General features: G+C 40.8%; 3 protein-coding genes across 10 annotated transcripts; all 3 read right to left on the reverse strand.

The window, feature by feature from the left end:
* Positions 1 to 1,913: 1,913 nt before the first annotated feature.
* MTCH2 (mitochondrial carrier 2) lies at positions 1,914 to 19,842 on the reverse strand. Its single transcript, XM_082659349.1, has 13 exons — positions 19,551 to 19,842; positions 16,985 to 17,069; positions 16,730 to 16,836; positions 12,800 to 12,826; positions 12,539 to 12,601; positions 10,601 to 10,658; positions 10,291 to 10,342; positions 9,793 to 9,852; positions 8,325 to 8,418; positions 7,309 to 7,356; positions 6,311 to 6,378; positions 4,040 to 4,115; positions 1,914 to 2,121 (listed from the first exon to the last, which is right to left on the reverse strand). Exons 1-13 carry the CDS (start codon positions 19,635 to 19,637, stop codon positions 2,035 to 2,037), a joined length of 912 nt encoding a protein of 303 aa, XP_082515475.1. The 5' UTR covers positions 19,638 to 19,842; the 3' UTR covers positions 1,914 to 2,034.
* A 13,621-nt stretch (positions 19,843 to 33,463) lies between these two features.
* On the reverse strand, positions 33,464 to 74,827 carry AGBL2 (AGBL carboxypeptidase 2). The gene is given in 19 exon segments (XM_082660700.1): positions 33,464 to 34,174; positions 35,719 to 35,802; positions 37,830 to 37,937; positions 38,445 to 38,570; positions 40,287 to 40,353; positions 43,646 to 43,776; positions 44,823 to 44,923; positions 45,465 to 45,591; positions 47,630 to 47,786; positions 49,557 to 50,339; positions 52,156 to 52,309; positions 57,353 to 57,460; positions 68,672 to 68,857; positions 69,633 to 69,686; positions 72,627 to 72,736; positions 72,738 to 72,759; positions 74,026 to 74,089; positions 74,379 to 74,514; positions 74,688 to 74,827. Coding segments are annotated over 18 exon segments (2,592 nt in total). The 5' UTR covers positions 74,415 to 74,514; positions 74,688 to 74,827; the 3' UTR covers positions 33,464 to 34,000.
* Positions 74,828 to 76,698: 1,871 nt separating this feature from the next.
* Positions 76,699 to 114,905, reverse strand: FNBP4 (formin binding protein 4). Of its 8 annotated transcripts, XM_082659174.1 has the most exons (17): positions 114,634 to 114,905; positions 113,553 to 113,642; positions 107,609 to 107,745; positions 106,909 to 107,092; positions 106,149 to 106,296; positions 105,924 to 106,044; positions 104,118 to 104,453; positions 102,849 to 103,059; positions 99,251 to 99,375; positions 98,254 to 98,358; positions 97,214 to 97,347; positions 96,032 to 96,219; positions 90,840 to 91,150; positions 90,150 to 90,294; positions 89,083 to 89,417; positions 80,363 to 80,520; positions 76,699 to 77,771 (listed from the first exon to the last, which is right to left on the reverse strand). In XM_082659174.1, the coding sequence occupies exons 1-17, from the start codon at positions 114,857 to 114,859 to the stop codon at positions 77,681 to 77,683; spliced, it is 3,045 nt and encodes a 1,014-aa protein (XP_082515300.1). In that variant the 5' UTR covers positions 114,860 to 114,905; the 3' UTR covers positions 76,699 to 77,680. The 8 variants fall into 8 exon arrangements, 4 of the variants coding, with proteins under 4 accessions (XP_082515300.1, XP_082515301.1, XP_082515302.1 ...); XM_082659175.1 differs by lacking the exons at positions 98,254 to 98,358; positions 99,251 to 99,375; positions 102,849 to 103,059 and having other exon boundaries at positions 114,634 to 114,894; XM_082659176.1 differs by lacking the exons at positions 76,699 to 77,771; positions 80,363 to 80,520; positions 89,083 to 89,417; positions 90,150 to 90,294 and adding an exon at positions 92,013 to 92,112 and having other exon boundaries at positions 91,000 to 91,150; positions 114,634 to 114,894.
* Between the last annotated feature and the right edge of the window lie 6,481 nt (positions 114,906 to 121,386).

Consider the following 121,386-nt stretch of genomic DNA (forward strand, 5'->3'; position numbering starts at 1 on the left):
TATCTAGGTTTACATGATTTACATATATAATGAGTCAGTTCAGTATTTCTTGCATGTGTATCTTTTTTTTTTTTTTTTTTTTGCGGTACGCGGGCCTCTTACTGTGGTGGCCTCTCCTGTTGCGGAGCACAGGCTCCAGACGTTCAGGCTCAGCGGCCATGGCTCACGGGCCCAGCCGCTCCGCGGCACGTGGGATCTTCCCGGACTGGGGCACGAACCCGTGTCCCCTGCATCAGCAGGCGGACTCTCAACCACTGCGCCACCAGGGAAGCCCTTGCATGCGTATCTTAAGAGTACCTACCTACCTGCATTTACTAGCCCCTGAATAAACTTCAGACTCTGAGTATGTTAACGGCTTATAAAATTTTATGGAGGACCATGGGTATAGCACTCTTATGGGACTTATAGCTTGGACGCAGTTAGATTGATCAGCCAGTACTCTGAATAATGCCAGGCCTTGGTGAAATTTTTCCACAGCCCGACTTTCATACGCAAAACCAAAGCCTTGGCGCCCGCTGGTGGTGGACTGGTTCTCACAGTCAGACAAGCTTCTCAACTAGGCAGGTGTAGTAGCATGTATGAGAACAGAAGCCACAGGATAATAAACATGGCACATTTTCCTAGATCATCTTTACTTGAAGATTTTTTTTGGGAAAAAAAGTAGGTAATGCAAAACATTTTTATATTAAAACAAATGCAGATACTATTGAATAGAATATAAAATTTACATTCCTTTTTGAGACAAAGAGACATCAAAGACATTTCAAGGTAAGCTACTTGGGAGCTTCAGGCTACATTCCTAAACCCCGGGGGAGGGAGAAGACCCTGCACGCCCACTCTAATATTGCGGGTGCTGCAGCTTTGATAGGGAAGTAGCAAATTCTTCTGAGAAAGAGCAAATTCAATGCTTATTCATTTGGCAACAACCCAGTGGATTTAAGTAAGTGAAACCAAATGCTTTCTCATTTTAGAGCATTTTAACCCGCTTCTAAAAGGCCTGAGTAAATAAGATCTTTATGTTTCAGTGGAAATTTATGCCCTTCTAAAATGATTTTTTCCCCCTCTTCTGAACGCTACCATGCCTAACTGAGGGTATGACATGCGAGGTGGTGGACTTACGTCTGCATTACCAGACGTGAAGTTACAAGTATACCTTCCAAGTGTGTCATTAAGAATGAAAAACAAACTACTCACCTTCTGCAACAACAAAAAGCAAACAAAATAACAAACAGAAGCACAAAAGATTATATACAATTAGAACTGTATAATGATGTAATTTAGGGATTGGCAAAGACTTAGCTCTTAGAGAAGGGGACCAATGCCGCAGTATTTGCTTTTCATATTTTATATAATAAGAATTTCTTTTGGAAAAAAAAAGCCATTATGCTTCCTTTCCAAATCTTGCTTATATTCTAATTATCCTTTTTTGTTGTTGTTGGCAACACAATTTATTGCTTTGCAATAACAGACTGAAGGCATGGATGCCTCACGCAGAGATTTTTCTAGGGTAGATTAGCAGTGTTGTCCTTTCTTTGAAGTATGAGAGACAGGGTTAATTAAATGTGCTTAGAAGAATATACCGGGAGACAGACTGGTGGACGCTGCTGAGTTTTTAAGGTCTACTAAATAAACGGCAACTTATAACCTCCCATATCATTTGCCTTATTCATTTTCTTAAGTTTCAAACAATTACTTCTCTTTCTTCACAGGATTGTACTCTTCACTTTACAAAGCCTTAAATTAAGACTCAAATTGCATGACAACCTGCCTGTACCTTTAGGTAAATGCAACTTCTTTCTTTTAAGTAAAATAATCTGGAGTAAAAATGTTTCAGGATAACTAAAGGGGGAATATCAGTGGTAAATTATGTTGTGCTGGAAAAAGAACAAAAAAAGGCAGACACCAAACACCTCCATTTTCCCAAGATTAAATGATTATTAAAAAAGCGTGCCACACTGTATAGAAATCAACATTCTCTCCCATAATTCTGTGCATCTGGGACTATAGAAATGTCACTGTCCCTGCCCCACATCTTCAAATTAACATTCTCAGGTCACAACAATAAGTCTTCCCAAAGGGGACCTTCCGGAAAAACAAGCTATTTCCTCGGCTCATATTTCCCTGGAAAAAAAACAAACAAACAAATAAAGTCTAGTGTGAAAATGAGGTCAGCCAGTCCAAATCAGCAGAGACAACTGGACAGATTTCTGAGAAACATGACTAAAATGACCAGAATAAAACCGGGACTATCACTACAGAGTAGCAGTTTGTATTCTCTCACTTAAGCTGAGCTTCTGTGGAATTAACTACAATTCTGACACACCGATAAAGGCAAGTATTTCTTACCTATTTAGACAGAATTCCCAGCTTGGATTCTGGCTCTGCCACTTGCTAGCTAGCTGGATTATCAAGTCAATTCATATCAAGTGTTGAGAACAGTCCTATCACGCAGTCAAGTGCCAGCTTTTGTTTTTTTGTTTCTTTGACCGCGTGGCACATAGGATCTTAGTTCCCTGACCAGGGATTGAACCTGCGCCCCCTGCAGTGGAAGCGTGGAGTCTTAACCACTGGACCGCCAGGGAAGTCCCTGTGCCAGCTTTTATTTGTTTTGAATGGAATGGTAGATCTCTAGGGAGTACTTAGAAAATCTTATAACTAAAGGAGTAATGTTGTGAGTTTAAGTGAGTAGACTCTGAAGTTAGACAGCCTGCATGTAGATCCTGCTCTCCCAAACACTGGCCGTGTGACCTTGGGTTACATAATTGGCATTATTTAACCGTTCAAAGTCCCCGTTCTTCATATGTGAGGTGGGATGATAAAGAACGGTACCTATCCTCACACGGCTGTTTTGATGGTTACGTGAGCTGATACATGAAAAACTCTTAGCATAATGCCTCATATACAGTTAAGTGCTCAGTTAAGATTTGCTGTTGTCTTAAGCATTTAAAGGACTAACCGTTCCCTAGGTAAGGTGTCTGATACCCTACTAATTTTCTATTTGCTTCCTTCGTATAGCCGGGGGCTGGTTAGGAAGTGGGGAAAGAAGGGCCACCCTTCCTTGTAAACGGGGACCACAAAAGGACATTGTAACACCGAGAATGTAAAACTCAGAATGAAACCCAGATGTTCACGTTAGGTCTGCCTGGCAACCACCCAAGTGTCCTGGCCTGGGTTCACAGCAGGGCTTGTTGGGCTCGCTGAGCAAAAGCCCCCCCCAGCAGCACCTAGGCCTTTGCGTTCAGAGTGCAGGCTGGGAAGCCTGCGCCCTGTGAACAAAGGTCTTTCTCGTATGTGTCACCGGTGCTGTCATATAATGCAACGAAGAGTTTCCTCATACAATTTCTTCTACAATCCTTTAAAGAGTGCTTCCCATTCAAAAACAGCTGTCAACTGATGGCCATTTTAGCGATTCCATGTTAAGTTTAGCCCAAGCCATTTATCATTTTGGTTCCTAATAAAGCTCTGCCTAGATTCATCAAGAACTTTTGGTTGGAGACGACCTACACCTCACAACTGGAGTCTGGACAAAATCATCCACTAACATGACTCTAGAAGTAAGAGATCAGCCCTTTCAACAACATTGTGACAAATAATGTCATAAGTAAATAACTTTTTATTTCTCAGCTTCTCTAAATACTGTAGGAAAACACCTGAATATATTAGGAGATTCTGAAAAGTTACAAAAAGGTGAGGTTGGAAAAAATCATCTGAAATCAAGGGCATCATTTTAACAACCAGGATAACTGTCCACCCAGACCTTATTTGTAATTTGAATGTGATCACTCAAATGGCTTCCAGATCACATCTAGGAATTCTTAATTCTCCACTACCTCTCCTGATTTCCAAGCAGTACATTTTATTACTATGCCAGAGTGACATATGGAACATTGAAAAGGGTACATTAATTGGTAACTAAAGGATAACCTACAAGAATTAACCTGGGATTCCAGAGACATTTAAGAAAAAAACAAAAACAAAACAAAATAAAATACGAGGAGGGGAGAGGGAGGGAGGGAGACAGAGAATGAGAGAGAAGTACCTCTTTTTGTAGCATGCACCAGCAATCTATCCAAGAAGAATATACTGGGGAGTAGGGAGGACATCCACCAGCAAGCCTGAAACAGAATAACAGGTTAGCTACTGAAGTCAACGTTTATAAAACATTCTCTCAAGAGCTCAGTAAATCTTTGTCAAAATATTCTTCCTGGAAAGTTCCCTGAGAAGCAATTTTAGTTCTGAAGAAACAAATTCTATTGGAGCAGGGGAAACACTGAGCATCCAAAACGGATCGCCCTCCCTTACAATTAGGTTTTGAATCAACATAACAGAAACAGAAACTTGAACCAGTTATGTACTTTCTAAAACATCTAGGTTTAAATTTTGTGGACAAATGAAATCCTAGAACATAGTAATTATATGATTAAAAAGCAGGGAAAGGGAATTTTAAAACTAAGTAGTATTCAAAAGACTCCAAACTTGACAATGGACAGTGGTGTGAAATGGTGGTGGCTACATGCTCTTACTCAGGTATAACCCCTTATCACTTCCTCTCTCAAAAACTGCAAATAATAATAGTAACAACAACAAAGACAACAACAACACACTTAACTAATCCTTCAAGCCTGCTCTGGGCCGAAATGTGGCAGCCGCTCCACAAATCACAAAACAAACTCCACACAGCTATCAATTTGATATCTTGTTTGAAAACAATGACATGTATTGTGGCAGGTACTCCAGAGGAACAGAGTTTTGAAATAAATCAAGAGGCAAAACTTCTGGGACTTCCCTGGCGGTCCAGTGGTTAAGAATCCGTGCTTCCGGGCTTCCCCAGTGGCGCGGTGGTTAAGAATCCACCTGCCAGTGCAGGGGTCATGGGTTTGAGCCCTGGTCCAGGAAGATTCCACATGCTGTGGAGCAACTAAGCCCGTGCATCACAACTACTGAGCCTGCACTCTAGAGCCCCGCGAGCCACAACTACTGAGCCCGCGTGCTGCAACTACTGAAGCCCGTGCACCTACAGCCCGTGTTCTGCAACAAGAGAAGCCACCGCAATGAGAAGCCCACGCACTGCAATGAAGAGTAGCCACCGCTCACCACAACTAGAGAAAGCCCGCGCACAGCAACAAAGACCCAACACAGCCGAAAATAAAATAAATTAAAAAAAACCCAAAAACCACCATTCACTTTATAGCAGTACACCATATATACTCAATAAATATTTGTTAATCAATAAATATTAAAAAAAAAAAAAAAAGAATCCGTGCTTCCACTGCAGGGGTTGCGGGTTTGATCCCTGGTTGGGGAATTGAGATCCTGCAAGCCGTGCAGCGTGGCTAAAAAAATTTTTTTTTAATTAAAAAAAAAGAGGCAAAACTTCTGTCCAACCTGGTAGAGTCAGATGGCGCCTAGAAGCTGGAAATCAGTGGTGTCCAACACCACACCCACCCCTTCCCCAGCCAGTATATGAAAGGTCAAGAAACTTTCCATTTTCAACCAAATTTCCTACTTTTCTTACTTGAAAACTCACTTTCTCCGTGAAGCCCTGAGGAAAAACAGGTACAGGTTGTCATTCAATCCCTGACATACCTTTTGTAACTTCGAAAGAGAGGATAAGGACTTAAAATAAAGGAGGGGGCTTCCCTGGTGGCACAGTGGTTGAGAGTCCACCTGCCGATGCAGAGGATACAGGTTCTTCCCCAGTCCGGGAAGATCCCACATGCCGTGGAGTGGCTAGGCCCGTGAGCCATGGCCGCTGAGCCTGCGTGTCCAGAGCCTGTGCTCCGCAACGGGAGAGGCCACAACAGTGAGAGGCCACGTACCGCAAAAAAAATAAATAAATAAATAAAGGAGGGACTTCCCTGGCGGTCCAGTGGTTAAGACTCTGCGCTACCAATCCAGGAAGCATGGGTTCGATCCCTGGTCAGGCAGCTAAGATCCTGCATGCCGCACCTCGTGGCAAAAAACAAATAAAAAAGTTCTTTTTTTTTTTTTAAATGTGAAAGTAGAGTAATTTGGTAATTTTCCCACCCTTTTCAGAAAAGAACCTAGACTACTGGCAAGTGCATATTATTTATAAATGCTTGAGAAATATTATTTGTGCCCTTCTCTGTTCCAAAAAAGGATATGAAGTGGCTGCTTATAATACAAATTGATGTGACTGCTGGTACATGGGGCAGACAGAGAAAAATTTGGGAAATCTATTAACAGCAACAACTGTACTATCCTCCCCAAATTTCTACCAGGACTGCCCTACCTGTCAGGCATACAGGCAGCCAACTACTAAGATAAGAAACGCAAGGCACTTACTTACCCACAGTTGTTGACAGCCATAAGATTAGAGACAAGCACAAAGGGATACGTCAACATACTGGCAAAAAACTGTAAAAGAGTAAAAAGACAGCTAAGTTACTAAGTCATTCCTAGTCTCCTTTATTCTTCTCCCTTAGTCTTAGTGCCACTGTGGTCAAATACTCCAACATTGGTTTTGCTTTCTCAATAACCCAGGAGAGACTAAATTACACGTTTTTGAGCCTGCAGATGTTTCCTCCTCTTACCATACCACTACATGCAACCTTTTAACCAAAGACCAGAAGGCTTCTCTTATTCTGTGATTGAGCCCACATTCAAATAAAACTGAACTTCATCATTTAAAAGTAAATACAACTAAATACAATAAGCATTTCAAAATAGCCCTGAAGAAAACAAGACAACATGAATATCCTTCCAAAGACAATGGAAACTACTTCAAAAGTCAACTACTGGAAGACTCCACACGATTGAAGAGCGTGAAGTTTCCAATACAGGTTCAGCACGATACAGTGAGAAGCAGGGGCAGATCTGTGATGAGAAGTGCCCACTTACCCCTCTGAAAGCTGAACAGCACCACACTATGTAGGCTTGTTATTACTGTTACTGTGATGCAGGGATTCTGGGTTATTCTTACCTCTGAAAAATATTAATAAATTTGAGAGACTTTCCTGTGAGACAGCTGGTTGCTTTAAAGCAGTGACGGCAAAGAAATTGAAAAGAAAAGAAAAGAGAAGGGAAGAGAAGAAAAGAAAACTACTCCTAAAAAGGGACTTCCCTGGTGGTCCAGTGGCTAAGACTCCACGCTCCCAATACAAGGGGCCTGGATTTGATCCCTGGTTAGGGAACTAGATCCCACATGCCGCAACTAAAGATCCTGCATGCCGCAACGAAGATCCCACGTGCCACAAATAAGCCTCGGCACAGCCAAATAAATAAATATTAAACAAACAAACAAACAAACCTACTCTTAAAAGGCTAAAAGGATTTTTAAAAACTTACTCCTGTGACAGCTTGGGAATAACTCTTCATTTCATTCATGGTGGAAACCTAGAACAGGAAGAAAGCCTTTATTAGAACGAGTAAGAAAATTAAGCTGATATAACAGTTAATTATCCCCAACCATATCAATATATTCTATCTATCTCTGCATTATTAGTTTCTTTGACAACTTGAAAATTAATTTAGAGGATGAAAACATAAAACATTATGAGCATAAAAAGGCAGTGATCAAAATGATCAACTTGGTTCAACATTAACAGACAAGTTCATATTAGGCTAGGATGGCTTGGAACAAATATAATAGCCTCAGGATTTCAAAAACAACAGAACTGAGATTGGTAACCTTTTCCGATGTCCTAGAAATATTGATACAATCCCTGGAAACAACACTGACGGTATACTGAGGGACAAGTCACTCCCTCCGTATACACCTAGCTGTGTACCAGATGCTGTGGGGAAGATCAGTCTCAGTACTCAAGAAACCAAGCACGTGGATTTTTAGTCCTACCCCTGGCCTGGGGGTGTCCTAGTTCCCACCATGCTTTGGGGCTAACTGTGTTCAAAGAGGTATACAACTGCTGAGACTGGAGAAAAACTGCTTTTAGGGAAGGCTGATTCTCACCCCCCACCCCGCCCCCAGGCTAAGGTTTCTAGAAAGCCCAATACAGGAGTCCCCTTAACACTTCAGATTAGATGAAACACCTGCATATACTATAAAACTATCCTGCTTCATGGTGTCCTCTAACATTAGGCATCAATAAAGAAGTGATCTCCTTGCAGCATGGAGAAAGGTAGACTCTTAGGCTCACTCTGCCCCACTCTAGGGACTTTCTAGGTGCATCTCTCTATAGTAAACACTATAGGGCACTACATTAGCCTTTAAAATTTTGACTATTAATATATAGCTATATAATGATGAGTCTGGCACACCAACTGCCATCTTACTTTAAAGCTAACCTAGCTGCCAGGTGGATACAATGAAGTCCGCACCAGCACATCTCAAGGGCACAACCTACCCCACTGTCCAGTGCATAAGTATTGACGAGGTAGGCCAGTGAGTTACAGAGCCACAAAGAAATGATGTCACCTAGGAGGCGAGGAATAAGACCGCTACATGAAGAAAAAATAAAAGTAAGCACCAAGAAATGTGATCAGCAAAAAGACAATTCACTCAATATAAACACTTCTCAAAGAATTAATTTCAAAACATTCTAGAGAACTGAAAAGACACTGAATACGAGAACTTAACCAATTCATTCTAGTTAATATAACTGTTCTTGAGGCTAATCTCTAATGACTTTTATTCTCATTTAAAAAATGCAGGTCAGCTGTACCCCTCTATGATATGGCCAATGGTTCAGCTTACTATTAATAACTATAAGCAAGGAGGCAAAAAATGTGCCTATTTCGGAGAAGAGACTTAAATATGATTATTGCTAAACTACTTGATATTCAAATTTGGCAGGGCAAAAGATGAGAAAAATTACAAAATGAGAATGGCCCAAACACAGATACAGGTGAAGGGCATCAAAAAACATGTTTCCAGGGCTTCCCTGGTGGCACAGTGGTTGAGAGTCCGCCTGCTGATGCAGGGGACATGGGTTCGTGCCCCGGTCTGTGAAGATCCCACATGCTGCGGAGTGGCTGGGCCCGTGAGCCATGGCCGCTGAGCCTGTGCTCCGCAACGGGAGAGGCCACAACAGTGAGAGGCCCGCGTACCGCAAAAAAAAAAAAAAAAACAACAAAAAACACACACCAAAAAAACATGTTTCCAGGGCCTAGTTAACCAAGGTGAGGCAGTGTGGAAGAGTGGGACACACATTACCTCACAGACTGAAGACCAGCGTTTAAATGCCACTTCTACCACTTATCAGCTATGTGATGGGCAGCAAATGAACTTCCCAGAGCATCAGTTTTTTTTAAATCTCTAAAATGAGAATAATAATAGCTGTCTTGCCTATTTCCCAGAGTATTTATGATACTCAAACATAAAATCAAGTATGTGGAAACACTGAAAATTAAAAAGGACCATTTAGTTAATAATGTGGTTTTTGTTGTTAACAGAAGAACAAGGGTAGTAGCCTAAGTTCTTCCAAAGTAAATTCAAGGGAATGAATATAGTGCAAAAACGTATTCCCTCAGGATAAAGAAGATACATGTTAGATAATTTTCCATTTTTCAAAAACTAACTTTCCTCATTTTATCAACTATATAGTAATTGAGAACTCACTGTAAGGGTAGAAACTTCAATTAATTTATTTAAAAAAAAAAAAAACCCTCATTTCACACATTTTAGATGTGCAGAGCAAAAGTTTGGGATCTCTACAAGAGAATTTAAGTCAGATGGGCCTAAATGGAGTTTAACATGAATTAAACCCAGAGAGTACATTTTCTCTGAGGTTTAAACAAGGAGTTATGTCCTCGTTCTCATCAAAGCTTTCTACTCACACAAAAATCACATGCACAAATCAGTAATTTACTCACGCAAAAAATCCTAGGATGCCCTCTTCCCGATAGATAGTTGCTATGGAGTCACAAAGTCCACTAGGTTCAGAAGAAAGAAACATAAAATACATTAAGATTATTTTGGAGCTATTAAAAAAAATATTCAATTACCACTTCTGACAAGGTGAAACTTATACCTCCACCCCTGCTCCCTTTTCTACCACCCTCACTCTGCAAAGACGGTTGCATTTAGAGATAGAAGTGGAGATATTAATACCTAAGGGTGTGGTCACAGGCAGTCAGGGTGAATTATGGCTTCAGTGGTCCTGCAACTTACCCTGAGGTCTTGGGAGGCTCCTAAACCTGTCTGGGCCTTTTTCTTCGATTTTACTGTTTTTTTTGTGTGTAGATCAAATGATATAAGATACATGAATTTGTTTTATAAGCTCTAAGGCATCATAAAAATGTAAAGTATTATTATTCTAATACTTTGGCTTCAAGAGATCTCCCTGAATACTTGAAAACAGAAACACTTACCAGTACTTGGATTCTCTGCCAATGAATTGTACCATAGATCTCAGAGTGATCACTATAGAACACAGAGAAAAGATTTTTAAGCTACATCGAGATAAATTTTAATAGCCCTGGGGGAAAAAAAAAAGGTTTTCCCACCTAAAGACACTTTGCTATCTGGATAAATTGGATAAAAGCCAAAACAAGCAAACAGAAAACACACAGGCAAGGTACTTTAGTGAACTCCCATGTCAACCTATCTAAGTAGTCAGGAGAGACGGTGATATAAAAGAAAGATAAAAGTTCAGATTTCAGTTATCAACTGCAAACATACCATGGAAGGGATGTGTGATGAGAGTAGCAGCAGAACGAGCCATCATCTCTCGAGTTGTCTAGAAAGAATCAACACACACTTGTGAAATCTAAATAAATGACACTCAAATTCCTGAGAGAAGTCATGTGGGTGGACACTGTAGAATAAGAGAGTGAGTGACAGAGCACTCCCGCCCTTCCTGGAGTCAGGAAGAGTAGCCTGAATGGGATGCAATATAATACACTATCATTCTAGCACAGCTTTCACTCATGGATTTCAATACTGTTATAGTTACTTCTCAAAATTTCTCTGCAAAGCAGGTTTCTGTTATCTTCTCAAATTTACAGATGAGAAAAACAAAAGCAAAGAAACAGGGAAAAGGACTTCCCTGGAGGTCCAGTGGTTAAGACTCCGCGCTTCCAATGCATGGGGTGCAGGTTCGATCCCTGGTCGGGAATTAAGATCCCACATGCTGCATGGTGTGGCCAAAAAAAAAAAAAAAAAAAAAAAAGGAACAGGGAAAGTCACCAGCAAACAGTAACCTAGCTGGAATAAAACTAAGAGGCTTGGGGCTTCCCTGGTGGCGCAGTGGTTAAGAATCCACCTGCCAATGCAGGGGACACGGGTTCGAGCCCTGGTCTGGGAAGATCCCACATGCTGTGGAGCAACTAAACCCATGCACCACAACTACTGAGCCTACACTCTACAGCCTGCAAGCCACAACTACAGAGCCCACATGCCACAACTACTGAAGCCTGAGCGCCTAGAGCCCGTGCTCCACAACAAGAGAAGCCACTGCAATGAGAAGCCTGTGCACAACGAAGAGTAGCCCCTGCTCGCTGCAACTAGAGAAAGCCCACGCGCAGCAACGAAGACCCAACGCAGCCAAAAATAAATAAATAAAAATATAAATTCAAACAAACAAACAAACAAACAACTATGAGGCCGGTATTTAGACTATTAAGTTGCTCTCTCATTGTGAGTGATTTTAGAGACTCTGATACTCTAATATCTACACTAGACAAATGTCAGGCTCTATTTAATCTATACCAACGTCTCAAGGAGAACACAACGACATTCATCTGTTTTTCGACCACAGCCCCGTAACTGTGCAGTATCTTAGAGCTCTATATTTACCCTAGCTTATCTTTCTTGTCTAGGACTCTGTGAAGAGGTTAGTAAAAAATTCAATCACAATACTTGGAGGTAGGCTGTAAATATAGCAGGTCCGTCGTTCGTTTTTGCATTTAAACATTACCTTCATTTAGTTAAGAGATCTCACCCCTACTCTAATGGTAGTTCTAAGAGCCTTACGATGAACTAAATAAAGTTAAGAAAATATAAAACACATATTAATACATGCATCTCTACTTTTAAATAAAATCACTTCATGAAAATTTACAAAAAACAAAGTTGACTCATCTGACATCTTGGCCTATAGCGATGTTTGTTCAGTGATATATACTTTAGAAGGCAGCTTTCAATGAAAAATTGTGACGTCTCTATAGACAATTAGATAATGTAAAGACTAGAAATAAAAGAGTATTATTAAGCCAGGCATGCAACAAACTCCCAATGGCAGAAGACAGGAGTGGGAAATGGACGATAAGGACATCTCAAAGTCAGAATAATGTTGTAAAAGCATTTCTGGATATATAATATCCAACACACAAAGGCCCTGGCCACTATTTTAATACTTTTGGGCCAGAGATTTCCAACTCTATTATAACAGGTTTCAGTACCTCTTCAATTTTAAAGATGAGTGGGCAAATTATGTTTCCTTGAAATTCCAAACAGCAAGCAATGCTTTTTTCTCTCTTTATGTTCTACATGCAGTAAAGCCCATATTAAATTGAAAGTTTAATTTTGTTTGGAACAGACACTGAACATACAGGCCTGATGATCCTGATTCCACAACTGCCAGCTTGCTCTGATTTAGAGAAATCATAATCACCTTACCTCCTTGATAACTCGGTCAAAGGAAGATGAAACTTCTTTCAGTACATTTCCAGATCCTGACTCCTGGAAATCAAAATGAAAGTAGATAGATATGTTGATGGTTTTAAATAGAACTGTTCAAACTGGTGGCCATCCCGTATACCAACACTCTCTATGATGAAAGGAAAGCTGACTGCTTGTCCGTTTTCCTAAAGAGGACCAGAGAGCAACAGTAGCTTGCAGGGAAAATGGACTCATGCATAGAAATTGGCTCCAACATACCTCAGCCTTGTCATACTCCTGGTAATGCTACAAAGGAAGAGAAAAGAAAAGAAAGGATGATTAGGGCTATCATAGTGTTATTGAGACAGAACATAAAATGAAAACTCTACTGATTGGCAGAAATTAAAATAGTTGATTTTTTTGGCTATAAATCTCCAATTAATTTCTACTTCTAATTAACACTTGGAAATAAGTGTCTCTAAGATGATCTTGTTGCTAAATTTAACATACTGATTGGTCAGCTCATAAAAGTGCTTATCTAAAAGAAGAAAAAGGAAAACAAAGCAAAGCAAAAATCCAAGAACATTATTTTTATTTATTTATTTGAATTTCTGAATTTCATTTATTTATTTTTATACAGCAGGTTCTTTAGTTATCCATTTTATACATACTAGTATATATATATGTCAATCCCAATCTCCCAATTCATCACACCACCACACCCCCGACCCCGCCTCATTTCCTCCTTGGTGTCCATAAGTTTGTTCTCTACATCTGTGTCTCAAATTCTGCCCTGCAAACCGGTTCATCTGTACCATTTTTCTAGGTTCCACATTTACGCGTTAATATATGATATTTGTTTTCCTTTCTGGCTTCACTCTATATGACAGTTTCTAGATTCGTCCATGTCTCTAAAAATGACCCAATTTCGTTCCTTTTTATGGCTGAGTAATATTCCATTGTATATATGTACCACATCATCTTTATCCATTCGTCTATCAATGGGCATTTAGGTTTCTTCCATGACCTGGCTATTGTAAATAGTGCTGCAATGAACATTGGGGTGCATGTGTCTTTTTGAATTATGGTTTTCTCTGGGTATATGCCCAGTACTGGGATTGCTGGATCATATGGTAATTCTATTTTTAGTTTTTTTTAAGGAAGCTCCATACTGTTCTCCCTAGTGGCTGTATCACTTTACATTCCCACCAACAGTGCAAGAGGGTTCCCTTTTCTCCACACCCTCTCCAGCATTTGTTCTTCGTAGATTTTTCTCATGATGCCCATTCTAACCGGTGTGAGGTGATACCTCATTGTAGTTTTGATTTGCATTTCTCTAATAATTAGTGATGTTGAGCAGTTTTTCCTGTGCTTCTTGGCCATCTGTATGTCTTCTTTGGAGAAATGCCTATTTAGGTCTTCTGCCAATTTTTGGATTGGGTTTTTTTTTAATATTGAGCTGCATGAGCTGTTTATATGTTTTGGAGGGTAATCCTTTGTACGTTGCTTCGTTTGCAAATATTTTCTCCCATTCTGAGGGTTGTCTTTTCGTTGTTTGTAGTTTCCTTTGCTTTGCAAAAGCTTTTAAGTTTCATTAGGTCCCATCTGTTTATTTCTGTTTTTATTTCCATTACTCCAGGAGGTGGATCAAAAAAGATCTTGCTGTGATTTATGTCAAAGAGTGTTCTGCCTATGTTTTCCTCTAAGAGTTCTATAGTGTCCTGTCTTACATTTAGGTCTCGAATCCATTTTATTTATTTTTGTGTATGGCGTTAGGGAGTATTCTAATTTCATTATTTTACATGTATCTGTCCAGTTTTCCCAGCATCACTTATTGAAGAGACGGTCTTTTCTCCATTGTATATTCTTGCCTCCTTTATTATAGATTAGTTGACCATAAGTGCGTGGGTTTATCTCTGGGCTTTCTATCTTGTTCCATTGATCTATTTCTGTTTTTGTGCCCATACCATATTGTCTTCATTACTGTAGCTTTGTAGTATAGTCTGAAGTCAGGGAGTCTGATTCCTCCAGCTCCATTTCTTTCCCTCAAGACTGCTTTGGCTATTCGGGGTCTTTTGTGTCTCCATACAAATTTTAAGATTTTTTGTTCTAGTTCTGTAAAAAATGCCATTGGTAATTTGATAGGGATTGCACTGAAACTGTAGATTGCTTTGGGTAGCAAAGTCATTTTCACAATATTGATTCTTCCAATCCAAGAACATGGTATATCTCTCCATCTGTTTGTATCATCTTTAATTTCCTTCATCAGTGTCTTATAGTTTTCTGCATACAGGACTTTTGTCTCCCTAGGTAGGTTTATTCCTAGGTATTTTATTCTTTTTGTTACAGTGGTAAATGGGAGTGTTTCCTTAATTTCTGTTTCAGATTTTTCAACATTAGTGTATAGGAATGCAAGAGATTTCTGTGCATTAATTTTGTATCCTACAACTTTACCAAATTCGTTGATTAGCTCTAGTAGTTTTCTGGTGGCACTTTTAGGATTCTCTATGTATAGTATCATATCATCTGCAAACAGTGACAGTTTTACTTCTTCTTCTCCAATTTGGATTCCTTTTATTTCTTTTTCTTCTCTGACGGCTGTGGCTAGGACTTCCAAATCTATGTTGAACAGCAGTGGTGAGAGTGGACATCCTTGTCTTGTTCCTGATCTTAGAGGAAATGCTTTCAGTTTTTCACCATTGAGAATGATGTTTGCTGTGGGTTTGTTGTATATGGCCTTTATTATGTTGAGGTAGGTTCCCTCTATGCCCACTTTCTGGAGAGGTTTTATCATAAATGGGTGTTGAATTTTGTCAAAAGCTTTTTCTCCATCTATTGAGATGATCATATGGTTTTTATTCTTCAGTTTGTTAATATGGTGTATCACATTGCTTGATTTGCGTATATTGAAGAATCCTTGCATCCCTGGGATAAATCCCACTTGATTATGGTGTATGATCCTTTTAATGTGTTGTTGGATTCTGTTTGCTAGTTTTTGTTGAGGATTTTTGCATCTGTATTCATCAGTGATATTGGTCTGTAATTTTCTTTTTTTGTAGTTTCTTTGTCTGGTTTTGGTATCAGGGTGATGGTGGCCTCATAGAATGAGGAAACATGACAAATAACATACAAAGGAACTCCCATAAGGTTAACAGCTGATTTCTCAGCAGAAACTCTACAAGCCAGAAGGGAGTGGCATGACATATTTAAAGTGATGAAAGGGAAGAACCTACAACCAAGATTACTCTACCCAGCAAGGATCTCATTCAGATTCGATGGAGAAATCAAAAGCTTTACAGACAAGCAAAAGCTAAGAGGATTCAGCACCACCAAACCAGCTCTACAACAAATGCTAAAGGAACTTCTCTAACTGGGAAACACAGGAGAAGAAAAGGACCTATGAAAACAAACCCAAAACAATTAAGAAAATGGTAATAGGAACATATATATTGATAATTACCTTACATGTAAATGGATTAAATGCTCCAACCAAAAGACACAGACTGGCTGAATGGATACAAAAACAAGACCTGTATATATATGCTGTCTACAAGAGACCCACTTCAGATCTAGGGACACATACAGACTGAAAGTGAGGGGATGGAGAAAGATATTGCATACAAATGGAAATCAAAAGAAAGCTGGGGGGCTTCCCTGGTGGCACAGTGGTTGAAAGTCCGCCTGCCGACGCAGGGGACACGGGTTCATGCCCCGGTCCGGGAAGGTCCCATGTGCCGTAGATCAACTAAGCCCATGCGCCACAACTACTGAGCCTGCACTCTAGAGCCTGCAAGCCACAACTACTGAAGCCCGTGCGCCTAGAGCCCGTGCTCCACAACAAGAGAAGCCACGGCAATGAGAAGCCCACACACCACAATGAAGACTAGTCCCCACTCGCCGCAACTAGAGAAAAGCCCATGCACAGCAACTAAGACCCAATGCAGCAAAAAATAAATAAATTAATTAAAAAAAAAAAAAGTTATCTAGCTCAATGCTTTGTGACCACCTAGAGAGGTGGGATGGGGGGATGGAAGGGAGACCCAAGAGGGAGGAGATATGGGAACATATGTATATGTACAGCCGATTCACTTTGTTATAAAGCAGAAACTAACACACCATTGTAAAGCAATTATACTCCAATAAAGATGTTAAAAAAAAAAAGAAAAGGTTATCTAAATCTATGGGAAGATGGACTGATTTTCTTCTTACCTGTAAAACTTTACCATGGACCACAGTTCCAAGGACCCCTGAACACAGTCTTGGAGTTAAGCCTGTGAACAACCCACGCTTCCCATCGATGCTCGCAATGTGCTGAGCTAAGAACACAAGTAGGAGATTTACATTCTAGTTGAAAGTAATGGTTACACAGAAATTTCAAGGAAACATGCTTACTATATATTCTTTCAGTAACTCCTATCACACCCTTCAATGTCCTCCAATTCCAAATAAATCAAAGACACTTACCATAACAAAAGAGACCTGGAAGCTGACAAACTTGCCGCCCAAAAATATTTCGTCCTATTGTTGGAGGAAGAGGCTCATATCCCACCTTTAAAAACAAGAGACTAAATCAATACTAAGCAACATTCCCAGGAATGCCTGAGTTGCAAGGTCTTGAATAAAGAACAAATTTAGAGTTATATATATATATATATATTTTAGAGTTATAATTTTTAACACAAGTTAAAATGCAGTGTATATTTTCCAAGACAGTGATGAAGTATCATCCTTGTCAGTTCTGGTATGTTTTTTTTGTTTTGTTTTTAATTTTGTCACTTGTTTAAGACTGGTTACAGGCTCCCCTGGTAGCGCAGTGGTTGAGAGTCCGCCTGCTGATGTGGTGGACACGGGTTCGTGCCCCGGTCCGGGAGGATCCCACATGCCGCGGAGCGGCTGGGCCTGTGAGCCATGGCCACTGAGCCTGCGCGTCTGGAGCCTGTGCTCCACAACAGGAGAGGCCACAACACTGAGAGGCCCACGTACCGCAAAAAAAAAAAAAAAAAAAGAAAAAGAAAAAGAAAAACAAAAGACTGGTTTCAATAAACTCCAAGTTTTCTTTTGGTTCAAATTCTACAAAGTAAACCATGTAGCTGAGATAGACTGGCATCAATCTAAAAATAGAATAAGGGAATTTTTGTGTTAACAAAGCTATAGTTTACTGAGGACGCTCAAAAATATTTTCTAAAGAAAATCAAGCACATTTTTAATATCCGGACAAAGTGAGAAGACTAAGCCAGCAACAACTTCATATTTGGCTAGCAAAACAAACCACTCAAAAGGCAAATGCAGATACAGCTGGGGATAATTCATTTGGGAAATAATTACAAGCTAATAAGTCCATGTTAAAGGAGCAGACTGTCATGAACAATCTAACGAGTCATTTTAGAATTAATGTCATCATTTTATTTCTACAATATATTCAGACTCTTTAGTGCCAAAGGGATACTTGAGAGAATGAACGTTGTCGGCCATGGTTTTGACTCTCCTGCTGTGATTCTCAACCTGTTCAATTAAAGAACTCCTGAAAGTGTCACTGTGCAATTATTTTTAAAACTGAGTATTTGGGAATTTCACCAAAAGCCCTGAGACACTTGGCAACACAAGCATGTTGTGCAATAAGGATTAAGGAGTTTTTGAGGCAAGAGCTCTGAATGTCACTAGAAAATCTTGTCTCCTGGATAAGGACTGAGTAATGGGCTTATATCAGATTTACTGAAAAATGCTTTTACCTCAGATATTATCTAGCTGCAAATGTGCCAATTCTGTTTTAGATGTCACAATACATTTCAAAGATTTTGTTCTTTCTTTTATTTTTTGGCCGCCTCTAGTGGCTTGCGGGGATCTTAGTTCCCAGATGAGGGATTAAACCTGGGCCTTCAGCAGTGAAAGCATGGAGTCCTACCTAACCACTGAACCTCCAGGGAATTCCCTTCGTTCTTACTTTGAACAACTTATTTTACAATAGTTCTTTACATACAGGTTCTGAATCCACAAGGCTCAACTCAGCAACACATAATATGGATTAGTATCATTAACTCAAAAATAAGAAACGAGGCCTTCCCTAGTGTCTTGCATATTTCTGACAGAAAGGCAGATGGTGAGGACAGGGGTTCTATCCTTGGTACTATGCATGACGTAATTCCGTCAACTCTCAACAAAAGTTAAAAAAATGAATGACCTGCCCGTCACAGGGAAATTCAGAAAGGCAACTGAACAATACTACCTAATGGTCTATAGTCAGCTAAAACCGGGCAAACTTGCCTGTGAATATAAAATACCATTTAAGAATTATTTCACAGTATATTAGAAACTAACATATATCCTTAAACTCGATAAAACTTTCAACTGAACTGATTTCACATCACTCTGACATGTGACTTTTCACTGTCATGAGCCACATGGGCTGCTGCTGAAGAGGGTTCAGTGGATCCTTCGAAATGTGACTCATCAACCGCTTGATTATCACTTCTGAATGAACTCCTTGTGTTTCTCTGGGTATCTGGTGCTAAATCTCAGAACAGAAGAGCAGTAGTAACAGCAACAAAAGAAGAGAAAACAAAAGCTAATAAGGTGTTGGCTCCCCTCGAATTTCAAATTTGTCTTCAACAGATTTCACGTCTTGCGTTTGGGGCCGGGGCGGAGAGAAGGATGCTCATTTCAGAGCAGCGGAGAAAGAAAGGTTGGGAGGCCCTTGGCGGCGCCCAGCCAGGATCAACCTCAGGGAAGAGAAAACAAAGTTCAGGGGAGCCATCAGGCAGGGCAGGGCAGGGCAGGGCGGCAGCCGGATACCAGGAAAGGAGCGGGCCTCACGGCTTGGCTGGGAGGCGAGACCTCGGGAAGGCCCACGGGCAGTGGGAGCTCAGCGGGCGGTGGAAGTCGTCCCTGCCGGGAAGGAAGGGGCGGGCAGCAAAGAAGGAGCAGCATCTCAGGAGACTGAAGGCCCTGAAGGTTGGAGCCGGTTCTCAGGCGCCTTGGGCAGCGGCGACCGAACAGGGCGCCGGGCGAGGAAGGGAAAGGCGACGACTCATACCTGGATGAGCACCTTCACGTACATGAGCGGCTGGGACAGGATGGTGAGACCGGAGCCCAGGAGCACCTGACTGGCCGCGTCCGCCATGATGGCACCCGCGGACGGACAGACAGACGGAGCCACCAAGCTACCACGCCGATCCGGGATCACGTGCCAGGGCCGCCAGCTTCACTGGCCCGCCCGCGGCCCGGGAGCACGCACGCACCGGCGCGCGTCTCCCCGCGCAGTCCCCGCCCCGAGAATTGGCAAGGGCTCGCGAGCGGGCGCAGAGGTCGGGGCGGGGCTTGCGAGCCCGGGGCGCATGCGTTTTGGGGTGGAATCCGCGCCCTCCACTAGGAACAGCAGTTTCTCCTGCGCTTGCGCAGGCTGGAAGCATCCGGGGGCAGAAGAATGGGCGTGGCGGTGGGGAGTGACCCTGACGGCAAAGGCAAGGTCACAGGAGTGAAATGAATTGGAAAGGATTCGTCCATGTTCTTCGCTTCTGCCCTTGCCCTTTTGGCATCAGCAACATAAGCTCCAAAGAGTATTCACCATCAGAATCATAAACAATCTAATGGCCAGCAAAACTAGATAAGTTTGAAAAATGAATCCATCGGGGGTTGCTATACATGTACTCATTCATTCAGTTAATGTTAACTTCTCAGAAACGCCTTCTCTGACGTCTATTTAAACTTACCTCCCCTTTATTTCCTACTCCATAGTCTTGCAACACTTATCATTGTCTGAAATTTATCTTTTTGTTTCCTCCACCAGAATGTAAACCCCGTGAATCCAGGAGCCGGGACAGCCTTTGTTCCTTGTATGTTCAGTGCCTGGCACATACTAAGTGCTCAATAAATATTTATTGCATAAATGAAAAATTACTTAAGTGATTACCAGGCTACAGGTTATTAGAGGCAAAAAGAAAATGGCACTGTCTTCAACCCTTCAGTCCCAGCTCACACATTCTATATCAACGCTTAGGCAGAGCCCGGTGCAGAGAATAAACTGAGAGTGGAGACTTGCAGTTCAATCTTGGCTCTCTTTTGTATCAAAATGATTCAGAAGTCATTTTTTCTTCTTCAGTTTTCAATTTTTGTATCTAAATCTAAGGATTACACTACTACCTGCCTCTCAGGGTTATTATTGAGCGTTAAGTGAAATTGATAAATTGATAAGATTTTTAAAAACTGTATATTGAAATACAAATGTTAGTTTTAATTAATATTGTCCTGGACTCAGCATGGTGCTAGAGAGGCAGTTTACAGAGCAGGAGGGAGCCTGGACTTTGGAGTCTAATTGACCTGGTCCAAATTTCATCTCTACCAATTATTAACTACGACTTCTTTGAACCTTAAACAAATGAGTATAGTAATGTCTACTTCATACTGTTGTTGTGAGAATTGAATGAAATGATATGCCTACCCAGGTTGGCACATGGAAATATAATACCAAATTGTAGCTTTTAGAGTTAAAAGAAACTTAAAAGTTGATTCTAACTAAATCCAGAAATTTTGATATTTAACCATAGAGACCATTTAGCAAGGGGACATTTTTTTCTGATTTTTAAAAAATTAATTAATTTTTGGCGGCATTGGGTCTTGATTGCTGTGCACGGGCTTCCTCTAGTTGCGGAGAGTGGCAGCTACTCTTTGTTGTGGTGCATGTGCTTCTCATTGCGTTGGCTTCCCTTGTTGCGGAGCATGGGATCCAGGGTGCGCGGGCTTCAGTAGTTGTGGCTTGTGGGCTTTAGAGCGCAGGCTCAGTAGTTGTGGCACACAGGCTTAGTTGCTCTGAGGCATGTGGAATCTTCCCAGACCAGGTATCAAACCCGTGTCCCCTGCCTTGGCAGGCGGATTCTTAATCACTGTGCCACCAGGGAAGTCCCTGATTTTTTTTTTTGAAGTGTAGTTTATGTACAATATTATATGTTACAAGTGTACAACATAGTGATTCACAATTTTTAAAGGTTATACTCTATAGTTATTATAAAATATTGGCTATATTCCCTGTGTTGTACAATATATCCTTGTAGCTTATTTATTTATCTATTTATTTATTTATTTATTTATTTATTGCGGTATGCGGGCCTCTCACTGTTGTGGCCTCTCCCGTTGCGGAGCACAGGCTCCAGACGCGCTGGCTCAGCGGCCATGGCTCACGGGCCCAGCCGCTCCGCGGCATGTGGGATCTTCCCGGACCAGGGCACGAACCCGTGTCCCCTGCATCGGCAGGCAGACTCTCAAACACTGCGCCACCAGGGAAGCCCCTAACTTCTTTTTTTTTAAATTAATTTTTATTGGAGTATAGTTGATTTACAATGTTGTTAGTTTCTGCTGTACAGCAAAGTGAATCAGTTATACATATACCTATATCTACTCTTCGTAGATTCTATCCCCATATAGGTCATTACAGAGTATTGAGTAGAGTTCCCTGTGCTATACAGTAGGTTCTTATCTATTTGAAATTTATTTTATTTATTTATTTTTGGCAGCGTTGGGTCTTCATTGTTGTGTGTGGGCTTTCTCTAGTTGCGGCGAGCGGGGGCTACTCTGTTGCGGTGTGCGTGCTTCTTATTGTCGTGGCTTCTCTTGTTGCAGAGCACGGGCTCTAGGCACGCGGACTTCAGTAGTTGTGGCATGAGGGCTCAATAGTCGTGGCTCTTGGGCTGTAGAGCGCGGGCTCAGTAGTTGTGGTGCATGGGTGTAGTTGCTCCGCGGCACGTGTGATCTTCCTGGACCAGGGATTGAACCTGTGTCCCCTGCTTTGGCAGGAGGATTCTTAACCACTGCACCACCAGGGAATTCCCTACGTTCTTATCTATTTTATATATAGTAGTGTGTATATGTCAATCCCAATCTCCCAATTTATCCTTCCTCGCCTTTCCCCCTTGGTAACCATAAGTTTGTTTTCTACGTCTGTGACTCTATTTCTGTTTTGTAAATAGGTTCATTTGTACCATGTTTTTAGATTCCACATATAAGCGATATCATATGATATTTGTCTTTGTCTGACTTACTTCACTCATGTTCTAACTTCTTAAGTTAGATGCTGTGTTCGTTTTCTATTGCTGCCATAATAAATTGCCACAAATTTAGTGGCTTAAAAAGATACAAGTTTATTATCTGACAGTTCTGCAGGTCAGAAGTCCAGTAGGAGTGGCTGATATCCAGCTCTGAGTCCCACAAGGTTGAAATCAAGGCATTGGCCCACTAGAAGCTTTGGGCGAGAAGTTACTTCCAGGCTCATTCAGGTTGTTGGCAGAATTCAAGTTCAGTTCCACATAGTCATAGGACTGAGGTTCACATTTCCTTGTTGTCTGCTGGCCAGTTTTCTCAGCTTCTGGAGACTCTGCTAACAGTTCCCTGACTTCATCTTCATAAGCTGGCAGTGGTGGGTCCAGTCTTTCTCATGCTTCAAATTTCTCTGATCTCCTGCCTACTAATCTCTCCTGCCTCTTCTTCTACCCCATCTCTCTGATGAAGTCTTCTACTTCCCTCTTCTGCTTTTAAGATTTCATGTCATTACACCTGACCTACCTGGATAATCCAGAATAATCTCCCTATTTTAATGTCAGCTGATTAATAACCTTAATTCCATCTGCAAGACCCTTTCATAGCAGTACCTAGATTAGTGTTTTGATTAAATAAGCAGCAGACAGGAATCTTGGGGGAGACCTTTAGAATTCCGCCTGCTATAGAGGCTTACTTCTTTCATTGTTACCCTTTCGTATTCATTACCATAAGCATTGGACATCATCCTTTTTTTTTTGGCTGCACTGGGCAACATGCAGGATCTTAGTTCCCCGACGAAGGGATCAAATCCGTGCTGCCTGCAAGAGTCCCCCCGTCCCCACCAAGCATTTAAGTATGAATTTCCTTTTGAGCACTGCTTTAGCTCACAGCTTCTAATATGTTCTTCAATAGTTAGGAATTTTGGGTTTGATTTCTTCTTTGACCAAAGATTTGTTTGAGAGAACTTTTTGTTATCTTAGTGGCAGTTTTCGTTTTACCTCCCGGATAGTATTCATTACTAGTTTTATTGTTTTGTGTTCAGAGAATGTTGACTTTTCTATTTATACTTTTTGAAATTTTATTTATAAATTGATTTATTTGCTTTGTGACTTAATATATGAGTGATTTTTGGGTGTTCCATGAGCATTAACAAAGGACATTTTTCTTTTCAGGTTTAAATGTTTTGTGTGTGTATGTGTGTGTGTATTTTAGTTTTTGTCCACTTGATCAAAGAAAAGTGAAATAAAATCTGCAATATTAATGTGTATCTGTCTAATTCTTCTTGCATTTCCAGTAGTCTTCTCTTTATAATTGTTGACACCATGTTATTTGGTATAGAGAATTGGTTAACTACTAGAGCTTCATTGTATACTGCACCCTTTCGGATAGTTTGTCTTGTTAAATGCTTTTGGCCTTGAATTCTACCTTATCTCATGCTTAGACTATAGTCCTTTATATCCTTCTGTGTGCATTTACTTAGTGCTTGTCTGCCCTTTCTATCTTTCTCTCTTTTTTTCTTTTGTCCGCACCCACCGAGTCCTAACCACCGGACTGTCAGGGAATTCCCCCTTTCTTTCATTTTTAATCTTTCTTGGTTACTTCATTTTAGGTGTCTGTTTTATATGCCATATACTTGGTGGGTTTTGTTTTGTGATTCAAACCTGAAAATCTAGTCATTCCACTGTGTCCATGGGGTCCGCATCCGTGGATTCAACCAACTGCTGATCAGATTCAGGGATTGAAATTTTCTTTTAATAGATGAATTCAGCCAATTTACATTTCTTGATATGACAAATACTTTTGGTCATAGTTTTGTTATTATGCTTTAAAATTTTTTTCCAACATTAAAAAAAGTGTTTACAACTTTAAAAATAGTTTTTTGTTGATAGCTTAAAAATAAAATTTTATGATATGAACTATTTCTTTTTGAGTGTGTGTAGGTATATTTGAAAGGTTTCTGTTGTATATATAGTGGCTATTTCGGTGACCACAACTTATATACCTTATTCTCTCTTTATTAGGCAGTATCTATTCAGTCCATACTCTGAGCACTGTTGAAATAAATTTTTATTCACTTCTTTCCCTTCCCTATCTCCATCATCTTCCTGCCTTCCAGGTTCCAGTTAATTGTATTCTTGTATTTCACAGTGTTCACACATGGTATGTCTAAGTGTTCATATTTATAACTTTAAATATACTTATTACTTGATTTATCAACTTTACATATCTTTTTATGAAATCAGCATCATGACACTCACACTACTTTTCACCTTTACTCCTCTTTCTCAACTATTATTATAAGTGTAATTAACATATTGCAGGTTTGGGAATTCCTTGGCAGTCCAGTGGTTAGGACTCTGCACTTTCACTGCGGAGGGTGTGGGTTCAGTCCCTGGTTGGGGAACTAAGATCCTACAAGCCACCTGGCCAAAAAACATATTGCTAGGTTGATATTTTCATTCCATTTTATAATAAAAGACATTCACTTTTTTTTTTTTTTGCGGTACGCGGGCCTCTCACTGCTGTGGCCCCTCCCGCTGCAGAGCACAGGCTCCGGACGCGCAGGCTCAGCGGCCATGGCTCACGGGCCCAGCCGCTCCGCGGCATGTGGGATTTTCCCGGACAGGGGCACGAACCCGCATCCTCCGCATTGGCAGGCGGACCCCCAACCCCTGCGCCACCAGGGAAGCCCAAGACATTCACATTTTTAAAAGTCCTAAGATTAGAATAAAATAAAATGGCTTTCATATTCTCTATGAGTCCTTTTGGTGAGGTTGTCTCCATTCATCCCTCGGTTGACTAAAGTTCATTTTCTAGTAGATTTTTAAAAAAAGGATCATAGGGTACTTCCCTGGTGGTGCAGTGGTTAAGAATCCGCCTGCCGGGCTTCCCTGGTGACTCAGTGGTTAAGAATCTGCCTGCCAATGCAGGGGACATGGGTTCGAGCCCTGGCCCGGGAAGATCCCACATGCCGCGGAGCAACTGAGACCGTGCACCACAACTGCTGAGGCCCGCGCGCCTAGAGCCCGTGCTCTGCAACAAAAGAAGCCATGACAATGGGAAGTCCGCGCACTGCAGCGAAGGGTGGCTCCCGCTCGCCACAACTAGAGGGGTCCCGCGCACAGCAACGAAGACCCAACACAGCCAAAAATAAAAACAAACAAATAAATAAATAAATAAATTTTTTTAAAAAAAGAAAAAAAAAAAAGAATCTGCCTGCCAATGCAGGGGACACGGGTTCCTGGTCCGGGAAAATCCCACATGCCATGGAGCAACTAAGCCCAAGAGCCACAACTACTGAGCCTGTGCTCTAGAGCCTGTGAGCCACAACTACTGAAGCCCGTGCGCCTAGAGCCGGTGCTCCGCAACAAGAGAAGCCACCGCAGTGAGAAGCCCACGCACCACAACAAAAAGTAGCCCCTGCTCACCGCAACTAGAGAAAGCCCGCGCACAGCAACAAAGACCCAACACAGCCAAAAATTAATAACTAAATAAATTTTTTTAAAAAAAAGGATCATGGAAAATACATTCCTTCACTATATGCATGTTAAAGATTTTAATCTTTTTGCCTGGATGCCTTAATTTCACCTTGAATTTCAATACCTTTATGAAGGCATGTCTTAGTGCAGTTTATTTTTGTTGTTATTGTTAATTTTTCTGAGAGAAGGTGTGATCTTTTAATATGCAGATTTTTAAATGCTGGTAGATTGAATTATGTCTTTGTTTTACAATTTAATACTATGTTTTGAATATTCTATTTATATAATTCAAAAATAAAAACTTATATGAAAGGTGAGGACTGTTAATAAAAGTAGGTTGTAAAGCAATGTATACAATATGACCTCATTTAACGAAAATTCATTTTTTAAAAAAGAAAAAGATCTGAAAAGATTAAAAGTAATTTGTTAACTATGATCATCTCTGGTGATAGCAATATTGTGTTTTTATTTCCTTATTTTTGCTTAGCTGATTCTCTAATTTTCTATAATAAACCTGTATTGTTTTACAATAGTAAAAGGCATGAGGGGAAATCCTTTCCAGGGCTTTCGGAAAGGCTTTCCTAGCCATCACCGGTGATGTCATGCAGACAAGGGCTCCTGATACAATACGATGAGAAGGGCATTTGGCCTCTGTGACATTCTTTCCAAAAACCCATAACACCAATCAAATCATAAGCCCAATTTGAGGACTATTCTACAAAATACCTAACCGGTGCTCTTCAAAACTGTCAAAATCATGAAAAATAAGGAAAGACTGGGAAATCATCACAGACCAGAGGATACCAAAGAGACATGACAGCGAAAAGCAATGTGATGTCTGGATTGGATCCTGGTATAGAAAAAGGACATTAAAGGGAAAACTGGTGAAATTCCAATGAAGTCTGGAGTTCAGTTCATAGCAATGTACCAATGTTTTGTTGGTTGTGATGTATGATAGCATTAGGGGAAACCGAAACTGAGTGAGGGGTATATGGGAACTCTGTCATATTAACTTTTCTGTAAATGAAAAATTATTCCAAAATAAAAAGGTTATTATTTTAAAAAAGGTTATTTTTAAAAAGAAGAAGAAGAATAAAAGACACATAGGAACAGATGTTCTTTCACTGGGTGTTGTTGGATCTGGTGGTTGCCTGGGTCTGCTACAGCCGTACAACTAACAGAGCAGAGTTCACTTTGAGGACAAAGTTGGCACCGAAGGTGACAGAGATGGAAGATGATAAGGCCTGAATCTTTGATGATGCCAGTGAGCTGCTAAATAAATTAAGCAGTCTTGGAGCTGCCCTACATCTGGACTTCTTATTTGTATGAAGCAGTAACTGTGTTTTGTTTGAATTTTGTTTTTCCTCCTGTGGACTGTGGTTGAAATCATTCTAGTTAGGAAAGGCAGTTGGGAGACTTCCCTGGTGGTCCAGTGGGTAAGACTCCGAGCTCCCAATGCAGGGGGCCTGGGTTCGATCCCTGGTCGGGGAACTAGATCCCACATGCATGCTGCAACTAAGAGTTCGCATGCCACAACTAAGAGACTGCAGGCAGCTGAGTAAACAAATTGGTGCACTGAAGTGTTTCAGGTGCTGAGGTCAAAGTCTCCAGGAGGCAAAGGAAGGACTGGTGAGCCCTGCCCAGGAAATGGCACCTAGAACAGTTTTGCAGAGTGGGCTACTATTTGGGCTGAGTCTTGAAAGGTGGCAGGTGTTTGCTAAGTAATGAGGTGGGGGGTGTGGGAGGGAGCTGGGAGGGGCAGTTAATGTTCCAGATTCACAGGGAGTCAGAGCTGGAGGCTGAGGCAGCAACAGGGCCCTATCAGAGATGGGCCCCTGCAAGGTGACGAACGTGATCAGATTGGCCTTGTAATGGGCTCATCTTGGCCGCTCTGCCAAAGAAAGGTCAGCTGGAAGACCAGATCTAACAGTTTAGGAGGACGATGACAACTTGAACTAAGTGGGTAGAGAGAAGTCTGTGGATTTACTTAGGAGGTAGAGTCACTGGCACCTGATGAGTGTGGAGGTACAGAGTTACATGGTAACAACAGTGGCGCTTCTATCGAGAGAGAGAAGACGAGGGAGGCTCCTGTTTAAGGAAAAGATAATTGAAAAATTCCATTTTGGACATGTTGCCTTTGAGGTGCAGAGGGAAACTAAGTGGAGATGGAGGGGAGACAGCTGGATCTAGGGGTCGGGGGTGTAGGAGGGGCTGATGCAGTGTCATCATGGCTTACAGGCATCAAGGATGGGTGGAGATCACCCATGTAGGGTATGTAGAGGAAGAAGCCCTGGGACACATTCAGGGAGCTAAGATAAGTGGTGTCTCAGGAGACAAGAGGCCATGTTGCGTTGTGAGATGAATATTCTAGAACCGGGCTGTCCAATAGAGATATAATGCTGGCCACAATACATAATTTCAATATTTTTAGTAGCTACATTAAAAAAGTGAAAAGAGGGAATTCCCTTGGTGGTCCAGTGGTCAGGACTCTTTGCTTTCAGCGCTTTCACTGCTGAGGGCTTGGGTTCAGTCCCTGGTCGGGGAACTAGGATCCTGCAAGCCGCGTAGCGCAGCCAATAAAAAAATTTTAAAAATAAAAAGAAACAGGTAAAATTAATTAATAATATATTTCACCCAAAATATTATTTCAACATGTAATCAATATAAAAATATTAATGAGATTTTTACAAGTCTTTTTTTGGTACTAAGTCCTTGAAATCTGATACGTATTCACATCTCAGTCTGGACCAACCCCATTTCAAATGCTCCATGGCCACCTGTGGTTTGTGGCTGCCAACTGGACAATTCGAGACTGAGGCAGATCTAGGTTCAAATCCTTGGGGAGACCAACTTTTCTCATCTGTGAAACAGGGGCATAGTATATATCTCCCATGTAAAGGTAAAGCTCTTGACACATCGTGGGCCTACAAAAAATGGGAGGTGAGAACTTTTAGAAGGTGGGGAGTGGAGACAGCAAGGAATGGAAACTTTGCAGGACGTGACAGAGGTATTGTCTTTTCTTTAAAGATGGGAAGGGCTTGGCATGTTTTTGGGCTACAGGGAAGTTGCCGGTAGAGAGAGAGAAATACAGAAGAGGGAATAAAGCAAAGCAGAAAGTTTGAGAAAAGTTGGGGAGATGGAATTGAAACATAGGTGGAGAGGTTAGCCTTAAACCTGAAACTGGGCACTTTTTTCTCTAAAAACAAAGGAAAGGAAGGCAGGGTGGACGAGAGTAATGGCCGCTAACCATTCCTGAGAGCCTTTTGTGTGTAGGGTACTCTGATAAGTGCCTTATATGCATTCTCTCATCCAGCACCCCCAGCAACGCTGAAAGGTGGGTCCTGCTAGTGTTCCCATTTCACAGATGAGGAAGTTGAGTCTTTGAGAGAGTAACTTGCCTAAGGTCATAAAACCAGTAAAGCCAGCATTTGAACCCAGACATTCTGATGCCAGAGTCAAGATTTTTGTTTTGGGTAGAATGTTCCTTATTTTGCCTTTGTCTCATGTTTCATGATTAGATTCAGGGTATGCATTTCCAGCCAGACTACTACATATGTGATGTGTTCTCAGGCGTCGCATCAGAATTACATGATGTCAATCCACCCCTCAGTGGTCACTCAGTCAAGATGTTGTCCAATTTCTTCATCACATAGTTAACTACTTTTTCCTTTACAGCGAGTAAGCAATCTGAGTGGAGTCACTTTGAACCCATGCAAATATCCCGCTCCTCATATGTCCTTCTAAATTTAGCCTCCATTGGTGATTCTTGCCTGATCCACTTTACTATGGTGGTTGCAAAATGTTGATCCCAACTCCAGCACTCCCTCTGCATTCACCATTTGACACTCAGCATTCATTCTACTTTCTTTCTCTTCTCTCTCTCTCTCCCTTTCTCATTAATATGAACTCACTGATTCCTAATTTTTTCAATGGGTTATAGTTTATGAATGTCCTTAATCATTTTGGTACCTAATATCCCAGCTTTGGCTGGTGGCAGCTCCTTCAAGCTGGCTCCTTTGTCCTATGAAATGCCTACTACTAATTTTTTTTTTAAAGTACTTTCTTACTTTTTGACATAACAAAATGTTCCAGGCTGCTCATCGCATATTTGCAATCTACCAGCCCTGGAAGCAGCCATTTCTCTAATGAACCCTGATTCCTTTCAGAGGGGAACAGTATGACAGTACAAGATCTCAGTGCAAAATATGCTTATTGCTAACGGGGTGTGTTGGATTTTAGGCCCTCTTAGCAGACAGAGCTGAATATATATACATGTGAATATACATACCTATACGTACTTTAGAAATCATGAGTGCACACTGATATCTCCAATTCCAATCCACTTCCACGGGTATTTTCTTGTTTCCCTCCATTAAATATTTGTATGTTTCTTCTTCCAGAGTGAGAACCCCGGCTCTTAACAACATCAACACATTTACTCATTTGCCCAATCATGTAAGACACCTAAAATAGTTTCAGAATCATTTTGCCAATACAAGTACATAAACAAACCTACTAAAAAGAGTTCAGAATTTGTTTGTAGTTTTCTCCCTACCCGACCCCACCAGAGCCTAGCTTCTTAACCACTTCGTCCTAACGAGGTTGTTTGCTGGAAGGGAAGCAGGGGACTTGAGCAAAGGGAGGAGGTGTAAAATAGCCACGGAGAAGGAAGGGTGAGAGAACTTCCATTTCAGGAGCAGAGGATACATTTCTGAGGCTGGAGGAGACACGTGAGCGGTGGCCCCGGTTTGCTCAAGGACAGGTTTTCCTGCAGCCATCTTGGCAGCCTGGGTGTAGGAGTGGAGAAGACAGATGGTCGGGATGGCTGGAAGGAGCCAAAGTTGGGGAACTACCAGGTGGATGTGGCAGAAGCACAGAGGGTGAGGAGTCCGGGGTGCTGGCAGGGAAGGGGTTGATGTAATGCACCCTGGAGTCTGGGCTGAATGGGGGAGGAAGTGAAGCCAAGAGAAAGAAAGGGGAGTGGCTGGAGTTTGAGCTCAGCTGAGAAGGGGTTTACTGAAGTGATTTCTGGTCACTGAATCCAACGGTTCAGGGGGCTGGGGGAAGAGATGGCTTGTGCCAAGCTTGGAGGGGCCGAGAGGGGAGGAGACTGTACTTAGAGCCACCAAAGTGGCTTTGTTTCTCCGAGGACCAGAGGCTGGGTGACAGGACCTAGCTGGTTCAGGCCCAAGAGGGAAGCTGTTCTAGGCATCTTACTGCAATCCATGATCAACAGCTGGGGGAAGTATTCAAACCAATGTGATTTTGTAAAAATGAAGGGGCCTTAGAGATCACTTCACCTGGACAGTCACTTCACTTTTCAGGTCAGAGAACGAAGGTCCAGAGCTGTTAAGCAACTGCACCCACCACCCCCGAGTCTGGGTGGGATTCAAACCCAGGTATTTCACATTTCAGTTGGTGGCTCTCTTTAACCCACGACAACGTTCTAAAGCTATAGCAGAGGGTCTTACTGACGGGCTTGCTTTGGTTCACTAGTCTGTTCCCACCTGGGCTTTAAGCACAGGAATGGAGTCTGACACATCACTGCATTCTCCTTAGTTCCTAAGTCACTGCTGAGTGCACTCTTTCTGACTGATGAATTTGGGGGAAGAGCCCATGTCTTAGGGTAGGAGTGCCAGCAGGAAGTTGGAATTTTCACATAGCATTATTTCTCTCTATAGTTGTGCACCACAACTACTGAGCCTGTGCTCTAGAGCCTGTGAGCCACAACTACTGAGCCCATGTGCCACAACTGCTGAAGCCCGTGCGCCTAGAGCCCGTGCTCCGCAACAAGAGAAGCCACCGCAATGAGAAGCCCGCGCACCACAACGAAGACCACTCGCCGCAACTAGATAAAGCCAGCGCACAGCAACGAAGACCCAGCGCAGCCAAAAATAAATAAGTAAATAAATTTATTTTAAAAAGATATGTTTAAAAAAAAAAGCACAATGAGAAGTGATAGGCATATTGGCTTAGATGCTGTAGCACGTAAATGCCCTGCGGGGCACGTTCTCTTAATCTAAGCAGGCAAACTTGCCCCTCTTTTCTAAAGAAAACAAATAGCTACTACTTTACAGGACTGACTGTGAGCTGGGCAGGGCCCAACACTGAACTGCCATGGCCTTTTGGCAATTACTGGATGTGGAGGCTGTGCCTGGATTGCATAGGATTCTCTCCTTTTTGCCCCTTTGATATCTTAGCAGCCAAACCGCAGCTCTCAGGAAGCTTTTCACTCTCAAAAAGCACTTAAAAAAAATCTGATCATGTATTCTAGTTTTTTATTCCAAAAATATCATACTGGGGTGCTTTTAATAAACTTCTTCCAAAATTATTTGGAGCAAAAACCAAGTATTTCTAAACAACTTTCAAACAAGGCTTGCTCTCAGTGGTTTGTTTTGGGACTTGCCCTTTAAAGATATCCTTTTAGGAACAAAAAGTGGGGTTTTGGCTGGGTGATTTCTAGATACTTAAAATGTTGACTAATAGTTTTAGGGTGTAAGATGTGGAATAGAAGAAGGCCATTTGCAAACTCCTATGTAAAGAGCATGGGCAGATATTCCCTTTAAAAACACATACACAGAGCTTCCCTGGTGGCGCAGTGGTTAAGAATCCACTTGCCAATGCAGGGGACACGGGTTCAAGCCCTGGTCTGGGAGGCTCCCACATGCTGCGGAGCAACTAAGCCTGTGTGCCACAACTACTGAGCCTGCGCTCTAGAGCCCGTGAGCCACAACTACTAAGCCCACGTGCCACAACTACTGAAGCCCACGCGCCTAGAGCCCATGCTCCGCAACAAGAGAAGGCACCACAGTGAGAAGCCCGCTCACCGCAACGAAGAGGAGCCCCTGCTTGCCGCAACAAAAGAAAGCCCTCGTGCAGCAACGAAGACCCAACACAGCCAAAAATAAATAGATAAATAAATTAAAAACAAAACCAAAACCAAAAAAACCCCACACACACAATGTGTGTGGGGAGAGGTGGGCAGTATATGGGAACTCTCTGTACTATTTCCTCAATTTCTTTGTAAACCTAGAACTGTTCTCAAAAGAAAGTCTATTAATTAAAAAAAAAAAGACACAGACACTGGGATTATAATAAAATGTGTTGCCATTTGGTTCTAATCTCTAGTCAGCTAGGTAGTGGTGGTGGCTGAAAGAGTTTAAAAGTGATGACAAAAAACGTACTAGGAAACTTTCAATCCAATGTGAAAGGAAGCAGGTAAAGTCAAAACAGGAGGCCTGGCATGAACTGGAGTGACCCTTGTTTAACGTGACTCCTGCACGTTGACATGCAGGCTGTAGCCAGCAGATGGTGCTTGGTGCTTGCGAGGGATAGAAAATCTAAAGTATCTATTCACACAAGATTATGCAGTTAACCAATCAAAGGGAACAATTTGTGGGAGAGAAAGAATTTTAATCAATGGGTTAAAAAACTCACATAACAATGCTGAACATAATATATGCAACATTGACTTCCAGGTAGTACATGAGTTGTTTTCTCTATGTGGGAACACCTCACCCTGAGCAAACCTGATATACCCCAGTCAGACTAATCATTGAACACTAGAAAGCTTTGACACAAGACTTTTAACATAGTAAACTCCCAGAATACGTTTAAAACAGAGTTTGCACTTTTAAAATTGATTTGCACATAATTTTAGAGAGAATATCTATTGGTTAAACTGAGGTATATCTGTGTTGTAGTTTCACGAGTACACACTTCAATTTCTGGTAAGGGAAGCTTTTGGATACATCACAATAAAATTTCATTTTATGAAAAAATAATTTAGTTTGTGAGGTATGCATCTTGAGAGCATGAACACAGTGTAAGCACCTGGGGTGAGGACAGTGCATGATGAACACACAACACAGAATACCACAAATGAACGTAATTCCCTAGCATACAAATCCCTTCGTTACAAAATGTGTCTAACCCAAAACACAGCAAGGAAGCGCCTGTGTGGCATGGCCCAGGCACCCTATGGGTAGGTGTATATGTGCAAGGATGGGTATACCACCGCAGTCGTACGGCCTCCCTTTGTGGCAGGATATCTGTTCCTGGACCAGTTTGGCTTCGTATCTGGAGCTGGCTCTTGGCTGGGGTTTGTGTTTCTCTTTGGAGAGCATGATACTGTAAATCCTGGCTTCTCTCTCTGTGCAAACAAGACATAAAAGGTGAACCACTTGATGCTGCAATTCCTGAAGTTATAGTTAGGGTTGGTGCTGGTTTCGCAGGAGTCGGTGAGAAGTATTTGCATTTCCCCTCAAATACCAAAGTAGCTGGCGTTGTTACAGGGCAGGCACCAATCAAGCATTTGTCCTAGTCCCTCTGATAGCCAAAGAAAGGTCCATGGGCAATATTTTAATTGCCCTGAGAAGTTTAGGGACTGCATTTTATAAGCTGTCTAGAAACATAACGCAAAGGAAGAGAAGAGCTTACTTTACAAGCTGGGAGACTGTCCCATTTTTTAAACTCTGCTTATCTGACCTGCCACGGAATTTAAATGCCTACATCTCTGTTACAGAAACATTAAATTAGAAATTTAAAGAAAATGAAGTAAAAGTAAAGGTTTGGATGGCATTCGTCTACTACATTGTGTCCAACTGAATCCCTGGTTACATGTTACAGCCTAGCTTGCACGTTTCAGTGGTAGGATATGGTTTTAGCCACCCACAGATACCCTGCAGTGGATGCTGTATGAGGAAAGAGGACAGTCATCACTTATCAGTGTGTCAGGACAGAATCCTCTTTGATTTGACTTTATCTACATCTCTCTTTTCACTGCTCTGTTTCTGTTGTATCATGGTGGTTGGACTATCTATCTTGTTACCCCTCCTAGAGGATCACGGCCTTAAGGGAGGGCTCATGTCATACAGTCTTCAAAGGGCCCCACACATAGTAGGTCTTCCGTAAAATACTGACAGGTAAATGAGAGCATCATTTTGAGACCTGCCAAGCAGCAGACTTGGGAAGACGGCAGGGACTTCACCTTGAGAGAATCATCTATTCTATACCTAGTGCACCTACAGTAATCCAGTGGTCCTCAATCTTTGCTCCACCCGGACACAGGTGAACAGCACTTTCCCGCAGACACAATCAGGGCTATTTGAAACCACAGCTCACCAGCTGTTTCTTTACTTCTTTTTCCTCCCTCTCAGGAAAGAATATGCAAGTGCAAAGGAGCAAGAGAGATGTTATTATAGGGATAAATAGGAATTCATTCTAACTTATTATTTTAAAAAAGCAAATCGTTCACAAACCTTGGTACCGAACCATCACTGTAACAGTGGATGTGAAACACCCCTCACAACTGATGGTGGCACCCTGGTTTGTTAACACCTCCTAGGGTTCAGAACCACTGCGTTCACCATCACTTTGTACCTGAAATGTTGCCATGGATTTACAAAATAATAGCTGCCTAACAAATGTTCATTGAAATGAAACTAAATTCTCCGCGGCAAGCTTTCAGCCCTGGGTGGGCTTCCTCCATCCTGCAGTACTTTGTGGGCAATGCCCCTGGCTGGTCAGGTGTTTTGTAGCCTGAGAGTGCAGACTATGTTAGATGTTCACCTCAGCAGAACAAATCCAAGGAGGTGATACTGTGTGGACTGCAGATCACCACCCCTCCAAATCACATAATACATTTGAAAAATAAATTAATTGCTGGCATATATATACATATATTAGGTGAAATACCTGCATTCTCTCTTTATTCTTAGTCAAAATCAAGGTGGTCATTTTTGATGGGCCCAGGGAGGTGCCTTTGTCTCTTCCATTTAACTAAAATAAATGAACACATTCTCACTAAATTTTCCACTTGGACAAGTGTGATTATAGAAAACACACAGAGTAATTTTTATTCATGCATGTTGATTCATTATGATACTCTAACATGAAAAGAGAGGCAGAACACAAACAAATAGTAATTTGAAGAAAAGAAGGAAACTAATACTTATTGAATGCCTACCATATGCCAGGCACGTCACACACGGTTTCACATTGAATATTCTCAACAACCTTATGTGTAGATATTATTACCCCAACATTTTAGATGCAGCAACTGAGCCCCTGAGTTAAGTAACTCACAGAAAACTACATAGTGGGGATGGAATTTGAACTCAAGACAGACCCCATAGCTTGTGCTCTTGCCATTATTACACTAGACACCGAATGGCCCTCAATACTGAACAGAGATGGCTGTGCTTTGTGCGGGCTCCTCCGTGTAATGCGGTGGGACCTTATTCTATCATCCCTAACCACAGGGCAGCATTCCACACGAGGAGGGCCTCATGCACCCTATTTGGCTACTATTGTACCCAAACCTATTTTTATACATAAAAGAATCAAGGATTTTATAGCCACACTCCAAAGTACTAAAAGTTGGGTGAACTTGTCTCCTCTGTTTCCTACTGCATCCTACTCTGTATGTAGCTTCCTGCTTACTTGTTAAAATACCCAGCAGACCCTAAGGTCCCTGAGGCAGGGATAGTGTTTTGTTCAATGTTGCACTCCCAGCATCCAGTAGACAGCCTGGCGTGTAGTAGTTACACAATACAATTTGCTGAATGGATGGATGGATGGTTAAAGCAGCCAGCTCTTATGTTTTGGGTATAAAATCACAATTCACCAATATGGGATATCAGACTTCAGTGGTGTCTAATCCAAAGCAGTGTCAGTGTCCCCACCAATTTTAATGTTCCCCTGCTCCCAGTGGTACTGACAGTAAGAGTGACAGAGGGCTATTGCACTCTTCACCCTCTGAGAGAGACGTACTAATTGGAAAAATCAGAGACTCTGTGTGACAAAAAGTCAAGAATGGAACAGAATAGAGAGCCCAGAAATAAACTCATGCATATATAGTCAATTAATTTTCAACACAGGAGCCAAAAATAACCAGTGGGGGAAAAGACTGTATCCTTAATAAATGGTGCTAGGAAAACTAGATATCCACATGCGCAAAAGAATTCAACTGTACCCCGTCTTATACCATACACAAAAGTCAACCCAAAATGGATTAAAAATTTAAATTCAAGATCCCAAACTGTAAAACTTTTAGAAGAAAACATAGGGGGTAAAGTTCTTGACATTGGCAATGATTTTTTGGATTTGACATCAAAAGCAAAGACGATAAAAGCAAAAATAAACAAGTGAGACTAAAACTGAAAAGCTTCTGCACAACAAAGGAAACAATCAATAAAATGAAAAGATAACCTATCGAATGGGAGAAAATACTTGCAAACAATATAATCCAGCCTTAAAAAGGAAGGAAATCCTGCCATTTGCAACAAAACACATGCACATGGGTGGAGGGCATTATGCTAAGTGAAATGAGCCAGACAAAGAAATGCTGCATGGTATCACTTATATGTGGAATCTAAAATAAACATCCAAACTCATAGAGACAGAGCGTAGAACGGTGGCTGCCAGGTGCTTGGGATTGGGGAAAATAGGGAGAGGGTGGTAAAAGGATACAAACTTTCAGTTACGAAATGAATGAGGTGTGAAGATTACCATGTATAGAATGGTGCCTATAGTTGACAGTACTGTGTTGTATAATTTAAATTTGCTAACAGAGGAGGACTTAAGAGTTCTCAGCAAAAAAAAAAAAAAAAAAGTGAATATTTGTTTGAGGTGAAGGTTGTGTTAATTAACTAAACAGTGACAATCCTTTCTCAATGTGTGTGTATATATATATATATATCTCAAATCATCATGTTGTACACTTTAACCATACTACCAAAAAAAAGGTTTTTAATAAATTTTCCATGAGTGAGTAAAAAAAAACAAAGGTCAAGCAAAAATACTACCTCATTCAACCTTGGTTTTTCATTTTTCGTCATTGAAGAACTGGTATTCTCTGAATTTTTGAAAAAAGCAGGCTGCTTTTGCAGAGTAGAAGCAAACCCTGCCCCTTCCTAGAAGGATTGCAAAGAGAATATTTTTCAGTTGCTCTATTACAATTAATCAACTCATAATTGACCCAATTCACCCAAGAGTAAAACTCCCACCTCTGAAAGCGTTTTCATCTTTAGAAAGCAGGGGGTATGGTGTGGGCGTGGCAGGCAGGAAGGAGGTATCCAAGTGTCCTTAGCCTGGACCAGGCCTGAATTCTCAGCCACCTGGAATCTCTGGTCTAGTTCTAGGCACCACTTTTCCATTACCATCTCCTTCCTCTGGAAATCCAGACTTGGAAACCCAGACTTGCTATGCTAGAGTGTAGTGGAGGATTAGTGCGCTAAGCTGAAATCTGCTTAGGGATATCCAGAGGACCCATGGGAGAGTTCTGAAATCCAAATAGAAAACTTCACCCTGCCCCATTTCCCATTCCCTTTCTGGTTTAGAGTAAACCTTAACTCTTTGTCCTGCTCCCTCTGTAGAAAACTCTAACTGGACAGTAGAAGTAGGCAACAGAGCTTTCTTACTGGGGCATCTTCTGTTAACTTTGTCTCCTGCATCAAATTACTTTTCTGATACTGTTTGTTTCGCTGTTTCCTAGACTGAAGTGGCTTCCTTTTTTTCTTCTTATACATCTTCTTCTTCTGATTCAACTATTCCAGAAAGTACAGAGAAATTAGCCATTGAGGATTCCAGTGGTACGCCCACCCACATGTAGCACTCTTTTCACACAACACTCAAGACGCAATGGCTAACCCAGTATGTGTGCCCTCACAGTGTTGAACTGTTGTTGGTTTGGAGAATCAAAAAACAGTTCAGTTACCTCATTACCAGAGACCCCTCCCCACTTAACACCGTCGAGATCCCCCTATTATAGATATACTGCCAAAGGGGCACCTATACCAATAAACAAATATCTGTGATATAAAATTTGAAAGCACACTACTTATGGCAATATTGGCAGGTACAGATAATACTGATTATTAGATGTGTGCTTAACAGATAAAGTTTGGTTGTGACCATAGGGTGGCTTCAATAATTAAGCAAATGAAGCTCAGGACTAATTTTCCAGGTACCTATGGTGTGGTGAAGCTTATACTGATGCTGCTGTAAATCCAGCTGAAGAAACTGTAGGGTCCAGTCTGATATGGCTGGTTCCTTCTGACACAGCCTTAAACTCACCCTATGATGAAGATACTTCTTAATGCAACTAGGAAATCAGGTGCCCAGTGAACCACAACAAACATTTTGCTGTTTCTAAAGCTCTTATACCATCTATGTGAAAAACAAGTCTGTTAATAGATGGGGCAGAAGAAAAATTACTTAATATATGGAAATATAAAAAAACTACCTAAGACCATGTAAACAAACATTTTTTAAAAAGTATGGCTCATTTGTGGGACTCCCCTGGTGGCGCAGTGGTTAACAATTTGCCTCCCAGGGCAGGGGACACAGGTTTGAGCCCTGGTCTGGGAAGATCCTACATGCCGTGGAACAACTCAGCCCGTGTGCCACGACTACTGTGCTCTAGAGCCCGTGAGCCACAACTACTGAGCCCGCGTGCCACAACTACTGAAGCTCGCGTGCCTAGAGCCCGTGCTGTACAACGAGAAGCCACTGTAATGAGAAGCCCGCACACTGCAACGAAGAGGCACCCCCGCTCGCTGCAACTAGAGAAAAGCCCCTGTGCAGCCAAAAATAAATAAATAAATTTATTTTTAAAAAAAAGTATGGGTCATTTTTTAAAAAAATTTTGTTTATATTTTATTTATTTATTTTTGGTTGCGTTGGGTCTTTGTTGCTGCGTGTGCGCAGGCTTTCTCTAGTTGTGGCGAGCAGGGGCTACTCTTCGTTGCGGTGCGCGGGCTTCTCATTATGGTGGCTTCTCTTGTTGTACAGCACGGGCTCTAGGCAGCAGGCTTCAGTAGTTGTGGCACACGGGCTCAGTAGTTGTGGCGCAGGGGCTTAGTTGCTCCCCAGCATATGGGATCTTCCCAGACCAGGGATTGAACCCGTGTCCCCTGCATTGGCAGGTAGATTCTTAACCACGGCGCCACCAGGGAAATTCTGGGTCATTTCTAACAACCTCTATCTCTTAACGTGGGTTTCACTTTTAGTTAAACTTTTTTTCCCCACTTTTAATTAATTTTGGAATAAATATGGAGTTCTCGCATGTTTCCCCCCTAGATTTAAAAAAGAAAGTTATAAAGGACAAAATGAAAGACTCCAGGGCAGGGTAACCAGTTAGGATGTTACTGCTATATTTTCTGCAGATCTTGGGATAGTTGAAAATTCTTCCAAATTATCCAGTAGTGTCATGCTTTCTTTAGGCTGCTACTTTCTGGGTGCAAGAGTCTCTATAATCTTACCTCATCTGCTGTGTTCAGTAGGTGAACAGGGAGACCATCTGAGAAGGAGCTGTCAGAACCACTGGTGCTGTTTCCAAAAGGAAAGGAAAAAGGGAAATACCTGTTATTAATGTCTAGGATGTAAAACGCCTAGCAGACCAGCAGCATGGGATTAGGACACCTAGTCTGCTATTTGCCCTCATTGTCTGTGTTTCAATTACTAAGAATTCTTGATAAGCATATCCATTCATTCATTCTGAACACCTACTGCATGCCAGGCAGTGCACAGGAAACAGAGATGAACCAAGTGGCAAAATAAACACTGGCCGGATGGGCAAAGCTGCCCTTGGCAGTGATTGTGAGAGAGTGTAGGGTTCTTAATGAGCGGCCCTGGAGAACAGCAGGGGACTGGGATTTGTCTGAAAGCAGGGGCTTTGTCTCGTTCATACCTGTCTAGGCACTACCAGTTCAGAGAGCAAGGATCTGACTGGGTACTCTTCAAAAATGTGTTGAATACGCAAATAGATATATTTAATAACAAAGAATCTGTAGGTCAGAGATTAGGAGTATTACTTTTATCACCCCAATTCCCCCTTCAAAAGTTTTGGAGCACATCTAGATTGATCTAAAGTCCTCCCCACAAACTGTCCCCTCCCCTTTTCTTCAAAGGCTAGGAGGAATGAAGACACAGATAATCCACCCTTTCTTCCTTCATCATGTCCTTTGCTTCTGTGTCATTATATTTTCCCCTTTCCTGGGGTGTGGTTGGCTAGAACTGAAAGCTGCACTCTATGACACGTCCTCCGTATATGAAAAAACGTCTTAGGCACAAAACTCAAATCTCCTGGGAAAAGACAGCACTTCAAACCACTCTTTTGCTCAGCACTTTCATTCTGCTCAGGCCCCCCCGCCCTCCCATCAGTGCACAATGAGGAGCCCCACAGCAAGGCAGCAGGAAGAAAGCCCTCTCTTCTCTGATCTAATTCCCAACTCCCTGTTCTCACAAGGCTTTTCCAGTCTGAGGAGGAGCCTTTGAGGCCACTAGATAATAGCCTCTGAAGTCCCTTTCGGAGGTAATAGAAAACTTTAACAAATGGGATAAAAAACATTAGACGCAGTATACCCCAGATGATGTCGAAAATCATGTATGTGCACACAGACAGAGCAAACTCAAACTGGGCTTGCACACAAGTCTGCTTTTCTGTGTAACCGTGTGAATGGATAGGAGGAGCCCCATGGAGGCTGGTGCAGAGGTTGGCAGATTGGTTTCAATAACTCTTAACTAAATGCCTCAGAGTATCCCTGCTGAGCCTGTCAGAATGCAGTCAGGATGCTTCTGAGTTGGTCCCCCTGGGCCCTATATGTATGACTTGATATGCGGGGGGGGGGGCATTTTGTTTTTGAGGCTGAAAGTGAAGAGGGTTTGATGCAGTGGTCCTGGAGAGTTAGGCAAAGGATTCTGGGAGAGTGGAAGAGGCGACGTGGTGAATGGGACACCCTACCTGGGCTGCTGGTCTGGTTCAAGGTTCCTAAAGAGACATTTGGGAGACTCAGCCAGCAGAACTACTTTAGGACCCAGAATCAATGTGCTACATAGAGTGGGTGGGCGAGCCATCCCCTTCCCACTTTCTACCACAGACTACAGTGCAGTCTCTAGCAGAAGGCCGCCATGCCCTGACCAGAAACCTTCTGACTGGGGACAGCTGGGGCGGTAAGCTCGAGTAGCAGGTGTTCTGGCACACCTGTGAAATAACCACCCCCTACCTGGGGGCTTCCTAAAATAGCTGTGGAGACTATTAGAGTGGGCCCGAGATCCTACATACTAAATGAATTCAACAAATATTTATTGAGCTCTCCCTATGTGCCAGGTACTGTTCTAAGTAAATGAGATACAGAGATGAACAAAACAAAGATCTCTGACCTTGTGGAACGTACACCCTAGTAGGGGGAGACAGGCAATAAATAACAGACACAACAAAGACATAAGTTATATAGAATGACAAATGATACAGAAGGTGGTAAAATGCTATGGAAAAAAGTAGAGCATGTAAAGGGGTTGAGGAATGGCAGGAGGGTGAAGGCAGGGGAGCAAGCTGCAATATTAGAGTAATGAGGGTAGAGGCCACACTGAAAAAGCTGGCGCTTAAGCAAAGACTTGAAGGGGGTGAAGGAATTAGCATTGTGAATATCTGGGGGAGAGCAGTTGGAACTGACAGTGCAAGGGCCCTGAGGTAGAGCGGGGAGGCCAGTGTAGCTGTAGCAGTGTGTAAGAGGGTGAGGGTGGAGGTCACAGAGGTAGCAGATGGCTAGATCCTATAGCCTTGTAGGCCACTGTAGGGTCCTTGACTTTGTATCTGAGTGAAGTGGTGAAGCCACTGAGGTGTTTTAAACAGAGGAATGACACGATCTGATTTACTTTAAAAGAATCACTCTCCTGGTTTTCTTTTGGCCGTGCTGGTCCCTTCCTAGTCTTATTCGCTGGCTCCTCATGGTCTCTTTAACCTCTTACAGCTATGGTACCCAGCTCAGACTCAGCCCTCTTTTCTACTCTACCTGCACTTACTCCCTTGGGATATCTGCCACACTTAAGGTTTAAATATCATCTATCCATGACTCTCTCCATCAGACCTCTCTACACTGAACTCCAGACTCATATATCCAACTGCTTATTCCATATCTCCATTTAGACATCTACTAGACACCTCAAACTCAACATGCCCAACACTAGATTCCTGATCTTCATCACCCCCCTAACCTTCTCCACCCACTTCATCTTCCCCAGCTCAGTTAAAGGCAACTCCATCCAACCAATTATAGAGTCATTCTCTCTTTCTCTCATACCCGATATCCAATCCATAAGCAAATCTTAATGTGTGAAACTTCAAAATATATCTAGAATCCAACCAATTCCCACACCCCCAAACACTGCTACACCCCTAAGCACCATCACCCTTCTTCTGTATTATTGCAAGAGCCTCCTAATGAGTGTCCTGCTTAGACCCTTCCTCTTTACAATCTCTTTTCCACATAGCAGCCCCAGTAAAACCTAAGTCAGGTCACGATACTTGTGTACTTAAAACCTTCCAAAGGCTTTCCATCTCCCTTGAAGTAAAAGACAAAGGCTTCACAATTGCCTACGAGGCCCTACACAAACCGCCTGCCCATCTCCCTAACGCTTTCTAGAGCCTAGAAGAGAGGCTGTCAAAGATCAGGCACTCAATACATAGTTGTTGAAGGAATGAAGTGCATTTAAGGGTGCCATGATTTATTCAATATTTTGCACCTGAGGTTCAAAACCAACAAAACAACAGAGCAGGCAAGACAATTAAAAATATATATATAGAACCCCTACGGTTTTTCTTTGAAATGAAGTTTGTTACCTGGATTCAATGTCAGACAAAGAGATGTCACTCCAGCTTCCTTCTAAATCCATATCTTGTCCAAGTTCTTTGAATTTCTTATGGATCTCCTGTTGTAAGAGCTCTTTAAGCTCTGCTAGACACTGCATGAACTATGGAAGTGAAAAAAAGAACTATTTTTGATTATTCATTTAGTTATTCATCAGATATTTACTAAGTATACGCTGAAAGGCACTTTATTTATTGCTGGGGACATAAAGATGAGTAAGCTGTAACCTCTGCTACTAAGGACATGTTAACAATAAGTTACAGGAGCTGTAAGAACAGACAGCAGCATTTTTAGGGCAGAATATCAGTGAACACTGCTTTAGTCACTTTTCCCTGGCTAAAGCCAATAATACACTTCTTGAACAATGCAGAGGTCAGATTTATTTTATTTTTTTGAGTAGGGAAAGTTAGAATGGGGTTGTTCAGAATTTGGCCTATGGCAAATCTGATTTAACAGGCCCTATGTTGAGGTCAGAGTGTCTTTTAAGTATTTTGTAATTGAACAGTTGCATCCAGAGTGGTGCATGTCATGTGTTCCCAGGGCCGACATTTCAGAGGGGGTATGAGAGACGAGTTAGAGACCATGAGTACACGCTCCCTTTTAAGAAGGCGAGTGGTGATGTGAAATAGAAATAATCTCCTGGAGCAACAAGGCTAAAGGAAGCCTTCATTTGTATTTAGGATGGGGGCAGCTTGAGAACATCTGCAGTTGAGGGGAAGAAGAAAAGGAGAAAACTGAGGGCACAGAAAAGAGAGGAGGTAACTGAGGCAAGACCTCAGGGAGGCCACAGGGGAGGTTGGCAAGTGCTTGAAGGACAGGGATAGTTTTGGAGAAGAGAAAGGACACCTGATTTTCTGAAATAGGAGGAAGGGAAGTAAGAATTGGTGCTGCCACAGCTAAGCCTAGAAGCGAGGGAGAGGTGTGCTGAAGGGAAGGTGGCACCATGGCCTCTGTTCTTGGGGAAGTATGAGGTCTTATTGTTTGCTGAGACTGCAGGCTGGGGGCTTTCTTATTTTCTTTGATTAGAAAAACTTCAGAAAAATATTAAGAGGAAAATAAAGATTGCCTGTAATCCCACTGGGCTGACTTCGGACCCACGTGAAAACGATCACAGTCACATCACCATATTTCTTGAAACCCCATTTTTACCTTGGTTCTGTCAGGATCACAGAAATCCAGAAGGGTGTCACAGACATGATAACCCAGGGATTTTAGATCCTCAAGGGTAAAGTGAGTGTCTCTTTTATTGCCTGCGGAAAAAATCCATAACACTTCTTATTAAATCTTAATGAGCAAATGCAAATCTCATTTAGGAATATCTCGTTAGAAACACCACCTATGATTCTAGAATATTACGCTTCTGGACAGGGTCTCTCTCCTTCTAGTTTTAGTTTGATTCAGGAGAATCTCTGACAATGAACAAGTTTACAATCATGATGGCTACAGTTACTGAGGCTTTACTCTGTGGTAGGCACTATGTCAAGTGCTTTACATGCACTGCCTCCTTAAGTAGTGCCTGTAATGCAGGTACTATTATTATTGCCAGTAAACGGAAATTCAAACCCAGACCTGCCTGATTTCCAGGGCCTGAGCAACAACTATGCTATACTGCCCCATCAGGTATTACGTTTCACACTCATATTTTGGGTTCTCAAATTTAACATTAAGGCACAGACAAGAAAATCTTCTAGGTCAATTATTTCCCCAACATTCAAGGAGATTTCATCTCCCCAGTGCTTTGCTTGGCGTCCCCTTGTCATGCCGGCTTATGATATACAAAAGAGAGCTTACCCAGGGTGGACCCACCAAAGGTAGACTCCATGGTATAGCTGTTTAGGATCCCCATCCGCCACATCACGACTCGTCCTGTTCCTTCTTTGCACTTTTGGACTTTAAAATTACAACTATGGAAAGAGAACTAAAGAGAAATCCAAGCCCTCTGTTAATTATAAATTGGCAAACGTTAAGATGTCTAAATTCACTAATATGAATTAAAAAAATGGTTCCCTTGGGTTCTATATGTTACTTTCTAACGTATGTTCCATAACATACTAATTCTAAGAGATGTTACTAGATGTAACAGAGGAAAAAAATGAGTTCTGTTGGTCAGGGAGAAGGTTTAACAAGACCAAACAGGCCTCCTCTGTGGGACTTCTCAGAGCATTTAATATGTTGTTGTGAACGCTGACCCTCCAAACGAGAGACAGTATATTCTGATTTTCATTGCTCATGAACGCTTCCTTTCCTTCACCACCTTCCCCAGGGACATTTTGCAGGACTAGGGTTCCTTGAGGGCCTCTTTGGGAATGCTGGCTTACTTTAGCATTCAAGGCACTAGCCAGCCTTTCTAAGGTTTATTTTCTACCCCTCCCCAACTTGAACCCTTGGGTCTAGCTGCATTTGCCCTCTTTCTATGAGCTGTGTGTGCCCCGCCCCTACAGCCTCTGCCTAGAGCTCTTCTGCTGCTCATCACTAACGTTTCTGGCTTGGAGTTCAATATCCTCCACTGTCTTTCATGACCGCCCCAATTCTCTTTCCTCATTTGGAGTCTGTAAACGTATACTTTGCAACTATCCCAACCTATCCTGTCCTGCTGAAAATGCTTTAGAGTTGGAAGGCGTCTCACTACCAGTGATTTCTGAATTGTGCTCTCTGAAATCCAGAGGTTCTACCGAGGAGCCCCAGGGCGCTCCTGCTGCAAGAACTGAGGACACAGGACGGCAGGGTACTGAGCCCTCCCTCCGCCCACTTCAACTAGCGCAGCGCTGCTTTTCATTGTTTTAAACGCTAGGTTCCGGATGGGATTTCATGTGAAGAAAAGAGATCCCTGGAAAAAACACGAAGATTGAAAAAAGAAAAGGAAAAAGAAAGGAAAGAAGGGAGGGAGGGATAAAGGGCAGAAGGAAAAAAGGCTTCCTTTTTCTTCTTTGTTTTTACAGATAAGAGTAGCAGAGACAAAACATTTGTCCTGTATCTTTATGTGAGAAAATTTACACTGTCATTTAAATACTTTTCTGAATCCAGTCTAATTTCTTCTTTCCAATGACAGTTACATTTTGTGAATTTATTTATGATGTTGAAAACCAGCTTCTAAATCAATGCAGATACAACTGTCACAGAGCTGTTACTCAGCCAACTATTAAAGACTTTTAAGTTGTTTTTATTAGCCCTTTAATATCTTGCAGTTATTTGTGATCTTGTATTACATAAATGTTTCTGTGGAGACTCATATAATATTAGCATTTTGCTATTAGCAATATTAGCATTTGTCCTTCAGTCCCTTCTTCCACTGCCAAACACAGGATGAAAGATGATAGAGAATTCTACCTACTAACAGTTTGAACCTGTGCCTAGAGCAATTAAAAAAAATCATCTTTATTGAGATATAATTCACATACCATAAAATTCACACATTTAAAGCACACAATTCAGTGATTTAAAGATATTCACAGAGTTGTGCGACCATTACCACAACCTAAGTTTAGAACATTTTCATCACCCCAAAAAGAAACCCAGTACCCCTCATTAGCAGTCACTCCCCATGCCATCCTCCCCACATCTGCCCTAGGCAATCATTAACCCACTTTCTGTCTCTATAGATTTGCCTCTTCTGAACATTTCATAGAATGGAATCATATACGTGGCTTTTTGTGTCTAGCTTCTTTTACTTAGTGTAATGTTTTCAAGGTTCATCCGTGTCCTAGCACACCAGTACTCAATTCTTCTTGCTGCCAAATAACATTCCATTGTGTGGATACACTACATTTTACTTATCTTTTCACCGGACACAGAGTAATTCTTAAAGCCACACGTTTCTAAATTCTTGAAGTCCAGGTAGCTGGGATTTACCCAAGATAATGGAGAGATAAAAGTGGCAAATCAAACACTGCATATAGGAAGCAATGAGCTATCCTTCCCCCTTAGTCAATGGACAGAAAATTACCTTACATGCTTACCTTATCTGGAGCATTTTTGCTTAACATTAAAGGAAAGACTCGCTCGTGAAGCCAGAACTTGTGATCATTGTTATTACAGCCGTACAGGAAGATATTACTCTTACGGCTGTGGCCGTGGATATCACAATACAAGAGAACCTCCCTTTCTTCAAGAAGTCTGTTGGGGGTGGGGGAGGCAAACAAAGAACTCAATGGATATACAGGGCATGAGCATGACCAAGGATCCTTTGGAGTCGCTTCCTTAAGGATGTCTGTTGATACTTTCCCCCCTAAGAAAATTTCAGCCCCTAATGACCTTCAAAGGACCCTATGCCCAACCTCAGCCCCTGCTGGAAACATGTCACCAGCACTCCTTGCCTCTGCCAGCCAGAGGAACTTGATGGAAAAGGGGATGTGGAAAGGGGAGATGGGTAGGCCTTGCATAAGCTGACAAGAAAGAGGAGAAAATCTACTAAAGGAAAGCCCACTCTGGTGCAGAACTGTGGAAAGAGAGAGAGAGGTAGAGAGGGGAAAGAACCAAAGAAAGCCTTGGTTTCTGACATTCCAGGGCTAGTTCCTTTAAGACTCAGCTCTTCTTTGTTTCCTGATTACCAGGACACCTCCAAACACCTTCTCCATGATGACGGTGGTGGTAACAATAATGCCCCACATTTACAGTGTGCAGGGTACTGTGCTAAACAGATTACATGGATTATCTCATTGAATCCTCACAGTAACCACCCAGCACAGGTATTATTATCCCCATTCTACAGATAAGAAAGCTGAAGCACAGAGAGGTTAAATCACTTCCATGGTCACAGAACCAGCCAGTAGTAAAACCAGGTCTCAAACCCAGACCTGCCTGACTCCAATATATGCTCTTAGCCATTTTGCCTACCAACCCAACACAACTCTCAGGCCATTCACACAGATATGGTGAGAAGGTGCGTGCGTTCACATATTCATATCTGCTGCAGTTGCATGCCCAGCGAAATGGAAGCTCCTTTAAGGCGGGTGCTATTCTATCATAGGCTTCAACTGCTTTTATATACGCTTGGAAAATGCAGATTGATTTATTATTCTTTTTTTAAAAAAAATAAATTTATTTATTTATTTTTGGCTGCATTGGGTCTTTGTTGCTGCACGCGGGCTTTTCTAGGTGTGGTGAGTGGGGGCTGCTCTTTGTTGCGGTGATCAGGCTTCTCACTGCAGTGGCTTCTCTTGTTGTGGAGCATGGGCTCTAGGCGCATGGGCTTCAGTAGTTGTGGCTCACGGGCTCTAGAGCGCAGGCTCAGTAGTTGTACCCCATGGCATGTGGGATCTTCCCGGACCAGGGCTCGAACCCGTGTCCCCTGCATTGGCAGGCGGACTCCCAACCACTGAGCCACCAGGGAAGTCCCATTATTATTCATTCTTCATAAGAGGCAATATAAGATGGTAATAAGGCATTCAGACTCTGCAACCAGAGAACTAGCTCTATGACTTTGAGCAAGTTTCTTAAACTTTCTGGGCCTTAATTTCCTCATCATATACAAGATGGGGATATTGATTGTGCCTACCTCACAGGGTGAATGTGAAGATTAAATGGGTCATGTGTAATACTGCCTGTCGTACATAAGCACTCACTAATTGTTAGGTACTACTATTATTATTACTGTTACACAAGTCTCATCATGAAGACCTATGAACTCCTTGACTTTTGACCTTTTCCATTCAATCATTTCACTTATAAGTGAAATGCTTCTAGCTGAAATCTCGCATGTTCAGTTTCAACCCAAAGATAAGACATGATTTAAAGTTTGAAAATGAACAAACCCAAGTGGCTGCAAAGAGAACGTTGAAGACTGTCCACAAAGCTATACCCGATTCCTATGCCATGAGAAGAGATCTCATGCCATCAGATAGTGCTGACAGCGTTCAGAGTAAGACCAATAGATAAAGGCCTCACCTCTTGATCATGTTCCTGGTGTGCCAGATACAAGGAAAAGACTCCTCCAGAATAGTTTTATAATGCCTGTTCAAGTCCCTTCCAGCCAATGAACAACGATAATTCCCCACGATCACTCCGTCTGGATTTAACATGGGAACCACTTTGAAGATAAAGATATCTCTGAGGAGCTGGGCATCTGGGGAGTTGCTAAGGATGAAGTCCAAAAAGCCTTTCATAATCCAAGAGCCATTACTTTCCCCAGGGTGCACTCTGGCAGTCAAGACCACAGCTTTCTTTGCAGCTGCCTCTTGAGGGGTCCGGGCTGGGTTGGTGATGGTGAGCAGGTAGACGATGTTTCCTGCAAGGCTCCTGCATAAAGTTCGGAGTTTGCAGAACTGAGATTGGACGGGGCTGTTTGCCACTGACAGGAGGAAGCACTGCAAGTCAGAGTACGTATATGGGTAGAAGTGTGCAAAGAAGCAAGTGTCCTGGTCATGTGGAAACTGAATGGTCCATGTGAGACAGTAAAAGCGCTGCTGCCCATCATCCGTGTTGCTCCTATAGTACCTGATTTCATTTCCTTCTCTCCTCCAGCCAATGCTGTGGGTGCTGGCATCCAATTGGGAATACATGAGTGGCTTCATCCCTATAGTATAAAGGCTCTTGGGTTTCAGGAGGTTGACGATGGTGAAGCGATAGGTGACATCTTTTCTGGTGTTCTGAACTCGAAAATAAAACCACTGAGTGTGCTTATTCGTGTAGAGGTCAGTTCGCAAGGTGAGTTCATACTCATAGGTGTTTCTGTAATAGAGAACACAGAAGAATATCTCTATAACTCCACACGCCCCTCAAAAAACAAACATTGTTTCCCTCTGGTAAAAACAGATCTTATTACAACAGAAAAGCCTGCTACATCACACATTTATTTTCTTATTTCCCTAGTTTTCCAACTCACATATTAGGCTAGAAGGAACTTGGGAAAAGAAAGTTTATTCGGAGTGGGACAGGAAGAATCTCAAAACTTACACTGCTGCACAGCACTTCTGGGAGCACTGGGAGCTTCTTGGTATCTTTTGAGAGGATCCAATAGCAGTTTCTAACCACTTCAACACATTTCTCTTTAATACACTGAACAGTAGTGAAGCCAGAGCCCCACGTTGGCTGTTAGCTACATCCTGGACATCATCACTGTAGAGGAGACCTGTAAGCCCTCTGTGCTATTTTTATATCTGATTCTCACTTATTTGAAGATGAGGGGGCATCTCTGGAATGCTTTCACCTTGTTGAACTTGCAGAAGACAAAATACAAATGCCAAAAAGCATGGAAAGATATTCACCCACATGCATAATTAATGAAGCACAAATTAAAATAGGATGCCCTTTCCCCCTCCATCTCATCAACATTCCAGTGCTGCGAACCAGGCACTCTCACACACAGTTGATGGGGACTGAAATCACATTGGGAGGGCAAATGGGCAAAAACTAGCGGTACTGAAGTGATCAAACCCTGAACCAACAATTTTATTTCTAGAGTTTATCTCATAAAACCACAAATACTTAAAAATATAAATGCAGGGAGTTCCCTGGTGGTCCAGTGGTTAGGACTCTGCGCTTCCACTGCAGGGAGCATGGATTCGATCCCTGGTCGGGGAGCTAAGATCCCACAACCTGCACAGTGCGACCAAAAAAAAAAAAAAAATGCATAAGGGTATTAATTCATTAAGCAAAATATTGTAAACATCTTAATTTCCCATCAGTTGGGGACAAGGTAAATAAGGTATGGAGTATCCATACAATAGGACAATATGAATATCTGTGATATGGCCATAGAAAAATATTTAAATTTTATTAAGTGGAAAAAAGCAACATGTAAAACAGTATGTATACCACTTTCCTATTTTTAAAAATATATAATTTGTGTATATTACATATTATAGAGAGAGAGAAAATTAATGCATATACACAAAACTATAAACAGTTGCTGCATCCAGGAGGTATGATTATAGAACTGCAACTTTTATGGTATTTTTATTGAGACTGTAAAAAATTAATAACCAGAAACCCAATTAAATAGAGTTGGGAGACCAGAAGAGGGAGCTCTCATGCCCTGCAATGAAAGCAGAGTCCAACAGGAAGAAAAAAAGACTCCTTTTCCTTCCTGGAAAGGACTCAGCCAATGAAAAGCCACGGACCCTTTGTTTACTGGAGCCCTCCCAACTTCCTTCTCCTCTCAGTGAAAGTGTTCTCCCTCTCTTGTAGTGTGGGACTTGCATGTGGCGTCCCCCGTGGTTGCAGACCCTGAATTGCAGTTCTCTGCCAATCCTGAATAAACGCATCTTTGCTGGAGAAATATCTGACAGTCTGTTTATTTCAGGTCAACAATGCAAATTTCAAACGCGCACTGATTTCTTTCAGAAGTAGAAAAAATAATTTAGATAAATTTTCATTCTGAAAAGTATGACTCACAATGATTTCATTCTTCTTCATCGTCCTCACAATCACCTCTCATCACTTTTCTCTTTCACAAAAACACTCCTGATCGCTAACATGATTCCTGAAGACACTTCTCAGTCACTTCAGTCATCATCCCTTTGGGAAATTCCTCTTTGTTACTCACACTCTAGTAGCTTTCTGCAGGTTCCCACTCTCAAACCTTGATTCAAACAGTAGAGTATCATCTTCTGGTCCTTGCAACGTGACTGCCAGTTCCTTGATAATCCCTGGTTTGCCTCCCACTCTGGAAGTGGTGAAATAGGAATCTTCGGTGGGCACTGCAGATGAGACAGACATACTCAGTCCAAGTTTCACTCAGAATCCATCTATCCAGCAAATATTAATTGAACCCCTCTGTGTTCAGCACTATTCTAGCTTAAGAACAATGAGTATTTAAATTTTCAATTGTCCTTGCTGAGACTTTTAAGTTTTAAAAATGTATATATTTGAAGACCTTTAAGTAGTTTAGAGGACTTCCTTTTGCTACCTGGTTACCCTTGGCAACTCAAATACTGCTTATACCCATTTAAACTCTAATTTAAAAGGATGCTGGCAAAAAATTACATTCTAAGTGGAGCACCGGAAAACATTTGCAGTCTTATTCTACAAGAACAAACAAAAAGCCAAATAGCACCTATTTATTAATTTAAAAAGAAGATAAAGGGGGAAAAAAAAGAGAGAAAATAAAGTACACTCCATGTCATTGTTTGGTATATCATTCCAGATTTAAATATAACAAAAATAGAAGCGTGAGAAGAACTGGCACGAGTGCAATGTGTCTAAGAGGGGAATCAAAATATCACAGTAATTAGTGAAAAGAAAAGGTTATGATTGAAACTTTTTCTTTAACATTGAGCTAAAACAAAAAACATTACACAATTTATATTATTTTATTTAGGAAAATTTAGATTATAATCACAACCTCTTTCTAATCCTTGGAATAACAAAGAATCAATTGTTAATTTTTTTTTTTTTTGGTGGGCTTACAATTTTTCAGACAAATTCAGTGAGAATGCCATGTGACACCTTTGATTTTTTGCAGTTACTTTTGCAAAACTCTTTTAGGACCCACAGTTCTCCCAAGGACTCTCTTTGTACCACACTGTTCTTATCAGTTGTGTCCAGAAGAATCTATTTTGTCATCTTTTGTTGATGTTCTCTTTAACTGTTAACTGATAAAAAATTTCTAGATTCTCAGTTGTCAATGGCTTTGCAGTGGTGCAAGCAATTCTTTAACATTCATCAACTTCATACAATCCTGCATCTCTTGTAAGGATAATTTCACTATTAAAAATATTTATTTATTTGGTTGCACTGGGTCTTAGTTGTGGCAGGCGGATTCCTTAGTTGCAGCTTGTGGCCTCCTTAGTTGTGGCTCACTGGCTCCATAGTTGAGGCACGCAGGCTCCTTAGTTGTGGCAGGCGAACTCTCAGTTGCGGCATGCACGTGGGATCTAGTTTCCTGACCAGGGATCGAACTCAGCCCCCCAGCATTGGGAGCACGGAGTCTTAACTACTATGCCACCGGGGAAGTCCCAGGATAATTTCAGTTTGCAATTAATTTTTTACTGTACTTGCATTATGTTGTCAGATGTTAACAATATCCACCATCAACAAGTGACTGATACCAGCAAAGATGCTGACCATCGGGCAGGATAGATACGAGAATTAAACAAACAGAAACATGTATGGGGTCTGATTTTATAAGTAGTCAGTTCATTAGTAAGTATATTCACATTATGATGACTTTTGCTTCTATACGCAACCTTGCCACTGTGGAGATTTAGAGAATAAATATTTGGATTATAAATGAAAGCAAAGGAGAAAGCGAGCATAAAAAGGAGTGAAAGCACAGAGGAAGTAAAAACAGAAGCAGCAGCAGGAGTACAAGTAAATCCATTTAAGAGTTGGGGACCCATGTTATTCGATCTCTTCATGGAACCACAAAGTACAGATCGGCAACCAGATGTCATTAATATAGGAATTTCAATATTTTCTTTAGTCTTTAAGGTAACTTAAAAACGATCCAGGGGCTTCCCTGATGGTGCAGTGGTTGGGAATCCACCTGCCAATGCAGGGGATACGGGGTTCGAGCCCTGGTCCGGGAGGATCCCGCATGCCGTGGAGCAACTAAGCCCATGCGCCACATCTACTGAGCCCGCGAGCCACAGCGACTGAAGCCTGCATGTCTAGGGCTTGTGCTCCGCAACGGGAGAGGCCACCGCAATGAGAAGCCTGCGCACCGCAACAAAGAGTAGCCTCTGCTCCCCGCAACTAGAGAAAGCCCGCGCACAGCAACGAAGACCCAACACAGCCAAAAGTAAATAAAATAAAATAAATTTAAAAAAACAAAACAAAAAAAATGATCCAACTCATAGCCCACAGTAACATTTTTCAATAACAAAACCTCTTTCTTATTTTCCCCTCAATATCCTTACAGAAAGTGGTTGCTCTAGGTCTCCTAAGCTAATAAACTCCCAGATTCTCCCCGGAGCCCCATCTTCTCAGTTTTCTGTTTCTTCATTCCTCCAACAGTGTGGGCTCAACTCTCCTTGATGAATCCAAAGGACAAGAAGATCAAGACAGCTGCCACAAATGTGTAGTAACAGGACAATAGGGACAATTCACAAAAGCTGCCATATCAGGAGAATGATCTCTCAATCCCAGGGTTTCCTCCTTTGTAGAAATATGTCTGGATAGAACAGATGAAGCGGTGGCGATTCATGGTCATCTGATTTATTGAAAATGACTACAGCAAAGTCAACGAGAGGTGAAACAGGCTTATAATATCCAAGAATTCCTTGAGGTTGCAGGAGCAGTATATCCCCTACTATTTATAACCCAAGTCTACTGACTTATGATCTGAGTTTAAAGTCTCCCAAGCTCCTCCTCAGACATTCCATAAGGTGGAGCTAGGTAGACTATGAGTTGCTTCACCTTTTCTACCTCACCAGCTTTTGCCAAAATAGTAACGAGAGCTCAAAATCAAGGCAACTGGGAGCGGAGCATGTGTAACCACATCTCAGATGGGTCCTCTCTGCTAAAACTGGCTCATTTTATTTTTCTAGTTGTAGGAATGTAAACACATGGCAGTCCCTCCTTCCTATTACAGTTTTTTCCTGTAAAAACCTCCCCTGATTTCACTGACTTAACACATCCCATTTCTACTAATTATACTTGGTACATGTTCCTCCTCCAATAAAATAGATTTCTTTTCTGATCATTACTATCTATTAGCTTACTTCTCTTTAACATGATATATCTTTTCTGCCTTAAAGGTTACTATTACCATCTGTTTCACATCCTCCCCAGCACTTGTTATTGTCTGTATTGCTGTTATAGCTGTTTTAGTGGGTTTGAAGTTGATTCATCCTTTCCATAAATACCCTTTACTAAACAGAGGAAATTCTCTCCTATTTCTAGTTTTCAGAATGTTCTTATCATGAAAGGCCTGATTTTGTCAAATGCTTTTTCTGCATTGATTGAGATGACTGTGTTTTTTTTCCCTTTGTTGTATTAATGTGGTGTGTCACATCAATCTTCTTATGTTGAACCACCCTTGGATTCCTGGAACAAATCTCCCTTGGTCATGGTATATAATCCTTTCCATATGCTGTTGAATTTGGTTTGCTGGTATTTGGTTGAGGATTTTTGCATTTATGTTCATGAGGAACACCAATCTATAGTTTTCTTGTGATGTCTTTGTCTGGCTTTGAATACTGGCTTCATAAGAAGAGCTGGGAAGTGTTTCCTCCTCCTCCTCTGTTTTCAAAGTTTTGAAGCATTAGTGCTATTTCATCTTTAAATGTTTGGTACAATTCAAACAAATCCTGTTAAGCCATCTGGCCCAGGGATTTCTTTGCAGGAAGATTTTAAATTACTAATTCAATTTCTTTGTCATAACCTGAATTTCTTCCTGAATCAGTTTTGATATGTTTTTCTAGCAATTTCTCCTGTTCATCTATGTTATTTAATTTGCTGACATAAAGTCATTAATAGCATTACCTTGTAATTGTTTTGATTTCTGTAGAGTTGATGCTTGTGTCCCCTTGCATTCCTGATTTCTATAATTTGTGTCTCCTCTCCTTTTTTCTTGGTTGATCTGGCTAAAGTTCTGTCAATTTTGTTAATGTTTCCAAAGGACCAACTTTTGGTTTGATTTTCTGTATTACTTTTCTATTTCACTGATTTCTGTTTTTGTTTTATTTTGTTTTGTTTTTGCGGTACACGGGCCTCTCACTGCTGTGGCCTCTCCCGTTGCGGAGCACGGGCTCCAGACGCGCAGGCTCAGCGGCCATGGCCCACGGGCCCAGCCACTCCGCGGCATGTGGGATCCTCCCGGACCGGGGCACGAACCCGTGTCCCCTGCATCGGCAGGCGGACTCTCAACCACTGCACCACCAGGGAAGCCCTGATTTCTGTTTTTATCTTTATTATTTTCTTCCTTCTGCTCACTTTGGATGTAGTTTGCTCTTATTTTTCTAATTTATTAAGATGGAAGCTTATGTAATTGATTTGAGATCTTTCTTCCTTTTAAATACAGGCATTTAAAGCCAAAAATTTACCTTGCAGTGCTTTGGCTGCATCTCATAAATTTTGATATGTTGTTTTATTTTCACTCAGTTCAAAATATTTTTGAACTCTTATGATTTCTTTAACCCATGGGTTACTTAGAAATGTGTTGTTCAATTTGCAAACATTTGTAGATTTCCCAGATTTCATTCTGTTGTTGATTTCTAATTTAATTTTGCTGTGATCAGACAATATATTTTGTACGACTTCAATCCTTTTAAATGTATTAAGACTCGCTTTACAACCTAGTATATGGTATATCCTGGGGAATTTACCATGTGCCCTTGAAAAGAATGTGTATTTTGTTGTTGGGTACAGTGTCCTGAACATTTTTATAAAAGACAGAAATTCTACCGCTAGGATGCCTGCAAATTAATGCAGGAAACCACAGAGTAAATGACAGTCATATGCACATACTACAAAATACTCACTATGGTTCAGGAGGTGGAGAAAAGAAGAGCAAATTACCCAAAGATCCAACATTTGATTTTCAGGAAGGGGAATAACAAGGAAGAAGCTATAAAAAGGACTCAGAACTATTAAGAAAACATAATAACATTTTAAAAAAACGATTGAAAATTTAAAACTGATTGGTCATGAATTTCAGGGCTCCCACTCAGGTTGGTCTGGAAAAGACAGTTTCTTCATCACTAAAATATGACTTTTTGAAAATCACTTTTATTATAGAAAATATATTTATTGTAATTTGGTCATGATTAATCACTCACTGTTCAGTGTGATGACAATACCTGAATCTAACTGATAGACAACTGTGCCTTTTTCTTCTCCTACAATTTTTGGTGCCTTTTCATTTCCTGTAGGTTGATAGAAATATTCTGGTTGAGGTGGAACCCATTCTGAAAGAAGACATTAAAAAGTACAAAATAAGAAATAATACAAAAAAAAAAAAGAAATAATACAAAAGGCACTTTATGAGACTGACATGAAATCATAATAATGATTATTCAAATGGCTAGTAGGGTGGAATCAAACCAAATTCCCACCCTAAGTTTCCAGTGTGTTTGTTAATTAATTATGTCTTGCTTCTTTCTATAAAGACTATGGAGAAATTTTTAACAAAAAGCATATACAACAGAAGTATCAACTTTATTTTTTTAGATTTTGTTGATGTGGACCATTTTAAAAGTCTTTATTGAATTTGTTACAATATTGCTTCTGTTTTATGTTTTTTTTTGCCACTAGGCATGTGGGATATTAGCTCTCCGACCAGGGATCGAATCCACACCCCCAGCATTGGAAGGTGAAGTCTTAACCACTGGACCGCCAGAGAAGCCCCAGAAGTATAAACTTTAAATAGAAGACCTAAAAATAAGGCAGAAAGGTCAATATAGTCGTTTCATCAACTCTTCAAAATTTGTCCCTGAGCTCCCGGTCAGGAAAATATGCTCAGCTACATATTTTTTATTAATATAGAGGAATAAGTATATCAGTTTCTTCAGAAGAAACAAGGTTTTTTCATTAACACTCAATTCTGAAAGATTTCTCATATGACACTTGGGTGACTTCTCAATATCATTTTAAGTACAGTAGCCAGTGATGAAAGCCAAGGGCATATATAAAGACACAACTTAAATTCAACAGTACATCAAAAGAATCACAGGGCTTCCCTGGTGGCGCAGTGGTTGGGAGTCCGCCTGCCGATGCAGGGGACGCAGGTTCGTGCCCCGGTCCGGGAGGATCCCACATGCCGCGGAGAGGCTGGGCCCGTGAGCCATGGCCGCTGGGCCTGCACGTCCGGAGCCTGTGCTCCACAACGGGAGAGGCCACAGCAGTGAGAGGCCCGCGTACCGCAAAAAAAAAAAAAAAAAAAAAAAAGAATCACACACCATGATCAGTGGGATTTACTCCAGGGATGCAAGGATGGTTCAACATTTGCAAATCAGTCAATGTGATATATCACATTAACAAAAGGAAGGATAAAAATCATATGATTATTTCCATACATGAAGAAAAAGCATCTGACAAAATTCAACATCCATTTATGACAAAAACTCTCAACAAAATGGGTATAGAGGGACTACCTCAACATAATAAAAGCCACATATGTCAAGCCCACAGCTAACACCATACTCAACGGTGAAAAGCTGAAAGCTTTTCCTCTAAGATCAGGAACACGACAAGGATGCCTACTCCCACCACTTTATTCAACATAGTACTGGAAGTCCTAGCCAGAGCAATTAGGCAAGAAAAAGAAATAAAAGGTATTCAAATTGGAAAGGAAGAACTAAAACTGCCACTGACATATATTATATACAGAAAACCCTAAAGACTCTATCAAAAAACTGTTGGACCTAATAACAAATTCAGTAAAGTTGCAAAATACAAAATCAATACACAAAAATCGGTGCATTTCTATACACTAATAATGAACTCTCAGAGAGAAATTAAGAAAACATTCCCATTTACCATTGCATCAAAAAGAGTAAAATACCTAGGAATAAATTTAAACAAGAACTATAAGACATTAATGAATGATATTGAAGAAGACACAAATAAATGGAAAGATACTCTGTGCTCAAGGTTGGAAGAACCAATATTATTAAAATGTCCACACTACCTAAATCAATTTACAGATTCAATGCAGTCTCTATCAAAATTCCAGTGGCATTTTTCACAAAAGTAAAGCAAACAATCCCAAATTTTATATGGAACCATTAAAGATCCCCAATAGCCAAAGCAACCTTGACAAAGAAGAACAAAGTTAGAGTCACCATGCTCCCTGATTTCAAACTCTATTACAAAGCTATAGTTATTAAAGCAATATGATATCTGCATAAAAAGATACATAGATCAAGGGGACAGAACAGAGAGCCCAGGGAATTCCCTGGTGGTCCAGTGGTTAGGATTCTGTGCTTCCACTGCAGGAGGAACTGGTTTGATCTCTGGTCAGGGAACTAAGATCCCGCATGCCATGTGGCACGGCAAAAATAAAATAAAATAAAATAAAGAATAGAGAACCCAGAAATAAACCCATGCATCTGTGGTCAATTAATTTATGACAAAGAAGGCAAGAACATACAATGGGGAAAGGACAGTCTCGCCAATAAATGGTGTTGGGAAAACTGGACAGCCATATGCAAAAGAATAAAACTGGGCCACTATCTTATACCACACACAAAAATTAATTCAAAATGAATTAATGACTTGAATGTAAGACCTGAAACCATAATACTTCTAGAAGAAAACACAGGCAGTAAGCTCCTTGACACAGGTCTTGGTGATGAGTTTTTGAATCTGACTACAAAAGCAAAAGCAACAAAAGTGTAAAAAAGTGGAACTAAATCAAACTAAAAAGCTTCTGCACAGCAAAATAAACCATCAGCAAAATGAAAAGGCAACCCTTTATTCTTTTAATTTGGCCATACCACATGGCATGCAGGATCCTAGTTCCCCAACTAGGCATCGAACCCAGGCCCTGGCAGTGAAAGTGCAGAGTCCTAACCACTGCACCACCAGGAAATTCCCAAAAGGCAACTTTCTGAATGAGAGAAAATATTTGCAAATCATATATCTGATAAGGGGCTAACATCCAAAATATATAAAGAACTCATACAACTTAACAGCAAAAAAACAATCCAATTGAAAAATGGGGGCTTCCCTGGTGGCGCAGTGGTTAAGAATCTGCCTGCCAATGCAGGGGACACAGGTATGAGCCCTGGTCCAGGAAGAGCCCACATGCTGTGGAGCAACTAAGCCTGTGTGTCACAACTACTGAGCCTGCACTCCAGAGCCTATAAGCCACAACTACTGAGCCCGCGTACCTAGAGCCTGTGCTCCGCAACAAGAGAAGTCACTGCAATGAGAAGCCTGCACACCACAACAAAGAATAGCCCCCCGCTCACCACAACTAGAGAAAGCCCACACACAGCAATGAAGCCCCAATGCAGCGAAACAAACAAACAAAAAACCCAAAAAACCCCACTTCTACAGGGTAGGAACAGATGACCTTAAGACTTCTCAGCTATTGTGCCAACTCAAAATGTGCCCCCCAACAATTTCCAAACACCCTAAGGGCAGTTCTGTCCCCAGTTAAGACTCTGAGCCAATCCTTGTATCTTCAGCTTCATCTCTTTTCTTTCATGTTGAAGGCTTCATGGTTACCCAAACATGTCTTGTTCTTTTTCTGTTTCCTCTAACTGGAATACTTTGCTCTGATCCTTTCAATTGGATCACTTCTAACTCATCCTTCAGATTTCAGCTTCTGTGTCAACTTCTCTTGGAAACCCTCACTGAACTTCCAGGTTGGGGTTAAGTGTTCCCAGAGGGACCAAGTGCTATGCAATTGCCTGGTTCTATCTTTAACTTCCTCACTAGTCTGTGAGCTCTGAGTGTCTCCATTTGCTCATCACTATATCTCTAACACCAAGCACTATACTTAGCATATGGTAGATGCTTAATGAATATACAATGAATGAATATTATAAGAGGAAAGTGAGAAAATAAGAAACACCCAGTTGTTTATCAGCAGTCTTAAGCAGAGACATGAGTGTTCCAGCAATCATAAAAGTCCCCACTTCTGAAAATCCTTCATAAAATGAAGGCTAAAGATTGTACTTGCATCAAAAACTCAAAGATCAACTCAATCAATCAACTCAATCAACTCAAAATATGATTAAAAAATAGTAGGGCTGGGCTTCCCTGGTGGCGCAGTGGTTGGGAGTCCGCCTGCCGATGCAGGGGACACGGGTTCGTGCCCCGGTCCGGGAAGATCCCACATGCCGCGGAGTGGCTGAGCCCGTGAGCCATGGCCGCTGAGCCTGCGCGTCCGGAGCCTGTGCTCCACAACGGGAGAGGCCACAACAGTGAGAGGCCCGCGTACCACAAAAAAAAAAAAAAAAAAAAGTAAACGTTTCTGAGAATCTGAAAAAGATTATATATATATATAACTGAATCACTGGGCTATACATTTGAAACATGACCTTATAAGTCAATTAAACTTCAATAAAATTTTTTTAAAATTTTTTCTTCTTAGGACCTGCGCAGAAGGGGAGAGGCAGCACATCGAAAGGAGGGCCTCTGGAGTGTGGAGTTCCAGAGTTTCGAGGGAAAATAAATATTCAGCTCAGAGAGGTCTAGCACTTTCCCCAGTGACTCATGATCAGCAAGTGGCAGATGGAACCAGGTTTCCTGACTTTCACTGTAGTGGGTCACTGTGTCTGAGAGTGATTAGAATAAATTAAGCAAGTGAACAAAGAAAATTACCTACTGGGTCAATGAAAACCAACTTCTTTCCTCAAAGGAGTGGTTTATGTTTTGAAAAGTACCTTAGGGGGGAGACCTTCAAGATGGCAGAGGAATAAGACGTGGAGATCACCCTCCTCCCCACAAATACATAAGAAATATATCTACATGTGGAACAGCTCCTAGAGAACTCCTAGTGAAGGCTGGCAGAAGACCTCAGACTTCCCAAAAGCCGTGTGACTGAGAGGGTCTTGGTGCTCTGGCCGGGTGTCAGGCCTGTGCCCCTGAGGTGGGAGAGCCAACTTCAGGACATTGGTCCACCAGAGACCTCCCAGCTCCATGTAATATGAAACGGCGAAAACTCTCCCAGAGATCTCCATCTCAATGCTAAGATCCAGCTCCACTCAATAACCAGCAAGCTACAGCGCTGGACACCCTATGCCAAACAACTAGCAAGACAGGAACACAACCCCACCCATTACCAAAGAGGCTGCCTAAAATCATAATAAGGTCACAGACACCTCAAAACACACCACCGGACGCAGTCCTGCCCACTAGAAAGACAAGACCCAGCCTCATCCATCAGAACACAGGCACCAGTCCCCTCTACCAGGAAGCCTACACAGCCCACTGAACCAACCTTAGCCACTGGGGACAGACACCAAAAACAACGGGAACTACGAACCTGCAGCCTGCGAAAAGGAGACCCCAAACACAGTAAGTTAAGCAAAATGAGAAGGCAGAAAAACACACAGCAGATGAAGAAGCAAGGTAAAAACCCACCAGACCAAACAAATGAAGAGGAAATAGGCAGTCTACCTGAAAAAGAATTCAGAGTAATGATAGTAAAGATGATCCAAAATCTTGGAAATACCATGGAGAAAATACAAGAAACGTTTAACAAGGACCTAGAAGAACTAAAGAGCAAACACACAAGGATGAACAACACAATAAATGAAATTAAAATTCTCTAGAAGGAATCAATAGCAAAATAACTGAGGCAGAAGAACGGATAAGTGACCTGGAAGATAAAATAGTGGAAATAACTACCGTAGAGCAGAATAAAGAAAAAAGAATGAAAAGAATTGAGGACACTCTTAGAGACCTCTGGGACAACATTAAATGCACCAACATTTGAATGATAGGGGTCCCAGAAGAAGAAGAGAAAAAGAAAGGAACTGAGAAAATATTTGAAGAGTTATAGTTGAAAACTTCCCTAATATGGGAAAGGAAATAGTCAATCAAGTCCAGGAAGCATAGAGTGTCCCATACAGGATAAATCCAAGGAGAAACACGCCAAGACACATTTTTTTTTTTTTTTTTTGCGGTACGAGGGCCTCTCACTGCTGTGGCCTCTCCCGCTGCAGAGCACAGGCTCCGGACGCGCAGGCCCAGCGGCCATGGCTCACGGGCCCAGCCGTTCCACGGCACATGGGATCCTCCCAGACCGGGGCACGAACCCGCGTCCCCTGCATCGGCAGGCGGACTCTCAACCACTGCGCCACCAGGGAAGCCCCAAGACACATATTAATCAAACTATCAAAAATTAAATACAAAGAAAAAATATTAAAAGCAGCAAGGGAAAAACAACAAATAACATACAAGGGAATCCCCATAAGGTTAACAGCTGATCTTTCAGCAGAAACTCTGCAAGCCAGAAGGAAGTGGCAGGACATATTTAAACTGATGAAAGGGAAAAACCAACAACCAAGATTACTCTACCCAGCAAGGATCTCATTCATATTTGACAGAGAAATTAAAACCGTTACAGTCAAGCAAAAGCTAAGAGAATTCAGCACCACCAAACCAGCTTTACAACAAATGCTAAAGGAACTTCTCTAGGCAGGAAACACAAGACAAGGAAAAGACCTACAATAGCAAACCCAAAACAATTAAGAAAATAGTAATAGGAACATACATATTGATAATTACCTTAAATGTAAATGGATTAAATGCTCCCACCAAAAACACAGACTGGCTGAATGGATACAAAAACAAGACCCGTATATATGCTGTCTACAAGAGACCCACTTCAGACCTAGGGACACATACAGACTGAAAGCGAGGGGATGGAAAAAGATATTCCATGCAAAAGGAAATCAAAAGAAAGCTGGAGTAAGTAGCAATTCTCATATCAGACAAAATAGACTTTAAAATAAAGACTATTCCAAGAGACAAAGAAAGACACTACATAACGATCAAAGGATCAATCCAAGAATAAGATACAACAATTGTAAATATTTATGCACCCAACATAGGAGCACCTCAATACATAAAGCAAATGCTAACAGCATAAAAGGGGAAATCGACAGTAACACAATAATAGTAGGGCACTTTAACACCCCACTTTCACCAATGGACAGATCATCCAAAATGAAAATAAATAAGGAAACACAAGCTTTAAATGATACATTAAACAAGATGGACTTAACTGACATTTATAGGACATTCCATCCAAAAATAACAGAATACACTTTCTTCTCAAGTGGTCACGGAACACTCTCCAAGCTACATCACATCTTGGGTCACAAATCAAGCCTACGTAAATTTAAGAAAACTGAAATCGTGGGCTTCCCTTGTGGCACAGTGGTTGAGAGTCCACCTGCTGATGCAGGGGACACGGGCTCGTGCCCCGCTCTGGGAAGATCCCACGTGCCGTGGAGCGGCTGGGCCCGTGAGCCATGGCCGCTGAGCCTGTGCGTCCGGAGCATGTGCTCCGTGATGGGAGAGGCCACAACTGTGAGAGGCCCGCGTACTGCAAAAAAAAAACAACAAAAAAACTGAAATCGTATCAAGTATCTTTTCCAACCACAATGCTATGAGACTCGATATCAATTACAGGAAAAAAATCTGTAAAACATATAAACACATGGAGGCTAAACAATACACTACTTAATAACCAAGAGATCACTGAAGAAATCAAAGAGGAAATAAAAAAATACCTAGAAACAAATGACAATGAAAACACGACCACCCAATATCTATGGGATGCAGCAAAAGCAGTTCTAAGAGGGAAGTTTATAGCAATACAATCCTACCTCAAGAAACAAGAAACATCTCAAATAAACAACCTAACCTTACACCTAAAGAAATTAGAGAAAGAAGAACAAAAAACCCCCAAAGTTAGCAGAAGGAAAGAAATCATAAAGTTCAGATCAGAAATAAATGAAAAAGAAATGAAGGAAACGATAGCAAAGATCAATAAAACTAAAAGCTGGTTCTTTGAGAACATAAACAAAATTGATAAACCATTAGCCAGACTCATCAAGAAAAAACGGGTGAAGGGTCAAATCAATAGAATTAGAAATGAAAAAGGAGAAGTAACAACTGACACAACAGAAATACAAAGGATCATGAGAGATTACTACAAGCAACTATATGCCAATAAAATGGACAACCTGGAAGAAATGGACAAATTCTTAGAAAAGCACAACCTTCTGAGACTGAACCAGGAAGAAATAGAAAATATAAACAGACCAATCACAAGCACTGAAATTGAGACTGTGATTAAAAATCTTCCAACAAACAAAAGCCCAGGACCAGATGGCTTCACAGGCAAATTCTATCAAACATTTAGAGAAGAGTTAACACCTATCCTTCCTAAACTCTTCCAAAATATAGCAGAGGGAGGAACACTCCCAAACTCATTCTACGAGGCCACCATCACCCTGATAGCAAAACCAGACAAAGACGTCATGAAGAAAGAAAACTACAGGCCAATATCACTGATGAACGTAGATGCAAAAATCCTCAATGAAGTACTAGCAAACAGAATCCAACAGCACATTAAAAGGATCATATATGATAATCAAGTGGGGTATATCCCAGGAATGTAAGGATTCTTCAATATACGCAAATCAATCAATGTGATAAACCATATTAACAAATTGAAGAAGAAAAACCATATGATCATCTCAATAGATGCAGAAGAAGCTTTTGACAAAATTCAACACACATTTATGATAAAAATCCTCCAGAAAGTAGGCATAAAGGGAACTTATCTCAACATAATAAAGGCCATATATGACATACCCACAGCCAATATCATTCTCAATGGTGAAAAACTGAAACCATTTCCTTTAAGATCAGGAACAAGACAAGGTTGTCCACTCTCACTACTATTATTCAACACAGTTTTGGAAGTTTTAGCCACAGCAATCACAGAAGAAAAAGAAATAAAAGGAATCCAAATTGGAAAAGAAGTAAAGTTGACACTGTTTGCAGATGATATGATATTATACATACAGAATCCTAAAGATGCTACCAGAAAACTACTAGAGCTAATCAATGAATTTGGTAAAGTACTAGGATACAAAATTAACGCACAGAAATCTCTTGCATTCCTGTACACTAATGATGAAAAATCTGAAAGAGAAATTCAGGAAACACTCCCATTTACCACTGCAACGAGAAGAATAAAATACCTAGGAAGAATCCTACCTAAGGAGACAAAAGATCTGTATGAGGAAAATGATAAGGCACTGATGAAAGAACTTAAAGATGATACAAACAGATGGAAAGATATACCATGTTCTTGGAATGGAAGAATCCAAGATTGTGAAAATGACTCTACTACCCAAAACAATCCACAGATTCAATACACTCCCTATCAAACTACCAATGGCATTTTTCACAGAACTAGAACAAAAAATTTCACAATCTGTATGGAAACACAAAAGACCCCGAAGAGCCAAAGCAATCTTGAGAACGAAAAACGGAGCTGGAGGAATCAGGCTCCCTGGCTTCAGACTATACTACAAAGCTACAGTAATCAAGACAGTATGGTACTGGCACAAAAACAGAAAGATAGATCAATGGAACAGGATAGAAAGCCCAGAGATAAACCCACGCACATATGGTCACCTTATCTTTGATAAAGGAGGCAGGAATGTACAGTGGAGAAAGGACAGCCTCTTCAGTAAGTGGTGCTGGGAAAATTGGACAGGTACATGTAAAAGTATGAGATTAGATCACTCCCTAACACCATACACAAAAATAAGCTCAAAATGGATTGAAGACCTAAATGTAGGGCCAGAAACTATCAAACTCTTAGAGGAAAACACAGGCAGAACACTCTATGACATAAATCACAGCAAGATCCTTTTTACCCACCTCCCAGAGAAATGGAAATAAAAACAAAAATAAACAAATGGGACCTAATGAAACTTCAAAGCTTTTGCACAGCAAAGGAAACCATAAACAAGACCAAAAGACAACCCTCAGAATGGGAGAAAATATTTGCAAATGAAGCAACTGACAAAGGATTAATTTCCAAAATTTACAAGCAGCTCATGCAGCTCAATAACAAAAAAACAAACAACCCCATCCAAAAATGGGCAGAAGACCTAAATAGACATTTCTCCAAAGAAGATATACAGACTGCCAACAAACACATGAAAGAATGCTCAATATCATTAATGATTAGAGAAATGCAAATCAAAACTACAGTGAGGTATCACCTCACACCAGTCAGAATGGCCATCATCAAAAAGTCTACAAACAATATAGAGAGGGTGTGGAGAACAGGGAACCCTCCTACATTGTTGCTGGGAATGTCAGTTGGTGCAGCCACTATGGAGAACAGTATGGAGGCTCCTTATAAATTAACAATAGAACTACCATATGACCCAGCAATCTCACTCCTGGGCATACATCTGGAGAAAACCTTAATTTGAAATGATACATGCACCCCAATGTTCACTGCAGCACTATTTACAATAGCCAGGACATGGAAGCAACCTAAAGTCCATCAACAGAGGAATGGATAAAGAAGATGTGGTATATATATACAATGGAATATTACTCAGCCATAAAAAAGAATATTACTCAGCCATAAAAATAATGCCATTTGCAGCAACATGGATGGACCACCATATTGAATGAAGTCAGACACAGAAAGACAAATATCGTATGATACCGCTTATATGTGGAATAAAAAAAAAGGGGTACAAATGAACTTATTTACAGAACAGAAGTAGAGTCACGGATGTAGAAAACAAACTTATGGTTACCAGAGGATAAGTGGGGGAAGGGACAAATTGGGAGATTTGGACTGACATATACACACATAATACACACATATTATACATAAAATAGGTAACTAATAAGGACCTGCTGTATAGCACGGGGAACTCTACTCAATACTCTGTAATGGCCTATATGGGAAAAGAATCTAAAAATAAAAGAGTGGATATATGTATATGTATAACTGATTCACTTTGCTGTACACCTGAAACTAACACAACATTGTAAATCAACCATATTCCAATAAAAATTTTTTAAAAATTTGGTTGATAGAGTTAGTTGGAAACTCTTCTGTCGCTATGAGGGTAAATCTTAAAAGTTCTCATCACAAGAAAAAAACGTAACCATGTGAGTTGATGGATGTTAACCAGACTTACTGTGAAAGTCATTCTGCGATATATATTGTACACCTTAAACTAATACGATGTTTTATGTCAATTATATCTCAATAAAACCGTGGGGGAAAAAACAGTAAAAACTACATTCTGGTATTATATACATGGTGTTCATCAATTTTACCAAAGCTGGTAAAAATAGAACTTTTATAAAACTCAACCAAACATACTGAAATGGGAATAATCTAGAAAACAGATTTAAGTATTGATATATTTTGGCCTCTAGAAAGGTATCCTCCCATTCCAATAAACTCAGAAGCATTCTAGTTTATACATTAGTGTAACTTTTGACTTTGGTGAGTGTATACCAGTTTCCCAGAGCTTAAACATGTTAAGGGTGAGCTAACAGATGGTGAATCTGTCCCGTCTTGTACTTTGGTATGTAGAACTTAAAACTGTAATATAGTCTGTCAGAACGGCAAGACCATGACACGTAAGTCACATTACCAATATGATGAATGTTCTCCTTGATGACTTCACATTCTATTGGCCATCTTGGAGCCTGCAGTGGCCCACTGCTGGAGAAAAAAGCAAAGAGATCTCGGGGTTCTCGAAGACGTGAGTTTACTTCACCAAGGTCATCATGAAGAAGCTGTCTGCTCTTAAGAAGTGGTGAACTCAGCATAAGGGAATCTGCCAAAGGGAAAGGGAATGAGTGAACAGTTTCCTCTTCTTCCTTGGGAACTTTACTGCTCAACTGTAACAAATATGTAAGTTTAAGCACTGTATTAATATATTAGCACAGATACGCAATCCTATGACATGTTTCTCCTTCAAAGAGATTTAGTACGGGATGACAGCATCAAAACTATAAAACGTTAAGTTAAAGTTCTGCCTTAGTCTGTTAAACATTTAAATGTAAAGCTTTAGAGTAAGTTAGAAGATACTTTTTTTTTTTTTTTAAATCAATGTTAATGGGTCAAAGACATTTCAACAGTGGGTTACAAATAAAAGTTACTTAACGTGTGTTATTATTTTTGTCTAGAGAGAGGCAAAAAAGAAAACTTTCAATTCAACCACTAGCGTTTTAGAAAAAAAGGACATAAAACTTTATTAACTACAGTGAAACAATCTACAAATTACATTTCAAGTTCATAATATAACCATTCAAAGGACAGAGAGACTTACAAAACAGGGAGGTGGATAGGGGCAGAGGAGTGAGCAGGGGCAGAAGAGAGAGAAGAGTTCTTGGGAAATAAAGAATGGGAAAAAAGGGAGGAAAACAAGGGCGTTCAAGGACAAAGGGGGAAAAAAAGGAAATGAGAGGAAGAATGAAAAGAAAGGGAAAGAGGAAGGAAAGGCTGAAGGCCCCTAGGGTGGTAACTCCCAGCTCTGGTGGGGAGAGCAGGACGGAGAGACATTTCCTTACAGGAGTTTCCGTTTTCTGGTCTGGAAGGACATGAAATACCTCTGCTCACAGCTTCTATCTGTCTGTGCACAGTTGAAGATAGACTGGTAGGCCCTAGAAAGGGGAAGGAAGAGGTATGGTTGGTCCGATGGATCTTTCTTTTTCCTGCCCGTGTCCCCTATACCTTTCCATCCCCCGCCCCCACTTTGGGCCCCTGCATTTCTGTGTCTAAAATATTTCCCCCACTGTTTAATGCAGGGGGAAAAGGCAACAAACATTTGAAAAGATGGTAAAGCTGCTCAGTCTCACTCATAGAGAAATGTAAATCAAAATGACAAGGAGATAACGGTTTTTTACCTAACAGACAGGAAAAACATTTATGTGTTTTCACACTCACCCTGGCAAAGGTGTAAGTAAACACGTACTCTCATAACTTGCTGACAAAAAGGCAAATTGGTGCAAACTTTCTGGAAAGCAATTTGGCAATGTCTAGTAAGATCTAAAACACCCAAACCCTTGATTCGGCAATCCCATTGCTAGAAATTACTTTATAGATTTTCTTAACAAAAGCTCGTCAAGATACATATACGAAGATGCTCACTGCAGTAACGTTCAAATAATAAAAATGTGCAAACAACCAAAGCATCCAACAAAAGGGAAGTTAAAATAATTATGACATGTTAATGAGATGGAATACTGTAGGTGCTCTAAAAAGAATGAGGTAGATGCTTCTTGTGCTCATATGAAAAGGCTCTATTTTTAAACAAAAAAAAATCAAAGATTATGTATAGGATCCCTATGAGCAATTAAGAAGAAAAGATATATAGACACTTGAGGATATATCTTCTTTTTCCTGAAAAGAATGATTACAATAGTGGCTATATTAAGGGTGAGGCAGGGAGAGCTCTTAATTTCCTTTTGTGTTTTTCTCCTACCATTTGAATTTTCTAACCTTATACATATATTTCCTTTTCTTTCTTTTTTGGTTTCTTTCCTCCGTTCGTTTGTTCCTTCCTTTCCTTCTCTTCTCTTTTTTTTTTTTTTTTTTGAAACAAGCACATTATAACTCATTCCCTTTTTACCTCCTTTGTACTTTTCTGGTTTAAAAAAACAACAATAACAACATAATAAATGCTTTGCTACAAAGATAAAGAAAAATATCTTCCTCACTCCAATGATCAAAACGGGGGAAAGAAGTGTCAGGTTATCAGTTATACTCTAACTAAAATTCATCTACATTGTTGTGTCACCTCTAGCAGCTGTCTTTGCATTTGACACTTTTTTATTATATTAAGACTGGCAATTGTTTCTTATCAATGTTATTTCAAGTGTCAGCAAATGGGGCAGGAGGAAGCTGAAGGGGGGTGGTCGGCTGGCTCCTGAGCCATTCCATCTTAACAGTCTCCTTTGCTCAACCCTTGCCTTTCTATTCCCTGCAAGGAGCTCTGGGACACAGAATGGAAAAGCCTTCTGGGCACTGGGATGAGCAAAAATATAAGATACATATTTGAAAATGAAAATGGAATTGCTACATCAAAGGTTAAGTACCATTTTACATTTTCCACCTATTGCCAAACTGCCTTTCTAAAAAATCTTATCTATTCACATTCCTAACAGCAGTGTGGGAGAGTGTTCTCCCACCTCCTGACCGAAAAAAAATTTTTGCCCAAATTTCATAATTTAAAAATGGTACCTTGACATATTGATTTGTATCTTTAATTAGAGGTGAAATTGAGCAACTTTTCATAAAGCTTGTTGACTGTGTTTTCTTTTCTATGAACTCCTTGCTTATGTCCTTTGTTCATTATTCTATTTGGTCATCTTTTACATATTGATTTGTAAGAGTTGTTATGTTAAGGAAATTAACCCTTTGACATATTTGTCACAAAATTTTTTTCCAATTATTTTCCTTTACTAATGGTATTTTTTCTATACAGAAATTAAAATTTTTGCTGTAAAAATTATCAGTGTTATATTTTATGGCTTTTGGGTCTGATGTCATTCATAGATTTTTAACTAGAAAAGGGACACAATCAGATTTGCACATAAAAAAGAACACTGCTGTGTGGAAAATGGATTGGAAGGGGGCATCATGGAACAAGAGAAGCCAAGAGACCAATTATGAGGCTGTTTCAATAGTGAGATGATGGTAGCTGGGGGAGGGTTGGGGTTGGGGGAAGGATGTGCAGTAAAGAGAAGTGAACTGATGTTTGGTTGGATATGTACTGAGGGAGAAATTCAACTGCATTCCTACCCTTGGATTCCAGAAGAAACTTGTGGAATCCCTGTAAAAAATTATTTTTGCTTAAGCTGGCTGGAGTTGGTTTCCACCACTCTTATGCAAAGAGCCTTAACAAATATATCCACCAAAACTGCATGAAAAAAAATCAATGTGTTACTCTTGACCAAGGCGTTCTAACAAATTTTCTAATAATTTGGAGGAAGATCATCCAGAATGCACAGTATTTTAATTTAAACCTACAAAATCCAAAGCAGATCTAGGGAGAATATTTTTTTGTTTTGTTATTTTTCTTTTCATTAAAAAATTTCTTTCTTTGTTTTTTAAGAGAGAACATTTTTTAAAAATTTTATTTATTTATTTTGGCTGTGTTGGGTCTTTGCTGCTGCACATGGGCTTTCTTTAGTTGTGGCGAGTGGGGGCTACTCTTCATTGCAGTGCACGGGCTTCTCACTGCGGTGGCTTCTCTTGTTGCAGGGCATGGGCTCTAGGCGTGCGGGCTCAGTAGTTCTGGCTCGCGGGCTCTAGAGTGCGGGCTTCAGTAGTTGTGGCGCACGGGCTCAGTTGCTCCGCGGCATGTGGGATCTTCCCGGACCAGGCCTCGAACCCGTGTCCCTTGCATTGGCAGGCGGATTCTTAACCACTGCGCCACCAGGGAAGCCCCAAGAGAGAACATTTTTCAGTGATGTCAGAAACGGTGGCCAAGGCTGCTCCCTTGGCTTCTCCCACGTTAGGCCATGTTCTCCTGAACACCAGGAGCTGTTGCTCAAGGACGTGAGGGTTCTGGGGGTCATACAACACTGATTATTACTCACACAGACGCTTCTCCTTTTGCAAGGGGTCCGGTATCAAATCCTCTGTTTCCCCAAAAGAGCCACTCAACAGGTATCGAGGATTATTCTTCCCAACATGCTGGTGCGTAGCAGTTTGGTAAACTGCCCCTCTCAGCTAAGAACAGGCAGTTTACTGAAACGTGCTGGAAGGCTAGTTCATCACCTCCAACATGTAGGTCAACACCCAAACCACTACTACTAGCAAACCTCCTTCTAGTCACCACCTGCCACCACAGGCGTTTACAATGAATACAACCCATTTTCCAAAGAGCTTTCACATTCCAATTTATGTGAATTAAACATCATTTTCTCCATTTCATGCTGAGGAGAAGACTTGAGAAGCAGTATGGTAAAGTGGAAAATTGGGAGGCAGCTATACGACCAAGTGAAGGCAAGTACTCAGAGTGAAAGTGCAGCACTCAGAGTGGGAGCTGCTTTGTCCGGAGGGCTCTGCTGAATCTGGTGAGCTGGAAATTCAGTTTTCAACAAATTACAAAATGAAATAGTTAATAAGAAAGTCTAACAAGGTTGATAGAGATAAAATCAATATAAAAACCTACATTTTAGGGGCTTCCCTGGTGGCGCAGTGGTTGAGAGTCCGCCTGCTGATGCAGGGGACGTGGGTTTGTGCCCCGGTCCAGGAGGATCCCACATGCCGCGGAGCGGCTGGGCCCGTGAGCCATGGCCGCTGAGCCTGCGCGTCCGGAGCCTGCGCTCCTCAACGGGAGAGGCCACAACAGTGAGAGGCCCACGTACCACAAAAAAACAAACAAACAAAAAAAGCCCTACATTTTATTTCTAAATACCAGGAGCAAAGTTAGAATATCAAAATTTAAAAAGATATCACTTATAATAGCATACAAATATGCAGTTCTACGAAAAAAATTATAAATCTTATTGGGAGACATTAAGGAGGACCTAAGTAAATTAGAGAATTAGACTATATTAATAGATGGGAGAACCTGGTATTGGAAAATTCTCATTTCTTGTCAAATCTGATGCATAGATTCAATGTAATCCCATATATTTTTTAAGCATCACAAGCCAATTCTAAAATTATATAAAAAGGTAAGAAGAGCCAAGACACTTTTGAAGAACGACAATATGGGAGGACATGTCTTTCCAGAGATCAAGACTGTTTTAATGCCATGTGGTGTCATTAAGAAAGGGTGGTATTGGTGCAAGGACAGACAAACAAACCCTTGTATAAATGGACACGCAACAGGGGTAACACAGCATATCAGTAGGGAAAGGAAGTTCTTTCACTAATGATGGTGCTGGAAAACTTCATCAGTTTATCCAAGCACAACTCTCTCAGTTGATCAAACAATTTACTTCATGACCCCAGGAAAGGTGATGCTAGGTAAGAATGAGATATTACCTTTAAAGTAGCCATAGTACTGGAGGTGATGGTACATGAAGTCTTCATAGGCCTCAGGAAGAGTCTGTGAAACGACAGGCCATCTCAATCAAGAAAGTGCTTTCGTAATTGTAGAGAATTATTATAACAGCCTGTTATAAGAATAATACTGACTCTTAACAAAAATACACAAGCATTGTTGCAGAGGACACTATACCTGGGAACTTCTGTAAACAAACGATGTGAAAGACATTTGTGCAAATTATTCTATCTTTGGGATCAAGATCTCCAGCCAGAAAAAGATGCCACCAGAATATACCTTCGGATCTAGTATTGGATTTCTGTGGAGTGCCTGGAGAGGAGTGTGTACCGACCTGCTGCTTTAGCTCTGTTTCCAAAGCTGGGAACATGTTACTTCTGCATGGTATGCTGAAGACCTGTCAGTGACACCGGCATCCAGCAACAATCCCTGACCAATTTCCAAAAGGGCAGTTGATTACATAGAAGAAGCTAAAAAACCAGATTAGAACAACTGAAAAACTGTAGAAATTCACCCACGTCCCCTCCCTCCGCTTCGCAGCTCCCACGCTACTTTAGGAAACCCTGCGGTACCGCTCCGTCTTCCCTGCCAACCCAACCTCTCCTCAGATAAACAAGGACCCGCCACGAGGCCCGATGCGCACCTGAAGAATCTGGGAGAGCGCCTTGTCTTCCAGCCTCCTCCTCCGGTGGCGCCAGGACCCCTGCTGGCCCCATGCTTCTTTCCCCACCAGTGAGGGAGATGCCCCCCACCAGGTCGCCTCAGGAAAGTGAAAGAAAAGGGGATGAGGGGTCCGGCGCAGTCGTCTCGGGGTGGGTGGAAAAGAAAGGTCAAGAGCCCGGAGAGTGGGCTCTGAAAACGGAATTCAGGGATTCAGGGCTTCCTGGGCAGGGAGAAAGTGGCGAAGGGCAGTTTCCCGGAGAGTCCCGGGACGGGGCGTAGAGATGTCCTACGACTGCAGAGGGAAGGTTGCTACCGCCTCCGCGCCCCGGCCCGTCCGGGGCAGCAGGGGTGCGTACGGAGCCTGTGGCGACAGAGGAGCGTGAGCGAGGCGAGGGACACGGTCCGCAGGTAGAGAACCAGTCGCGCACCGACCACAAGACACTCCCGTCACGCTCACGCGACACTGCTTTCCTCTAGGGCCCCAGTTGCCTAGCAACCACGAGGCGGAAGCGGGAGGGGGAGGCGGCTGGGCGCTTCCGGAGAGCGAGGCTCCGCCTCCGAGGAAGGGGTGGGGAACAGGAGAAAAGTCGAAGACTGGCGTTCAGGTACCAAGGATTCACATTCCTCCTTTCCTACAGTATTGCAGCCTGGCTTCTGGGGATTAGAAATTGCATTGATGGGGACTTCCCTGGTGGTCCAGTGTTTGAGACTCCGTGCTTACACTGCAGGGGATACGGATTCGATCGCTGGTTGGGGAACTAAGATCCCGCAGGCCCCGTGGCCGGGCCCCAAACAAAAAAGCAGCTGTTCCTCAGCTTTAGGAAACTGTTGAGTATTGCTCAAACGGAGCCGCTTCCCCTCTTTCACCTTCTCTCCATCCCATAGCTAGAACTGATAAATTACCTCCTACATTGAAAACATACAAGTTAGTAAATTAAAACCACACATTTTGACTATCAAATTGTCAGATTCTAAAAAACGCTCCTTTCTGGCAGGAGAGGGACAAAGGCACTTCGTCCCTGTACCAATTCCCAGAAGTCTGGAAAACTGTTTGGCACTTAAAGCAAAAGCTTTAATGGCTAGTTGACAGCCTCTATTTCCAGAAATATGCTCTACGCAAATTACAAGAAAAACAATTTTATTTTTAAAACTTTTACGGTACATTTTTAAGAATTTGATTTTTTAAAATTTATTTTTCTTTCCTGCATTGGGTCTTCGCTGCGGCGAGCGGGGGCCACTCCCCGTTGCAGTTGCGTGGGCTTCCCATTGCAGTGGCCTCCACCCTGGGAGCATGGGCTCCAGGCACGAGGGCTCAGTAGTTGTGGCTCGCAGGTTCTAAGAGCACAGGCTCAGCAGCTGTGGTGCACGGGCTTAGCTGCTCTGCAGCATGTGGGATCCTCCCAGACCAGGGATCAAACCCGTGTCCCCTGCATTGGGCAGGTGGATTCTTAACCAATGCACCACCAGTGAAGCCCAGAAAAACAATTTATATACAAAATGGTCACCGAAATACATAACGGTAAAAAACCAACACAAGCATACATGACACTGATTAGACAATTATATGCATATAAATATACTAGAATAAAATTCTAACTATTGTTGTCTTTGGTTAACTTTACATGACTCTAAGTATACATAACTTTTGTAATTAGTGGAAAAAATATAAAGCACCTTTATTTTTTTCACAATATTAACCACATTACATCATTTCCAGGATTTAAGTAGGCCAAACACTAGCTAATATTACAGACTACAAGCTCCAAAATTTAAGTCACACCTTCTGGTACTAGAGGCCTGTTTTTCTAACCCCGTCCTCGCACCCCGCAACGGGCTCAAGATCCTGATGCTTTTTTTTCCTGGAGCTGTTCTTCAATGTTTGCACATACCTTACACTATAGTTGATTAGAAAAAACAATTGACTTAAAGTAAGTCTTGGTTACATAATCGTGGAGTTAACAGGCAAAACAGGAGCAAAAGAACAATCAATCAGAAGTATAAAAAAAGCTTTATTAGTGCATATATACAAATTTACAAGGTCAGAAACTGGAGAAATACAAACAGCTTTAAAACACAATTTGCTTTTTCTTCAGTTTAAAGTGACTTTTACCTGATTGTGATACAATAGAAAGTACAGAACAGTAAACTGCTTTTTAAATACTGGAATTTTATGGAGAATACATTCACACATAAATGGAAGGTGAACTTTGGACCAAGGTAAGACAATGGAGACACATCAGTACATACAGTGGCTTTTGTTACATTTACTGCCACATACGTGAGGAGGAAATTCTCAAAATCAAAGACGCAAACACCTGCTGCTGCTGCCACCTATACTGTAATTTAAATATGCCACCTAGTATGTGAAATGACTGAGCTATCTTTATCAGTTCTAGAATCTGTGAGAAAGAATACTCTGAAGAGTGTGGCCATCTGTTAGAACAAGGTGAACGACTTGATGTATCTCAGCACTTCAGGGGTGGCAGACTAGAGGAAGAGGTCAGAAAGAGATTCCTATAATCCCAGTTAAGCAAGGCAAAATATAGAGCTGCTTTCTTAATTGCACTTGTTCTGAAGAAGTTAATGAGAGAGAGCGTGCCACACTAGGAACTACAAGAGCCTCTATGAGGCAGGAAAATCCTTCACTTTTCTTCAGTGAGTCCTCTACAGAGGTGTCATACGCATGAACCACATGTTCCAGACTGATGAGGTTAATGTACCTAACATGCTGAGTTTGCCAGTGTGAGAATAAAGGCAGCCAGGTCAGAGCATTCAGTCACCTCACCTTTCAGCAAAACAGAAAAATTACATTTCACAAACGTGGCAATTTTGTACGTGTATACTCTTGCCCAGGAAATTCATCATATGCTCTCCCTCATGACATTTATAGTTTATTGACAACAGTAAGACTGGTTAAGACTCAGAAATGATTAAAAAAACAAACAAAAAAAACAGTAATAAAAATTTAAAAAACTATGTGTTTGGAGCCATTTTTCTTCTCTTCAGTCTTGCTCGCCAATCTTCAGGAAGGGCTTCAAAATTAGCATTTCTCTCTGCCATGCCACTGTGAAAACAACGTACAGATTAAATTAGTTCACTGGAAAGAAAAAGAACGAAAAAGTGTTTATTTCCTAGCAAATAAAAGCTAACTGAAACCGAAAATGTGACATATTTTATCTATGTTCATGAAAATGTTTCAAGTTTCTCAGCTAAGTACCAGCGTTATTCTTCATCAAATTTCTTAATTGATAGGTCAATCAAACACATACAAAGCACTCTTCTCTATAGTTTTATTTATATGTAAGTGCATATTTGTTTTTGTATCTCCCCAGCAACCACTGAAGCCATACAGAAGGAAAATAACACATTCTTGTAAAAGTATTTCTTGGTCCCTAGGAGTTACGATTCTTTATCTTAGATATATTTAACACATAGGAAGATATATTTAACTCTTAACATACCATCAGGGACCGTTGGACCTAATGTTTTTGACTCTCTTGATCAGTTCTAATTAGGATTGATCTCTCATGGCTTATTCAATCATTTATAAAACCGATTAAGACTCAGATTCTAGGGAATGCCCTGGTGGTACAGTAGTTAGGACTACATGCTTTCACTGACGAGGGCCTGGCTTCAATCCCACAAGCTTCGCAGCACGGCAAAAACAAACAAAAACTCAGGTTGTAACTTACAATTACCAGAATGGGTGCCTTAGACCCTTTTATAAATACAAAATGAGCTAAGATTAATTACAGAATCTTTGTGACTTCCGATCATCTTGAAATAGTTTGTTATTTCATCACTGTAGGAATTAATCATTAGTCAATTCCCAGCAATATTAAAAAAAGATTAAAATAGTAAGAAAGCTGAAGAATAATTGAATCATCTACAACGATGATACAAAAGTTAAATAAATTATCACTAATACCACCCCTCAGCTTTCTTATTGTGTTGCCCAAAACAGTGCATCTCCTTTCCAGGAAGTAAAAAAGAAGTCTGGAGACAACATCTTCATAGTCTCCCCTACCGCTCCCCAATATTATACAATCAGATAAATGCCAAGAGACAGAGGCACTGTAGATTCTAACTGTGATGGTAAAATTGACTGGATAAGTAAAATCTCAGACTATGAGTGATAAGAGGACCATAATCTAGATGAATCTTCTCAAATTCAAGACTGATGAGTGAACATACTGAAGGAAAACAACACATTCTTGTAAAAGTAAGGAAATGTAAGGTCAAAAAGGAAATACAGTAGTCTCATTGAAAAGAACAACCTGGGACTTCCCTGGTGGTCCAGTGGTAAAGAATCCGCCTTACAATGCAGGGGATACGGGTTCGATCCCTGGTCAGGGAACTAAGATCCCACATGCTGTGTGGCAACTAAGCCCGAGCACCACAACTACTGAGCTCGTACACCTCAACTAGAGCCCGTACGCCGCAAACTACAGAGCCCACGTGCTCTGGAACCCACGTACCACAACTAGAGAAGAGAAAACGAGTATGCCCCAACTAGAGAGAAGCCCTCGCGCCACAACGAAAGATCCCACATGCCTCAACAAAGATCCTGTGTGCTGCAACTAAGACCCAACACAGCCAAAAATAAATAAAATAAATAAATAATAAATAAATCTGAACAACCTCCTTCACCCAATATTTTGTAACAAGAACTGGGACCATCGATCGCATTTTCCTTAGAAACCTTTCAGGTTTTATACTGCTACATGCTAAAATTTATTTGATAAGGTTCATAAGTGGGACAAATGCTGAAAGTAGGTGTGTAGTGGCTGGAGAGAAACAGATATTTTAGGAACAAAAAAATTCACTGGAATGACTATTCCAATTAGTGTTTATGGATCTAAGAATGAAAATGTTTTGAATTATGAAGCAAAGATGGCTATCCTCTCCCAATTTTTTTTTTTTTTTTTTGGCCATGCCGTGCAGGATCTTTCCCTGACCAGGGACTGAACCCGGGCCCCTCAGCAGTAAAAGCGCAGAGTCCTAACCACTGGACCGCCAGGGAACTCCCCCCAATATTTTCATAAGTACTGCATTTATGGAGGTTGCAAGTGCAAGAACCAGAAGTAATGATAAGCTAGAACCTATCAGAGATGAACCTGAAATCTGGCACCATTTATGAGAGGAGTATGTTCCAAGTTACGCATGACAACTGAGCAATTAGTTGCATTCAAAGAATGTTGCTCATTTCAGTATGTGTACCTTCAAAAACCATGAAAATAAATAAAAATTTGAGTTAGCTATGTTTAGATTCTTACTAAAATTTCTAATTAAGTTTTCTCCTCTTTATTTTTTGTCTGTAAATTATTTGTAAAATTTAAAAATATACATATAGAAGAGTCTCTTGGAGCTACATGGTAAATGGGGATGACTATTTTTCCCCATATGCTCAGGGTTAAGATAGCTCTTTGCCTAAGAGGAACAATCAGTGGGAAGTATTACAGATTTGATGTTTCTGATTTTGAAAAAGGCTAGATTATAATTTTTATAGGGAAATAAACATTTCTATGAACTAAAAACTACTTAGGTAAGTCTGTAAAGGAATCAAATTAAGGGCTATGATTTTAAGAACATGATGGCTCTAAAACCACAGCTACAACCACCACTATCCACGCCATCTATGGTTCTTTCTTTTACCTGACCAGCTGCTGCTGTTTCCACTCTTCAATTCGCTTCTGTGCAGTTGATTCTCGGTCCTCTTCACTGGAACTAGAATTCTCCTCTTCATCTAGCTCACGCTGGATACTCTGCCACTTCTTTACCAGAGATGGCATTTTGGTTTTACTCTTCTTTGCCTGTAACAAAGGAATATAATACATAAAACAAGTGCATGAGTTCTTCACACGAGATCAGGATCTTTTCCTTAGTTTGAAGGAATAAGTGAACTTCAAAATTAAAGGAACAGAAACACCAAAAATAAATACCATTCTAAGTTCTTGCCAGAAATTTCTACCAACTATAAACTTAAAGCTTGGTTAAAAATCTAAAAATTGGGGGACTTCCCTGGTGGCGCAGTGGCTGAGAGTCTGCCTGCCAATGCAGGGAACACGGGTTCGTGCCCCGGTCTGGGAAGATCCCACATGCCACGGAGTGGCTGGGCCCGTGAGCCATGGCCACTGAGCCTGCGCTCCGCAACGGGAGAGGCCGCAACAGTGAGAGGCCCGTGTACCGCAAAAAAAAAAAAAAAAAAAAAAAACACTAAAAAGTGTAAATGTGGTGTTTTATGAGATCAAGTCAGAAACATCTTCTTTAGCCTTATTCTATGAAATTCAAAACTCTTGCCCTTGTCTCATTTTCTCAGAATTACAGTGTACCCGGGATTTCCCTGGTGGTCCAGTGGGTGAGACCCCATGCTCCCAATGCAGGGGGCCTGGGTTTGATCCCTGGTCAGGGATCTAAATCCTGCATGCACGCTGAAACTAAGAGTCTGCATGCCGCAACTAAATATCCTGTGAGCTGCAACTAAGACACAGCACAGGCAAAATAAATAAATATTTTTTTAAGAAAAAGGAAAAAACAATCACAGTGTACCTTTTTACAATTTTAAATGGATGCAGTGTTCACATCAAGTGAAACAGTGCTGAGAAACAAATGACCAGCTTTTCTGGAAAGAGCCAACAGAGTCAAAGGCAACTATTAAATATGAAAAAAGCAAAGAGGTATATCAAAACATTAATGATGAGATTAGTTCTAAGAGGAGATACAATAATAAATTTTTCTAGCAGCTTAACTTCATTTTCTAAATTGCCTATAATAAACATAATCTCACAGTAAAAAAAGCTTGTGATATTTATTACATATCCAACATGGCTTGCTCTATCACTACCTTCAGAGTTCTGATCAATGGCACTCTTTAGCAAAGATGCCTTCCCTGACCACCCTATCTACATGAAACAGTACCACCTCCCAAAGGTCACTTTCTGTCCTCTTACACTTTTTTTCATTGCATTTTTAAACACTGAACATATATCTGCTTATCTGTTTCTGCAACCCAGTCCCCCCATACCCTCTCCAAGCCCACCAGAAAAGCTCTACAAAAGCAAAAGCAGAGATTTTGTTGGTTAGCTACTGAACACAGAGCTCCTAGAGAGAATGCCTGACACAGTATGTATTCAAAATATACCTGCTGATATTTGTGATTAGGTCTTTGAATTTAGAGAAACACTGTATTAGACATTGATAAGAACCACTTTTTATCCCTGCGGTTTTGAAGACTTGGCCAGGTTACACTCTAAACGTGACAAGCAGGCACTCAAGTGATAGGTGTGACTGAGTGCTGTGCTCCTATGAGGATCGGGTATAAGGACCCAAGCTTTTTTTCCGGCCTGCACTTAAGAGAAAACACATTTCTTGATTAAGTCCCCAAAAGAGTTGAGAAAATCAGCTTAATATTTTCAGTCTTTTAAAATTACTTGGCTCCTTGCTCGATACCCTATTTTGACTGTCACTGACAGTTTTTAACCTTCTGGGGAAATGCCCATCTATAGTGCTTAAACCTTCTGCTCCACACACCTTCCCACATTCCATTCTGTCATTTCACCTGTGGTACAACCTGACCCACTGCATATACACCCTTCCAGCAAGCTCCAACATAGCTCATCTGGGTTAGCATGGAACCAACTGAGTAAAAAGTAACATGAATTAATAACGGTCACCTGTGCATAGAGGGCTCACTGGGGTTACAAGCTCTCGCCGAACGTCTCCAAGTATGATTAAAAAACATAGATCTAGGTAGAGTTGTGCTTTCATTCTGATTTCCATAGAATTTTGAAAATTTGTAGTGCATTTCATTTCTATTTGTCATGGGAAAGTACTTTATGTTTCAGAAGTTATGTACTGCCGATCACATTCAAAACCATGGATCCCGAGTTGCACTGGCTGTTTGAACACGTTTTTAATATGGGAACACTGCAGCCAGAGGAATAAAGATTAAATGGCTAGAATGCCTTTTTTTCTAGTTTATTTTCTAGTAAACCACACACAAAACTCTTCAGCAAAAATATACACTGGTCTTAAATATTCTTGAACACCAGAGGTACTGAGTATATATCTTTTTTTTTAAATTGGGGTATAGTTTTTTACAATGTTGTGTTAGTTTTCATTGTACAGGGAAGTGGAGTTCCCTGTGCTATACAGCAGGTTCTTATTAGTTACCTATTTTATACATATCAGTGTATATATGTCAGTCCCAATCTCCCAATTCATCCCACTGCCCACCCCCCCCCACTCTCTTATATCCTTTAAAAATGGCCGGTAACACTAAAGAGATGGATCATTGTTTTCAGATAACAGGTACATAAAAATGACATATTAATGTAGAATACTGGATTTTCAAAACTATTATTTATATGACTATAAAAGCATGATTGGCTAAAAAATTACTTGTTGAATGAATGGAGGTGGAAGTAATTATCTCTCTTGGAAGACTGGAGGCAGGGCGCCAAGGAAGGCTTCGTAAGAGAAATGATTCCTGGGCACTGATCATTCTAACAATTTAATTATAAAAGAATGAATAGTAGTGGGACTGGTAAACAAAGTAAAGACACGTAGGTGGTCAACAGTATGTTGGCTCAGGAGAACTGTATGTGGTAGAGTAAGTTGTCTGACAAGAATCTAATTCAAGACATTATCCTGTCACTGTTGATTTTTTATAACACTTCACTGGGAGGGGAAAAGCTGATGAGAAAGTTTCTTTAGGTAATTTAGGACATTCAAAGTGTTCATGAGGATGATGTCAGAAAGATGGCGGACTATGAAGCTCCAAGCCCTTGTTTCCCCATGGAAATATTATATAAACAAATAGAGACTGACTAAAATGGCTTTGTGGGAACTCTGGAAACCAGTCAAAGATCTTGAGCAACCAAGAGAACACCCAATCAAGAAAAACCCACACTAAAAACAGGAAATTTTGTGGCATGTTTGCTTGCCTTATTCCACACACCCTCCCCAATGTGGTTGGGATGAAATGGCCCAATTCTCAGTTCTCCCCCTCCAGGTGGAAGGAAATAACTGGAATGTCTGATATGTTCTAGACTGTCTGTGGTTGCCTTAGGGACTGGTTTCAATACTGTCTTAACTTGGAGGTCAGCCAGGAATGGTGGCATATTTTGGGTCTCAGGTTGGAAACCGTGAAGGCAGTAGCAGGAGCTGCGGCATGTGAAAACCACAGTGGGACAGAAGTCATGTGGACAGATGGGGGCAAAAGATCATGGGCAGAGGAATACAACAGAACATATAAGGCTCACAGAAGAAGCAGGTGTGACTCTCTTAGGGAAATTAAAAGTAAATACACAAGGGGAAAGGAAAACAAAAAACAGCACATGTCCAGGGAACACATATGCCCAGGAAAGGCCTGAAAAAATGTTGCACTTTCATGTTGGACTCATTAAGGAAGGTTTTCCTCCATACACAGTCAGTGTGCAAAGACTGGGAGAGTTTATTTTTTCTAATGTGCAGTTTTCAACCAAAGATCACAAAGCATACAAACACATGCTGGGACTTCCCTGGTGGTCCAGTAGGTAAGACTCCACACTCCCAATGCAGGGGGCCCAGGTTGGATCCCTGGATGGGGAACCAGATTCCACATGCATGCCGCAGCTAAGAGTTTGCAGGCCGCAACTAAAAGATCCCATGTGCCACGACTAAGACCCAGCGCAGAAGAAAGAAAGGAAAGGAAGAAAAGAAGAAAGAAAGGTTTCAGATTTACTAGACAAAGACTTTAAAATAACTGTCCTAAATGTGCCCAAAGAACTAAAGAAAAACACAAAGAATGAAAGGAAATCAGGAAAATGACGTGAACAAAATGAGACTGTCAACAAAGAGACAGATATTATTATTAAAAAGAACCAAAGAAATATTCTGGAGCTGAAAAATACATCAACTGAATTGAAAATTCACTATTTCAACAACAGACTCCAATAGGCATAAAAAAAGATCAGCAAAATTGATGATAGGTCATTTGAAGTTATTGAGTCTGAAGAGCAAAAAGGAAAAGAATGAAGCAAAGTGAACAGAGTCCAAGTGACTTATACGACATCATCAAATGGACCAATATATGCATTATGGGAATCTCAGAAGGAGAAAAGGGCAAAGATGTTATGTAAGAAATAATGGGGCTTCCCTGGCGGCGCAGTGATTAAGAATCTGCTTGCCAATGCAGGGGACACGGGTTTGAGCCCTGGACCGGGAAGATCCCACGTGCTGCGGAGCAACTAAGCCCGTATGCCACAACTACTGAGCCTGCGCTCTAGAGCCCGCAAGCCACAATTACTGAGCCTGTGAGCCATAACTACTGAAGCCCGCATGCCTAGAGCCCACACACCACAACAAAGAGTAACGCCCACTCGCTGCAACTAGAGAAAGCCCACGTACAACAAGGAAGACCCAATGCAGCCCAAAATATAAATAAATAAATGTAAAAAAACTGAGGGAGAAAAACTAAGATATTCCTAGATAAACAAAAGCTGAGAAAATTCATTACCACTAGATGTGCCCTACGAGAAATGCTAAAGCATGGCTTTCAAGCTGAAATGAAAAGATGCTAGATAGTAACTTGTCATACAAAAATTTAAAGTTCGCTGGTAAAGGTAAATACAAGAACAAACATAAAAACCAGTATTATTGTGATACTGATTCATAATTTTTATTCTTCTACAGATTTTAAAAGACAAAAGCATAAAAAATAATTACAAGTCTACATTAATGGGTACACAGTATATAAAGATATAATCTGTAACACCAATAACATAACAGAGTGGAGGTGCGTCTGTATAGGAGTTTTTGTCTGCAATTGACTGTACCAGTTTAAAATAGATATTACATGTAATTCCTACCATAACCACAAAGAAAATAAATATAGAATATACACAAAAGGAAATGAAAAAGAAACCAAAATGTGTCACTGAAAAATATCAACTAAACATAAAGGAAGGCAGTAAGAGAGGAAATGAGAGACAAAAAAGCTATTAAGACATACAGAAAACAACCAAAAGGAATACCAAATCCTTATCAGTAATTACTATAGTAAATTATTAATTTACTAATGTAAACGGATTAAACGCTACAATCAAAAAACACATACTGCAATGGAGCAGGACCCTATGGTCCCTTCCTGTCATGTCCTTGGCCTACATTTTGTCTGTGAAAAAACTTCAGCCAAAGAATAAGTTTAATTAGGGACATCCCTAGTGGTCCAGTGGTTAAGACTCCATGCTTCCACTGCAGGGGGTGCAGGTTCAATCCCTTGTTGGGGAACTAAGATTCCAAATGCCAAGCAGCGCAGCCAAAAAAAAAAAAAAAAAAAGTTTCATTGGAGAAATGAGAAAATGCAGAAACAAAGGAAAACAGTCAAATGAGACCAAGTAATAAATGTTTAGTCATTAAGCATAGTTAAGGACCTTTAGTTCCTTCTCAAGAGCTATAGATAATATTCTGAGCCACATCCTGTGAGCCGTCTTATACTGAAACCCCCACCAGGTGGAAGATGTTAACTACATGATGACCAGACTGTAGCCATGACATAAGCTGCCACAATTCCAAGAAATGGTCTCAAGGAAATGGGAACAAACTGACCCTGGAACTGAAGATTAATTGTACTTAAAACAATCACGATGATGCTGATCAGGCCACCGCATGACCAATTTCAAGATGGACTGTTAGAGCTGACAGTGCTGTTTCTGCCTGTAGCCCACTCCCTTCACCTATGAAAGTTCTTGTCCACTGACCGTAAGTGGGGGGAGTTGGCCTCTTGACAGAAGTTCCTTCCCACCCCGGGTTGCCAGCATCAAAAATAAAGCAAACTTCCCTTTCCGCCAACCTTGCCTCTTTACTGGCTTCTGAGTGGTGAGCAGCTGGAACCCCCACTTTCTTTGGTTACAATACTGGCAGAATGGATTAAAAAAACAAAATGCAATTGAAACTGATCACGTCTATAAGAAATTCATTTTACATCTAAGGACATACACAAGTTTAAAGTGAAAGGACAGAAAAACACATTCCATGAAAATTGTAACCAAGAGAAAGAAGGGGTAAGTGGATTACTACAAGACAAAATAGAAATTAAGTAAAAAACTGTTAAAAGAGATAAAGAAGAACATTACATAACGATAAAAGGGTAAAATCATACCACTTAAAATAGCACGCAAAAGAATAAAATACCTGAGAATAAATTTAGCCAAGGAGATGAAAGAGTTGTACACTGAAAATTATAAAACAATGCTGAAAGAAATTAAAGACCTAAATAAATGGAAAGGAATCCTGTGCTCAGACTGAAAGATTCAATATTGTTAAATAGGTAATAAGACCCAAGCAATCTACAGGTAAATGCAATCCCTATCAAAATTCCACTGGCCTTTTATGTAGAAATGGAAAAGCTGACCTTTAAATTCATATGAAATTACAAGGGGGCCTGAAGAGCCAATACTGAAAAAGAAGCACCAAGTCAGAGAACTCACACGTCTCAAATTCAAAACATACCACAAAGTTATAGTAATCAAAACAACGTGGTGCTGGCATATAGACCAATGGAATAAGCCCATATGTTTATGGTGAACTGAGTTTAGATAAGGTCTACCATTCAATGGGGGAAAGAATGGTCTCTTCAACAAATGGTCCTGGGACAACAGGGTATCACACTCAAGAGAGTGAAATTGGATCTCTACTTGACACCATACAAAAATTAACTGAAAATACCGTCACTGTTTGCAGATGACATGATACTATACCTAGAGAATCCTAAAGATGTTACCAGAAAACTACTAGAGCTAATCAATGAATCTGGTAGAGTAGCAGGATATAAAATTAATACACAGATATCTCTTGCATTCCTATACACTAATGATGAAAAGTCTGAAAATGAAATTAAGAAAACACTCCCCTTTACCACTGCAACGAAAAGAATAAGATACCTAGGAATAAACCTACCTAAGGAGACAAAGACCTGTATGCAGAAAACTATGAGACACGGATGAAAGAACTTAAAGATGATACAAACAGATGGAGAGCTATACCACGTTCTTGGATTGGAAGAATCAACATTGTAAAAATGACTATACTACCCAAAGCAATCTACAGATTCAATGCAATCCCTATCAAACTACCAATGGCATTTTTCACAGAACTAGAACAAAAAATTTCACAATTTGTATGGAAACACAAAAGACCCCGAAGAGTCAAAGCAATCTTGAGAAAGAAAAACAGAGCTGGAGGAATCAGGCTCTCTGACTTCAGACTATACTACAAAGCTACAGTAATCAAGGCAGTATGGTACTGGCACAAAAACAGAAACAGTGATCAATGGAACAGGATAGAAAGCCCAGAGATAAAGCCATGCACATATGGTCACCTTATCTTTGACAAAGGAGGCAAGAATATACAGTGGGGAAAAGACAGGCACTTCAGTAAGTGGTGCTGGGAAAACTGGACAGCTACGTGTAAAAGAATGAAATTCTAATACCATACACAAAAATAAACTCAAAATGGATTAAAGACCTAAATGTAAGGCCAGACTGTAAAACTCTTGGAGGAAAACACAGGTAGAACACTCTATGACATAAATCACAGCAAGATCCTTTCTGACCCACCTCTTAGAGAAATGGAAATAAAAACAAACAAATGGAACCTAATGAAACTTGAAAGCTTTTGCACAGCAAAGGAAACCATAAGACAAAAAGACATCCCTCAGAATGGGAGAAATTATTTGTAAATGAAGCAACCGACAGAGGATTAATCTCCGAAATATAAAAGCAGCTCATGCAGCTCAATATCAAAAAAACAAACAACCCAATCCAAAAATGGGCAGAAGACCTAAAGAGACATTTCTCCAAAGAAGATATACAGATTGCCAACAAAGACATGAAAAGATGCTCAACATCACTAATCATTAGAGAAATGCAAAAAACTACAATGAGGTATCACCTCACACTGGTCAGAATGGCCGTCATTAAAAAATCTACAAACAATAAATGCTGGAGAGGGTGTGGAGAAAAGGGAACCCTCCTCCACTGTTACTGGGAATGTAAACTGATACAGCCACTATGGAGAACAGTATGGAGGGTCCTTAAAAAACTACAAATAGAACTACCATATGACCCAGCAATCCCACTACTGGGCATATACCCAGAGAAGACCATAATTCAAAAAGACATATGCACCCAAATGTTCACTGCAGGTGTAATGAGGTGTGACTGCTTAATGGGTATAGGGTTCTCCTCTGGAGTTATGAAAATGTTATGTAACTAGAGAGAGGTGGTGGTTACACCACAGTGTGAATATACTAAGTGCTACTGAATTTATACTTTAACTATCACCTCAATAAAACAAAAATTTTAAACTAAAATGTAAAGAGAGGTTTACTCTACCTTATCTTTCTTTCCTTTTTTTGTCTTCTCAGGTGCTGGCATTTTGGGAGCTGGTGGTGGTGGTGGTGGGGGGGGAGGAGGAGGAGGAGGAGGTGGCGGCGGCGGCGGCTCTATAATGGCAGTGGCGGGCACAGCGCCGCGGGCCTGGACTGGCTGCAATGTGGGAGCAGTCACTGCCACTGGGACGGAACACTCAGCATAGCTCATAATTGCAGGAGCTGATGCCAGTCCTAAGTAATTGGACTGTAGGCTCATTCCTCTGGCCTGATGACCCATTCCTGTTGCTGGATGGCTAACTGATAGTGCCTGGTGTCCAATCCCTGTTGCCTGGTGACCTAGAACAGAAAACATAAAACTATAGAAAGGACATCGTGGGGCTTCCCTGGTGGCGCAGTGGTTGAGAATCTGCCTGCTAATGCAGGGGACACGGGTTCGAGCCCTGGTCTGGGAGGATCCCACATGCTGTGGAGCAACTAGGCCCGTGCGCCACAACTACTGAGCCTGTGCTCCGCAACAAGAGAGGCTGTGACAGTGAGAGGCCCACGCACCGCGATGAAGAGTGGCCCCTGCTTCCCACAACTAGAGAAAGCCCTTGCAAGGAAACGAAGACCCAACACAGCAAAAATAAATAAATTAATAAACTCCTACCCCCAACATCTTAAAAAAAAAAGAAAAAAAAAGGACATTGTGACACAGCCAAAAACAAGAAGGAGGAGGAAAAGGAAATTGGGAGTTAGATCACCTACAAAGTGATTCTAATATACCCCCCCGCCAAGAAACACACAAACCACCCCCCCAAAAACAAACAAAAAACCCAGTCACATTTTCTGGTGTTCCGAATATTTTAGCATTAAGGTACTTAAACATCAAGATCAATGATGTTGTGTAAATGCTCAGAAAACAATCTGGAAGGATATATGCCAATGTTAACAGTGGTTTTTAGTAACTGAAATAAATGCACATAAACTGTCTTTGCAATGAAAAGCCTTTAACATTAATTTATGATATCTAATTCTGGAAACAAAGATAATACACTGATGAAAATACATTTTAATCACAATGCTTACCTGTAGCTACAGCTGATTGGCTGTAGAGGACCGGAGAACTACCAATGGTAGCTGATCTCTGAACTGCTGCAGTACTAATTTCTGTAGCTTTTCTCTTTATTGCTTTAGTGGAAGGAGAACTAGAGATGGTACAGTCAGCTGAAGTCTGAAACAGAGATTCTAGTCAGTGGCTGTAGCCCCTGGTTAAGTATCCTCTTCTAAAATAAAACATGTAGGGACTTCCTTAGTGGTGCAGTGGTTAAGAATCAGCCTGCCAATGCAGGGGACAACGGGTTCAATCCCCGGTCCGGGAAGATCCCACATGCTGCGGAGCAAGTAAGCCTGTGCCCCACAACTACTGAGCCTGCGCTCTAAAGCCCGCAAGCCACAGCTATTGGGCCTGTAAGCCACAACTACTGAAGCCTGCTCGCTGCAACTACTGAAGCCCATGTGCTCTAGGGCCCACATGCCACAACTACTGAGCCCACGCACCTAGAGCCTGTGATCTGCAACAAGAGAAGCCACTGCAATGAGAAGCACGTGCACCACAATGAAGAGTAGCCCCCGTTTGCCACAACTAGAGAAAGCCCGTACGCAGCAACAAAGACCCAACACAGCCCAAAATAAATAAATAAATTAAAAAAAAATAAAACGTGTCAATCATGCCCCAGTCCCCCAAAACTTTTCAGAATGCCAGATGGCATTTCTCACCTGGCTAGTTACAACTGTGGTTTGTGCTGAAGGTTTCAATGGAGTATCCTCCTCCGTTCCTGGAGCAGGAGGCTCCTCACTTCCTTCATCCTCCATCTCGACCTCCTGGATCTCACCATCTTCTGCAGGAGGAGGAGGAGGGGGAGGGGGAGGCGGGGATTCTGGAGGTGGAGGCGGAGGCGGTGGCATTTCCAAAGGTAATGGAGGTTGAAGCACAGGCACATTTGACTGAAGAAGGGTCCAGAACGGAGTAAGTGGCATGAGTGATGAAGAAGAAACTTGGCCAGAAAAGGACTCTTTACAAAGAGAACCTATGAAAACAAATAGGAGTCAGGGAAAAAGCAAGACTAAAACTCCATGAACACAGAAATGTTCAACTGATTATATAGACAAAACCTGTCCCACAGACATCTATTCTACACTGATGTCACTGAAATATTAAACTCAGTTCAAAAATGACTTCCATGAAAAGATAAATTTATAGAATTTACTGTTAGCACTCGCCCCAGCTGTGTTATACTAGTCTTGTTTTCTGGGTACAGATTTATGGCTGAGTAAATGAAGCAACATCACATCAACTTAATGAGAAATTCAGTCATCTGAACCTGAAGTTTATTTCAAAGATACACAACTAGAAGGCAACATTCTGGGGTCTTCTTTATTTCAAAAGAGAGTGAATGATGTGCATTTGCAATACTGATTCCATGTACTTTATCTTTTAGTGAGCTAGATAAGTAATTAAGGATGACCCAGAGAAGTACACATTCAAATCACACAAACTCTCCCCATTTCAATTAATTTGGGTTACTAAGTTTCAAAAATCCATTTGCAAGGTGGTATTGTCAATCCTATCATTCCTTCACACCTTTGTGTGAATTATTCATTTACTAAATCACAGCAACAAATGAGAGAGGGTAATTTTTTATTCCTGTGATGAGAAAAGGGAAATCAGTGAGCATGAATCTTCAAGGTAAATGATAATGATAAGTATAACACAGAGAAGAGGTGTTTGAAGATATGGAGGATTTGAAATGGCTGCTGAAGTTAAGAAATTATAGCTGAGGAGCTGCAGGGTTAGCTTTCCTCAAAATTTGCAAAAGTCATAGTAAATTACTACCCTTTCTCTGCTGGGAAAAGATTTAAAGATTAGAGAAAATAGGAAGATATACTTACTTGCAGCCTTCCCCATCCCTCTTTATCGTCAATAGGGAAGTTTCACAATATTTGGGACTATTAGATATATATCCCAGGAATGCTGAAGGGGATTTTCTCCCTAAAATCATAGAATTTAGGAGTAGAAGAGACATGAGAAATCGTCTAGTTTACCCCTCTCATTTTAAAGGTAATGAAACCCAGGAGGGAAATGACTTGCCCAAGATCATATAGCTCTTAGTGGTCAAGTCTGACCCCTAGTCTAGTGATATATATATTTTTTTGGCCGAGCCGTGCATTTTGCTTGCAGGATCTCAGTTCCTCCACCAGGAATTGAACCCGGGTCACAGTAGTGAAAGCTCAGAATCCTAACCACTAGGCCATGAGGGAACTCCCCTAGTGCTATTTTAACAAGATGTCCTGGTGAAATATCAGGAGTCTAAGAGCGTTAGAAATCTCAAATTTCACTTCTCACGGAGTAGAGATCCAGATGCCGTCACCTGTCAAATTCCATGGTCAAAGCAGTAGATTAAATAACGACTCTATTATAAAAGGCTCTAGAACAAGGATAAGGCCTTTTACCTTACTTTGCTCAAAATACAGCACACTGGCACTCAACAGTGTAAAACCAAAGCAGCCATGAACCATTTGGCTTTTAGAATAGCTTCACTTTTTTACGGAACAGGTAGATGATACATTATGTAAGAGACTTGAAGAACATAATTCACACAGTTACTCTAATTATTTTGAGAAACTGCTTACTACCAAGGAAAAGGGAACTGAAAAAAATTCACCAGAAAACAAGAATGTAGTTTTCCAGCTAAAAGACTTCAAGTGTCTCATTAAGCTTTATGAATCTCTACACTAACTGGTAGACAGTTTGGGTATGGGCAGGCAGTCTACTACATTACATAATAGTACATCAAGATTACATCAGAACTGAGGAAGTAAACACTGAGGATTAATAACTTATTAAACTTCCTTTTACTAAACCAACCATAATATATGGTAGGTAAACAAATTTGTCAGATTTATATGTTGGCAGGTTTCTCATCTGGAAGCATAATGCAATACTGGTATGTTTATGATGGTGAGAAGCTGCTATGCAGAGGAAATCAAGAAAACAAAGCAGGTTCAAGATTAATAATGTGGTTTACAACCTTCAACAAAGTTAATCAGAAATAATTGAGCTTTCTGTAAATAGGAAACAAACTAGACTTGATAAATTTAGATCATACAAGGAGCACTTTTAGAGTTAATGTTTGAATCCTAAACTAAGTTTACTCAAAACATAAAAGCTGCATCGTAACACTGATAATTATCTCTTTTAGCTTAAATACAAAGAATTTCGAGAAATCCTAGTTTGAATATCCATGGATGTCATATTACATACTGCTTCTCTTCATTTCTAAATTTAACCCAGTTGAGGTATTTTGCCATTTAAGAGAACATTAAGTCTGAAGTCCAAGGAGAGATTAAAATGGTATATACATAGCTTTTATTATGTGCTAATAAATTTTTTAAACTACCAAGCTTAAAAACAGAATACCGTGAGGATACAAATGTTGAATTCTCCAAGAACGTATTTTTTCTATGAATCTTTACTTCTATATAAATAGAAAATCAGGCTTTCTTTCTTATAAAGGTAGGCTTCCTTTATTGTTTTCCTATACTCCCCCAAAAGTATTATTGCTTAGTATTTTGAGGCAAGAGGCCAGTTTATCAGTTTAAATCAAGAAATTATTATAGAAATAAGACTTTTTGGAAAAGCAGCTTAACTTAACCTGACAAAAGCCCAGCAAAACAGACATGTTGGGTATCTTGAAGTATCACTCATCTTAAGAGATATAATGTCAAATTCAAACATGCAACAATGAACAAGGATTAAAAATGAACAGAACTTTGAAACTTTCTTGCTCCTCAGTGTATATGTTTTCTTCTTTAAAAGATGATTTTAACCACTGTTGGGCTGACAAAAAGCAAGCATTATACACTTTCTTTACAGGCTTAAAATAGTGATTGGTATTGCTCTTCAATTCCAAAGACCTTAGTACAAGATTTGGATTTTATTTAGATCAAGTTTATCATGTGGTTTTAGTAGCTCTCAATCAAGAGGCTCAAAAATATAAGCTGGTTTACCAGCGGCTTTTTCCTTTATCAGACAGTACCAACTGCGTGTCATTAACAAAGGGAGAAAGTAACTTAATGTTTAACTCTAAGGTATTCACACAACACTCAGCATTAGCAATTAAGCTTTAGAACATATAAGAAGGGACATTAGACACTGGTCAAGAAGGGAATCACCAAACCAGAACCACCATCAAGCCTCTTCAGGTCACTAACTATTAAAAAGTAAATACAACCAAGTTACTAGACGTATCTACTATTCACTACCCAAAGAATGAGAAAGTAATCTAAAGAAAATCTCTTCATGACAATGGTACATCCTGTAACTTAAGAGTTTTTCTTCCTGAAATATGAAGTAGAAAACCACTTTTTTGCTATGTTCTAAAATTATCTGCAGTCATAGGTGCCTATTTTGAGTGACCTGATAATGATTCTTAGGCTATTTAAGAAGTTAACAAAATCATTGGTACATGACCATTTTTATTTGGTACACAATCAGAACTTTTCTACTGGGATTAGGGAGCCAGTAGAATACAAAATATTATTTTTGATTAGCAGAGGACGTAAGAATTCAGCTCTTCACTCCCATCTTACCAAAAACTATCTTTTTATCCTCAAAGGTTTGTGACTTTATTTTTTAATTAAAAAAAACTTGTAGTTTGATTTACAATGTTTCAGGCATACAGCAAAGTGATTCAGTTATACATATATATACTTTTCAGATTTTTTCCATTATAGGTTATTACAAAATATTGAATATAGTTCACAAAGGTTTATGACTTTAGAAATCATTCCACAACACTCTTACCTTCACATGCTATCATTTAAACAAACATCTACCAGTTTTTCAGATTGAAAGGCTGTTTGTTCATCACAGTCTTGACTATGCTTCATTAGCCACTTATTTTTGTCATTCCAAGAAAGATGGGACTTCGAGGGAAAAAAACAGTGTATCTTCTTCCATAATAAGGAAATCAAGCAATGGTTCTTCAGATTCTCAGAGTAAATGAAAAACTGTGAAATGTGAAAGCCTTTTTTTTCTTTTTTAAATTTATATAACCAGGGCTTCCCTGGTGGCACAGTGGTTGAGGGTCCGCCTGCCGATGCAGGGGACGCGGGTTCGTAACCCCATCCGGGGGGATCCCATATGCCGCGGAGCGGCTGGGCCGTGAGCCATGGCCGCTGAGCCTGAGCGTCTGGAGCCTGTGCTCCGCAACGGGAGAGGCCGCAACAGTGAGAGGCCCGCACACCGCAAAAAAAAAAATTACGTAACCAAACTGAAGTTCCCTAAGAGTACTTTAACTGGATTGAGCCATCTTAATTGTTTTATACGAGAATATTGATGATTTGCAATGATCAATTATTTTGCTTCTCTGAAACAAGTATGGTCCTAGCTTCACAGCATTTATTCAGATCATTTTGGTTTGTAACAACCATACTTCCTACGAGATTAGTGAAGTGTAAAAATGAGGTTGCAAAGTCAGCAGACTAAGTGCTCTACAGAAAGGCAGAACAAATCTCTTATTACTCCACATAAATATCGACAATTTAAATAACTGGTTCCTTAGCATTAATTAGAATTCCTGTTATTGGAAATCCACAGCTTCGTCTGTGGCATGACAGAATAGTTATAGGACAATCTTTTAAAATCAAAATACACCGGCTCATAATTTTACTTTTTAGCAGAGTCTGGCTGGTATCAATACTATGCTTACTTCCAACTAGTCACTACCTTAATTTTCTTCAATATAAGCCCTGCATTCTTTTTTTCTTTTCCTTAGGGCAAGCCATTATTTTTTAGTTAGAAATTTATGTGATTATGATTCAAATTATTTTCTTTTACATGTTAATGCAAGTCTTTTTTTTCCTCTAAAATAATTTCTCTCCAATTAATATAGGGTAAATTGTCCCACCTGTGGAATTCTCGGAAGAGTCTGTAGAATTTGAGTCAGTGCCAGTTTTGTCTTTCAAGGTCTGTTTAGGAAGAGTCTCGTCTCTACTTTCTTGTGCTTGGCTTTCTTCCTCTTCCTCCTCACCATCTGGGAACTCCCACTGAGACTCGCCCGACTGTTCGTTTACATAGAAATATCGTCTATGATCCCTAAATTACAAGAAAGAAAACACATGTTTTAAGACCCATTCTCCTACAAAGACACTTCCATTTGGTCCTGTCCCAGGACAGCAGTCTGCTCTCACAGGGACGAACCTCTTCTTAATGGACTGCTATTCACAAAGGCAACAAAGAGCTTTGACAATTGAGGATGGAGAACCAAGGATAATTCAAAGCTATTTGCACTGCCAGCAGCTCTGTGAATACAGCCCTGAGCCCTCTCACTCCAACAGATGACTTAGAAAAACACCTCTCACATCTTTTTTTTTTTTTTTTTTTTTTTTTTGCCAATGCTTAACAGGGTTTCAAGTTTCATTAGCAAAGGGACTCAATCTCCTAGAACACTAATTTCCCTTCCAAAGAAGAGAACGAAGTTTGCGAAAGGTGACTCTTCCCCTCTTGAACCGTGGAATTCACATTTCATACTCTTGATACCAAACACAGTGAAAGCTAAAGAGAGGGAGAGGATCTGGGAGCTGAAAAATAAAAGAGCAAAGATTTCAAATAACGAAAAAAAAATCAAGAAAAGCCAAATATAAAAAGAAATGTTTTCATCTGACCTGCTGGCAGAAGATAGTAATCTTGTTCTTCATTCACATCTTCAGCCACGAAGCTTTCCTTAACTTCACCGAGGTTAATCAGGAGTAGTTGCTTCCAGAGGTCCTGTAAAGCGCACAGAGCTCTCGCATGCGCTTAACCCCCAAGCCCGCCCTACTCCGTGCAACAACACTCTGGAGTAAAAACCAGCTTTGTCCAATCTTGGGAAAAAATCCGTTACATGGAACACTTTAGACATTGCTTTTTGTTTCTCCAACGTGTGGCTGGCCCAAACTCTGCAAGTGCTCGGGGTGCTCTGCCTGCCCAGCACCGCTAACGCAGCTGCTCTCAGTCTCCAGACAGGCTGTCAGGTCGTCAGGTGGTGGTGATCACAAATCAAGTCTGAGATGTCAAAGGTGAAAGGTGAAAAGGGGAGAAGAGTGCGTACCTGTCCCAGTGGCAGGACCAGCCTTTAGGAGTGGCGTTTATTTCATACTGTTTTAGTTGTTCTGCTGCATCCTGAAGTTTTCGTTTAAGGTAGTTTCCATTAAGAGCCCCTTCCCGCCAGTCTGCAATCCGTGTCTAAAATAAAAAAGCAGTAAGTTAAAGACTTATTATTATGTCAGGAGGCAGAGGTAAAAGGAACTTAAGTCTTCTGGTCCATGATGTATACTCTGGCAGCAGACTAGACCAAACGGGAAAAGAAATCCCAGCCTAAAAATCTTGTTTGCTCTTCAGAGTTCTCAAAAATGAGACTGGACCCCAGTACTGTCAAATCTCCAACATCTGTGAAAATGAGTAGCAGTAGTTTTGTTTTTCCCTTTGGACTATATTAAGATGGTTCCCCAGTAACTTTATTTTTTGGGTGGATAGTTCATTCAATTAAGTAATGTTATTAATCAAAATGAAAGGTTTAGTTCTCAAGGAAATCACTGAGCTTCCTACAGGAATTCCTTACCTAATCCTATTTATTGTAAAGTACACAGGTTACAAATAGGATCCAGAACTTCTCTTTTTAAGTAGACCTGTAGGGAATTCCCTGGCGACCCAGTGGTTAGGACTCCTCGCTTTCACTGCCGTGGGCCCGGGTGTGATCCCTGGTGGGGGAACTAAGATCCCAAAAGCTGAGTGCCACCCCTGCCCGTGCCCCGCCAAAAAAGTCTATAATGCTTTAACACTTATAAAGTACTTTCAACATTATGTGGTCTCATCATCACTATGAACAGAATTTTAATTTCTTAGAAAAACAGAATATATGCCAATTCAAGGGGGTTAAGTATCATCATCATACACAAACTCTCAGTATTTATTTCCATAATTATGTTTTGCTTTGGCTAATACATAGTTTTATTTCCTGGGTTGGTGGTTCAAATATACATCAAGATTAAAAATTTAAATTTAGGATTGAAACATAAATAAGACAGATTCCTCACACACACAGCATTTCATTCAAACACTGACTATTTATACTAAAAATGGCTAAATTACCTCAGTCTGTAAAAGCAGCACATGAAAGTTGGAGATGGACTGCCTATTAATGCCTAAGAATTCAAATTTACTTGTCAGGGTATTTGCCAGTTCTCCAATCTGAAACTGTAATGCAGGAAAGAAAAAAAAGGAAAAATAAAAACAGAGTCAGCAAAATTTTATTATGTAAAATCTTTCATTTATTGTTGCAGATACTAGAAAAATGGGTCTGCCTATAAACAGCCTTTCTCACATACCGCAACTAGTTATGTACAAGATAAAACCCTAATTTACAGTAAAATAATTCACAAAACAAAGTGTTAAATAATGAGACAAGGTCAAGAGAAATTAGACGCACTATCTACTCTAATACGATATGGAAGTTGAAAATAGGTCCTACATGACATAACCCCCAATATTGTCCAAGCCATCATTTATCCATTACTAATTGCTTACACTAGCCCCACACTGAACAAAATTAATTCTCCCAGTCCCATCTACACGGCTGTACACTAACTGGTGAGTGGACAAACTCTTTCAAGTCAAAAGAATATGCTAAGTGGTTTTTCCAACAGATCACACTTTAAGAGCCACACACTTACTTGGTCCAATTCTTCTCATGACATTAGCAACAGAAATGAAATTGGAAACAAATATGCCTTTGTGTAAGGACAAGTAGTTCATGCAGGAATTAAATTTGTAACTTGAGTCTCTTTAGTACTTCCAAACTAGAGAAGCCTATAGTTGATAAGCTACTGCTTTCCAATGGAGACTTACTTATAAGTAATTAAGCATTTAGAACTTATTTTTAGATAATTTCTCTACATCAAGTCAGTCTCATAGCTCCTTATTTCAGCCTTAAATATAACCTTTTCACCTAACCAAATAAATGATTTATATTTGGAGATAGTAAAGATTACTTTTTACTACTTGCTAAAAGAAAGTAGTTGGCCTATTTAAAATGCTTCGCCAATTTAAAACTACTTATCCGTCCAACTGCATTACGTGATGTGCGTACTTTCAAGTCCTGCTCTTCTTCTGCTTTAGGTGCTGCTTGTACTTTAATCTGTTCTGGAGATTCTTCTACTTCCATCTCTTTGTCTGAATTTTCATCTACTTTTTCTGAATTTTCAGCACCAATTGCTAAAAAAGAACATATGTGAAATTAAATCAAAAGGACTGTAAACAACGAGGTCCTACTCTATAGCACAGGGAACGATATTCAATATCCTCTGATAAACCATAATGAAAAAGTATAAAAAAAAGGATGTCTATATGTGTATAAATGAGTCACTTAGCTGTACAGGACAGATTGGCACATTGTAAATCAACTATACTTCAATAAAAAAAATAAAATTAAAAAAAAAGGACCAATACTAATAGAGCCCCAAATACATTTTCTTACCCCGTAGCAAATATCTGAAAGTTATTAGTGCTCTCCTTTGCCTGTTTTCTCCTTACATGTTAAGGAAGCCCTAGTGACTTATCAACCTACTGTCTCTAAAGAGCCAAAAAATTTAATCCTTTATAATCACCTTTCTTTTTTTTAAAATAAATTTATTTTATTTATTTATTTTTGGCTGCATTGGGTCTTCATTGCTGCACACGGGCTTTCTCTAATTGTGGCGAGCGGGTGCCACTCTTCATTGTGGTGTGCAGGCTTCTCATTGCGGTGGCCTCTCTTGTTGTGGAGCACGAGCTCTAGGACTGCGGGCTTCTGTAGTGGCAGCACGCAGGCTCAGCAGTTGGGGTGCACGGGCTTAGTTGTTCCACGGCATGTGGGATCTTCCCGGAGCAGGGCTCGAACCTGCGTCCCCTGCATTGGCAGGCAGATTCTTAACCACTGCACCATCAGGGAAGCCCCTATAATCACCTTTCTTAAAATGTGTCTATATACATGATTTACTTTGTTTTACCACATTACCAAGAAGTTTCTGCCTTCCCTTCCTCCTTCATCTATTAATCTTTTCTAATCTTCTCTTCCAGAAAATCATGGCTTCAATTATTTACAAAAGCTAGAATATCTAACGGTTCTTTATCAAATGGGTTTTGATAAAAAGGCTTTCAGGGCTTCCCTGGTGGTGCAGTGGTTAAGAATCCTCCTGCCAACGCAGGGGACACGGGTTCAAGCCCTGGTCCGCGAAGATCCCACATGCTGCGGAACAACTAAGCCTGTGCGCCGCAACTACTGAGCCTGCCCTCTAGAGCCCGCGAGCCACAACTACTGAGCCCATGTGCCACAACTACTGAAGCCCACGTGCCTATAGCCCGTGCTCCGCAACAAGAGAAGCCACTGCAATGAGAAGCCCGTGCACCGCAATTAAAGAAAGCCCACGCGCAGCAATGAAGACCCAACGCAGCCGAAAAATAAAAACAAATAAATTTATTTTTAAAAAAAAGGCTTTCAAGACCAGAGCAGCATATTAAACTACCAAATAACTCCCTTCCTGAACTGGTTAACACCTGTAGACAGCCTTTATTGGACCTACCTACTCTTCTGGTTGGTGCTGTCTGCTGGTAGTGGGAATCTCCAAAAAAGAATAGGTAGGTTTACCACATACTTAAATGGACTAAAAGATATGAACTCTTTGTTATGTTTGCTTAACACCTGCTTACCAAACATATACAATGTAAATCCATCTCTCTGGAGGATCACAGACTAAAAACAAACAAAAAAACAAATTTGAGTACCTTTTCTTAACGCTGGTTAATATTTGATCTAGAGAAGAAATGTGACTTTAATATCACTCTCAACAGCTTTCATTAGCCTAAAATTTTGTATTAAGTACGTAATCTTTTCATACAATGGCCTTGTTCTTTTTATTTGATCATTAATATTTCTTCTGCATTTTCATGTTGTCTAAAACCAAATCTTTCTACTCTCTCACTTACTAGTTTATAGTTCATTGGTATATTAGACATCTTACAGTTGATGGCAGGTTTAAGAATTTAACAATTTTAAGCACTGCTAGAGCTCTAAGACTTGATTATTTTGGAGGGCAGTTAGGCAGGATCTATCAAATGAAAATGCATATACCCCTTGACCTAGCAATATACCACTGGGAATCTATACTATAATGGTACTAAAATCTGCATAAAGATAGATGTACCAAGATGTTTACTACAGCATTATTTTAATTGCATAGTATCATTAACTAATGAGTATAATATATTTAAAAAACAACATGAGCACTCAAGTAACTACAACCCAGCTTAACAGAAGACTATTAATAACACCTCGAAGCTCCCTGTGCCTCTCCCCCAACATGTTCACACCAGACACACCCTGATGGTGTTGGTAAATGCCTCTACTTTCATCATGGATAGATCTTTAAGCACAATATTTCTGCTTATTTTTCAACTTATATACATGGAGCACTAACATATGCATTCTTCTGTGGCTTTTTAAATTCAACATTATTGTTCCTGACATTAATCCATGTTACTGCATATAGCAATGGATCATTCATTTTTTACTGCTGCTTAGTATTCAATTGGAAGAATACATCACAATTTATCCACTACTCTTTTGATGGATATTTGAATGGCTAATATTTATACTTTTTTGGGATAAAATGAATGTAATATTACTTCTAAGAGTGAAACAAGGACACAAATGTCCATCAATGGGGAAAGAGTTAAATGAAGACATCTATACTACTCAGTAGTTAAAAACAATTTTCAAGACCTTGTTAAACAAAAAAGTATGTCTAACAATCCATATGGTTAATCTCACCTATGGTAAAATTTACATATGCACATTACACACACACACACACAAAACCACCAACGTATATTAAAAAAAGAGGAAAAGGTCTAGAAGAATATATGTAGATAAAAAAATAAAGAAAACGGACCTCAGGGTAGGGCATGAAAACAGTGAAAAGACGAAGGGGGGAGGGGCACCTTTAGAATTCTACTTCATATTCTTCTATATGGTTGATTGGAAAGAAAAATTCAAGGATGTTTGCATTTATTTATTACCTGTGTTTTTGTTTACTTGTTATTTTTAAACTGTAACCTATAAGGTACCTTCTGCTTGGTACACTCAACTAAGGTTTGGTGATTAAAATTAGTTAGTTCTGGTAACAGACTGCAAAAATGCAGCAGGTTCTCCTCTATATTACCCTGAAGATGACTTGGGTCCTCATGACAGTACCAGACTATCTACACACCCAACCAAAGGCTGGACAACTTGTACACAGAGAGGGAAAATGAGGCTGGGTTTGCCAGAGGTGGGCCTTGCCTGCCGTGTTTACCAACTGGTAATAGAGAGGTAAAGAGAATCCACGGTCTTTATGCAGATTATCATGACAATTACTGTAGTGAGTGATAAAAAGAAAAGGGAGGGAGAGACCCAATCTCATTTTTTTGTTTTTGAGGGAGAAGTTATTCCGAATCAGTAGTGAATACACAGCCCGATGGATTCTAGCCTCTCAATTTCTTACTGCTCCACCAGAGGTGGAGCAGGAAAAGGCAGAAGTTTCCTTCCCCGCATTTCCTAAAAGGGTAAAAGTGCTATATCCTTCTATTTGCTGAAGAGAAAACAGAAAAGGGTAAGAGGGATTTCTCCTCTACATCTTTCAACTCTCAAGTTTAATTAAAGCACAAATTACCACTTTCTCCATTTTCTGGAGTCTCTCGTCCAGTTTTGCTAGAACTCCGGCTGGTAGATTCTGGACTGGTAGCTCGAACAAACATCTTCCATTTTCCTCTTTTAGACATAAGTCTACGCATTCCATCTTGAGATGCTGGCTGGCTGATATCAGAACACGGACTAGACCCTGACACACTACCATCTCCTTCCTCCAAGGCTCGCAGCTCTGCCTACGACGAACAGGAATTAACTGTTTACCAACATTTATCTGTGTGAGTAGCAAGAATGACAGCCATGTGTTTTTGGAATTTAAATCCTTTGAGGACAATAAGTATTTTTTAATACATTTTTACATCAGGATTGATCATTATGCTCCAAATTCTACTGTTACTCAATAAATGTTTACTCATGATTACAGTTAACAAATACTGATTTAAAGGGTATAGGTTCTAAAGATCCATGAACAAATTTTCTAATACATGTACACAAAGGATAAAGCTCAACTTTCGCTGGTCCCTCTCTATAGCTTCAAATTTTTCAAAAGCGGGAAGCTTCAAAGTGATTTACTGCTATAACACCTGTTAAGACTTTGCTTCGTATATACTCAAGGCAGCGGTAGATAAAACTGTTCCAAGAAAAATCAGGGCAGAAAATAAGTAAAAATCAACTTCTCAATCAGAAAGTTTCCTGTGGACCATTTATCTTAGAAGGAAAGCACATGAAATAATGGGTTCCTCTTAAACTCTCCTGTTATCTTCCCACAAGGCCCACTTTTCTTTTTCCTTTTTTTTTTTTTGGCCGCATAGAAGTCTGTGGAATTTCAGTTCCCTGACCAGGGATGGAACCCAGGTCCAGGCAGTGAAAGCGCCAAGTCCTAACCACTGGACTGCTAGGGAATTCCCATAAGGTCCACTTAACTATACACACAATACCACAGGTGATCATTGCAAGTCAACTTGTACTTTAACTGTTGGGTTAAAAACCAAATTATCACAAGAATTCGCAATGTTTGTTTGTTAAGAAGCTAAACCAAAGATATACATTACTTACTGTATCTATCCTTAAATCATAACAACGTTAGTCTTTATTGGTTGTCAACTACCAAAAGCATCATCAGGGACCAAAAGAACTACAACTCCATAGTTCAAGTTTTTATTACATAAGCATATCTAGGTGAAAGGATAAGAAAAACAAAATCCCAACGATGGCTGTAAATTGAGCACAGCAATCCCAGAGTATGACAGTTCCGAAGGAAGAAAATACATCTAACAGAACTTCAAACACTTACTTTTTTCCTTTCCAAAACCAGCTCCAGCTCCAGGGTATCTTGTTCTTCTTCCTCTTCACTTTCTCCAGACTGAACAACACTGCAAATATCCTCCTGAGTAGGGTCTTCCACACCGTCCAATAGACTTTCTTGTGGCTTTACTATTGTTGCTTCTTCTGTTGTACTTGTTTCTTTCTCTTCTGAAACTGGCTCTACTTCTTTACAAATTACTTTTCTTCTCCATCTCTCTTCTTCCTCTTTTATTCCCTCAGGCAATAAAGGAGCAAGCAGTGATGCTGCCACCCCTTTCTTCTCCTCCTCATTATTTGAGAGAGCTTGAATTCCTTCATTCACTTCCTATAAAGAATAAAATAATTTTGCTTAACTTTCAAAGAAATCTCACCTAAATATACAGTACATTTAATTGTTCGTGTTAAAAACGACCATAGGGCTTCCCTGGTGGTGCAGTGGTTGAGAGTCCGCCTGCCGATGCAGGGGACATGGGTTCGTGCCCCGGTCCGGGAAGATCCCACATGCTGCGGAGCGGCTGGGCCCGTGAGCCATGGCCGCTGAGCCTGCACGTCCGGAGCCTGTGCTCCGCAACGCGAGAGGCCACAACAGTGAGAGGCCCGCGCACCACAAAAATAAATAAATAAATAAATAAAAATAAAAATAAAAACGACCATAATTTTCAGTCACTGGATATTCTTAAAAACCACTGACTCCCATCAGATTAGTGTACATGTTTGTACCATTTTCTTTACACATGTATAATGGAAACACTGCTACTTTAGGAAGGCAGTATTACAGTTCTGGGTGGGATTCAAACATATCTTTTCTTCTATTCTCTGTACATCAAAAGGCAGACTAGTAAGAAACAGAGGCAGATTTAAATAAGATCAGAATCTTGCCAGTTCAACACATGACTGGATAAATCTTCACCTTCCTCTTCTGTATGATGAGATAACTTAAATATGCTGTGAAGGTGATTCAGAGGAAAGTGAAATATTTCTAAAATGAAATGTGTGATTTCATTTAAAGTGTCTACCTCCTCCACTGGGATATTTATTCTACCTCCCTCTTACAGGTGTAAAGGTGAACTTATTCTGTAAAAGCATTTTTTTTTTTTGCGGTACGCGGGCCTCTCACTGTTGTGGCCTCTCCCATTGCAGGGCACAGGCTCCGGACACGCAGGCTCAGCGGCCATGGCTCACGGGCCCAGCCGCTCCACGGCATGTGGGATCTTACCGGACCGGGGCACGAACCCGTCCGTGTCCCCTGCATCGGCAGGCGGACTCTCAACCACTGCGCCACCAGGGAAGCCCTGTAAAAGCATTTTTTGATACAACTCCGTCATCGTTCAAAAATTCAAGATAAATTAAAATTCAACACATTCTCTCTGTAGAGTACAACTTACTTTTCTTACTGATGAGATTACAAAAATGGTCAAGTTTTATTAGTAGCAGTTTTTAAGGTAGCCAATCTTTATATTAAAAAAAAAAAAGGTGGAATCCCAAAATACAACTATTCTGAAGCAGAGAAGGGGACCCGAAGCGTTGCCTGCTTGGCTGCTCCCATGTCCTTCACAATGACTCAAGGAGCCTCTATTGCACCCTAAAGCTCCAAAAGCACCACTGAACTGGGTAACTGCTATAAATGCCATATAATAAACAGACACAGATTATGTAAAACTTTAAGAAACAAAATGTATACTGTTTCACATCTATGCTGTAAAATATTAACAGAAGGCTTATATACCTGTGACAGAGTAACATTCAAGTTCTTTAGATGTGAAAATAAGCAGATGAGGTAAGTTGTAACACTGACCTTTTTAACTTCTCGCTTGGTTATGACTGGTGCACTTTTACTACTGGAGACTGAAATATTTTTCTCCTTAGTATACATGTCTGTATTTACCACAAAACTAGCTTCAGCACCTGTTACGGAACTAAAAAAAATATACTTAGCAAGAGAAACAGAAGGCAAATATTATCAGCAAAAGATAAGACTCTGATTTCCTTCTAGTAACTTTTTTTTCAAGTCTATTCTTACCTGGGCTGGTAATGTTGTAATCCCTGCACCTGGGTGGCAAGATACTGGGGTAATTCCCAAGTCACTTCATTTGTTTGTGTGTTCCAATAATAATAGCATCCTGTGTTCTCATCCCAGACCTCCTGCCAATCTCCCATCTCAATTCCAACTAGAAGAAAATGAAACAAATTTTAAGAAGCACATATTCCCACACAACTCTGACCTTCTATCTCAAGTCAACTCTAAAGCTATAACAACCTAACACAGCACTGTTAACAACTGGGCAGGGCACTTCTCTGTTGTGGAGGCAGTCCGATGTAGTGTTCACCAGCATCCTTGCCTCTCCCCAGTCGATGCAGTAAACCCTCCTCTCACCACCCACTACCACCCTCTGCTGTGACTGACAGCCAGAAATTCAAACACTGTCAAATGTTCCCTGGGGGGGCCACTCCCCCCTCCTCAGTCATCTTTGCAAACATGGTTTAAAAAAGCAGTTTGATAGTTGAAAAATGTATTCTGAATCCCAAAATACTTTTTAAAATAATGGCTTTTATTATTTACCGAGCATAATCTGCTACTGGTTAAAAGGCAAACAATTATCTTTCAGTAGAAAAAAATATACCCTAGCCGTTTTCATTTTCTAAATACTGTATTTAAGAAACCAGAATTCTAAAGTCTGGGGCTAAAGCACACAGGCTTTCACCTTTGGGAACCTCAATGCCTAGAACACCTTTAAGAACTACACTTTAGATTTCTTTAAAACTCAAAGGATCAAGTTTACCTCCTGCCAGTGAACACTGAGTATCATACTGCCACGCTGCAGTCTGGGTTGAGTCTGTCCCATTTGGGGTAGTGGAAGAAAGGGCAGATGTTGATTCCTTTGGCTCTGGCCGAGGTGGAGTTGGAGGTGGAGCAGAAGCTCCTACAGGAGCTACAGGCTGAGGAGCTGTTATAGCATCAATCTCCTTTAGAATGAAAATAGTGACAAACTCATTAATCACATTAAACCAGAAAAATGGCCATCACTTTAAAAAAAAAAAAATCCCACACACACAGGGTTTTGACTTGAGAAGCTTAAGTCTCAGCTTTCCAAGTCAAAACCCTCCTCTTGGGCTTCCCTGGTGGCGCAGTGGTTGAGAGTCCGCCTGGCGATGCAGGGGACACGGGTTCGCGCCCCGGTCCGGGAAGGTCCCACATGCTGCGGAGTGGCTGGGCCCGTGAGCCATGGCCGCTGAGCCTGCGTGTCCGGAGCAACGGGAGAGGCCACAACAGTGAGAGGCCCGCATACTGAAAAAACAAAACAAAACAAAAAAAACCCTCCTCTTCCCCATTTTGCTCATTACAACTGTCACAAAAAGAGGAGATGGGGAGAGACTAAAAAAAAAGGAGAGACAGACATAGATTGACAAGTAGGCTAACCACTTGAAATTCCGATCCCAAAGTGTTCAATAACTAAAAACCCAAACAAAAACACCACTAACCGCTAGGAAGTTGGCCAATGTACTATCAATATCAGCTGACTGGTTTCCATTTGCTTCCTTAGACTGTGCTGGTTTTTCTGAAACATCACTCTCTTCATCATCACTGTCAGCATATGCACCAAGTAAGCACAGACCTCCTGGAAACAAAAAGGTAAGCAACGTTTATAACAATGTCAAAAAGTCCTAGGAAGTATCCAAGAGAAAATATGATTCTTTAGCCATTTAGTTTACTTGTAGAACCTCAAAAAAGTCTTCAATGAACTACCAAAAAGAGGTACAAACTGACTATGCACTTAGAGCTAATAAAATCAATCTGCATAGCAACTTGACATCCTTTTCAAAATATATGCTCAATTATTCAACCTCATACTCCCTCTGTCAAAATAACACATAGTATATCCTGATTTTAGAATTTGTTGTTTTACGTGTCCATCTCAAACAAGTAAACCAATTAGGGTTTAGTAAATGAAACAAGGAGATTTTCAAAGTGAAAAACAAAGCTCTTTTTCAATGATTTTTTTTCCTCAAAAAAGAAGTGACAAATTAAAACAGAACCTAACATGCTAGGTTAGCAACAAATACCCAGCTAAACAAAAACCCAGCTAAAACCAAAATTCCCACTCAAATGGTATTAGGTATGGCCTCTGTGATGCTGCAATGCAATTTCCTTCTTAAAAAAAAACTGAAATTATACACTTTTTTACTAGTTGATCAATGCTTATGCCATTTCCTTTTGTATCACCTATGGCTACTCTAATGTTACAATTAAGTGAGCATATATACCCTCTTCATATATCATTTTATTATAATAGGTTTATGAAATATTTAAGTCTAGCTAGACTATGCAGCTATTAATAAGACTAAATTTTCCAGTGCCTTGGTAACTGAACAGATTTATCAGGAGGTAAAACCTAGTTTTCTCTGTCATAATTCTGTAAACAAATTCATGGATTCACCTAAACATGAACACAAATTGCTTCATTTATCATACAAAAGTTCACATTCATTGTTTTAGCCACATAAATTTCACCTTCATTATTTTTTTAGTATATAGCTAAGTTGTTACACTATCAATTTCCAAAATATTATTTTAAACTGATTAGGAAGATTCTTAAATGGATATTTCACAGTATCTCCATTTTCCAGTTACCAAATATATTATATCTCATTTTGGGGGTGGGGTCATACCAGTCAATTTTCCACATTTTCTGAACAAGAGATAAAGATAGAACTACATAAGACATTTCTGTACAGAAAAAATCTGCATTTTAGTATTTAGCACTGATGGGTTTTTCAGGGAAGGCGGAGGATGGGAAATTTATATTTTTATATAAACACACTTCTTAGTTGAGAGACAATAATCACTGGCCTTAGTTCTTTAATTCTGTATCTTTTGGTAAAAGGTTCCAACCAGGTGAGCCGTGTGGAATTTTGACTACAAAATTCCCAAGCAGGGGTAATTCCCCAGGCTCAGAGTGGGTCTCTAGGGCAATAGGTTTAGCCAAGGGCTTCCCTGGTGGCGCAGTGGTTAAGAATCCGCCTGCCAATGCAGGGGACCCGGGTTCAAACCCTGGTCCGGGAAGATCCCACACGCCGCAGAGCAACTAAGCCCGTGTGCCACAACTACTGGGCCTGTGCGCCTAGAGCCCGTGCTCTGCAACAAGAGAAGCCACCGCAGTCAGAAGCCAGCGCACCGCAACAAAGCATAGCCCCCCGCTCCCCGCAACTAGAGAAAGACAGCGGGCAGCAACGAAGACCCAATGCAGCCAAAAATAAATAAATAAAATAAATAAATTTATTTTTTAAAAAAAGGTTTAGCCAAGGCTCCACCTAGTCTTTTTCTCTTCAACTCAGAGCTTTTCATATTACACACTTAAAACCTCTTCCAAACTCCTGATAACATAATGACAATTAAATAGCAAAGTAAATGAAAACGATTAAACGCAGCATTTGGGGGAAAGACACATACTTAATACTGTTAGCGACACCATAAACTGATACAATATTTAAGAACAATCTGGTAACATATACCAAGAACTACAAAACTCTCAAAGTTTCTTATAGCTAGATAATCTCATCTCTGAGAATATAACCCTAAGAAATAATTACAAAAATTGTTTTGCACAAAGCTTTTAAGAGCCTCATTTAAATAACCAAAAACTGTAAACAACTCAAATGCGCTCAAACAGGGGACAGGAAAAGCAAATTCCAGCACAGTGCCAGATGCAATATCACTTTATGATTAATCAGACCATTATGGGATTACATAAAATGATGTTAAGGGGACAAAAGGTAACTCTAAAGGAATAAAAGATAAAATCAAGTCATGAAACAAGTTCTAATTACATCTCTGAAAATTTATTCTATACATTAATAAAAACAGGCATGCATTTAGAATAACACTAAAAAAAAAAATCTCACAATACTATACAAAATTGCATAATCTTAGAAAGCCAAAAGCTTCACAGGACCAGGCTTCTAGACTACTACTGAGAAGCTGCTGCTAAATGAAGCCAGAGGAAACAAGGCCAATCTTCAGAGCCAGTCCTTAGCAGTCTTTTTTGAGGAGTACTGACTCCTCAAACCTCAATATGCTTACCTCTAATGGATGGTGCCACACAATTTGCAAATTAACTAATGATATCGGGCAGTAAATTATTTATTTCTTAGATATATACTTTACTTTCCTGATAAGCTTCAAACAGTAACTGTGCCTTATGCCCCTTAGAAACTATTTCCTCATAACACTGAACAGTGATTTTTAACTCTTTTGGTCACAGAAAGCTATTAACAATCAAAATGATAAAAGCTGTGGACCTTCTCTCAGGAAGACACACTTGAGTGTGCAATTTCAGGGGATTCACAGATGTCTGACACTCATCTATGGAACCACATTAAATACCCTTTTCTAGAAGATGCTTAAATACTGTTGACTATCATGGTAGTCTGTTGGCCTAATTTAACAGAACTTATTCTAAATTTTCCCTTAGATAATTTCAAATGCATTTACCATAATATCTGTTAGCATAAAAATACTACATATGCTTCTCTACTATATTATAAAAGCATATTTTAATAACTTAAAATTTCATTTAAATTTCATTTTTGTGCAAAGAAATTCAGCATGTTTATAGTGATAAAAGTAAATTCTTTAACTAAAATTATCTTTAAAAAAATATATCAAGGGACTTCCCTGGTGGCGCAGTGGTTAAGAATCCATCTGCCAATGCAGGGAACACGGGTTCAATCCCTGGTCCGGGAAGATCCCACGTGCCGTGGAGCAACTAAGCCCGTACGCCACAACTACTGAGCCTGCGCTCTAGAGCCCATGCATCAGGAGAGAAGCCACTGCAATGAGAAGCCCGTGTACTGCAACAAAGAGTAGCCCCCGCTCGCCACAACTACAGAAAGCCCGGGTACAGCAAAGAAGACCCAACGCAGCCAAAAATAAATAAAATAAATTAATTTAAAAAATATATACATATATATATCAATTCTTGAGTATCTACAGTTTCACAAAGCCATGCAAATAATAATGGAAAATTGCTTCCCTTTTGTTTTCGTTAAACTTTTTCCTATGCGTATACCAACTAGTAAGTAAGAAATGAATAAAGCTGATATATTCTTTTTTTTCTTTTTTTTTTGCTTAGAGGAGAATTTATTGCCTTAAGTCAAAAAAGAAAAGAGGTATCTCAACCCAACAACTCAAGCGTTCACCATAGGAAACTAGAAAAAAATGAGCAAACAATTATAAAGCAAATAGAAGGAAAGAAATGATAAATATTAAAAGCAGAAATCAATGACACAAAAAAATTAATAGAGATAATCAACGAAACCAAATTTGATGCTAGGAAAAGGCCAACAAAATTGACAAAACTTAGCTATATTAACCAAAAAAAATAAGAGACAAGACACAAATTACCAAAGCCAGAAATGAAAGAATGGACTTCATAACTGACCTTACAGATTATGAGAGAATATTCTGAACTAATTATAGCAACAAATAGACAACTTTGTTAAAATAGACAAATTCCTAGAAAGATGCAAATAACCAAAACTGAGTCAAGAAGAAACAGAATATCTGAAAAACCTAAATGTCCACTGACAGAAGAATGGATAAAGAAAATGTGGCACATATATACAATGCAATACCACTCAGCTATTTTAAAAAAAAAAAGGGGCTTCCCTGGTGGCGCAGTGGTAGAGGGTCCGCCCGCCGATGCAGGGGACGCAGGTTCGCGCCCCGGTCCAGGAGGATGCCGCATGCCACAGAGCGGCTGGGCCCATGAGCCATGGCCGCCAGGCCTGTGCGCCCGGAGCCTGTGCTCCGCGACGGGAAAAGCCGCAGCGGTGAGGGGCCCGCGCACCGCAATAAAAAAAAAAAAAAAAAGAAAAAAAAGAAATAATGCCATTTGCAGCAACATGGACGGAACTAGAGACCATCATACTAAGTGAAGCAAGTCAGAAAGAGACAAACACTACATGATATCACCTATATGTGGAATCCAAAATATGACACAAATGAACCTACCTACGAAACAGAAACAGACTCACTGACATAGAGAACAGACCTGTGGTTGCCAACGGCAGTGGGGAGGGATGGAGTGTAAAGCTGATATATTCTTACGCCGCAGTATGAAGCTGAACAGAATGAAAACAGTTCTGTTCACAAGGCACATAAAGGTCTGAAGTGCTGACTGACACTGCAACCAAGGAAATTTCTCGTAGAACATTTAAATTCTATCCATTGCACATAATCCTTAGAAGACCCAAATGAAATAATATATGTAGTTTACAAATACAAAATGCTATTTCCTAGTTCTGGAATTTCTCTCACAATGTAGTTTTACCTTTTCCAACCCATACTTTTTTTTTAAGTGGCAAATACGGGGTAGGGGGGAACAAGCATCTATTATTTCAGGTGTCACATGGTACAAAAAGTCCTGCAAATTCAGAAGAATAAAATTACTACCAATTATAGAATATTTAGTATCAAAACATATTTTAATCTTTCAAGATACATAAAGAGTAGAGAAAACTAACATTCTTGGCACTTGCTGTGTTAGAAACTTATATATATTGTTCAATTTAATCATCAAAATAACTTAGGGCTGTAAGATCTATTTTACAGATAAATGATGTCCTGAGGTTTTAGTATGAATGCTAGAGTGGTGATTTGAACCCAGGTTTGTCTACAAAACCATCACTGCAAATATTCCTTCATGCTTAAAAAATAATCAATAAGAGCAATTTTCAGCTGCACAAACATTTGCTAGGTACCAATCAAAGCTGTGTGTTAGAGAAATAACACAATGAAAAGACACTGTTGGTGTCCCTAAAGAATGCCAAGATAATGGGGAGCTAGAAAACTAGTTACAAAAGCATCAGTAGAAAAAGTAGTACAAAGTAATTTGGGTACAGAGAAAAGGGAACAGCAAATTTTACATTGGTTAAGGGACTTCCCTGGTGTCGCAGCGGTTAAGAATCCGCCTGCCAATGCAGGGGACATGGGTTTCAGTCCCGGTCTGGGAAGATCCCACATGCCGCAGAGCAACTAAGCCCGTGTGCCACAACTACTGAGCCTGCGCTCTAGAGCCCACGCACCACAACTACCGAAGCCCGCGTGCCTAGAGCCCGTGCTCCGCAACAAGAGAAGGCACCGCAGTGAGAGGCCTGTGCACCACAACGAAGAGGAGCCCCCGCTCCCTGCAGCTAGAGAAAGCCCGTGCGCAGCAATGAAGACCCAACGCAGCCATAAATAAATAAATAAATAAAATTTCTTTTACATTGGTTAAAGTATATATACCAACAAGCCCTCACAAAGATTTAAAATTTCCATTTTATGGGAGGAATATAAATTAGCAACACTGAAACATTCATCAAAACACTATATACAAACACGGTTTGATCCTAATGTAGAAAAGATGAAAAAAAAAAACTATACCTGTTGCTTTAACGGCAGTGGGCCTGGTGGTCATGACTGGTTTGGGAGGATTCTGAACTCTAGGAACCTCCACCACCACCTCCTGTTCATCTGAATTTAAAAAAGCAAACAAAAGAAAACTACAGTCAGACGACGGAACACAGAAAAAACTATACAGGTGACAAAACAATCTGTGACTTCTCAAGTCTAGATTTCATCAATTTAAAAACAGGGTAGCTGTAACTCATCACTAACCCAAATAAAGAAAACCAGTATAACTAGAATCTTCCATCTGCCTAGTGGCTTTAACATTAAGAATTTAAACACCGTATATAAAAATTACATCTGAAATAATCCAAAGTTAAAACACACACACAGAATAAATCTTCTCCAGGCTACCAGAAGGCTTTTACGAAAAGCACAACTAGAGCATTTTTTTCGCAAGAGCCACCCAACGTGATTTTTTTTTGTTTTTTAAACCTGAAATGGTCGGGGCTTTTCCGGCGTCTGGCCCCTGCAGTATAGCCCAGTCCGGTTATTCTTAACCCAAGTACCATTCTAGGGATAAACACAAGTACTTGGGAACCCACAAACACCACCTCTCCAGGGATTTTTGGGAAACCTGCCAACTAGGGGTTACTTACATTTTAGCTGGCATAATAAAAATGGTATGCTCACTTCTAAAGGGTCTCTCTCAATTTCAACAAAAACGAAAAGGAAAAGCCGATGCCGTGTAGGAAACGGCAGGTTCCACGGTCACCAAACCTAGGACGCGGAAACGCATACTCTCACATTTACCCCGTAAGTTATTCAAAGCCAAGAAAAGACGTTGAGCAGACTGGGCGCCTGGGCCAATCCCTGCACCAGAGATGGCGCCTCTGGGTCGGCTCCGGCCGGGCGCACACGGCTCCGCCGCCCCTTCCGCAGCTTTGGGCTCACAGTCGTCCTCACCGCAGGCCGCACGCAACAGGCCTCGGATGCGGACGCCGCCCGCCCGGGTTTCTCTTCCTCCTAGGACTCGCCCGAGAGGCCTAGGCCGCGAGCCCCGAGCTCGAGTTTCGGACGCCCCACCTAGGCGCCGCGGCCCCTCGCGCACGCTTACCTTCTGAAGGTGAGTCGTCCGGAGCCGCGGCGGCAGTGACCGCGGTCGTTGTCGTCGGCGTCGCCGGGGCTGGCTGGCTGGGCGCCGCCGACGCCGCCGCCGCCGAGTCCGGCTCGGTGTCGGGTTCCGGATCTGGGTCCCGTCCCGGCGTGCTGCTCCGCGGACCTGGCGGAGAGAGCTGCAGGATAGGCCTACGGCCGGGTACCGCCCGGGACTTCTTCCCCATCGCGAGCCCGAACGCGAGCTGCGAGCGTCGGGCAACCTAGAGGGGCGGGCGTTCGGCGCGACGCTACGTAATCAATATTCATACACTGCGACACCGCCTCCTAGAAGGATCCGCTTTTAACCGGCGGAGCGTGCGCCCGCGCAAGCGCCTTGGGCCCCGTACACTCTTCTGGCTCCTCCCCCGGGGGGGAAGGAGGACTTTACCCACGGGGCTAGACGATTGGCTGTTTTGACACATTGAAGAACCCGGTAGCCAATGGACAAGGAAAAAGGGTCAGAGTCAAGCGAATAGTACGGAAGGATGTGAGTTTAGACTTGCTTCCAATTACGTCAGGCTCCACCCATGCGGTTTTTGCGGAGTCTTTTCTCTACCGTCTTGTCCTCCATTTTGTACCCGTTCTTGCCTATGTGTTTCTTGTCGTTTGTCGTCCAGGAAGCTGTGCTGCTTTCCAGGCCCTTTCCCAAGTTTCGCCCTGATTATTGTGGCTTACTTTGGATATAACATTGAACATTAGGTAAAATAGTAGGTCTTTTATGGTTTTGTGAAGTTTTTCTTGGGGCACAAAGATGACGTCTCATCGTGTGGCTTATCAAGTGGAAAAATATCACGACATAGTGCATACGAGGGTAGAGCCTAAATTGTGATGGGATACAGGAGCCTTCCCAACGTGGCCGCTTTCATAGATTTATCTTCCTTTAGCACTCTCCTCTCCCCTGTCCCATTCTGGAGCCAGCCACTCGGAGCGGTTCTCTCACCTTTATTCCTTCACGCTAGTTGGAAAAACTACGGCATCGTGTGGCAAAATTATTTTCCTTCCTCAAGACCCGTTGCAGGCATAACATCTCTGAACCTTTTATCTCAATGCTGAGCCCCTCCCTAGCAACTTGACTTACCGTTGATACTCGTCTCCCACTTCTAAATTGAGTTTAAGAAATCCAGTGGTATATTTTTGGCCGCACCTCCCACCAGGGATTGAACCCACGCCCCCTACATTGGAAGCTCAGAGACTTAACCACTGGACAGCCAGGGAGGTCCCCAGTGGTATATATTTTTATATTCCCAGCGCTCACTCAGTTCTTGCTAGAGCATGCTAATAATATGTAACATTTATTGACGACTTACTATGTGTCAGGTACCGTCTAAGGACTTTATATGTAGAATTGCATTTGATTCTCACAACTTTATAGGGTAGATATCATTATTCCTAATTTATAGATCATATTCTTCATTTATAGATGAACCCTTAAATTGGTTGCTGAGTGCAAAAGCCATGAAAGCAGTGACTTGTCTGTTTTGTTCCCAGTATTGAAATGCACTTTCTGGAACACAAGCACTCAGTTTTTGAATGAATATAGTGCTTGAATATATACAAACTAGAAATAAGTAGCAAGAGTTCTTTCCTTTTCTTACCTATGGGAGGAATATCTGGATTAGAGTGGTTTGAGATTAGACTCCCAAGACTTCTGAAAAATTAACAGCTAGAAGCAGGGGAGAATATGCTGTTTTGAAGCTGTCACCAATGATTTCTTTCTCTCTTCCTTTCTTTTTTTGATTTATTTATTAAAAGAAGTAGTTGATACACAGTAGTTGTACATAGGAGTTTTGAAGCCAAACATCTGGATTCAAAACTCAACCCCAGCACCTTCCAGATGTGATTGCTATGACAAGTTTCTTTTTTTAAAACATTTATTTCATTTATTTTTGGCTGTGTTGGGTCTTCGTTGCTGCACACGGGCTTTCTCTAGTTGTGGTGCGCAGGCTTCTCATTGCGGTGGCTTCACTTGTTGCAGAGCATGGGCTCTAGGCGTGCGGGCTCAGTAGTTGTGGCTCTTGGGTTCTAGAGCACAGGCTCAGTAGTTGGGGTGCACGGCTTAGCTGCTCTGCGGCATGTGGGATCTTCCTGGACCAGGGCTCGAACCCATGCTTCCTGCATTGGCAGGCAGATTCTTAACCACTGTGCCACCAGGGAAGCCCTCTCACAAGTTTCTTAACATCCCTAAACTTGTTTCTGCAACTGTAAAATGTTAGTGATAGTATCCATAGAGTTGTTGTGAAGTTTAAATTACATCATAGTTTTAAGCTCTTTGTAATGCAGCCAGGAACAAAATAAGCAATTATTCTATAGTAGCTATTATTACTACTAATGAGCATTTTGTTTACATGAAAGTCCAGATCCTATTATAAAACTGGCTGTAAACAAGTGAGATTATGAGCTAAACCACAATGCATAGAAATGTGAAAGGCTGTTTTCCTTGGGGGAAATTTATATTTTTGGAGGTAGCTCTTAATGTTTGTAGCCAGGGTTCTCGACCCCAGCTGTTTAGAGAACCATCTGGAGGGTATTAAAGCAATATAAGAATCTGAATCAGGGCTGAGAGTGCAGGGCTCATATCAATTTTATTTTAAAAAGCTCTTTATTTTAATGCTTAGCCAGGGTTGAGAACCACTGGCTTTAGAGACATGTTTTACTGTTTTTGGCCTCAGAGAAGGTATTAGGATCTGAACCAAGAATGGACAAATCATGGCTAAATTACGCCTGCTTTTTATTTATTTATTTAAAAAAATTTTTTTTTGGCTGTGCAGCATGGCATGTGGGATCTTACTTCCCCCAACCAGGGATTGAACACACGCCCCTGTAGTGGAAGCATGGTGTCTTAACCACTGTACCACTGGGGAAATCCCAGGCCTACCTTTTAAAGGGTTGAACAAACAAAACAAAAGAATGTCTGACAGAGGACTGCCCTGGTGGTGCCGTGGTTAAGAATCCACCTGCCAATGCAGGGGACATGGGTCCAAGCCCTGGTTCGGGAAGATCCCACATGCCGTGGAGCAGCTAAGCCCATGTGCCACGGCTACTGAGCCCACATGCTGCAACTACTGAAGCCCGTGTGCTCTGGGGACAGCGTGCTGCAACAACTGAGCCCGTGTGCTTCAACTACTGAAGACCTTGCACCTAGAGCCTGTGCTCCATAACAAGAGAAGCCACTGCAATGGGAAGGCTGTGCACTGCAACGAAGATCCAACACAGCCAAAAAAAAAAAAAAAAAAAAATCCTGTGATAAACCATGATGGTAAAGAGTAAAAAAAAGATTGTGTATATGTATGTTTATATATATGTATGTATGTATAACTGAATCACTTTGCTGTGTAGCGGTAATTAACACAACATTGTAAATCTATTATACTTCAATAAGTAATCAATTAAAAAAAAGAATATGTGACAGAGAACTGTGTAGACTATAAAACCTAAACTACTTATCTGGCTTTTTTTTTTTTTTTACGTCTCCACACAGGGTGAGTAAACATGGTCAGTCACTCCCTTTAAAGAAAAATTAGGCCTGCTCTTTGATTGCCGGGGACCTAAACAGCTCTGGAATTAGTAAAATCAAATTATCAGAGCTTACATTTGACAAGTGAAACCTGGGAAGAACAATCATTTAAATAAACATGCATTTTCAAATATATTTAGTTATAATCACGACTGGTGGGCGATGTCTTTACTCTGTATTTGATGTTAATTTCAAAAGCCAACCTTCCTAATCCATATTAAAGCTCTGGCTTTTGGAACTTCAACATGAGATATGCTGCAGAGGAAGACTGTCCACAGAAATCCCAGCTTCAGCAGTGTAGAATGAAGTTTTAGGGTTGTGTGTGTTAATTCATCTAAATTTTATCATGTAAGAAATTAATAAACTGAAACCTCAGACTTCCCTGGTGGCGCAGTGGTGAAGAATCTGCCTGCCAATGCAGGGGACACAGGTTCGAGCCCTGGTCCGGGAAGATCCCACATGCCGCGGAGCAACTAAGCCCATGCGCCACAACTACTGAGTCTGCATGCCACAACTACTGAAGTCCGTGTGCCTAGAGCCCGTGCTCTGCAACAAGAGAAGCCACCGCAATAAGAATTGGCTCACCGCAATGAAGAGTAGCCCCCGCTCGCCACAACTAGAGAAAACCCAACGCAGCCAAAAATAAATAAATGTAAAAAAAAAAAAAAAAAAAAGGAAAACTCAATTAAATAGTCTTGGGAGACTACGACTGGGAGCTCTCATGCCCTGGGATGATAGCAGAGCTCAATAGGAAGAAAACTCTTCTTTCCTAGCAAGGACTCAGCCAATGAAAAGCCAAGTGCTTTGTTTACTATAGCTCTCCCAACTCCCCCCCCCTTCCTCGCTCCTTCCCTTGCCCTGGGGGGACTTGCACATGGCATGCCTTGGTTGCAAGACCCTGGATTGCAATTGTCTGATGATTCCGAATAAATCTATCTTTGCTGGAGAAATAACTGGCAGTATATATTTTTTAGGTCAACAGTCATTATTGTCTCACTCCCAACTGGGTGTACTTTGATCAATTCAATTCTGGGGATAAGCCCCAGGAGGTAACAATCAGGTTTAAGGGCTCAGTCCCACACAAGACTGCCCTTACTACAGAAGCCAGCTCCACATGAGGTCCCCATGCCACTCACACTTCTTTCTGGCTATAATATCAGGGGTTCCCACGACCTCCTCACATTTTTGAATTCTCTAGAAGCATTCACAGAACTCAGGAAAGCACTATACTTATGATTCCAGTTTTATTATAAAGGACACAAGGTGAGGGACTTCCCTGGTGGTCCAGTGGTTGGGACTCTGCGTTCCCAATGCAGGGGGCCCAGGTTCAATCCCGATCAGGGAGCTGGATCCCACATGCTGCAACTAAAAGATCCTGAACGCGGCAATGAGGATTCCACATACCACAACTAAGACCCAGCGCAGCCAAATATTTATTTAAAAAAAAAGATACAAGGTGAGGTGTGGGAGGGAGCACAGAGCTCCCATGCTGTCTCTCTGTGGAGTCCTCATGTCACCCTCCCAACACATTAATGTGTTCTCCAACCAGGAAGCTCTATTCAGCCTTGGTGTCCAGTTTTTACTGGGACTTGATTACATAGGCATGGTTGATTGACTCACTGGCCACTGTGACTGTGAGTGAACTCAATCTCAAGCCCCCTGCCCTGTCCTTCTGGCCCAAAGTTCTAACCCTATATTCACCATCACAGGGTGGGTCTTCCTGGGGACTAGCCCTATCCTGAAGCTATCTAAGGGCCCCCCTGCCAAGAGTCACCTTATTAGCATAACAAAGACTTCTTTCACTCAGGAAACTACAAGGGTTCTATAATCTCTATGCCAGGAATAGGGGAAAAAGATCAGATATACTCTTTATTATACCACATTATTTGACCTTGTGTGTTTCATGGAAGTTCATTTAAACCATGAAGCCTCATTTACTGGAAGAAATACCTACTTTTAGTCTCTAGAAACTGGCATAAGTCATTTGAACAATAAATGTCTTTTGATGTTGGAGTTCTGTGCAGACACAGGAAGGTATATTCTTGTGGCTTAGGGTTAATGATGAGCCGATTATATTAAAAAATAATGCAGGACTATCTTTGTTTTTAGGTACAAAATTGGAAAGAGCTGTGAAGATTAAAAGAAATGTAAGTGCCGTGGAGCAACTAGGCCCGTGAGCCACAACTACTGAGCCTGCGCGTCTGGAGCCTGTGCTCCGCAACAAGAGAGGCCGCGACAGTGAGAGGCCTGCGCACCGCGATGAAGAGTGGCCCCTGCTCGCCGCAACTAAAGCCCTTGCACAGAAACGAAAACCCACCACAGCCAAAAATAGATAAATAAATAAATAAAATTAAAAAAAACAAATGTTAGAATTTTCTATAATATATACTGTGTTCTAGTAGAAAATAAAAGTATTATTAGGTTGAGGTAAATTAGGTTAATTCTGTTACCTAGAACGTGTTCACTGATGAGTGGCTCTGTAGAACAAATGAGCTTTCTTAGATCACAAAAATCATAGCAATAAACTTGGTAAGAATGGTCAATATGAAACTCCGTGTGCCATAAACTCTATTATTAACAGAAATGGTACCTACTTTTATTGTCACAGGCTGGAAAGGTGTAACCTTACTAGTTACATTATGCTAAATTATTTAAGAACTATGAAGTTTTCCTCCAAGAGTCACACCTTTATTTAATGGTAGTTAAGCACTAAAAAAGAAGGGACCCCTTTTAATAGCAATTTGTAATCAGGAAATTGCCAGAGTTGGAAAACACAAGGAAAGACGATGCTATTAATACATCACATGGTCCAGAAAACGAAACTGCGGACTCAAAGTGATGAGAAAAGTGAAGTGAAAGAATGTGGACACCTTTTTTCTGTTCTGGTTGGATTTCAAAGTGAGGAAGGTGGAAGAAAATTGACAGAAGAGCTGGGCTGGCTCCAGCATGAGTTCTAGGTCTTGAACTAAAATAGTGAGGACAGGAAAAGCTGGTCAGTGTCTTATGAACTGCCACCATGGAAACCACTGCTTTGCTCAACAATGCAAATGAACAGCTTTCTGCAACAGGGCCAGTCTTGAGCTACTTCTTATCTTTCAGAAATGGCTACAAGAGGGTTTGACATTTTTCAGGCTGTAGGTTATCATCCATTAGTCACTCATGAAAATATATCAAGTGAGGATACATATTTTGTGAAAG

Source organism: Grampus griseus, assembly GCF_964374135.1.
Source record: "Grampus griseus genome assembly, chromosome: 8".
NCBI lineage: Eukaryota > Metazoa > Chordata > Mammalia > Artiodactyla > Delphinidae > Grampus > Grampus griseus.

Bases quoted from the DNA above. Each gene is read 5' to 3' on its own strand.
- FNBP4 (XM_082659174.1), bottom strand. From the start codon at position 114,859: ATGGGGAAGAAGTCCCGGGCGGTACCCGGCCGTAGGCCTATCCTGCAG. The intron at 103,060-104,117 runs GTAAGTGTTTGA...TGTTCGTCGTAG, and splicing joins TGGTTTTGGAAAGGAAAAAA to GCAGAGCTGCGAGCCTTGGA. The intron at 97,348-98,253 runs GTAATTTAGCCA...TTTTTATTTTAG, and splicing joins TGCTGCTTTTACAGACTGAG to ACACGGATTGCAGACTGGCG.
- MTCH2 (XM_082659349.1), bottom strand. From the start codon at position 19,637: ATGGCGGACGCGGCCAGTCAGGTGCTCCTGGGCTCCGGTCTCACCATC. The intron at 12,827-16,729 runs GTAAGAAGAAAA...CTTCCTTTGTAG, and splicing joins TCCATGGTAAAGTTTTACAG to CATTACCAGGAGTATGACAA. The intron at 9,853-10,290 runs GTAAGTGTTTCT...TTCTGAACCTAG, and splicing joins GGCAGAGAATCCAAGTACTG to TGGACTTTGTGACTCCATAG.